At 44.5% G+C, this 144,179-nt stretch overlaps 3 protein-coding genes across 5 annotated transcripts in view; 1 reads left to right on the top strand and 2 right to left on the bottom strand.

Moving 5' to 3' along the window:
• RNF17 (ring finger protein 17) overlaps positions 1 to 11,405 on the top strand; it is a 362,040-nt gene extending 350,635 nt beyond the window's left edge. For both annotated transcript variants that reach the window (XM_077298329.1, XM_077298328.1), the window contains 3 exons: positions 3,875 to 4,064; positions 5,387 to 5,497; positions 9,617 to 11,405. In XM_077298329.1, the coding sequence (XP_077154444.1) occupies positions 3,875 to 4,064; positions 5,387 to 5,485 (289 nt within the window). In that variant the 3' untranslated portion in view covers positions 5,486 to 5,497; positions 9,617 to 11,405. The remainder of the gene's footprint in view (positions 1 to 3,874; positions 4,065 to 5,386; positions 5,498 to 9,616) is intronic.
• A 23,549-nt stretch (positions 11,406 to 34,954) lies between these two features.
• On the bottom strand, positions 34,955 to 111,875 carry CPAP (centrosome assembly and centriole elongation protein). 2 transcript variants are annotated; one of them, XR_013224079.1, is made up of 18 exons: positions 111,564 to 111,865; positions 109,450 to 109,919; positions 104,676 to 104,799; positions 95,628 to 95,873; positions 92,506 to 92,596; positions 88,992 to 89,097; positions 60,954 to 62,466; positions 55,878 to 56,010; positions 54,942 to 55,107; positions 48,165 to 48,410; positions 47,778 to 47,868; positions 47,515 to 47,618; positions 44,172 to 44,270; positions 42,850 to 42,990; positions 42,675 to 42,759; positions 39,895 to 40,015; positions 39,175 to 39,308; positions 34,976 to 35,330 (listed from the first exon to the last, which is right to left on the bottom strand). XR_013224079.1 is itself a non-coding variant. In XM_077298327.1 (17 exons), the coding sequence occupies exons 2-17, from the start codon at positions 109,852 to 109,854 to the stop codon at positions 35,138 to 35,140; spliced, it is 3,864 nt and encodes a 1,287-aa protein (XP_077154442.1). In that variant the 5' UTR covers positions 109,855 to 109,919; positions 111,564 to 111,875; the 3' UTR covers positions 34,955 to 35,137. The 2 variants fall into 2 exon arrangements, 1 of the variants encoding a protein (XP_077154442.1); XM_077298327.1 differs by lacking the exon at positions 39,175 to 39,308 and having other exon boundaries at positions 34,955 to 35,330; positions 111,564 to 111,875.
• A 24,313-nt stretch (positions 111,876 to 136,188) lies between these two features.
• On the bottom strand, positions 136,189 to 141,372 carry LOC143818557 (complement C1q and tumor necrosis factor-related protein 9A-like). Its single transcript, XM_077299828.1, has 3 exons — positions 141,133 to 141,372; positions 138,013 to 138,202; positions 136,189 to 137,905 (listed from the first exon to the last, which is right to left on the bottom strand). The coding sequence occupies exons 2-3, from the start codon at positions 138,200 to 138,202 to the stop codon at positions 137,415 to 137,417; spliced, it is 681 nt and encodes a 226-aa protein (XP_077155943.1). The 5' UTR covers positions 141,133 to 141,372; the 3' UTR covers positions 136,189 to 137,414.
• Positions 141,373 to 144,179: the final 2,807 nt, after the last annotated feature.

Raw genomic sequence — 144,179 nt, 5'->3', positions numbered from 1 at the left:
CCCTAACCATAACCCTAACCACAAGCCTATTCTTAATCCTATTTCCAACCCTAGCCCTAATTCCAACCCTAACTCTAATTCCAACCCTAACCCTAAGGCTATGTGCCCACGTTGCGGATTCGTGTGAGATTTTTCCGCACCATTTTTGAAAAATCCGCAGGTAAAAGGCACTGCGTTTTACCTGCGGATTTACCGCGGATTTCCAGTGTTTTTTATGCGGATTTCACCTGCGGATTCCTATTGAGGAACAGGTGTAAAACGCTGCGAAATCCGCACAAAGAATTGACATGCTGCGGAAAATACAGCGCAGCATTTCCGCGCGGTATTTTCCGCACCATGGGCACAGCGGATTTGGTTTTCCATAGGTTTACATGGTACTGTAAACCTGATGGAACACTGCTATGAATCCGCAGCGGCCAATCCGCTGCGGATTCGCAGCCAAATCCGCACCGTGTGCACATAGCCTAATTCTAACGCTAACCCTAGTTCTAACCCTAACCCTAACCCTAGTTCTAACCCTAACCCTAGTTCTAACCCTAGTGGAAAAAAAAAATATTTTCTTTATATTATTATTGTCCCTACCTATGGGGGTGATAAAGGAGGGGGGTCCATTTACTATTTTTTTTATTTTGATCACTGTGATAAGTTTACCACAGTGATCAAAATGTACATGGATCGCATCTGCCGGCCGGCAGATTCGGCGGGCGCAATGCGCATGCGCCCACCATTTTGGAAGATGGCGGCGCCCAGGGAGAAGACGTACCGACTTCGGGAGGCTCGGTAAGTATAAGTGGGTGGGGTGGATCGGAGCACGGGGGGGGGGGGGGGGAGCGGACAGGAGCACGGGGGAGCGGACAGTGGGACGGAGGGGAGTACCGGACAGAACGGAGGACTGGGGAAGAGATCGGGGGCGTGGGGGGGGGGGAGAACATGATTTCCAGCCATGGCAGATGCTATTGCAGCATCGGCCATGGCTGGATTGCAATATTTCACCATTTTCATAGGTGAAATATTGCAAATTGCTCTGATTGGCTGTTGCACTTTCAACAGCCAATCAGAGCGATCGTAGCCACGTGGGGGCAAAGCCACCCCCCCTGGGCTGAAGTACAACTTCCCCTCTCCCTGCAGATCGGGTGAAATAGGAGTTAACCCTTTCACCCGATCTGCAGGGACGCGATCATTCCATGACGCCACATAGGCGTCATGGGTCGGATTGGCACCGACTTTCATGACGCCTACGTGGCGTCAAAGGTCGGGAAGGGGTTAATAAATATATATATATATATATATATATATATATATATATATATATATATATATATATATATATATATATATATATATATATATATAATGTACTAGATGGTAGCCCGATTCTAACGCATTGGGTATTCTAGAATATGGATGTAGTTTATTCATGAAGATTTTAGAATAATACATTGAATACACAGGGTTCGGCCAACCGTGACCAATTAGCGAAGCGTGGTTCAAATCCTGCACCAATTCGCGGCCGGACTGCGCTTGTCGCTGATTGTTCTCGGCCGGCCACGTAGTGTATAGCACAGCCACATAGTATATAACAGCCCACGTAGTAAATAGCACAGCCACATAGTATATTGCACAGGCACGTAGTATATAGCACAGCCCACGGAGTATATAGCACATCCCACGGAGTATATAGCACAGCCACGTACAGTGTGTTCCAAATTATTATGCACAAAGAGTTTAGGAGTGATAAGGTTAGAATTTTTTTGTTTGTCATTTAAACTCATTGATGGTGATGTGTGTCAGGGCTCTTTATATCACTGAAAGCAATTGCAGATACCTGTGCAAATTAGTTTGGCAGGTGTGTCCAAATAAAGGCAAGACTACTTAAGAAGGCTGTTCCACATTACTAAGCAGCCTACATTTTTTGCCAAAATGGGAAAGAAAAAGGATGTGTCGGCTGCTGAGAAGCAACAAATTGTGGAGCATTTAGGTCAAGGCATGACTACAATCAACATTGCCAAGACACTTCATCGTGATCATCGCACAATCAAGAAGTATGTAGCTGATTCCCAGCACACACGTGTGCGTGCTGATAAGGAAAAATTGAGGACTCTTTCCAACAGGCAATTGCGTAAGGTTAAAAGAGCAGCTGCAAAAATGCCTGGTCATAGCAGCAGACAAGTTTTTGAAGCTGCTGGTGCCTCCAACGTCCCCAGAACAAGAAGATGCAGGGTCCTTCAGAGGTTTGCAGCTGTGCGTAAGCCATCCTGTCGACCACCTCTATCCACTGCACACAAGCAGAAACGGCTCCAGTGGGCCAAACGATACATGAAGACTGACTTCCAAACTGTTTTGTTCACCGATGAGTGCCGTGCAACGCTCGATGGTCCAGATGGATGGAGTGGAGGATGGCTGGTTGATGGACACCCCATGAAAACACGGCTAAGGTGCCAACAAGGAGGAGGTGGAGTAATATTTTGGGCTGGAATCATGGGGAGAGAGATTGTCGGCCCCTTTATGATCCCTGAAGGGGTAAAGATGAACTCCATAATCTATGTGGAGTTTCTAAAACAACACTTCCTGCCATGGTTAAAGAGGAGGAACCGTGCTTTCCGCAGCAAGATCATTTTCATGCATAATAATGCACCATCTCATGCTGCAAAAAACACATCTGCATCTCTGGCTGCTATGGGCATAAAAGAGGACAAACTTATGGTGTGGCCACCATCTTCCCCTGACCTCAACCCCATTGAGAACCTCTGGAGCATCATCAAAAGGAGTGACTATGATGGCGGGAGGCAGTTCACATCTAAGCAACAGCTCTGTCCACATGCATAACAATTGAAGCAGAAACCATCCAAAAACTGACAAATTCAATGGACGAGAGAGTTCAGAAGCTTCTTTCGAACAAGGGGTCCTATGTGCAAATGTAACATCACCCAGAATAAAGTTTTCTCTTGAAAACTGTTTGATTTCATTTTGTAATAAGCTGATAATGCTTATAACTTCACAATTGACCATTTTTGGTTAAAAATAAAAAAAAAGGTTGAAAACTCTGCTGTGCATAATAATTTGGAACATGCATTTTGAGTGTTTATTTTTTTAAAAAGATACTGTTTTCATAGGCAGTTTGTTCCAAAACATTTCAATTATACTAGAATAGTAGATGACTGGAAAATACCAATGACTGCAATTCAGATAGGTAATTTAGAGAAAATATGAGGAAATATTATTTGCCTAATAATTTGGAACACAGTGTAGTATATAACACAGACCACGGAGTATATAGCACAGCCCATGGAGTGTAGAACAGCCCACATAGCATATAACACAGCCACGTACTTTATAACAGCCCACGTAGTATATAACAGCCCATGTAGTGTGTAACACAGCCACATAGTATATTGCACAGCCCACTTTGTATATTGCACAGCGCACGTAGTATATTGCACAGCGCACGTAGTATATTGCACAGCGCACGTAGTATATTGCACAGCCCACGTAGTATATTGCAATGTGGGCATCATATCCCTGTTAAAAAAAAAAGAATTTAAATAAAAAATAGTTATATACTCACCTTCTTTCGGCCCCTCGGATCCAGGCGAAGCGTTTACCGATGCTCCTCGTGCACTCCGGTCCCAGGAGTGCATTGCGGTCTCACAAGATGATGACGTAGCGGTCTCGCGAGTTAATGCTGCCATGAACCCTGTGTGAGCGCTGACTGGAGGGGATTATAGAGCGGGCACTGACTGCGGGGAGGAAGGAGCGGCCATTTTTCCGCTGGACTGTGCCCGTCGCTGATTGGTCGTGGCGGTAAAACACATAGAAATAATGTTTATGTAGTCTTGCCTGCTTGTGGCGATAACCTTTTTATTTTTCTTTCTAGTCTATTTCAGCTTCCCCCTTCACTTATTCAGTATCCAGCAAAAGCCGTCAAAGTGAAACTGGCCGGATTTAGGCCTCCTACAGAAGATTTGGAGAGCTGTAGACTTCCATACTGCCCAGATTGGAGCCTGAAAGCATTGTACCAGATGATGGACTTGGTGCAGGGAAAGACACTTTTTGCCACATGCATTGTAAGAGTATTTTGAATTTTAGTGTTTTCTCTTCCATTTTCATTCTATGATGAATTTCTGCTTATGTTGTAATGTGATTTTGGTATAAATATCTAAAATCACTTTTTTTTTTTAATTTTTAGGTTAATCCCAACAGCTAATTACTCCACACCCCACCCCCTCTTTCCAGCCTCCGAAACTGTTCATTCACTATAAATTCAGTAATAAAATCCATCAGCTTCACTGAGGAATCAGGTTACATGCTCACCATAGCATCTATGCGGGGAGGATTAGTTGCTGTGATTCTTCCTTTTCAAGGCATCCTGCTTTCTTTTCACGGACATTATACAGCAGTATTTAGCAGTAAATTCAGTACTGCATTGGATAAAACGGTTACCAGAAGCAGCAGCATGGTCTCTCCGTGTCTCTCCCTGCTGCAGCTGCTTCCTCACTTTACTTAATGAGTCTATAGGCAGCATGCAACCTGATCCCTCACTTAGGCTGAAGCACAATATAAAGACCTAGATGAGGCTGGAGGACTTACTCTGTAAATCCATGTCAGAATGGCTGTATAATCCTTATATTATCATGAGCATCTTATGAGTCCAGCTATAGAGTGAAATATCTTATGAGTGCAAATGTATTCAGTGACTGACAGCTTCAGCTGGTACTAAGCATTGTGAGATCTCATCAGCAGGAAGGAGGTACACTGAGGAGCTGTCAATCAGATTAGGTAGGCAGGATGGCTATAAACATTCATAAATAAGTGTACATTTAATTTGATATTGATTATCAATCACGGTAAGTATATGTAAGACATCTATGTAATGTTTTATACTTTTTTTATTGTTAAATTTTATGAAAGATTTGTTTTAATATGTTCACAGCTGGTAGCACTTGTTTTCTGTTGTGGAGACTTAAAAGGGGATGTTCTAGGGACCTCCCATAGAGACAGATTACAGCGTTCGGTTGTACTATGCAGGATTGCAGGAAGCCAGTACTTATTAATTTAGCTTTTTGTATGTAGGGGCTTTGGAGTTGTGGCCCACCAAGAAAGTGTATATAGAAATTAACCAGCACAGCGGTTCAGGCATATATGGACAAACTATAAACTAAGTGGTGTTTTAAAAGCACCGCTTCACCCACGGCTGTCAGAGGCACACAATGAATGATTAAGTCAGACTTTCTGTGCGGGAAAAGATATGGGTTCGGTGTGTCACCCTGCATCAAAAGCAGGGAAACGGCATATGGTGTAAGTTTACATTGTATGCTGTGAAGGGGTTAAGGGAAATGTCCAGCCAAAACAGAACTGACGTGATCAACCTTGTCTTTCCTTTTCTTAGGCTGGATCAGAAAATACTGTGTTCTTGTATGATGACAATCAGCAACTGGTGCACAAGCCACTGATTGGCATGAAACTGGCCGACATAGAGGAGATGTGAATATTTGTGAAGGTATTGTTGAATGCTGTACATTGTTATAGGATTACATGATTTCTGACCTCTTACAGAAAGTCTCCCCTTTATAAAGCAGTAATGCTAAACTAGAATCCTTTCCAGCTGCCGTGTATTTAGCTCTTTCCTATTTCTAATGAAGCTGATTCAAAGGAAAGGGAAGCAATATAATTGTAGAAGTGTATCCAGTACAGAACAAGACTTCAGTCTATCATGGAAAACAGTCATTCTTCATTCATAATATCATTTAAAATTTCCATAAAACATAGAAATTGAAGGTCTAAAACTGCAGAGAGGAGTACTCTCACAAATGGAGAAAGGTGCTTTGTGCAATATAGACCCACCATGTCATGAGTGTATAGTTTACTAAATACAAGGAGATCCCTTAAAGGGATTTTTACAAGATATTTGACCTCATCTTTTTGATCAAGTGACAGGACCTATTTAAAGTGTAACTGTCCTTTCTTAGAGCACCACTTCAGCGTTTGTTCTTTAATTTTACCGTTGGAGTGGTGATCTGAATCTAAGGTCTTTGCGCTTAGTCTCATACTCACCTGCCGCCATCTTCCCCTCTATCGCTGCCACTTCCATCGGTCTCAAGCAGTTTACCTGCCAGCTGCTTCAGCCTTTCATGGAGGAAGGCGGAGGTCAATAATCAATGTAAGTCTATGAGAGCCTTGTTCTGGCCTCTTTCTGCCTCTCATAGACTTTCATTGAGAGCTTGTGACGCATCTTCTGACTTCGGACCAGTCAGAAGTTGCAGTCACAAGATGGTGCCGAAAAAGTTGAAGATGCCGGAGGGCGAGTATACGACAGAGGCTGGGACCTTTGTTTAGTAGCACCACTCCAGCACTGGAAAAAAACCCGTTGGAGTGGTGCTTTAAGGCTATGTTCTCACTATGAGCTGTTGGTGAGTTTTTGATGATGCAGGTTTTTTGTACCATTTCTACAACTATTACGTAAATTAGGCTACTTTTTTTTCATTGCTTTCTTAGGGTAAGTTCACACAGGACTTTTTTGCTGCGTATTTTTGCTGCGTTTTTTTATGCTAATTTAGGTGCGGTTTTTTTGGTGCATATTTGGTGCGTTTTTTGGGTAAGTTCACACAGGACTTTTTTGCTGCGTATTTTTGCTGCGTTTTTTATGCCAATTTTCAGCTGCTTATAATAGATGCGTTTTTTGTGCGGTTTTGGTGTGTTTTTTTGTCTATTTGTGCATGATAATAAAGTTGAGTGACCCCAGTGGAGCTTAGCATCGCCTTCATCCCAGCGGGGGAACAATTTACGGCAAATTACATGCCATGCATCGGCCTTTTTTTGACGATCACTGTAGTTTGGGCAAGCTACATCCCAAATTACAGGCATTGCTTCGACCTTGGAAAAATAAATGAAAAAGTAATTACCAAATGCAAGATGAAATGAAGCCAACATTCATGACAAGGAAGATACAAACATACACATGTACATAACAGCACATGAGCATCGCAAAGTGTACCATTGCAAACAATCGGATAGATAGATATATCACAAATTAAAAAAAATATTACCTCCATGATTAGTTGGGAAACATTAATGCTCATCCTCCTATACCAAGACATGGCTAACACCTCACTACCAGAAACTCCCTCACAATAGATCACAATCAGGATTTTATGCTGAGTGGAAACCAAAGCACAGTGGGCATGAGATTTCTATAAATCCCATCCAGTTTCCGCCAGAAACGCTGCAGATCCGCACTGTGATTTACAGTACAATGTAAATCAATGTGAAAAAAAAAAAAAAAAGCTGCAGATGGTGCGGAAAAATCCGCGCGGAAACGCTGCGGATTTAAAAGAAGTGCATGTCACTTTTGTGCGGATCTGCAGCATTTCTGCACCCCTCCATCATAGAAATCCGCAGTGGTAAAAACCGCAGAAAATCCCCATCAATTCCGCATAAAAACCGCGGCAAATCTGCACCTGCGGATTCTGCCAGGAGATGCGGATTTTGTGCAGAAAATTCTGCACCCCATTCTGCAATGTGTGCACATAGCTTTACACACTGCGTTTCTGACACTACAAAAATATGCAGCATGAAAAACTCACCATGAGAACACTGCCCAAAAGTTTTATATATTACACTGCACTGCACAGTGTTTGATCAGTGGGGTCCGCGTCCTGACACCACAACTGATAGCTCAAAACAGCTCTGAAGTCTGTAGCTCCTGTATGATCAGGACACACAACAGTATGGATCTGTACACAGCGCTGAGAGTGTGAATGTACGGACCCATAGATTTGCTTATGGACTGGGGCACCGCTTGGTGTGCACGGCTCCTGTTTGAGATGCAGACTTCGGAGCAGTGTTTTGAGTGAGTGGTGAGATCTCGGGATGCGGACCCCTACCGATCAGCTACACTACTCAGCCCCTGAATTTCTGAATTACACATTTAAAAATAAAAGTTAGTCATCTTTATATATTGTACAGGTTCACATTACCAGTCAGCCATGCCCGTCCTACCTACACTGTGCTGCTCTCAGCCATTTGCCCGTGACTCAATGCTATACCAGTTCATCCAAGACTTTGGACCCCCCTTAATCCTAAAGTTTTGGCATAAGCATGAAATATGTGATACCTATTCACCCTTTAAAGTGTAACCGTCTTTTTAATTTTAATTTTTATATTTTGTGAAATATCTTATTAGTGAAATCTGCTCCTTTCTCCTCCTGGACTGATCATTCATTATCACAATTCTCCATTCACAGGTAAAATGTGTCTCTTGTGATTAAAGACTTTCCCATCACTGAGATAGGAGATGACCGTTGGTGCTCATACAGTTCTATGGAGAACTAGAAGTTTCGTTTCAGAACTTGCAGCAGAATTTCGGTGTCCGTCTCTAGCTCCTCCAAAGAATATTAAAAGCACTAGCTGCCATCTACTATCTCAGTAATGTTAATATCTGTCTTCATTCAATAAAGATTTTTATTTTTTTTTCACATGAATTAAGAGTGAAAGATCAGTCCAGGAGGAGAAAGAAAGTGGAATTCTAGGAACAGATATATTACGAAGTTCCTTATTTTCATGTGTGCTGTTTATGAAATAAATAGATTTATACACTCAGGCCATGTGCACACCTTCAGTATTTTTCGCGTTTTTTTCGCTATAAAAACGCGGAAAAAACGCTAACATGTGCCTCCTATTATTTACAGTGTATTCCGCATTTTTTGTGCAAATGTTGCGATTTTTTTCAGTGAAAAAATCGCATCGCGGAAAAAAAAGCAACATGTTCATTAAAAATGCGGAATTGCGGGGATTCCGCACACCTAGGAGTCCATTGATCTGCTTACATCCCGCACGGGGCTGTGCACACCATGCGGGAAGTAAGCAGATTATGTACGGTTGGTACCCAGGGTGGAGGAGAGGAGACTCTCCTCCACGGACTGGGCACCATATAATTGGTAAAAAATAAAAGAATTAAAATAAAAAATAGTGATATACTCACCTTCGATGTCTTCCTGCCTCTCCGCTGCACGCTGCCGCTTCGGTTCCTATAGCTGGTGTGCGGTGAAGGACCTGTGATGACGTCACTGTCTTGTGATTGGTCGTGAGCGGTCATGTGACCGCTCACGTGACCGCGACGTCATGGAAGGTCCTGCGCGCACACACCAGCTATAGGAAGACGAACGGACGCCGCTGAGGAGATGTCTGGGTGAGTATAACCATTTTTTTTATTATTTTAAAACATTCTATCTTTTACTATAGATGCGGCATAGGCAGCATCTATAGTAAAAAGTTGGTCACACTTGTCAAACGCTATGTTTGACAAGTGTGACCAACCTGTTAAATCAGTCAGTTTTCCAAGCGATGCTACAGATCGCTTGGAAAACTTTAGCATTCTGCAAGCTAATTACGCTTGCAGAATGCTAAAAAAAAACGCAAAAAAAAAAAGGATTTCTTGCAGAAAATTTCCGGTTTTCTTAAGGAAATTTCTGCAAGAAATCCGGACGTGTGCACATACCCTCAATCCGAGGTTCCTCTTCAAATATATATAAGCCCTTCTGTGGGGTTACCTCTAGCTGAATGTTTGGGGGTTTTCTATGCTTTCATGAAGGTTTAATCTGTTTCTTTGTCTTTCCTGCAGATAACAAGTTGTCGTCTCCGATGACAAGAAGGTTCTTGCTTATTGCCAGATGTCGTTATTCATAGCTAGAGATTTTGCTTTCCGCTACCTGCCCAAGTGAAGGTGGTGGTTGTGTTTTTTCTTTTAGTCACATCATTTATATTAGGAAGTGTGTATCTGAAAAGCGCTGTGGAAATAATGGCGCTGTGTAGTTCCACGAGTAAAAGCAAAACCTTATACTCTTCCTCCTCATTGGTGCCTGGTGCCATTTCGGCGATATCAAGCACCAGGTATCTCGGCCACTAATGGACTGCAGTGTTCACACTTTTCTCGGACATCTGAAGCACATATAAGCGCTGCAGCCCATTAGCGACTGGTGATGGTCTGCAGCGCTCATGTGACAGTCATCCAAGCATCAAGAGGTTGGCTGTAGACATCGCTGAAAGGGGGAGTATTAATTAGTTTTGTTTTTTTTATTCAAGAGAGACTACAGCATTTAACAAGGGGGTGTCCAAGTAGCAGACAAACCCTTTAAAGGGAATCTGTCAGTAGGATCTACCCTCCTTTATGGGCATGCAGGGCATAGGAAGATGAAGCTGCTATCCAATGTCTTATTCCAGAGACCATCACATTTTCTTAATATGTAAATGAGCTGTTAAGATCTATAGGGCGGACACTGTTCTTCCTGACAATCTGCCTCCAGAGACTATTTTAAGTGAAATGGGGCATTAACAGTGTGCTACATGTAATGGCCGATTTCACTGTAAAACTATGGGTGATATTGACTGACACAGAAAACCATTAAACACATCTGCAGATGCCTTCTCATTGCTTCAGCTTCCATCGCGCAGGCAGCCAGTGCTGCAATACAGCAGAGCTGTGAGAGCTGCAGCTTATAATGTGTTTATGAGCTAAAATTCAGTTCTACTGTTCTGTTACTTTAATGTCTCACACTGGTAACTCGAACTTTTATTAAAAATAAGCTCTGGAGGCAGATTCTCATGCAGATCAGTTGCCGACCTATGGTCCTGAAAATCTCATTTACATTTCTCTGGAATATGACACCAGATCACAGATATCGAGAGATCATTTTATTAAGCTTCCTATGACCTACATGCCCATATAGACGGCTTAGGAGAGTTTATCCTACTGACAGATTCCCTTTAATGAAGGTTGTTTGTGTTTTTGTTCTTTTTTTCACATCATTAATACATCAGTAAGTATGTTAATGACCATTAAAGTGGGTTTTCCCATGAACAAAGTGTATTTTGATCAATAGATCTTGAAATAAAAATAAGCTCCACAAATAGATGTGTTAATGAAATAGGTTCCTGTGCTGAGATAATCTTATAAATGTTCCCCTGCTGTGTACTGTGTAATGGCCGTGTCTGACTGTACAGGAACATGGTCTGATCATACCACAACTACTGGGCAGGAGATGAAGGAAAAGCAGAGCATCAGATAGCAGCTGACTCGCAAAAATAATCCGTGATCCCCTGCTGTAATGTCTGTATACGCTCTTTTTCTTCTTCCTCTGCCCAGGAGCTGTGGTATGATCAGACCATGTTCCTGTACGGTCAGACACGGCCATTACACAGTACACAGCAGGGACACATTTATAAGATTATCTCAGCACAGGAACATTGTATTTAAACACATCCAATTGTGGAAATTATTATTATTCCAAGATCTATTGATTAAAATGTACTTTATTCGTGAGACAATCCCTTTAATGAAGACGGTTGTTTGTGTTTTTGCCATGTTGTTAATATTAGTAAGTGTGCTAATGACCATTAAAGAAAAATGTTCTGCATAACATTGGGTCTGAGTCTCAGATTAATCACATTCTTATACTTAATAACACTCTTTGTATTTAAAGGATTTGTCCAGAGCGTGACAAATTAGTTTGCTTTGTTTATGTGAATCGGGCCACTCTGGCTCATGGGTTGTGACTTTATTCACAGCTTATTCACATACATGTAGGGAGCTGTATTTTCACATATGGCCCATATACTGTATGTATTTTTGGAGTGTCCTATTGAGATTGAGTGTTACGGCCTAGTTTTTCTTTTTTGGCTGTTACTGTATTCGTTCAGGTGACATTGATTCCACATACAGCCCATAGACTTGCGCTGTTTGTGCAAGACGACTTTATTTCTTAAATAATTCTGGACCAACCTCCTATTTTTAATTCTGTTTGTACTTATTTCTCTTACTACCAAGCAATTAAGAGTACATCTGACCACTAAAAGTTATTTATATCTTCCTCATTCATTAGGCAACTTTGCCCACACCACACAGTGAAAGATAGTGCTATGTTGCTGCTACATAGAAATATAATGTTAGGAAATGCAAGCTGTCGATAACTGCAAGCTGCAAAAAAAGAGGATTTTTGTGTGTATGTATATATATATATGTGTGTGTATATATATATATATATATATATATATATATATATATATATATATATATATATATATATATACACACATACACACACACACATATATATATATATATACAGTGGGGCAAAAAAGTATTTAGTCAGTCAGCAATAGTGCAAGTTCCACCACTTAAAAAGATGAGAGACGTCTGTAATTTACATCATAGGTAGACCTCAACTATGGGAGACAAACTGAGACAAAAAAATCCAGAAAATAACATTGTCTGTTTTTTTATCATTTTATTTGCATATTATGGTGGAAAATAAGTATTTGGTCAGAAACAAACAATCAAGATTTCTGGCTCTCACAGACCTGTAACTTCTTCTTTAAGAGTCTCCTCTTTCCTCCACTCATTACCTGTAGTAATGGCACCTGTTTAAACTTGTTATCAGTATAAAAAGACACCTGTGCACACCCTCAAACAGTCTGACTCTAAACTCCACTATGGTGAAGACCAAAGAGCTGTCAAAGGACACCAGAAACAAAATTGTAGCCCTGCACCAGGCTGGGAAGACTGAATCTGCAATAGCCAACCAGCTTGGAGTGAAGAAATCAACAGTGGGAGCAATAATTAGAAAATGGAAGACATTCAAGACCACTGATAATCTCCCTCGATCTGGGGCTCCACGCAAAATCCCACCCCGTGGGGTCAGAATGATCACAAGAACGGTGAGCAAAAATCCCAGAACCACGCGGGGGGACCTAGTGAATGAACTGCAGAGAGCTGGGACCAATGTAACAAGGCCTACCATAAGTAACACACTACGCCACCATGGACTCAGATCCTGCAGTGCCAGACGTGTCCCACTGCTTAAGCCAGTACATGTCCGGGCCCGTCTGAAGTTTGCTAGAGAGCATTTGGATGATCCAGAGAAGTTTTGGGAGAATGTCCTATGGTCTGATGAAACCAAACTGGAACTGTTTGGTAGAAACACAACTTGTCGTGTTTGGAGGAAAAAGAATACTGAGTTGCATCCATCAAACACCATACCTACTGTAAAGCATGGTGGTGGAAACATCATGCTTTGGGGCTGTTTCTCTGCAAAGGGGCCAGGACGACTGATCCGGGTACATGAAAGAATGAATGGGGCCATGTATCGTGAGATTTTGAGTGCAAACCTCCTTCCATCAGCAAGGGCATTGAAGATGAAACGTGGCTGGGTCTTTCAACATGACAATGATCCAAAGCACACTGCCAGGGCAACGAAGGAGTGGCTTCGTAAGAAGCATTTCAAGGTCCTGGAGTGGCCTAGCCAGTCTCCAGATCTCAACCCTATAGAAAACCTTTGGAGGGAGTTGAAAGTCCGTGTTGCCAAGCGAAAAGCCAAAAACATCACTGCTCTAGAGGAGATCTGCATGGAGGAATGGGCCAACATACCAACAACAGTGTGTGGCAACCTTGTGAAGACTTACAGAAAACGTTTGACCTCTGTCATTGCCAACAAAGGATATATTACAAAGTATTGAGATGAAATTTTGTTTCTGACCAAATACTTATTTTCCACCATAATATGCAAATAAAATGATAAAAAAACAGACAATGTTATTTTCTGGATTTTTTTGTCTCAGTTTGTCTCCCATAGTTGAGGTCTACCTATGATGTAAATTACAGACGCCTCTCATCTTTTTAAATGGTGGAACTTGCACTATTGCTGACTGACTAAATACTTTTTTGCCCCACTGTATATATATATATAGTACAGACCAAAAGTTTGGACACACCTTCTCATTCATTTAAAGATTTTTCTGTATTTTCATGACTATGAAAATTGTACATTCACACTGAAAGCATCAAAACTATGAATTAACACATGTGGAGTTATATACTTAACAATAAAGTGTGAAACAACTGAAATCATGTCTTATATTTTAGGTTCTTCAAAGTAGCCACCTTTTGCTTTGATGACTGCTTTGCACACTCTTGACATTCTCTTGATGAGTTTCAAGAGGTAGTCACCGTAAATGGTTTTCACTTCACAGGTGTGCCCTGTCAGGTGGGATTTCTTGCCTTATAAATGGGGATGGAACCATCAGTTTTGTTGAGCAGAAGTCTGGTGGATACACAGCTGATAGTCCTACTGAATAGACTGTTAGAATTTGTATTATGGCAAGAAAAAAGCAGCTAAGTAAAGAAAAAGAGTGGCCATCATTACTTTAAGAAATTAAGGTCAGTCAGTCTGAAAAATTAGGAAAACTTTGAGTGTCCCCAAGTGCAGTTGCAAAAACCATCCAGCGCTACAAAGAAACTGGCTCACATGAGGACCGCACCAGGAAAGGAAGACCAAGAGTCACCTCTGCTTCTGAGGATAAGTTTATCCGAGTCACCAACCTCAGAAATCACAAGTTAACAGCAGCTCAGATTAGAGACCAGGTCAATGCCACACAGAGTTCTAGCAGCAGACACATCTCTACAACAACTGTTAAGAGGAGACTTTGTGCAGCAGGCCTTCATGGTAAAATAGCTGCTAGGAAACCACTGCTAAGGTCAGGCAACAAGCAGAAGAGACTTGTTTGGGCTAAAGAACACAAGGAATGGACATTAGACCAGTGGAACTCTGTGCTTTGGTCTGATGAGTCCAAATTTGAGATCTTTGGTTCCAACCACCGTGTCTTTGTGTGACGCAGAAAAGGTGAACGGATGGACTCTACATGCCTGGTTCCCACCGTGAAGCATGGAGGAAGGAGGAGGTGTCACCAGACCTGAACCCAATCGAGATGGTTTGGGGTGAGCTGGACCGCAGAGTGAAGGCAAAAGGGCCAACAAGTGCTAAGCATCTCTGGGAACTCCTTCAAGATTGTTGGAAGACCATTCCCGGTGACTACCTCTTGAAGCTCATCAAGAGAATGCCAAGAGTGTGAAAAGCAGTCATCAAAGCAAAAGGTGGCTACTTTGAAGAACCTAGAATATAAGACATATTTTCAGTTGATTCACACTTTTTTGTTAAGTATATAATTCCACATGTGTTGTTTCATAGTTTTGATGCCTGCAGTGTGAATTTACAGTTTTCATAATCATGAAAATACAGAAAAACCTTTAGATGAGGTGTGTCCAAACTTTTGGTCTGTACTGTGTGTGTGTATATATATATATATATATATATATATATATATATATATATATATATATATATATATATATACACACACACGTTACAGACCAAAAGTTTCACACTGAAGGCATCAAAACTATGAATTAACACATGTGAAATTATATACTTAAAGGGAACCTGTCACCCCGTTTTTTCGGTATGAGATAAAAATACCGTTAAATAGGGCCTGAGCTGTGCATTACATAGTGTATTTTGTGGACCCCGATTCCCCACCTATGCTGCCGAAATACGTTACCGAAGTAGCCGTTTTCGCCTGTCAATCAGGCTGGTCTGGTCAGATGGGCGTGGTGTCCTCCCCCAGATCTTGCGTAGTTTTCCGTTGGTGGCGTAGTGGTGTGCGCATGTCCAACGTCCCGAATCCTCTGCCAGGGGTGTAAAAACAACAGCGATGTCCGTTATTCCATTGGTGGTCGGTGGGCGCGGCCATCTTGCTTTGGCCGCAGAAGCGGCGCTCTGCTGGCCGCGGCTTCAGGAAAATGGCCGCGGGCATCCGCGCGTGCGCAGATGGCTATCGCGGCGGCCATTTTCGTGAAGCCGAGATGCGAATTCTGCTTCACGAAAATGGCCGCCGCGATAGCCATCTGCGCACGCGCGGATGCCCGCGGCCATTTTCCTGAAGCCGCGGCCAGCAGATCGCCGCTTCTGCGGCCAAAGCAAGATGGCCGCGCCCACTGACCACCAATGGAATAACGGACATCGCTGTTGTTTTTACACCCCTGGCAGAGGATTCGGGACGTTGGACATGCGCACACCACTACGCCACCAACGGAAAACTACGCAAGATCTGGGGGAGGACACCACACCCATCTGACCAGACCAGCCTGATTGACAGGCGAAAACGGCTACTTCGGTAACGTATTTCGGCAGCATAGGTGGGGAATCGGGGTCCACAAAATACACTATGTAATGCACAGCTCAGGCCCTATTTAACAGTATTTTTATCTCATACCGAAAAAACGGGGTGACAGGTTCCCTTTAATTTCAGTTGTTTCACACTTTTTTGTTATGTCTTATATTCTAGGTTCTTCAAAGTAGCCACCTTTTGCTTTGATGACTGCTTTATATAATTTTTTTTTTCTCTTCCTATTTGGCCAAATACTATGCAAAATGAAGAAAAACGTGAAGCCAATAAGAAAAATATCCCTAATAAGATAAAAAATAAAGATGATTATTGAATAATAGATACAAAATGTTTGATACGTATAATTACATGTAAATTCCTACATACGTACTTATATTAACACACTACATGCATGCAAATGCTCTTACATATACCTACATACTGTGACAGTCACTGTGAAGGGAGATACGTGTCACTGCGCCTACTGCGGTCAGTGTTTTTGTCTCCATCACTCTTAAGTGCTGAGAGGGTGAATAGGTACCTATGTTATGGGCTGGTTTTAGTGGACCTTCATAGAGCATGTGGGAGGAGGTCCACCGTCTCTCCACCTGCAAAGTACTGACAGGACCTGAGTGAGGTCAAGGTCATGTGACCATCACATGGGATATTAAATACCTGGACATGAGTCAGGCGAGGTTGTCGTTTGGGTGAGCAGGAACTCCCACATAGCTCCAGGAGGAGCTAAGGACTGTACGGGTTAACTGCAGGTGAACCCTGCAGGGAATGGACTGTGTTTTGTGTTTTACCGTTATGTCAGCAAGGCTGTTAATTTTGCTGAACCCTGCCAAGGTTTATGCTATCCACAATAAACCAGCAGGTGAGCTTCTACCAGAACGGTTCCCAGGGGCGGGGGTGGCAGGAATGCATATGCCCCCCGGGCCATTGCCTAAGCAGCTGCACAGGGGTGCTGGAGGACCGGCAGTGATTTTAATATATAGCGCACCTGTAGTGCGTGGTCACGTCATCCCGGCAGGCTGCAGCAGTATGTGATGAGCGGCGGGGGGAACCACAGCCTGCACCTGTGGCTGGAGCCATGGCCGGCTTCAGTAATGTACATTCAGTGGTGAGAGGGGGCAGCTCCTGGAACACAACTAAGAGGAGGATGAGGGTGCGTTACTTACATATTGATCGCACGCAGCATCCTCCTCTACTATGTGCAGATCGGTCTCCGATGTCCGATCAGCCAGGACCTGGAGGGGGAGGAGCGACAGCGTGCAGAGCAGCAGCACAGGACGGCATGACAAGATGAGAGGGAGCTGCCCTGTGTGCACACTACCCAGCACACTCCAGGTAATCTCTCCAGCTGCCCATCTCAACTTTTGCTGTGCTAAGTAGCAGGGGGGAGGGGGGCATTTGACAAATTAAACATGGCAGGTTAGAGTGTTTTTTTTCTGGGTATGTGCGTTTTCCGATGTGGGTTTGTGGGTTTCCCTTTGTGTTTTCCTGTGTGTGTGTGTGTGTGTGTGTGTGTGTGTGTGTGTATATACAGTTATATGAAAAAGTTTGGGCACCCTATTAATCTTAAGCTTAATGTTTTATAAAAATTGTTTTTTTTTGCAACAGCTATTTCAGTTTCATATATCTAATAACTGTTGGACACAGTAATGTTTCTGCCTTGAAATGAGGTTTATTGTACTAACAGAAAATGTGCAATCTGCATTCAAACAAAATTTGACAGGTGCATAAGTATGGGCACCCTTATTATTTTCTTGTTTTAACCCCTTCATGACCCAGCCTATTTTGGCCTTAATGACCTTGCCGTTTTTTGCAATTCTGACCAGTGTCCCTTTATGAGGTAATAACTCAGGAACGCTTCAACAGATCCTAGCGATTCTGAGATTGTTTTTTTCGTGACATATTGGGCTTCATGTTAGTGGTATATTTAGGTCGATAATTTCTGAGTTTATTTGTGAAAAACGGAAATTTGGCGAAAATTTTGAAAATTTCGCAATTTTCACATTTTTAATTTTTATTCTGTTAAACCAGAGAGTTATGTGACACAAAATAGTTAATAAATAACATTTCCCACATGTCTACTTTACATCCGCACAATTTTGGAAACAAATTTTTTTTTTTTTTGCTAGGAAGTTATAAGGGTTAAAATTTGACCAGTGATTTCTCATTTTTACAACAAAATTTACAAAACCATTTTTTTTAGGGACCACCTCACATTTGAAGTCAGTTTGAGGGTTCTATATGGCTGAAAATACCCAAAAGTGACACCATTCTAAAAACTGCACCCCTCAAGGTGCTCAAAACCACATTCAAGAAGTTTATTAACCCTTCAGGTGTTTCACAGCAGCAGAAGCAACATGGAAGTAAAAAATGAACATTTAACCTTTTAGTCACAAAAATGATCTTTTAGCAACAATTTTTTTATTTTCCCAAGGGTAAAAGGAGAAACTGGACCACGAACGTTGGTGTCCAATTTGTCCTGAGTACGCTGATACCTCATATGTGGGGGTAAACCACTGTTTGGGCGCCCGGCAGGGCTCGGAAGGCAAGGAGCGCCATTTGACTTTTTGAATGAAAAATTGGCTCCAATCTTTAGCGGACACCATGTCGCGTTTGGAGAGCACCCGTGTGTCTAAACATTGGAGCTCCCCCACAAGTGACCCCATTTTGGAAACAAGACCCCCCAAGGAACTTATCTAGAAGCATAGTGAGCACTTTAAACCCCCAGGTGCTTCACAAATTGATCCGTAAAAATGAAAAAGTACTTTTTTTTCACACAAAAATTATTTTAGCCTCAATTTTTTCATTTTCACATGGGCAACAGGATAAAATGGATCCTAAAATTTGTTGGGCAATTTCTCCTGAGTACGCCGATACCTCATATGTGGGGGTAAACCACTGGGTGCACGGCAAGGCTCGGAAGGGGAGGCGTGCCATTTGACTTCTTGAATGGAAAATTAGCTCCAATCGTTAGCGGACACCATGTCGCGTTTGGAGAGCCCCTGTGTGCCTAAACATTGGAGCTCCCCTACAAGTGACCCCATTTTGGAAACTAGACCCCCCAAGGAACTTATCTAGATGCATAGTGAGCACTTATAACCCCCAGGTGCTTCACAGAAGTTTATAACGCAGAGCCGTGAAAATAAAAAATAATTTTTCTTTCCTCAAAAATGATTTTTAGCCCAGAATTTTTTATTTTCCCAAGGGTAATAGGAGAAATTGGACCCCAAATGTTGTTGTCCAATTTGTCCTGAGTACGATGATACCCCATATGTGGGGGTAAACCACTGTTTGGGCGCACGGCAGGGCCCGGAAGGGAAGGCATGCCATTTGGCTTTTTGAATGGAAAATTAGCTCCAATCATTAGCGGACACCATGTCGCGTTTGAAGAGCCCCTGTGTGCCTAAACATTGGAGCTCCCGCACAAGTGACCCCATTTTGGAAACTAGACCTCCCAAGGAACTAATCTAGATGTGTGGTGAGCACTTTGAACCCCCAAGTGCTTCACAGAAGTTTATAACGCAGAGCCGTGAAAATAATAAATGTGTTTCCTTTCCTCAAAAATATTTTTTTAGCCCAGAATTTTTTATTTTTGCAAGGGTAACAGGAGAAATTTGACCCCAAAAGTTGTTGTCCAGTTTCTCCTGAGTACGCTGATACCCCATATGTGGGGGTAAACCACTGTTTGGGCACATGCCGGGGCTCGGAAGGGAAGTAGTGACGTTTTGGAATGCAGACTTTGATGGAATGGTCTGCGGGCATCATGTTACGTTTGCAGAGCCCCTGATGTGCCTAAACAGTAGAAACCCCCCACAAGTGACCTCATTTTGGAAACTAGACCCCCCAAGGAACTTTTCTAGATGTGTGGTGAGCACGTACAACCCCCAAGTGCTTCACAGAAGTTTACAACGCAGAGCCGTGAAAATAAAAAATCATTTTTCTTTCCTCAAAAAAGATGTTTTAGCAAGCAATTTTTTATTTTCACAAGGGTAACAGGAGAAATTGGGCCCCAATATTTGTTGCCCAGTTTGTTGTGAGTATGCTGGTACCCCATATGTGGGGGTAAACCACTGTTTGGGCACACGTCAGGGCTCGGAAGGGAAGTAGTGACATTTGAAATGCAGACTTTGATGGAATGGTCTGCGGGCGTCACGTTGCATTTGCAGAGCCCCTGATGTGCCTAAACAGTAGAAACACACCACAAGTGACCCCATTTTGGAAACTAGATCTCCCAAGGAACTTATCTAGATGTGTGGTGAGCACTTTCAACCCCCAAGTGCTTCACAGAAGTTTATAACGCAGAGCCGTGAAAATAAAAAATAATTGTTCTTTCCTCAAATTATGTTTTAGCAAGTAATTTTTTATTTTTGCAAGGGTAACAGGAGAAATTGGACCCCAACAGTTGTTGCCCAGTTTGTCCTGAGTACGCTGGTACCCCATATGTGGGGGTAAACCACTGTTTGGGCGCACGTCGGGGCTTGGAAGGGAGGGAGCACCATTTGACTTTTTGAACGCAAGATTGGCTGGAATCAATGGTGGCGCCATGTTGCGTTTGGAGACCCCTGATGTGCCTAAACAGTGGAAACCCCTCAATTCTAACTTCAACACTAACCCCAACACACCCCTAATCCCAACTGTAGCCATAACCCTAATCACAACCCTAACCCCAACACACCCCTAACCAAAACCCTAACCCCAACACATCCGTAACCCTAATTCCAACCCTAATCCTAACCCTAATCCCAACCGTAACCACAACTGTAACCCCAACACACCCCTAACCCTATCCGTAACCCTAACCACAAGCCTAGTCTTAACCCTATTTCCAACCCTAGCCCTAATTCCAACCCTAAGGCTATGTGCCCACGTTGCGGATTCGTGAGATTTTTCCACACGATTTTTGAAAAATCTGCAGGTAAAAGGCACTGCGTTTTACCTGCGGATTTACAGCGGATTTACAGTGTTTTTTGTGCGGATTTCACCTGCGGATTCCTATTCCTAAAACGCTGCGGAATCCGCACAAAGAATTGACATGCTGCGGAAAATACAACGCAGCGTTTCTGCACGGAATTTTCCGCACCATGGGCACAGCGGATTTGGTTTTCCATAGGTGTACATGGTACTGTAAACCTGATGGAAAACTGCTACGAATTCGCAGCGGCCAATCTGCTGCGGATCCGCAGCCAAATCCGCACTGTGTGCACATGCCATAGCCCTAACCCTACCCCTAGTTCTAACCCTAGTGGAAAAAGAAAAAAAAAATATTTTCTTTATTTTATTATTGTCCCTACCTATGGGGGTGATAAAGGGGGGGTTATTTATTATTTTTTTTATTTCGATCGCTGTGATAGGTTCTATCACAGCGATCAAAATGTACTTGCAACAAATCTGCCGGCCGGCAGATTCGGCGGGCGCACTGCGCATGCGCCCCCAATTTTGGAAGATGGCGGCGCCCATGGAGAAGATGGATGCACACCGGGAGCCTCGGTAAGTATAAGGGGGGGAGATCGGGGCACGGGGGGGCGTCGGAGCATGGGGGGGTGGCATAGGTGCACGGGGGGAGCGGACAGGAGGACGTGGGAGCGGAGCACAAGACGGAGGGGAGCGGAGCACAGATCGGTGGCTTGGGGAGGCGGCCGGTGGGGTGATCACATAAGTGTTTCCAGCCATGGCCGATGATATTGCAGCATCGGCCATGGCTGGATTGTAATATTTCACCAGTTTTTTAGGTGAAATATTACAAATCGCTCTGATTGGCTGTTTCACTTTCAACAGCCAATCAGAGCGATCGTAGCCACGGGGGGGTGAAGCCACCCCCCCCCCTGGGCTGAAGTACCACTCCCCCTGTCCCTGCAGATCGGGTGAAATTGGAGTTAACCCTTTCACCCGCTCTGCAGGGACGCGATCATTCCATGACGCCACATAGGCGTCATGGGTCGGATTGGCACCGACTTTCATGACGCCTACGTGGCGTCAAAGGTCGGGAAGGGGTTAAATACTCCTACTTACTTTTTACTGGCTTACTAAAGCACTTTTTTTTGTTTTGTAACCTCATTGAGCTTTGAGCTTCATAGCCAGGTGTATGCAATCATGAGAAAAGCTACTTAAAGTGGCCACTTACAAGTTGTTGTTCTGTTTGAATCTCCTCTGAAGAGTGGCATCATGGGCTCCTCAAAACAACTGTCAAATGATCTGAAAACAAAGATTATTGAACATAGTTGTTCAGGGGAAGGATACAAAAAGCTGTCTCAGACATTTAACCTGTCAATTTCCACTGTGAAAAACATAGTAAGGAGATGGAAGAACACAGGTACAGTTCTTGTTAAGGCCAGAAGTGGCAGGCCAAGAAAAACATCAGAAAGGCAGAGAAGAAGAATGGTGAGATCAGTCAAGGACAATCCTCAGACCTCCTCCAGAGAGCTGCAGCATCAACTTGCTGCAGATGGTATCACTGTGCATCGGTCAACTATACAACGCACTTTGCACAAGGAGAAGCTGTATGGGAGAGTGATGCGAAAGAAGCCGTTTCTGCAAGCACGCCACAAACCGAGTAGGCTGAGGTATGCAAAAGCACATTTGGAGAAGCCAATTTCTTTTTGGAAGAAGGTCCTGTGGACTGATGAAACCAAGATTGAGTTGTTTGGTCATACAAAAAGGCGTTATGCATGGCGGCAAAAAAACACAGCATTCCAAGAAAAACACTTGCTACGCACAGTAAAATTTGGTGGAGGTTCCATCATGCTTTGGGGCTGTGTAGCCAATGCCGGCACCGGGAATCTTGTTAAAGTTGAGGGACGCATGGATTCCTCTCAGTATCAGCAGATTCTTGACAATAATTTTCATGAATCAGTGACAAAGTTGAAGTTACGCAGGGGATGGATCTTTCAGCAAGACAATGATCCAAACCACCGCTCCAAATCTACTCAGGCATTCATGCAGAGGAACAATTACACTGTTCTGGAATGGCCATCCCAGTCCCCAGACCTGAATATCATTGAACATCTGTGGGATCATTTGAAGAGGGCTGTCCATGCTCGGCGACCATCAAACTTAACTGAACTGGAATTGTTATGTAAAGAGGAATGGTCAAAAATACCTTCATCCAGGAACTCATTAAAAGCTACAGGAAGCGACTAGAGGCTGTTATTTTTGCAAAAGGAGGATCTACTAAATATTAATGTCACTTTTCTGGTGAGGTGCCCATACTTATGCACCTGTCAAATTTTGTTTGAATGCAGATTTCACATTTTCTGTTAGTACAATAAACCTCATTTCAAGGCAGAAACATTACTGTCCAACAGTTATTAGATATATGAAACTGAAATAGCTGTTGCAAAAAAAATAATTTTTATAAAACATTAAGATTAATAGGGGTGCCCAAACTTTTTCATATAACTATGTATGTATATATATATATATATGTGTGTTTTCCTATGTATGTTTTTTTCTGTGTGTGTGTGTGTGTGTGTGTGTGTGTGTTTTCGTGTGTGTGTGTATTTGTGTTTTCCTGGGTGTGTATGTGTGTCATTATACAGTGGGGCTGTGCTTGTGTATGTGTGTCATTATACAGTGGGGCTGTGCATGTGTGTGTCATTGGTGCATTCACTCTGTCATTCTATGTAACTGCAGACTTGTGAATCCTCACATTGCTCGCAGTGCTGTGGTTATTCGACGGGTGTGTGACTGCAAGTTTGTGATTTGCATACATGCGGTCACATGTCGACTAGACTTGCATGGCCTAATGCAACTGTATTGAACAAGGCCAGAAACAGTCTAGTCGGAATGTGGCTGGGGATATATATATATCGCATGCTTGCAGTCACAAGACCACCTGTTCTCGGCGCCGGCACTAGAGAATCTTCACAGCGCACAGTGCGCACAATATGAGGATTCACACAGTGACTGTAGACATGAGGCTTAAGATCCGACAACCCCTTTAAGGATGGGCCGCTACTCATGGGCCACTGCTGTGTGCTTGCCCCCAGGCTAAAATTTGCCTGCCCCTGATGGTTCCTGTGTCTACCTGGGAAAGCAGCTGAGTGTCAACCCCTCACAACACATACGTACACACGTGCACAGAAAAAATTAATTATTCCGAACCCACTATTTCGGTGAACTCTGATAAAAATTATAAAATGACAGTGATGAAAAATGTATGTGAAGAGAAAAAGGAAAATGTGCAGAAAGAACCCAGTAAAAATAGGAGGGGAAGAAAAGTGACAAGAGGTGAACAACCGCACGATGTGAGAAAGAAAAGAGCGTGAAACATATGAATGGGTAAATTGACAAAAAATGTTGCCAACAAAAAAGTTAAACAAATTTATTTTAGAAATATATATAGTAAAATATGAGGTGTGAATCAACCCAACAGAGAATTATTGATCGACCCGGTGGTGTGACCCTATCCATATGCACCTTTGGGAGAAAGTAGAAGCAAGGAACTCACGGGTGTTCAACATGAAGAAACTATTTGTTCTTTAGTAATGATGTTAGTCATCAGGGCCTCATCAAACATATTCTGTAGAGAAATAAAGAAATGTGGTATAAGGTTGTACGTTAATCCCGTATAGCAATCCATATTTCTCAGCTGCCAAAACGCCTCCCTTTCATAAAGATTGTGGCCAAATATTCCCTCCTTTGTCTGCTAATCTCTGTTCATTGAGGGTCGTCTCAATAGCCTGAAGTTCTTCATTCATCCATATCTCATCCTGTGCATCGGGTTCATGAAAAAAAAAAAATTTCAGTGTCCACTTTCTACCAAAAGGTTGAGAACCTTTACCGCTGTGATTACATCAAAAATTGAGGAAGGGGAAGAAGGTAAGCCCAGACTGAAAAACCTCCAACTTCAGACATCAAAGTAATGTTAAAGAGGTTTATTACCTGTAGTCTGTTACTCATTTGGTCAAACTTTTTCTTTGTATCACCAAGGTGTCCATTCTGATATCCTCCCTTACATTCTCTGCCGCCTAGAACATGCATGTCGTGCATCTGTAGTTTCAGTATTGCTGAAACTGGAGGTGATGGAGGACACTGAAGAACTTCTGGATAAATCAGATTCCTATTCTGTTGCCATTTATATACACTATGTGCTTGATAATCGGAGAGCTCTCATTGAATGTCTTTAGTCTATAATTCCTGTACCTTTATCCCATGTCAAAATCTGAGAGTTAAGTTCTATTTTCAGGCTCTGAGCTTGTGGGGTAAGTGATTCATTAATGGTATAGCGCTATACACAGCTGACCAGCAACGCGGACTCAGTTGATTGGCTGCACTGGCACATAAGTAATTCCTGACTTCTACTCGGCGTATACCCTTTTTGAAGAAGCAATTTAGTGAAAAGCGCATCGGGGTTCTTTAGGAATTATGAAGTGCACACTTTCCACCTGAAATGTGATTTTTTTTATTTTTTCTGTCCTTTCTCCCACTGGATTGCATTCTTGCATGTGTGCTACTCCATTGGTGTCACAATATTATCATGAAGCTCTAGCACTTATTTATTGATTCATTTGACCTCTGTTTGGGGCGGATGCAAATCACGAGGTTGTCGGTTCTAATTTACCTGCATTGTCTTGCTTTATATACTTTTTTTGCATCTAGTCAGTTTGCATTTGATCAGCTGATCTGCTGTGCAACATCTCTTCATATTTCCATTTGGAATAATTTACTTTCGTACCACTAGGGGGAGAGAGTATACATTTTATATTCTCTACAACAAAATAACCATTACAATAATATTGGAAAAAGGCCAAAACTCAATAATATAGTACACAAAAAGGAGCAAGAAAAACACTTTATTTTAAACAAGTAATAAAAGTAGTTATGTGATATAACATATAACAAGGTGGCTGCTAGCTTAAAAAAAAATACTTTTCCCTCTTTCTAGTAGTTCAGGCACTGATATATTAAAGAGTGGCACTTGCATAACTGATCTCCTGTAAGTATGAAGTTGCTGCCGCCACCAAAGCGTGTGATTCACTTCTATATCAGGACAACCAATCAAAAAATGCAACCGCCGCTCAAATGATGGAATCATAAGTACAGTTGGATCACCTCCTTTTCTGAATAAAAATGTCATCCTGTCCCCCAAAATACAAGCCACCATACAGCTCAGTCAGCGGTGAAATAAAAAAAAACCTATAGCTCTCAGAATATAGCAATGTAAAAACAATTCAACACCATTAAAGGGAAACTGTCACCAGGAACATGTTATGATGCTGCCTGAAGCCTGCGTGTAACTGAAAGCAGCGGGGAGAAAATTACCTTTATCCTCTCCAGTATTCAGTGATAGTGGCGGGGGCGGTACCGTTCGGTCACCGGTCTGAGTATACAGAGCGTCCGCTGTAACCGCGCTTCCAGCCCTGACTGACATTGGCTCTACACTGCGGCATCCTGTCAGGGCTGGGTTTTCCTTGGTGACAGATTCCCTTTAAGCAAGAGACACCACTAACCAAACACCATGAAGACCAAGATCTCCAAACAAGTCTGGACAAAGTTGTTGAGAACTACAAGACAGGGTTGGGTTATAAAACTTCTCCAGAGATAGATAGATAGATATATATATATATATATATATATATATCTCTATCAGTACAGAGCAAAAGTTTGGACACACCTCATTTAAAGATTTTTCTGTATTTTCATGACTGAAAATTGTACATTCACACTGAAGGCATCAAAAACTATGAATTAACACATGTGGAATTATATACTTAACAAAAAAAGTGTGAAACAACTGAAAATATGTCTTATATTCTACGTTCTTCAAAGTAGCCACCCTTTGCTTTGATGACTGCTTTGCACACTCTTGGCATTCTCTAGAAAATACAGAAAAATCTTTAAATGAGAAAGTGTCCAACCCTATGCTCTGTACTGTGTGTGGACCATATGACCACAATAAGCCACTCCATAGAGGTGACCTTTGTGGAAGAGTTGGCAGAAAAAAGCCTTTACTTACTCTCAAATTGTAAGGCTCATTTTGACTTTGCCAAAACGTGTGGGAGACTCAACTGTATAGAGGAAGGTGATGTGGTCAGATGAGCACAAAAGTTAGCATTTACTTCGGTGGCCAAAAAGTTATGTCCGGCACCAAACAAACAACACCCCAAGAACACCATCCCCAAAGTGAAACCTGGTGGTGGTAGCATCATGCTGTGGGGATGTTTTTCAGAAGCAGGGACAGAGAAAAAGGCTTTGAGGGGAAGGTGGATGGTGTAAACCATAGGAATATTAAGCAGAATCTGTTTCCGTCTGCCAGTAATTTGAGACTGGGATGGATGTTCACCTTCCAACAAGACAATGACCCAAAGGCCTGTGCGGGACGGCGGCCATTTTCTGTATTTATCTCATAATAGCTCTGCTGTAGCTGGAAGAGGAGTTTTTATAAATATAAGCTCAGTCACTCTGCTACACCACATTGTTGTTAATGATGAATCGCTCAAAAGTATCGGGAGCGGCCGACAAATTAAAAGAGTTTGCAAGAATTGATCCATCTGACAATGCACGGTCTCAGGAATAATTCCTCACAGGCTAAAACTGCGGAACAGCGTAAAAAACATGCTTCTGAGGAGGGGAGTGAACAGGACTAATTGACCCTTAGATAGGCATCTGCACAGTTAATGCAGGCCATATCTTTCACCAGAATATCCCTGACTGGGAAAATAAAAGATGTGCACTCTGAGGTGGGGCATCTCCGGCAGGATATGCAGGCCATGGGGGGGGCATTACAGAAGTTGAAACGAGTGTCCCATATAGGAGACACTATTACACCTATGGAGGCTAAGCTGACAAAAGTGGCTGGATCTATAAACGCCTGGAGACCAAAAGCAGACTATCTGAAAATAGACTACGCCGGAACAGTATCCGAATCATTGGTCTGCAGGAGCGCTCAGAGAGTCAGCAACCCGAACAATTTTTAGAAGGCTGGCTAAAAGCTTCTCTGGAGCTGAATTCTCCACGTTCTCTCTCATCCCTATTAGTGATGAGTGAGTATACTCGTTGCTGGGGTTTTCCCGAGCACGCTCGGGTGATCTCCGAGTATTTGTGACTGTTCGGAGATTTAGTTTTTGTTGAGGCAGCTGCATGATTTACGGCTTCTAGCCAGCCTGAGTACATGTGGGGTTGCTAGGGAATCCCCACATGTATTCAAGCTGTCTAGAAGCCATAAATCATGCAGCCGAGTCAACAAAAACAATCTCCAAATTCTAACAAATACTCGGAGACCATCCGAGCTTGCTTGGGAAAACCCGAGCAACGAGTATACTCGCTGATCACTAGTCCCTACAAAACCTCTTCCTCCGGGTGCTCCACCCAGACCTTTCCTGGCACTCATCCTTAACTGCAAAGACAGAGACGCTATTTTACATCTGGCAAGACAAAAAAGCCAGATTAAGTTTAATAATGCTACTGTTTCGATTTTTCTGGATTTCCCTTTGGAACTCCAGAAGCAGCTGGCACAGTTCATGGAGAGTAAAAAACAACTTAGGGAAAAGAATGTTATATATTCTATGATCTATCCAGCTCGACTCCGGATTGTCCATGTGGGTTCTACCATATTTTTTACAGATCCAGCGGAGCTGGCCGAGTTACTACTGTTCCGTGGGGGGTCTTGTGCAAAGAAATCCTAATATGCTTGCAGCCGAGACTAACTCTTTTTGATAATTGTATGTATGGCGCTCTTTCCACTGGTGTCCAGTCCAACAACAATACCGGACACTGTAATCGGTGAGGGTATCCCTTTGTTTAACCAATGATAGGAGAGCAGGACTTTGCTCCTTTGTATTTTTCGGAAATTTTTTTATGTTCTCTCTTCTACATAAGCTTTGTTTGTTATTGTTTTTGTAGAAGCCGCCGTCAAAAATGTGTATGTGATGTCTCTAAATTTTGCTTGAGCAATAATGTATGCTATATACAGATGAGGAGTTATGGGTTCTAAAATTATATGTATGACTTGGAACGTGAGAAGCCTCAAATCTCCCTGTAAAAAAATTAAGGTATTCTCCCAGATTAGGCGGTATCACCCTCACATTGTGGCTTTGGTGGAAACGCACCTGACTAGAGATACAGCTAGGTGTGTGCAGAAGCCATGGGTACAATGGTTCATTCACGTGTTCCACTCTAGCTATTCAAGGGGGGTTTCATAATTGATACATTAGGTGGGCGGTCAGAGAAGCTCAGAGGGATCCTGAAGGCCGCTTTGTTTTCGTATATGCATTAATAGACTCAAGAAAATATGTCATACTGTGTATATATAACCCGCCCCCAGCTAATATGTCAGTCCTTCAAATGGCGATGAGTTTCGCTTTAAATTACCCGGATGCGCATGTTATATGTATGGGGGACTTCAACTTAGTCATGAATAACTCTTTGTCATGAATCCCTACTCCGTGGTGTCACTTATTCGTCACGTGCCCACTCTAACACGTGACTTGGGGTTGTGCCTGTAAGGGTTAATCTATCTCCCCACTCAGTCCAGCATTCAACCTCTGTCCTATGCTGTAAAGGGAGCATAAATCACACACCGACCCAGGCCACACACCCGCTCATACACGCTGCCATCACTCATCGAATACACGGGCGATGAGTCCCAGAAATAATATTAATAATAAAAATGTCTATCACTCATAAGGCTATGGATTCTTTTAGAACATTCAAGGTTCAACTTGTTAAAGTTTTATACTTTAATAACAAAAGGTTCAATGCTTACAATAAGAAAAAGGTATAAAAATATGATAATAAGACATACAACTTATGCAAAACAGTATCAAAATAAAGAGGAGAAACTTACAGAAGTTATCTAACTGGTAGTTGCTTTCTGCTCCCTGGGGTAGGACGAATGTAGATTGGATCACACCAGCTGCTCAGGCTGCCCTCACATGTGAACACAATTCTGGCTGCAGCCTAAATTTATAACTTTGGTCTAGAGGTCAGGTTTCTAGACCGGCCCCTCAGGTCAATATAACGGCTGCGCTACTAATGAATATATTATTTTCTCTTGAGATACGTGTGAAAAGGTTCTCAGGAATAGATCCCCTCAAGCCACAATTAGCATCTCCCCTCTAAGTCCTAGAAGGTGCCAAAGGTTCCCTTTCTTCTCGGCCCTAGCTAGACCTCCTGGTGAGATAGGGAGACACAATGTCTACTAATCCCAAGGAAGCACCTGTTAACACCTAGGTACGACTTGCCTTCAGGACAGATGTTACATTATCACTAGGCACACATATAACCCTAGACATATGCCACTACACACACATAGATATATATACACATATTTCACCACACTCTTGATAGGTTTAGATTGGGTGGTTAGATATCCAGGGAGCCCCCTCTCCATCTCAACTGGCATTGTTTATTGGGGGCAGTGGATGGCTAGATTTATGGAGGGTGCACTACCCTGAGGTGAAAGAATATACTTGCCATTCATCTACCAGGTGTACTTTGTCACGCATAGACTATATATTTGGATTTGGCAGTGTGGGTGGATAGTGTTGAGCATGGCAATAAAGGGGTCTCGGATCATAGCCCGGTTATACTTAGACTTAAATTTGGGCACCCGAATAATAATATAGTATGGAAGTTAAACCCATTCAGGCTGAAACTAATAGGAACTAATGATAGAACTATAGATCAACTAAATCGTTTCATCTCGTCCCACCCGGAACCCCAGGATGTTAATTTATTTTGGGATACCCTTAAGGCGTACTTGAGGATTTAATTTCTACAATTTCTTATATCAAAAGGGTAACTTCAAGGAAGGATGAGATGGAACAACGACTAAAAGACTCACAAGCTGCATATATATCTATTCAGACCAATGAGAATAGAATGTAGTGGCTGACCTCCCAGAGAATATATACCCAATACATGGACACTAAGTCGAAACATAAATTATTTTTTACCCGTCAATCCTACTTTGAATTGGGAACCAGGCAAGTAGATTCTTGGCTTTCCTGGTGCTCCAACATAATACGTTTACTGCTATACTCCTAATTCAGAAAGCGGATAATTCTATAGTGACCTCAACTCAAGATATACTCCATTGTTTTTGCGATTATTATAGAGCGTTATGTAATTTTGGCATCTCTGAATGCTTGGATTATTTGTCAGACATAACATTCCCTACATTGAGTCCTATCCAGCGGGCCTTTATGGACGTAAGTTTACTATAGAAGAGATAGAGGGTGCCAAGGCAGATCTGGCTTCTGGGAAGGCACCTGGACTGGATGGATTCCCCATTGAACTATATAGGAAATATCGAGATATATTGGTACTGCTTCTTTTGAGGGTATTTCAGAGGGAGGATCTTTACCGGAATCCTTTGATGAAGCAAATATTGTTGTACTTAAAAAAGAAGGGAAAGAGCCCATGGATTGTGGTTCTTATCGCCCCATATCGTTGCTAAACGTAGACTATAAAATTTTTACTAAGGTCCTGGCCACTAGCCTGAACTCGATTTATATTGGACATTATTAGTGATGAGCGAATATACTCGTTACTCGAGATTTCCCGAGCACGCTTGGGTGTCCTCTGAGTATTTTTTAGTTTTCATCGCCTCAGCTGAATGATTTACAGCTATTAGCCAGGCTAAGTACATGTGGAGGTAGCCTGGTTGCTAGGGAATCCCCACATGTAATCAAGCAGGCTAATAGCTGTAAATCATCCAGCTGCGGCGATGAAAACTAAATCTCTAAGCACTAAAAAATACTCGGAGGTCACCCGAGCGTGCTCGGGAAATCTCCAGTAACGAGTATATTCGCTCATCACTAGACCTTATAAATCCGGGCCAGACTGGCTTCATGCCTGGTAAGAGCACATCTATTAACATTAGGCAGGTTCAGTCTGTAGTCCAATATAGTTCTTTAGCACCGGATAATAACTGGGCTTTGGCATCGTTGGATGCGGCTAAGGCCTTCGATTCTCTCGAATGGCCTTTCCTGTCTGCAAAGATATGGCTTTGGAGTCAAGTTAAAAAAAAAAAAAATCGATTAGTGTACTATATATGAAGCCCAAAGCTCGTATAAATAGCTCTATATCAGTCATTTTCTCTGTCTAGAGGGACGCGTGATGGGTGCCCTCTTTCCCGGCCCTTTTTGCTCTTGCAATTGAGGCGTTGGCAATACGTATACGGTCCTCTCCAAATATTAGGGGAATAAGTATATCAGATCATCTGGATACCATTGGTTTATATACCGATGACGTGATATTTATGGATGGGGCAGAAGAGACGCTGATACAGGTGATTGCTACTATAGATAACTTTAGTAAATATTTGGGCCTATACATAAACTGGGACAAATCCGCCTTACTGCCCCTTTCCCATAGTCCGATGCCTTTGACAAGCCTGAGGACCTAGCCACAAGTCTTACAGAATATGCAGATGTATCTGCTAAAAACGCTATGACTCCTTGTAATAATGGCAGGTTAGCCAGAATCTTATCCCTTGGGGTTTTAGCTTTCAGCTGCTTCTCCAGTCAAATCATTCGGGAATGGGCGGTAGTTTCCAGTTTAAACCACCTTGCCGTGGCATCGCATGTGTCTCTCACCCATCTGCTTTTTTATCCAGGGGGTTTCTTGGCACACCAGATTCCTTAAAGAGTAGATCTGCCCTTTTTGAGGACTTTGATACTGCCCCACCAATCCTAGGGACCTTGTCCCATACCTCTGAATCTTTCTCCTCAAAAGGATGTGTCCTTTCAGAAGATGAGGGCAAGGCACCGTTTTTTTTTCCATTCCTTGTCAATAAGTGCCCTGGATTCTGCTATTAACCAGAAAGGTATGTTTCTTCCTCTAACCCGAGCATCACATTATCTAGGGTTTTAGCAATTTTCTCTTTTAAGCCCATAGTTGTTCTAACCTCTTTGACCTAATCATCTGTATCTTCCAATGGAAAACATGGATGAGAGATAAGACTCAATGATATTCCCCTTCTGATAACAGGGAAATTTCATATTCAGAAGAGACTTCCTTAGATTTCCTTTTCCCTTTTTTCAATAGGGATTTCTGGGAGCATTCGAACTCTGCTCTGATGACAGACCTAAGGTTTGAGACCAACTCAGACGTCTCCTCACTAATTGTCTTCTGAATACAGGCCGAACAGAGACTTTTCTGCCAATTGCCTTTTAGTGGGATTTTACATAGCACACATTCCCTGTTCCTTTTGGTGCTAGATTTTTTTTATGCCTTGCCTAGTGATAAAACAAACAAAGGGGGCCGATGATGACTTTCACGTAGATCACTTGCCACCCGCTGTCACTTTAAGGGTACCAGATTCGGAAGGCAGTTCTGGGATACACAAAATATCCGCTTTAGACATCGAGATGTCACCACACACTGTTCCAACTGGAGTGGCTGCCCCCTTTGCTATGTTCACGATGCTGACGAGTCAGCAGCTGTTCCTGCTAATCTTCTATGATGCCTCAGGAAGGAGAAGCATGAGCACTCTGTCTGTGGTCTTCTCGCTTTTTATGAGGGACCCACAGTTTCATTCCTGATCTGCCTCCTCCGGTTTCCTTTCTGGGTTGCCCCCCTATGAGAGCATATCAGAATGTCCCGCCTCCCAGCGTGCCCTGGTCAGCGATGCCAGCGTAGGTCACCGCTATTTTCCCTGCTCACCCCTTTTGATGCCACTCTCCAATACCAGCGTGACTTGTGTCATCAGCGGAAGGTACTGTCACTTACTGCGTGCCCGCTTCCAGCATGCTTCCCACAGACCAGGAACGCGCGGCAACTGTAGACACGTGAAGAATCTGAGCCCACTTTGGACCAGCACATGACTCATCCAGGGCCCTGTATGCCGGCGGTACAGGCATGCAACCTGCTCTTTCTAAGGACAGGCCTGGGAAAGAGCTCTTCCCGACCTGCTTGTGCAGTAGGTTCCCATCGAGTACAGGAAACCAACTGATGCGAGGGTGAGATGTACGCCCTTTTTTTTTTTCTTCAGTAGGTTTCCTGGTGGGCGGATCCCTCTCAGCTGTGCTGTCACAGGTGAAGGGAAAAGAGCTATTTCTTTTTATTTTTCCATTGACTGTGCCAAGTGGGGGCTTGAATTTTGTCAGACAAGATGAAGTTTTCCGGGATACCATTCCTATTTACATGACTTTTTGATTGCGTTTTATTCCTCTTTCTGTTCGGTGGTATGATGCAAAAAGTGTTTGCCACTTTATTTTTTACAGTGTTCACTGTAGGGGTTAGTGTGACTCTTTTATGGCACAGGTTGTTTCGAATATGCCAATACCAAATATGGATAATTATGTAAAAAATAAACCTATGTATTGGTATAACAAAAAAATAAAATTATTTGTAAAAAATTTCTTTGTTACACCAATATGTTTATTTTTTACATACCGTATTTTTCGGATTATAAGACACACCCTAAATTTTGAGGAGAAAAATGAGAAAACAATTTTTTAATAAAATGGTGGTGCTTCTCATAATCCATGCGTCTTATTGCTTACTGGGGGTGGTGGGTGCAGTGAAGCGGGGTCCCAGGGTCGCTGCTGGAGGAGGCAGGAGTGGGGTGATTCTGCAGGCCACAAGCTAGGATGAGGGGGGCTCCGATGTGTGGCACGCTGGTGCAGGGGTCTTGTGCATGTCCGATGCTGGTGCATGTCCAGCGCTGAGCTCTCATCTTTCGAGATCTGGGTCCCGAGATCACCATCTGCGCATCCACCGCCCCCAGCGGCAGCCATGTTCCCGGAGTCCACCGCACACACAGGGAACCGTGGAATTACCGGGGCTCTGGCCTGTCGCAAAATGTCGGCAGCGCCAGACACCCACGAAGCACCACTGGGCACCGGAGACAGCCGCCAGGCACCCGGATATCCCCTCATCCCAGCCTGCGGCCTACACCCACGGTATCGGTAAAGCATGTCCGCTTTGTAAGACGCAACCCTTATTTTCCCCACAACTTTGGGGGAAAAACCTTCCCCATCCCTACACCTATGTGTAATTAAGTCACACTTCATATTTTTTTATTATATTAGAGAAACGTATTTTACATACATGTTTATTAAAAAATAAAAAGGCTTATATAGAGCTCATATATACAATAAGTACAGCATGTGATTGTTGCTCTTACAAAACATATATACATAGATAGCGCAAACATAAATAGTGACATAAATTACTTAAAAATTCTTCACATCTTCGTGTCCACGATCACGTTGCCATCTTTGTCTTTAACCCTGACTCTTCCTGAAGCATATTTGGTTTCCTGTTGGCCATTAGTGTACACTGTTTTCACTGTACCATCCGGATATTCCCGCCTTTTAAACTGAGTCGTGTGGAATTCTCGCTGTCCGTTGTCAAATTCTATTACTTTGGACCCATCTCTAGAGGCAGAAAAGATAACAGAAAAGAAAAATAAAAAATACATATATATATATATACACAGACACACACAGACACACACAGGATACAGATAATGTACTACAATAGTGTGTAACATGTACTTGTATTTTCCGGCGTATAAGACTACTTTTTAACCCGTAAAAATTGTCCCAAAAGTCGGGGGTGGTCTTATACGCCGGGTACGGCGTGTGCAGGGAGCGATCCTGGATGTTCCCAGGGTCTGAAGGAGAGCAAACTCTCCTTCAGGCCCTGGGATCCATATTCATGTAAAGAATAAAAATAAAAAATATGGATTATACTCACCCCTCCGAGAAGCCTGGCTGTCACCGCTGCAAGCGTCTGCCTCCGTTCCTAAGAATTGCAGAGCGTGAAAGACCTTCGATGACGTCACGGTCAGGTGACCGGTCACATGAGCGATCACGGACCAATCACAAGACCGCGACGTCATCGCAGGTCCTTCACGCTCTGCAATTCTTAGGAACGGAGGCAGACGCTTGCAGCGGTGACAGCCAGGCTTCTCGGAGGGGTGAGTATATCCATATTTTTATTCTTTATTTTTTACATGAATATGGATCCCAGGGCCTGAAGGAGAGTCTCCTCTCCTTCAGACCCTGGGAACCACACGCCGTATAAGATGACTGGGCGTATAAGATGACCCCCGTCTTATACAGCAGGCATATCCCAAATTCCATATTTTATATGGAAAAGTTGGGGGTCGTCTTATACGCCCAGTCGTCTTATACACCAGAAAATACGGTAATTGAAAGTGTGATTTATCTACACTAAAGTTTCTTATGCCAGTCTTGAACCGACACCGCACTGAAGATACACCACCTTATTATGAGGAACATGTCTCTTAAAAGATTTGGCTCATCTTCGGGCTGGCTGTCCAACAAAAAAAAAAAATGTACACCAACCATGATTTTAGCTAAAAATTATGGCAGTTTCTAACTTGCATTGCATTAAATTTACCACTCCACAGTTGACCATGTTCCCTTTGCTACATCCCAGGAACTTCTTTGGAAAATTTAGGGGGATGATGCAAATAAACAGTAACTTTGACACCAGACAACTGGCATACAGGGGATTGATACACCCTCCCCACCACTTGCCTAGAGTGAATACAAGTAAATCTACTTCTCAGCTGAGAGTAAGATCAAATCCATATGGGTCTGGTTGAAGGAACAGCATTAACCAATTGTAACCAATTAGGTTGTTGCAATTTATTTTTAGAGCACCATTGATTATATGGTGCTGTACATGAGAAGGGGTTACATGTAAAATGTAAATTATGATGAACAATCTAACAAGGACAGACTGACAGAGAAAGGAGAGGGCCAACACTCTACATGCAGTGTTCCCCAACTCCAGTCCTCAAGAGTCACCAACAGGTCATGTTTTTAGGATTTCCTTAGTATAATCCAGGTGATGCAATTATCACCTCTTCAATACTAAGGAAAACCTGAAAACATGACCTGTTGGTGGCTCTTGAGGACTGGAGTTGGGGGAACACTGCTCTACAGGATAATGGGACAGGAGACTGTTGGGGGGTTGCGGCAGCTCCAGCGGTGGTGGGGTCATTCCAGGCTGTAAGCTTTCGTGAAGAGATGGTTTTTAAGTTCCATCTGAAAGTTCAGAGTGTGATGGATAATCAGATGTATTGCGGTACAGAATTCCACAGGATGGGGGATACTCTGGAAACGTCTTGGAGGCGATTGGGGAAGGCACATATGAGTGTGGAGTGGAGAAGCAGGACTTAGGAGAACTATAGGGTGTGTTTTGGAAGATATCAGAAGATTAGTTCTAAGATATACAGAGGAGACAGATTATGGACAGCTTTGTAGGTCAGTGTTAGCAGCTTGAATTTGATACGTTGAGGAATTGGGAGTCAATCAAGGGAGAAGCAGAGAAGTAGTGTGGGGAGAGGTGGATTAGTCGGGTAGCAAAGTAAAGGACGGACTGGATAGGTGCGGGAATGTTAGGCTATGTGCACATGATGCGGATTCTTCTGCGGGTCCGCAGCAGTTTCCCATGAGGTTACAGTACAATGTAAACCTATGGGAAACCGAAAACGCTGTGCCCATGCACATTTTTTGTGCGGAATCCGCAGCGGTTTTACACCTGCTCCATAATAGAAACCGCAGTGGAATCCACACAAAAAACGCGGTAAATCCGCTATAAATCCGCAGGAAAAATGCAGTGTTTTTGCCCTGCGGATTTATCAAAATCCGCAAAGGACCATTCTACGTGTGCACATACCCTTAGAGAGGCCACAGAGGAGGACGTTGTAGTAGTTGAGTCAGGAGATGATGAGGGCCATGCACTAACATTGTAGTGGATTCAGGGGTAAGGAAAGGACTGATTCTGGAAATATTTTTAGTTAGAGGTGGCAAGAACTTGTGCAGTTTGAAAGACTGGGCAGAGTCGACTGTTAATCCGAGGCAGTGGACTTCCAGTACTGTGGAGAGCGAAGTGTCATTAATCCTGATAGAGTAGGGAGATTAGGTGAGATGGAGGAAAGACAATGAGTTCAGTTTTGTCCACATTGGGTTTTAGGAAGCAAGAGGAGAAGGAGGAGGACATGGCTGATGGACACTCTGGGATTCTGGACAGCAGAGAGGTAGATCTGGGTATCATCAGTGTATAGGTGGTACTTGAACCCATGGGACTTTGAGCGGTCCTAGGTCAAAGGTATAGATTTGGATGAGTAAGGGTCCCAGAACAGAGCATTGAGGGACACAAACATAGAGTGGGATGAGGAGGTAGTGTGGGAGATGCTAAATGTGCATTTAAAAAGGTATGAGGAGATCCAGGACGTCTCTGACGCAAAGGGAAGGGATTTGTAGTTGGTGGGAGTTGTCAAGTGTGTCGAAGGTAGAGGACAACTCTAGAAGGAGGAGTACAGAGAATTGTCTGTTAGCTTTGCCAGTAAATATATCGTTAGTAATTTTGGTTAGGGCAGTTTCGGTGGTGTATACGGAAACCAGATTGTAGGTTGTCAAAGCACAAGTTAGATGAGAGGTGGGAGGAAAGATTATTACAGTTAGGAGGTTATTGCATTAAGTAAAAGGTAGGATCAATTTGGCTGGTTTGGTCAACAACTCCATATTTGCTGTGAACTGTATTCTCCAACTGTATGAGAGAGTTACAGGAATGGATCATTATACAGTAAATAAACTTGATTTGAACAAAACTGGAAAACCTACGTCTGTCACTGAATCTATCAAAAAAATGGAAGCAACACACTATATTGATCAAAACAGGTGCATTTCATTGCCATCTGGTGACGTTTCGGTCCAGGAGTGTGAACCTTTCTCAAGCGCTGTATCTAGTGACAGCTGAACCTACAGTGACAGCCAGGGGTAGAAGTGCTGTAGGCTGGCTGACATATTATATACGGAGATAATTAATAATAATTTCTAATTTTATATGAGAGGAAGGGCAGCTTCATACCAAGAAAAGTACTCTCCATCATCCCTCAAAAGAGCACCAATCTAAAGAAAAGTGACGTACAAATAGAGGCTCACTCGAATACTTCTTGTACCCCGATTTCTTTTCTTTGTACATGTATTTCCTTTTCTAGTTAATGCCACACAGAAAAGCCTGGAGAGCTGTAGCTTTTTATTTTTTTTTTTTTTTGACCAAGTGATGTTCAGAAAGTATTTTGGTAAATAACTGGAAAATATAGAAAGTTAAAGGAGCGTTCCGGTGAAGTAAACATTTACTTAAATCCACCTTCTGTGGATTTACTGTTAGATTCCACTTCATGTGATATTATAACTACTCACAATGACCTCGCAACATGGATGCTGCTCGAGTGCTTACCCTTCTCTTCTGGGACAAGGTGCTGTCATGGCGCCTTCTTTGGTCTCTCCCCATTTCTTTACACGTTTTATATGACAACTCATGGCTTCCTCCCTGCTTACCCCGAGCACACTCCTTGACATGTCACATACAATCTGCGAAAGAGCGCATAAGGTGAGAAGGAGGCATGAGGTGTCACATAAAAGCTGTAAAAAAAAAAAAAACACAGGAAGAGAGTGTGAAATGGGCCATGACAATACACATACTAGTTCTGCGTTCCTTCACAGTATTTGTGACATACAGCACACAGGCTTGGTCAGGGAGAACAAGAAGCAAGCCACAGCACTATAATCCGTGAATCCCAGAAAGGAGGGTTAGCAACTAGGAGAAGCATCGGTGCTCTTGTAAATCACATCAGGAGGTGTATTAAGCCTTTATAGGTTTTTGACAGAAAGTGGATTTAAACATTTTTGTCGACCCAGGGTAACCCTTTAGCTACTAGATGTAGACACTACCATACAGAAACTTCAGCATCATTATCTGAACCGTACATACGCTGGATTGTCGCGGAGCCACAATACATGATTGGGCTCAGCAGCTGCCCTATGTGAAGGTGCTGATTGAAATAGATAGGACTCATGGGAGTAAGTGAAAGGGGATCCTGTTAACTTTTTAATAACCAATTGTAATACAGCATGAGCAGTGGACGCAGACAAGAAAAAAAAAAAAAAAACAACTTACGGGTGAGTGGTTATTATTGTTCCATCAGGGAAGATGCTTTCTTCTCTTCCATCTTGATAAAGATTTTTTATCGTTTGATCAGGAAATGTTATCTCTTTCTTTCCATCAGGGAAATGTTTTTCTATATTAATAAAAAATGAATATGATGTACAAAATGAATCAATGACTTGATAGCATTTTGACTATACAGATCATTTCAACATTCAGAATACAAACTGAGAAATTGCGTTCTGGTGGGGGGGTTTTGGTTGTTTTTTTTCCAACATAAACAGCCCCTACCTTGTCCATAAGCCGCGCCTGGTATTGCAACTCTTTATTTAATGAAACATGTGCAATACCAAACATGACCTATAAAAACAAAACTTATGACATATGTGCGGGAAGCAGATCCCTTGCAGAACACTTCTCTAGGGTCGTGGTTACTGGAGAAGGCAGGGGGAATCTATAGCGTTAGCTGCTGGTATCCTGGACACAGTGAAAGGCACAACATTACATTATACTAAAAAATGAGAACACTAAGGGGAAATTTATCAAAACCCTTTTTCATATGCTTGTTTTGATCAAAAGCATGTGCCAGTAAGGTGTGCCAAAATTAGGAAGAGGGGCGCGTGCAGGCGCCAGGAAGATGTGCCAAAATTAGGAGGGGCTTGTGCAGGCTCCAGTAAGGTGTACCACAATTAGTAGGAGGGGAGCGTGCAGGCACCAAAAAGGTGTGCCAAAATTAGTAGGAGGGGAGCGTGCAGGCACCAAAAAGGTGTGCCAAAATTAGTGGGAGGGGCCAGTAAGGTAGATTTACTTTTTAATTTAATACTATTTTTACAAGGTTAAATAGGTTGGAAAAAAAATAGTTGCCTCAAATTCAACCTTTTTTCAATTACATATACATTATCAATCGTTTGTTTTAAGAAACATCTAGCCTTTTTTAAATGCTGATCTAGTATCTGCCATTACCACCTTTTGTGGTCGGACATTGCAGTCTGACTGCTCTAAATGTAAAAACACCCTTTCCTATTTAGATTACAGAATAACCTTTCCTCCACATGTTTGTTTTGTAAGTGCTTTGGAAGGAATTAATCGCTCCAATCCTTTATACTGAAGTGTGTGCTCACTATATATTTATATTACATATAAATAGATGCAAGTGAGATGACCTTTTGAGGTTTCTTTTTCTATGCTGAACAAGCACAACTTTCAGTATAGGGCTATGTGCAAATAGTCTTTATTATTAGGCAGTTTCAGCCAGAAACCCACCTGAAAAAGTACTGAAACATTAAAAATAATGACTAATATGCACTACAATGTCAAATGGACTCGTACTCGTCCATATTTTCAGTGTTTGTTTTTTAAAAAAAAACAGATTAGAAAACTGACACTATCCTAGATTATATATATATATATATATATATATATATATATATATATATATATATATATATATATTTTTTTTTTTTTTTTTTAAGGTAATGGCAAAGTTGCCACAACAAAGGAAGATGCTTCAGGAATAAGATTACTGGTCTTTTCCTGAAGTGTATTCTACTTCAAAAACTATGCGTGAATGCCACATCTAAAAGAGTGTGGACATTCCCCAACAGAGGTTGTCCATCCAGTTGCCACCTTTGAACTAGCTAGCTTTTTAGAATATGCAGCCCAGTTTTGGATCCCACATTCAAAACGTTGCCTGAGTATTTAAAGAGAACCTGTCACCAGGTTTGTCGGATACGCGTTACGGCCACCGCCCTTCAGGGCTGATTCGATAATGTTGTAGATAAGCCCCCAATCCGATCTGCAAGAGAAGAAAAATAAGTTTTATTGTACTCACCTTCAGGGCGGTCCAGTCCGAGGGGTGTCGCAGGTCGGGGTCCAGCGCTTCCTATCTTCTTGCGATGCCGCCCTCCTGCTTTATCGCTCCCCGGCATCGTGCTTCTACGCAGGCGTACTTATCTGCCCTATTAAGGGCAGAGCAAATTCATGCAGTGCGCATGCGCTCGGCCTCTCTGACCTTTCCTGGGGCCTGCGCACTGCAGTACTTTGCTCTGACCTCAACAGGGCAGAGAAGTACGCCTGCGCCGGACCGCGATGCTGGGACGCGTCATCCACATGAAGCAAGCAGTAGGGGGGCATTGCAAGAAGACGGGAGGCGCCAGACCAAGAAGAGCGACACCCCTCTGACCGGACCGCCCCGCAGGTGAGTACAATAAAACTTATTTTTCTTCTCTTGCAGGTCGGGTCAGGGGCAGATATACAGCATTATATAGAATGCTGTAGATAAGCCCTGAAAGGCAGTAGCCGTAACTCATATCAGCCAAACCTTGTGACAGGTTCCCTTTAAAGAGGGGTAATATTACACTGAGATCACAGGTTTTTAATCTCTCTTAATACACCCTAAAGTCATATTAGCTTTTGCAGCTGCTGTTTGACATTCAGCAGTGCTAATGGGGGTGAAATGATAGCAAAAGAAATAAAGGATTCCGACCTTGTTTTTTCACAGGAATCACTGTGTAGTAAAAATGATCTAACAATAAGATTCTCCAGATAAGTTTGGTATCACTGTAACAGAACTTACGAATATTTTTATTTACTTTAGTGGTTAAAAAAAAAAAAAAAATCTGAACTTTGTAAAAAAAATAAATAAAATTACAATTTGTCTTCATTTTGCGATGCATATAACTTTTAGATTTTTTTTATTAATATAGTTTGATAATTTTTTGTTGCATCGTGCAACGTGCAACTCAAAACACATTAAATGGCACAGGCATTGCCCCACAAGGCTGACCACCAACCTGTTTGTCCATTGGAAAACTGGAGTATTTCAAGCCCATCAGGGTAGGTTGTGTGTGTAGTTTGGGCATCAGAGTAATAATAAATCTAAAATAAGAATGAAAGACCTTTTTCAAGTGATCGCAAAAGATATGAAAAACATGAAGATTTTACATTTTCATGCAATCAGATACCTACCACTCTCTGATCGGCCATCACTTGTTTAACATCCCCATTGAAGAAGGTCACAGTAGTAGACTTTCCATCTGGGCTTACTTCCTTACGTGTCCCGTTCGGAAATAAAATGACATGACAGCCGTTTCTTAAAATCCGCTCCACCTACAGAGAGAGAAAACAAACTGATGTCAAATTTAAAAGAACCAGAAACAAAAACTATACTTACAGGTAAGTTTTTTGAAGAAGCTGTCCTGTGTGTACATGACAAATAACACTATCGTTGACTATTAAATGACTTCCAGAGACCCAAACTTGTGAAAATGCAGGATACATTTCTTAATTTGTAGTCGACGGAGCTGGTGGGAGCAGACTAGCTGCTGTGTCATCTCTCATGCACTGCACAACACAGAGGGATTACTGCTCCCTATACCCTAGTTAAAGGGAACTGGTCACCTCAGAAAACACTACCTGCAGATATTGGGTTAATCTACACGTAAATAGCATTACAATGCTGCCCGATAAACGTACTGAAAGTGCGGCTATTGGGAGAAAGTGAACTTATTTCCTCCCAGGAGCCGCCGGCTTTCAGTCATGGGACGGCTATAGTCACTACGCACAGCACATGAGCTGCTGCTGTAAGCACAACCCGCAATTTGATTGACCAATGCCCTGCAGAGGTGTCTATCAAAGTGCTGGGACATAAATAAAGTCACTGCCCAGAGAATAGTGAGCGGTGACTGCAGTTACTCCCGGGAGGAAAGAAGTTAATTTTCTCCTGATAGCTGCACTTTCTGTAAAGTAGCTAGGCAGCATTGTTACACTATATCTGCAGGTAAATAGCTTTTCCAAGGTGACAGATCCCCTTTAACAAGCAGACAAAAGCAGCATGGAGTACATTGTACAGCAGTACTGAGCAGTGTAGATGTAACTCCAGCTCTGGTCTAAAATAAAGACTTGTTAGAAAGCTCAGCACATTCTTTCTGTTTCTCCCTCTGCTTGTTTTCTCACGGCTCCTTCCCTCTCAATATACTATAAAAGAATTGTAACCCGACACCACAGAGTTGGAAGTCAGCCTTGCAAGATGGAGTTTAGCAGTTTTCTCCGAGTTGATAGTGACGGCAATATATCTTGTTAGAGAAATTTGCTATGTTTCTTATATGTGCCTTTCCTATTGATTTAGGAAAGGTTGTTTGGAGTTCAGTTCCCAAAAGATTTATGTTGTAAACTATAAACTCTTGAAAATAAGCTATTTTAATTTTAAAAAGGTTAAAGTTTGCAATACTGCAATTATCATAGAACCCTGTATAAATAATACACCAGTAATATAATAATCGTCATCTCACCTTTCCATCTGGATATGTAATTTCTCCCTGCACGTCATCATTGTCTTTCACTGGGGAGTTGTCATTTTTCGGTTCTGTAGGTAGCACCTTGTCGGGGACCTACAGATGAATATAATGATAAGGATGTGCAACAATGTCTATCATGAAATAGGTTTATAAAAATGGCCTAGGGGCGAAGAGGAGATAACTGGAACGTAATGAGAATAATGAAAGAAAATCAAACTAATCACTTAGTTGCTAGATTCATGTTTAAAGGTGTCAAAGTAAGATTTACACTACGCTCCTTCAAGGTAAAAGTGGATATGTTTAGTCGCTTCACACTGCAGCCAATATTGCGTTTTCTGTTTAGGATTTTATCCTCCTTTTTACAAGACTTAGAACCTTTTCCATTGGCATAGCCATATGACTGCTTGTCTTTTGTGGGACTAATTGAAGTTTTAAATATTCATTTATCATTGAATATACTGGAAAACCCGGAAAAGAATCCAAGTCCACTGAAATAGTGAAAAAAAAACTGTATGGTTTTTATGGTATTCATTGTGCAGTAAAAATGAAAAGTCAGTACAATTATGACAATACCAAACTTCATAGTTTGTTTTTTGTTTTTTTTGTTAAAGGGCATCTGTCAGCAGAGTCTTGCTATATAATCTGAAGGCAGAATGGGGTAGGGGCTAAGACACTGATTTCAGTGATGTTTCACTTATTAGGCTGTGTGCTGTAGTTTTAATACAATGAGTGTTTCATCAGTAAGAAATTATCACTGCCAAACTAGCAGGCCTCGTGCCTCCTGGTCCAAACACGTCCCCAGAACTAATTAGCAGCTCACTGTCAATATACAATGCACATAGAAAGCTGCTAATCAGTGGTGTAGGCGGGTTTATATATGGCTCAGCATTCCGAGTTCTGCTACATCTACAGCAGAGAAAACGGATTGTTATCAAAACTGCTGCACCCCAGTTACTGTGATTGAAAAACAACAATTCTGGTGTGTTGGTATTTTTTTCTTCTTTAAGACGTTTACCATACAGATCAATTCATTTTATATTTTGATAGACTGGATTTTTACAGATGCAGCGATAACAAACATGCTTTTTTATTTCCTTATTTATACAATGAGAAGAGAGGGCAATTTAAAGTTTTTAGAATTAAAAACTTTTCCTTGATTTATTTTTTAGTTCACTTAGGGAATATAAAACTGCAATAGTTTGTTCTATATAATACTATATTATTACAATATATAGAGAAAATGACATTCTTCTACAAAGCCCTTAGGCTGAGCTCCATAAGCGGACCATGACAGTGTTATGGGGGTTTTGAACATGCTCCCCATTGTCATAACTCATCGGTACCCCATGATCGCTACAGGGGTTAGGAGGAAGGGGGTTGGGTGAGGGCCAATGGCAACCCAGCTAATTGAATGCTACCATCAGTGCTTCACAGCAGAATAACGACTGGAGAGAGCTCTACTCACTGCTGTTACAGGCAGATGTTGGCTGTGTATCATCACAGCTGGAGTCTGCTGCATATACAAGTGCTTCTCACTAAATTAGAATATAATCAAAACGTTAATTTATTTCAGTTCTTCAATACAAAAAGTGATACTCATATAGTCATTACAGAGTGATTGAACCGCCGAGATCCGTCTTCCACGTCTTCTGGCTGTAACTGTTCAGGTCAGAGGGCACGATTACTTAGTGTACGCCGCCCTCAGCCTGAACAGTCAGAGCCTGAAGACGGAGCAGTGCACGGCGGTGGAATGGGGATAGGTGAATATCGCAAGTGTCGGGGGCCTGAGAGGCGAGTGTCGTTTTTTGTTTTTTTTTTTCATCACAACAGCATATGGGGCATGATATGCTATGGAGCCATCAACCTTTGTGCATGATTGTATGGGGCATAATCTCTGGAGCATCTTATGGGGCCATCAACCTTTGTGCATCATTATATGGGGCATAACCTATGGAGCATCTTATGCAGCCATCAACCTTTGTGCAGGATTGTATGGGGCATAATCTATGGAGTATCTTATGGGGCCATCAACCTTTGAGCAGCAGCATATGGGGCATAATCTATGGAGCATCTTATGGGGCCATCAACCTTTGTGCAGCATTATATGGGGCATATTTTAATATGGAGCATCTTATGGGGCGTATTTTGTATGGAGCATCTTATGGGGGGCCCATCATGAACTGTATGGCGCATTATATGGGGCTCCTGATTCAATATGGATATTCAAAAACACTTAACCTACTGATGTCTCAATCAATTTTACTTTTATTGGTATCTATTTTTATTTTTGAAATTTACCAGGTAGCTACTGCATTTCCCACCCTAGGCTTATACTCGAGTCAATAAGTTTTCCCAGTTTTTTTGTGGCAAAATTAGGAGTCTCGGCTTCTACTCGGGTAGGCTTATACTCGAGTATATACGGTACTTTATAACACCAGCTTAAAAAATTGTTTTAAAAGCTGAAATGTTGGCCTACTGAAATGTATCAAATAAGGCTGCACAGAACTCCACTGAAAAGGGTGCACGAATAGGATACCACTCCAAATAGTCCAAAAATTAAATTCGGCACTCAAGTTAAATGCAGAAAACTTAGATAGTGATTTATTAAAATAGGTACAACCATTGCGTGTAAACGTTGACGTTTAGGCCAGCACTAGGCCTTCATCAGAATTAATCTTCAGTTCTTGGAGATGACACAAACAGATCAGGTGTAACCGTGAAGTGGAGTCTTTGAATAATGTAATAAGGCGCTGGGGGTTCATGCACTAAAGTACTGGGGATGAAGCGCTTTCCATTAATATGCTTGGATACAGCACTCTGTGAACAGCCAGCTTCTTCAGCAATGACCTTTTGTGGCTTACCCTCCTTGTGGGAGTGTGTCAATGACTGTCTCCTGGACATCTGTCAAGTCAGCAGTCTTCCCCATGATTGTGGAGCCGACTGAAACACACTAAGGGACCTTTTTAAACACTTATGAAGCCTTTGCAGGCGGTTTCTGTTAATTATTCTAACTTACTGAGATAATGACTTTGATTTTCATTGGCTGTAAGCCATAATCAACAACATTAGCAGAAATTAGCAGAAATAAACACTTGAAATAGATCACTCAGTTTGTAATGACTCTATATACGAGTTTCACTTTTTGCATTGAAGAACTGAAATAAATACAATTTTTCATGATATTCTAATCTAGTGAGAAGCACCTGTATTATGGGCTCAGCACCTGAACCCACGCCATACATGGGGTCCCGATGTGAAATTCAATATTGCACTCTACATCAGGAGGAACTTAAAAAGTTGCCAGTTTCCAGATGGGGTCTGTGATAAATTCCCCTACCTGTGGAGTAGTGCTGGTTGCAGGTTCTGCTGCTTTCACTTTCGATGCTTCAGAATTACTGGAGTCGCTTAGAGACATTTGTCGGAAACTTTTAGAAGATAATCCTAAAAAACAGGACATGATATAATGACACAATGACCCTTGAGGTCCCTTTCAACTCTAACATTCTATGATAATAAAAAAAAGTTTGTTTTATTCCGTAAAACTATATATAGAATATATTAAACACAGTGTAGAATGCACTAATCTTTACTTCATCAGACCTTTAATGGGCGAATGGCTTCGGAGAATCTTTGTGTTCTTTTCCGGTTCAGGGACCGATGTTCGTCTCTGTTTTAACATGTGTGAGGGACTCTGAAAAGTTTGAGAAAAGGTCTTAAGATTACCGAAGGAACCATACTGGTAGCTATGGAGTTGCCACTGTATGCTACATCACCATATTACAGAAATAAGAGAAATGTATCATGATGGTCATTATTTAAGTCAGTTCAAAGTGTGGTTGCATTGCTGATATTGTGCCAGATTTATCAATGTATCGCAAAATGTTTGATATATTTAAAGATGCCTCAGATTTATCAATCGGGTCTAGAGAGGTTTCTTCTCCATCCCACCACCGGACTGAACGTTCGGCTTTTTAAAGAATTACTTACTACAGATTCTGATCTCTTCACTTGAGTTGTTGGAGCTTCACTTATCTTCCTTCTACTTTCCGCTGCCTCCGCTTTCTTCCAAGTCTCTACCCGAACTTTTTCCATGAACTTTATTTCTTCCCGCAGTTCTCCGTTTTCTTTTAATATGGATTCTATCTGGTTTCTGAGACGCACCTGGGTAGTTAACCATTTTGTCTCCTTTTTCTTCAACTCCTCTTGTAAGTCTTTGATCTGTTGCTTTAAAGTCTTGAAAAATATACAAAAAATACACATTACATACATATGAAAGTAGCACAGGGAGATTATGGTAGAAAACTAACCAGCTAAAACAGGGATTTTTGTGTACTCACCGTAAAATCCTTTTCTCCTAGCAACTCATTGGGGGGACACAGGGCCGTGGGTGTATGCTGCTGCCACTAGGAGGCTGACACTAAGTGAATATAAAAAAGGGTTAGCTCCTCTGCAGTATACACCACCCTCTCGCACCGGATCAAACCAGTTCAGTGAGCAAGCAGTAGGAGATTAACAAAAAAATAACAGTAGATACAACATGTCAAACTGTAAAACCATAATAGGCAACATGCCAAAAAGGGTGGGTGCTGTGTCCCCCAATGAGTGGCTCGGAGAAAAGGATTTTACGCTGAGTACACAAATTCCTGTTTCTCCTTTGCCACATTGGGGGACACAGGAAGCAGTCCCTGGGTGGGAAATAACATCATAACAGGGTAAACTCCCAGCGCGTGCTGTCTAAAGGTGCGCTACCGCTGCCTGCAAAATTCGTCTGCCCAAGCTTGCATCTGCAGATGCCTGAGTATTGACATTATAATGCTTTGAGAAAGTGTGCAGGCTAGATGAGGTCGCCGCTTTGCAAACCTGCTCCGTAGATGCTTGATGCCGAATGGCCCACGAAGCACCCACCGACCGAGTGGAGTGTGCCTTTATCCCCCACTGGAATAGGCTTGCCTCTGACGCGGTAAGCTTCTTGAATAGCCGACCAAATCCATCTGGCTATTGTTGACTTAGAGGCTACCAATCCTTTCCGGTGTCTATCGGGAGCACAAACACCGCATTCGTCTGGCATAAGGATGCCGTCCTAAACACGTACTTTCTGAGAGCCCTCACAAGATCCAAGGAGTGAAGAGCCTTCTCCACATGGTGCGTTGGGGCAGGACAAAACGAGGGAAGCACAATATCCTCGTTAAGATGGAAAGACACCACCTTTGGAAGGAAGGGCAGGGACAGCCTGAGGACCACTTTGTCTCGATGAAATGTCAGAAAAAGAGCTCGACAGGAAAGAGCAGCCAACCCCGAGAGACTCTTCTGATCAAAGTAATCGCAACAAGGAAGGCCACCTTCCATGAGAGGAGAGATGTCCTGCAACGGCTCAAAGGGAGATCCGGCCGATCTGGCAGTCGCCAAGGAATGTATGCGATCAGCTGGACGAGCTTCCCGTACCACGCTCGGCGTGGCCAATCCAGAGCAATGAGAATCACCGGCACTCTCTCCGCCTTGCTGTTCCTGATGAACTTCGGAAGGAAGGGAGGAAACAAGTAAGGAAGACGGAAGTGACTCCAGGGAAGGACCAGCGCGTCCACCCCGATTGCTCTTGGGTTCCGGGACCGGGCCACAAAGTCGTGTACCTTGGCATTGAACCAGGAAGCCAATCATGTCTACGTCCGGAGTACCACAACAAAGGCAGATCTGCTGGAAAATGTCCAGATGGAAAGACCACTCTCCCGAGACAAGGCCTTGACGGCTTAGGAAATCCGCAGCCCAGTTTTCCACCCCTGGAATGTGAACGGCCGATATGACCAAGTGGTTCTTTTCGGACCAGAGAAGAAGGTGTTCCACCTTGCGCATTTCAGCTTTGCTGAGAGTGCCCCACTGATGATTGATATAAGCCACAGCCGTGGTATTGTCCAACTGGATACGAATGGGGCTCCGGTGGCAACCCCTGGCGGTCCGCAGAATGGGTAAGATTTAGGGAAGGAGATGTGGCACTAATTGCACTTTACCGGATGTGATCTGATTTTTGGGACGTATTATACGTAGTCTAACATTGACATATCCCTTGTAAAATATCCCTTATCTGCTCAGTGACACGCACTATTGACATTGTACTAGAGACGCGGACATTTTTAGGGGTGGCCCTCGGTTTTTTCAGTGTTGTTCCTCAGTTTCCCTCACTGTTACAATGTGTTATTTATCTTGTTATGCAATGTTTATATATGATGATGATTATGGTGTAATAAAATTTTTATTGACATTTTTTTACAAAAATCTTGGACGTGTACTTTTATTTTTTTCTTTTTGGTATCTATCTATGGATACGAATGGAGCGGCCTGCTAGAAGATGATGGAACCGCCGCAGGGACAGCCGAATCGCACAAATCTCCAGGACATTGGTGGGAAGACGAGACTCCTGCGGAGACCACCTCCCCTTGGCAGTGTGATAACGAAAAACAGCTCCCCAGCCAAGGAGGCTGGCATAGGTAGTGACCACCAGCCAATGGAGCGGGAGAAAGGACTTCCCTTGGAGGAGGGAGGACATAAGCGTCCACCACTGGAGTGCTTGTTTGACCCGAGGGGTTAGTCGACACGGTTGATCGCGGGAAAAGGGACTCTTGTCCCATGCGTCCAAAAGTATGAGTTGTAGGGGACGAAGATGTAGTTGAGCAAACAGAATTGCTTCCATTGCGGCTACCATCTTCCAGAGAATCCTCATGCCAAAACGGATGGAACAAGGAGACTGTTGACAGAGCGTCCGGAGCCCCTGTTGAAGGGCTAGGACCTTGTCCCGAGGGAGAATCACCAACCCTCGGGAAGTGTCCAGAACCATGCCAGGAAGGAGATCTGCTGAGCTGGAACGGGAAAAGACTTGTTGCTCAGGTTCATTAACCAGCCGAGAAAGAGTATCCAAAGAAATGCGGACGCACTCCTCGCAGGCTTGGAAAGATCGCCCTTTGATCAGTAGGTGGTAGACTAGACAGGGGAAGACTACTAGGCCCCGTGAGTGTAGGATGGCCATAACAGCCGCCATGACCTTTGTGAAGACTCTGGGGGCGGTGGCAAGGCCATGAACTGAAAATGTTCTCCACGAACAGCGAATCGAAGAAACGTTTGGTGAGGAGGGAAGATTGAAATGTGAAGATATGCATCCCGAATGTCGACGGAGGCTAGGAACTCGCCTTGTTCCATTGAGGCGATGACGGAACAAAGGGACTCCATCCTGAAATGCTGAACTCTGACAAATCTGTTTACAAGTTTTAGATCCAGGATGGTCCGACTGTCCTATCCTTCTTTGGGACTGTGAACAGATTTGAATAAAATCCTTGGAACCTTTCGTTCTCTGGAACCGGGGTAATCACCCCGTCTTGGCGGAGTGACTAAATGGCCTGGTAAAAGGCCCGAGCCCGCGTTTCAGCTTTGGGAGGACGGGAAACAAAAAAATGGGGTTGGGGAGGGGATTGGAGAAAATTCAATTTTGTATCCGGAGGACACCAGATCCCTGACCCACTCGTCGAGAACGACTGCGAGCCAGACATGGCGAAACAGGAGTAGGCGGCCGACTACTCTGCTGGTGTCGTCCGGAGAGTGTTGCGAGTCATTTAGTCGAGGATCTTTGGGGTCTGGATCCCCTAGATCTGGACTGCTTGGGGCAGCCCTTCCACGAGCGGTTGGGTTTGTACGAGGTCTGTGGACTCTTGTCCCTATCAGTGGGGCGCCCCAAATCGGGGGAACTGGCTGTAGAGGACTACCCGTAATTGCTGCGAAAGGACCGGAAACGAGTCTGCAGCTCTCAGCGGATCGGTCGCCTAATTCTCTGCTGGGGAAGGGATTTACTCTTCCTGCCTGTAGCATCTGAAATCAGTTGGTCCAACTTTTCTCCGAATAAGCGACCGCTGAGATAGGTAAGGGACGTTAAGGACTATTTAGATGCAGAGTCCGCTCAACAGTTACTCAGGCATAACACCCTTCTAATCGCTACTGCGTTTGAAGCTGTAAGTGCAGAGCAATTAGCTGCATCCAGGGAAGCATTTACTAAAGTCACCGGCCAAAGAAATTTGATTGGCCAACTCCGCTATCTCAGATGGGAGATCACTCTTCTGTATGGCCTTATGCAGGGAATCTGCCCAGTAAGCAACGGCTTTGGCTACCCAGGTAGCTGCAAAGGAGGGAAAAAGTGCCGATCCTGATGCCTCGAAAAGCGAACAGGCAAGGCTGTCAATCAGGCGATCTGTGGGATCTTTAATGGAGGATCCGTCTGGCAGGGACAGAAGAGTCTTGGAGGATAAACGGGATACGGGATGATCCACTGGAGGGAATTCTGTCCATTGTTTGCGGAGGTCATGAGAGAAGGGATATCTGGACTCCAGAGATCTGACCTACAAAGCGTTTGTCCGGACGCTCTCTATGTCACCGAACTATGTCCGGGAACTCAGGATGATTGGCAAACAACCTATGAGAACGTTTGGTCCTTTTAAAGACACTGAGTTATCCGTATGGGAGCTAGTGGGCTCCTCGTCGACCTGCAGTGACTGGTTGACGGCCTCAATAAGACTATCCACTGTAGCCTGATAACCTAGCGACTCTAGGTCAAGGGGCTCATCAGACTCAGATTCAGAGTCATGTTCGCTATATGCCCCTGGAGAGGGAGAGCGAGAAACAGAGCTAAGAAATGTCGAGGCACCAGAGGGCCTTCGGGACGAGCTATGTACTCGTTTCCTAGATGCTTATTTGTGTCTTAAACGAGAACTGCAGGCCGATGGTTCCCCTGATGTAGGGGAATTCTTTGAGACACACTGATTAGTGGTCCTACTCCTAGAGGGATCCTGAAGGGATTAGTTAAAGAAGCCATAGATTGTGATAGAGACAAAGATCACTCAGGAGGACTTGTCACCATGGGTTTTGGTCATGGTGGGGGACTCTTGAGCGCATTTAGGGTCGCAAGCATGACAGAGTGGAGTAGTATGTCCCTTTGGTAACGCAGTCTGACAGGAGGTACAATAAGTGACAAACACTGTTTTAGAGGGCTTTTTTGAGGTTTTAGGGTTAGACATGCTGTATCCCTGTTAACCCCCAAAATACTGCAGGGAAGGCTAATTTGTGCAGCTGAAGGTCAGCAGAGCACTTTGAGTGAGAGGAGGAAAAGGCAGATGAAGAGGGAGCCTGAGGGCAGTGTGGCAGAGCACTTACCCAGGTCCTGTGTCCCAGAGAAGCCTGGTCCTCCAAGCGGTGCAGCGCCGATCTTAAAAAGGCAGAGCCGTCTTGGGAGCCCGTTCCATATGGTAGGGTGGCAAAATATGGCCGCCGAGATTAAGAAGGCGCCAGGAAGGTGGGCGGTACCGCCGGAATGATGTTTGGTTGTGGGACGGATTACCGGCTTGCGGCCCAGCAAGGCCCGAAGCCGGGGACTAAATTAGCGATTCCCGGCCTGAAAAGGTGACAGGGCCTGTGACGCTATCAGGAGCCAAGTCCCCCCCCTCCCGACCGAAAACTCACCGCTGGATGCCTGGAGGAGATGAAGAGCAGAGCTGCCACTCTGCATGCAAGTCAGGGCTGTGACAGGGACAATGCAGGAACCCTCAATCCACCGTCCCCTTTTAAGGGGGAGGTGTAGAGGGACAGTCCAGCTCCCTGCAGCAATGCTGTTTCATCAGTGGTGTTGCAGTGGCAGCAGGACGGATGCCATGGGGGCCTCTGTGTATCCTAAGGGTTCGCTCCCCTAGGATTTCACAGGGCTGTGTCGGGCTATAACATGGCTCAGAAAGGGGTACATTGAGGCACTCCATGTTCCCGTTTGTTCCTGGTGTGGGGAGAACGGCGCCCTGAAGGAAACAGTCACCCCCTGAATAGCTCAGGCATGGCATCCCACTTTGCAGGAGAGGATACGGGGAGGCGACACTCACCGTGCTCGCCTGTTGTTGGTTGGGGGAAATCGGCCCCTTGAAAGGGTCAGTCATCCCAGTCTTCCTCGTGGAAAAAGGTTTAAAAAATAAAAACTTGAAAAATAAAATATAAAACGTATGGTCTGAATAGCAGACCCCAGTATGCCTCCTACGGACACTAAGCATGAACTGGTTCGATCAGGAGCCAGTGGGCGGTATATACTGCAGAGGAGGAGCTAACCCTTTTTTATATTCACTTAGTGTCAGCCTCCTAGTGGCACCAGATCCTAGTGACAGCAGAATACACCCACGGTGCCGTGTCCCCCAACGTGGTGAAGGAGAAATATGTATTATGTGTTTGCCTCAATATTTCAAAGAGCACCAAGCAGCGTAAATAAGACGGTAATGACAGCTAATGGGCAGGCAATAGCGATTTTAGGCTGTCCAATTTTTTGAGGCAGTCAAAAACAACAAGTTTTTCAAGTGAAAACAGTTTCAGGAAGCTCTCCTTTTTCTGGAGTTTTTTTTTTTTTTTTTTTTTAAGAGGTTTAAGGGTTTTTTTTTCTTGGAGCTTTTATTTTCTTTGTAGGCTTTTGATTGGACTATGCCAATTTTTTAAACTGTGTTTTTCAGGTAACAAATAAATAAATAAATGAATGAATGAATGAATGAATGAAAAGAACTTTTTCAAGGAAAAGGATAGTGAATCTCCCATACAAATGAGTAAGATGAGTTTTCAAAGCGTTTGAGGAGACTTTTAAAGCGCCAAAATACAATGTGAACATAGCCTTATTTCGCTTTTGTTCATCTCTCATATGTATTAATGATGAATTGTAAAATGGACCTAAGAAGTCATATGGATAAAAGGCAAACTGTTTTTTCACCTCACCTGGATTTCCTCCCGTTCTTTCTTGTCCGGTATTGCTCGTGCAGCACTTGCGTACTTCTCGAACACTTTGCGCTCTTTTTGGAGTTTTTTAATTTCCTCTTTTTTGTACTCCTCGATCCTGGACAGTTCTTTTGCCTTCTGCTGTTCAAAATCTGCAACTTCTTTCCTGTTAAAATAAAATCACAAATATTGATACAAATGAAAAAAAAAAAAATCTATCTAAATATTTAATGGGAATCTGCAGGTATTTGCTATACAATCTGAGAGCATCATGATATAGTTGTTGAAACCCTGGTTTTAGAAATGTGTCACTTATTGGGCTGTGTCTTACCGTTTCAATATAATCAGTGTTTTATCATTAGATTATCACAACAGGACAAGCTGTCACTTGCTTCATAGTCCAACCACGCCCCAGCACTGATTAGCAGCTTTTTTTCACTATACCGTACATTGTATGCAGAAAGCAGCCAATCAGAGGTGAGGGCAGGGTTATACAGGGCTCAGCATTTGAGCTCTGCTAGAACGTCAGCAGAGAAAATTGTGATTCTATCACAACTGCTGCACCCAGTAAACTACGGTAAGTGACACTTCGTTGGACTCAGAATCTATGTCCCTCCATCATGCTACTGTCACAATACATTGCAAAAACCCACTGACTTATACCTTCTAATTAGTATAAAGTGACTCAAGATTTCACACTGCCCGGGACTCCCCTCAATTAGTTAGATTTTTGCTTGCAGGACTCAGCACTTTTCTGCATTACCCAGACAGCAAATTAATTTCAATCATTACTTTAGGGATAGAGGGCTCATCTACATCAATAACGCATTGGCATGGGGACTTTCAGATGTAAAAATGAAGTCAGAAGTAGACAGTCCCTGTAACTAAAATTTGTTTGGACAGTGAGATGAATTATGATCTAGTAAGATATCAAACCTTAGAGCCTCAAGAGTTTTTTCTTTGTCCTCGCGAAGTCTTGCCAGGGAGGCATTTTCCATCTTGAACCTTTCAATTTCCGTTTCTAATTGAACAAGCTTTTCCTTCAAAAGTTGAGACCGAACTGCGTCTCCTGGAAAATAATAAGTATATTATAAGCTATAAAGACATACCAGAATTTAATTAATTATAAGGAATGAAAATTAAGTTTACTCAATACCATGTGGGAGATTCACAGTGGGAAAAAAAAAAGGAAGTATTTCCCATAACAACCAATCTATGCGTCTCTGATATGTTAAATAATGAAAGCAAACATTATAGGGAAAACTAGTTAAGAAAATACTCTGAAATGTTAAAACTTTACTTGGCTTCCTTTGTACTGATATACAATTACCGTATTTTGTGCCACTTTCCTTGTCCCAATAATGCACTGCTCTCTAAAAACAGCTTTGGATATCCATAGCTCGGGACTAGGGCAACAGTTTTGATAAACTTATTTTTTCTTATAAAGATGGTCGAGGACTCTCGTATATACTGACAAATGATCTAAAGGCTAGGTCATCAATATTAGGCTGGTGGGGGTCTGACACCAGCACCCCCACAATCAGCTGTTATCTGCTCCAGAAGCAGCAAACTGGGTCATTGTGGAGTTATACATTTTTTTACATCCATTTACTGCAGATTTGTGGGGGTGCCATGTGTCAGATCCTCAGCAATTGGATAGTGATAGTGTGGACAAATCTGAACTCATCATCTTTCCTCCATCTCATAGATCTTCCTTACCTGACCTATCTATCGCAATTAACGACATCATGCTTTCCCCCGTACCGGAAGTCCGCTGCCTCAGAGTAACCCTTGACTCTGCCCTGTCCTTCAAACCCCACATCCAAGCTCTTTCCACCTCCTGTCGCCTCCAGCTCAAAAATATCTCCAGAATCCGTCCTTTCCTCAACCGTCAATCTACTAAAATGCTTGTGCATGCCCTCATCTCCCGCCTCGACTACTGCAACATCCTTTTCTGTGGCGTCCCTGCTAACACCCTTGCACCGCTCCAGTCCATCCTAAGGATACTTTCACACATCAGGTTTTCGCAGTCAGGCTCTATCCGACTAATTTTTTTTAAAAACGGATCCGGCAAAAGATGCAGCCGGATCAGTTTTTTTTCACAGACTTGTATTAGCGCCGGCGCTTCCGTCTTTTTGCTAGAATAGAAGCCTATGGCACCGAATCCGTCAATTGACGGATTCCGTTTTTTTTTAACTGAGCATGCGCCAATTTTTTTGGATCCAATTAGCTGGATCAGCTAGTCGGATCCGTCGAAAAAACAGATCCGTCGCATCAGTTTTTCTCTCTCCTCGCTACTCGTCCGCTTCCCTCTTCTGCAAATCTCTTCACTGGCTCCCATTCCCTCAGTGTATCCAGTTCAAATTACTAATACTAACGTACAAGCAATCCATAACCTGTCTCCCACATATACAGTACAGACCAAAAGTTTGGACACACCTTCTCATTTAAATATTTTTCTGTATATTCATGACTATGAAAATTGTACATTCACATTGAAGGCATCCAAACTATGAATTAACACATGTGGAATTATATGCTTAATAAAAAAGTGTGAAACCTGAAATTATGTCTTATATTCTAGGTTCTTCAAAGTACCCACCTTTTGCTTTGATGACTGCTTTGCACACTCTTGGCATTCTCTTGATGAGCTTCAAGAGGTAGTCACCGGGAATGTTTTTTTCTCTTCACAGGTGTGCCCTGTCAGGTTTAATAAGTGGGATTTCTTGCCTTATAAATGGGGTTGGAACCTTCAGTTTTGTTGAGCAGAAGTCTGGTGGATACACAGCTGATAGTCCTACTGAATAGACTGTTAGAATTTGTATTATGGCAAGAAAAAAGCAGCTAAGTAAAGAAAAACGAGTGGCCATCATTACTTTAAGAAATGAAGGTCAGTCAGTCCGAAAAATTGGGAAAACTTTGAAAGTGTCCCCAAGTGCAGTGGCAAAAACCATGAAGTGCTACAAAGAAACTGGCTCACACGAGGACCGCCCCAGGAAAGGAAGACCAAGAGTCACCCCTGCTTCTGAGGATAAGTTTATCCAAGTCACCAGCCTCAAAAATTGCAGGTAACAAGCAGAAGAGACTTGTTTGGGCTAAAGAACACAAGGAATGGACATTAGACCAGTGGAAATCTGTGCTTTGGTCTGGTGAGTCCAAATTTGAGATCTTTGGTTCCAACCACCGTGTCTTTGTGCGACGCAGAAAAGGTGAACGGATGGACGCTACATGCCTGGTTCCCACCGTGAAGCATGGAGGAGATGGTGTGGGGGTGCTTTGCTGGTGACACTGTTGGGGATTTATTCAAAATTGAAGGCATACTGAACCAGCATGGCTACCACAGCATCTTGCAGCGGCACGCTATTCCATCCGGTTAGCGTTTAGTTGGACCATTATTTATTTTTCAACAGGACAATGACCCCAAACACATCTCCAGGCTGTGTAAGTGCTATTTGACCAAGAAGGAGAGTGATGGGGTGCTACGCAAGATGACCTGGCCTCCACAGTCACCAGGCCTGAACCCAATCGAGATGGTTTGGGGTGAACTGGACCGCACAGTGAAGGCAAAAGGGCCAACAAGTGCTAAGCATCTCTGGGAACTCCTTCAAGATTGTTGGAAGACCATTCCCGGTGACTACCTCTTGAAGCTCATCAAGAGAATGCCAAGAGTGTGAAAAGCAGTCATCAAAGCAAAAGGTGGCTACTTTGAAGAACCTAGAATATAAGACATAATTTCAGTTGTTTCAAACTTTTTTGTTAAGTATATAATTCCACATGTGTTAATTCATAGTTTTGATGCCTTCAGTGTGAATGAACAATTTTCATAGTCCTGAAAATACAGAAAAAACTTTAAATGAGAAGGTGTGTCCAAACTTTTGGTCTGTACTGTATCTGTGACCTAATCTCCCAATATCTTCCCTCACGTAATCTCCAGTCCTCCCAAGACCTCCTTCTCCACTCCACACTTATTTGCTCCTCACCCAACCGCCTCCAAGACTTCTCCCAAATATCACATCAGACTATCGACCACATTTGGATCCTTCAGACGGAACCTGAAAAGCCACCTCTTCAGGAGAGCCTACAGCCTGCACTGACCCCTCCTCACCACTACCGGAGCTACTGCAACCCTCAACCTACTCTCTCCTTCCCCACCACCCTGTAGAATGTAAGCCCACAAGGGCAGGGTCCTCGCCCCTCTGTGTCAATCTGTAATTGTTAGTTTGCTTACTTTAAGTGATATCTGTAATTTGTATGTAACCCCTTCTCATGTACAGCACCATGGAATCAATGGTGCTATATATATAAATAAATAATAATAATAATAATTATAATAGAGAGGACTAGAGTTGAGCGAATTTTTGAAAATTTGGTTCGGATTACTATCGGCGGCAAAAATTGAATTTGCAATGTTCGCCGAACATCACTCGAGTCAATAGGAGTTGAAATGACCAAATATGTTCGGAACTGATCTTAACCCCTTCATGACCTTGGGATTTTCTGTTTTTCCGTGTTCGTTTTTTCGCTCCCTTCCTTCCCAGAGCCATAACTTTTTTAATTCTCCGTCCATATGGCCATGTGAGGGCTTATTTTTTGCGGGACAAGTTGTACTTTTGGACGACATCATTGGTTCTACCATGTTGTGTACTTGAAAACGGGAAAAAAATTCCAAGTGCGGTGAAATTGCAAAAAAAGTGCAATCCCACACTTGTTTTTTGTTTGGCTTTTTGCTAGGTTTACTAAATGCTAAAACTGACCTGCCAGTATGATTCTCCAGGTCATTACGAGTTCATAGACACCTAACATGACTAGGTTCTATTTTATCTAAGTGGTGAAAAAAAATTCCAAACTTTGCTATAAAAAAAAAAACAAAATTGCGCCATTTTCCGATACTCGTAGCGTTTCCATTTTTCATGATCTGGGGTCGGTTGAGGGCTTAGTTTTTGCGTGCCGAGCTGGCGTTTTTAATGATACCATTTCGGTGCAGATACGTTCTTTTGATCGCCCGTTATTGCATTTTAATGCAATGTCGCGGCGACCAAAAAAAAACAATTCTGGCGTTTCAATTTTTTTTCTCGCTACGATGTTTAGCGATCAGGTTAATGCTTTTTTTTATTGATAGATCGGGCGATTCTGAACGCAGCGATACCAAATATGTGTAGATTTGATTTTTTTTTTATTGATTTAGTTTGAATGTGGTGAAAGGGGGGCGATTTAAACTTTTATATATTTTTTTCACATTTTTTTTTACTTTTTTTTTTTTTTTAAAACGTTTGCCATGCTTCAATAGCCTCCATATGAGGCTAGAAGCTGGCACAACTTGATCGCCTCTGCTACATAGCAGCGATCTTATGTTCGCTGCTATGTAGCAGAAAATCAGGTGTGCTGTGAGCGCCGACCACAGGGTGGCGCTCACAGCTACCGTGATTCAGTAACCATAGAGGTCTCAAGGACCTCTATGGTTACAATGGAGAAGCATCGCCGACCTCCGATCATGTGACGGGGGTCGGCGATGCGCATCAAAGCGGGGCTCCTGACCTCGGACGGGATAGTACATCCGAGGTCAGAAAGGGGTTAAAACATAAATTCAGCACAAATAGGAAACCAATACGGCACAAATTTGGCAAATTCAGATTCTGAGATCATTTCCGAACAAATTCGCTCATCTCTAGTGATGACCTATCCTCATTATAGGTCAAAATTAGTGATGAGCGAGTATGCTCGCTACTCGAGTTTCTCCAAGCATGCTCGGGTTGTCTAACAAACAGGCAATCCCCACATGTATTCAAGCTGTCTAGCAGCCGCAAATCATGCAGCTGCGTGGACAAACTAAATCTCCAAGCACGCCAAAATACTCTGAGACAACCAGAGCATGCTCGGAGAAACTCGAGTAACGAACACAATCGCTCATCACTAGTTATAATATGTTCATCCTGGATACCCCCTTTTAAGCTTAACTTTAAAAGAAACCAGTCACCTTCTATATAGTACTAAAATTAGTTCCGATATTCTTACCTGGACCTTCTTGACTTGACGTAGGTTTGGTTACACTCGATCCGTCAGGTTTTCCTTTGGGCTTTAGAGCTGGAAACAACTTCATCATGAGTTCCGAAGCTGGCGGAGTATCTGGTGTACTAATAGTTGCAGCTTTAAGTTGGTCCCCATTTTTTGATGCCACTTTCCTTGTGATGGCTTTGTCCAGGGCATCTGTAGTACTGTTACTGGTGTACTCGGATGGGATAAACTGCTTAGTAGCAAAATTACTTTCATAAACACCTTGCAAACTTTGCACATTTCCAAGGTCATCCCACGTCCGTTCATCATCAAACACTATTTGACTCGAGTCAGAGGATGAAGAATCATCATCACCTTTACTGTCTTCTGCCAGTAGTGTTTTCTCCTTACTGTCATTACCTTCTCCATCTGACAAGTCTAGATCAAAATCCCGGCCATTACCGTCTCTGTTAAGCCTTTTAGAAAGACCCTCAAGATGGTCAGTGATAGGGCCCTCATCCTTCACGCTGCCATCACTGTCTAAATCTTCATTATCACTGGAAACAGAGTTACTATGTTCATCCCCTGAAGATGCATAGTCCCCTTCACTTGAAACCGGGTCAGAAGTGTGAGATTTTTTCGCTTCCTTACTAGTCCTCTGTAACGCGGATGAGTTTTTTCCACTTTGATCAGGAAGTACAATGTTACGAGTAATTTTTGACAGTGACCCTTGCACCTCCATTTTTTTGAATAACTTTCCCCCGCTCGTAGTCCTTTCAGAATTACCCGCTTTTTCTAGATGCTTTTCTGCAGATTTAACTGGTGTAGATGATAACCTGCGGCTGTCAGTCTGAAAATTCTGATCAAGAAGTTTTTGGACAAAGGAAGAGTTGCTGGAAAAGGAGAGTTCCTCTGCAGCCTGCTCGAGGAGTAAAAACTCATCTAATTCATAGCGTTCCTTCGTCTTCTCCTTCTCCCAATTTACCGCCCGTTTCTGAAAGGAAACTTCGAAGGACATCTCTGCGACGTCGGCTGTTTTTGAGTCCCCATCATGTACCTTATTGCCGGGTTTGTTTGCGGCAGTTGACTTTGTGCCCTCCACATTTTCTTTATCAAGTTCTAGCATACTTTTTCTCTCCACAGTAACAGGACGCACCCCACTTAAAGTGGTTTTCTCCCCTGGCTGTCCGTGTGCAGTGCTTGAGGACACACTATGCTTTAGGTTATGGCTTTTGAGGATGGCTTTTTTCTGCGTTGCCTCATTTTTCTCTCCGGCAGGTAGAACTGTAGTTTTACTTAATCCTGACCCAGTATCGGATGTCTGATCTTTGCTCAATGGTGCCATTTTCCTTTGAACATGAACTTTCTCCACTTTCTGGCTAATGGTGACTTCTGAGACCTTCTGGGGATTTCCTTTGTTTTCTTGATGTTTGATTTGTTTTTTAGGTGCATTTTTAAATCTAGCAATCCCCTCGCCTTTACGAAGGAAGGGTCTTTTAACAGCAGGTTTACTCTTTGATTGTTCTTCGATGGCCTTTAGCATAAAACAAAGCAAAATATTAATATCTGGACATTTTAGGTTCACAGACAAAAGGAAAAAAATAATGAAATGGGCAGTAAACATGTAAAGGACCATTAAATCTGTCACCAGGTTTTTTGAGTGTAGCAGTTGTGAAACAATCAGTTTTTAGATGTAGCAGAGCTCAAAAGCGAACCCCCCCCGATTAGCAGCTTTATGTATACATTGCATATTGACAGCGAATTGCTAATCAGTGCTGGGGGTGGGGTTGGATCAGGATACATGTGGGCACAGAGTCCAACAGTGATAATCTCCTGCTGATAAAACACTCATTGTATTGAAACAGTACACAGCCTAATAAGTGACACATCATTGAAATTTCAGTCTCAGCCCCTACCTCACGTTACTCTCACATGACATAGAAAAAACTGCTGACAGATTCCCTTTAACTACCGTACATGGATTCTCTTTAACCGTTCACTGCCAATGTTGTACCCAATGAATGATGCATGCGATTGGTCAAGCTGCAATAACTGGACACAGAACCCGAATGTACATCCTTTCGTGCTGCTCCCAGTGTATAATAGATTGGGAAGCTGGGAAGCTGCGAATGGCATCGGGAATAAAGATTATGACTCTTTCTGTATGGCCATCAGCAACACCTTGGGATGTTACAGGAACTTTTCTTCATGTTATCACCCCACTTTTCTAGTTAGGAAAGATACGTGCTCTTTTTCTTTCACATCCAGGCTTTGCTCACATCTGTTCAACACATGACAGAAGTCAACTGCGCCTGGTGGACCAAATTAACTACAATGGTGGTCGTCATATTTACTGGACAAAGTAGCACAGCATTCAACAATTTTTTTGTATGCCATTTTTGTAGATTCTGTGATAGTAGCTCTGATGCACATGTAAACATAGCTTTAGGGAGCTTTTTCTTTTTTTCTACTGGCACATAATTCATCCTCTGCTCATACCTGGGACAATTGCCTACTGAATGATTGGGTTAACTGGCATTGTGTTTTAAAGGGGTTCTCCGAGCTACACATATGTTTCTACACTACCGCTATCTCACTGCAGATTGCACACGGTCAGGATTCTGCTCTGTTTGCTTGCTCGAGAGAGGTCGTGTGACCGCTCATATGCCAATTACATACTGGTGTGCAAGACTAGAAACTTTTCATCCTTCTTACAATGAATTATCTATGGAAAGAAGCAGATCAGAGTTTAGTGGGTATAAGACCACAGCACATGAGCGATAATTGCTCAAGCCAACAAATAGAGTGGAATCCTGATATTGTGTTAATTACACACTGTCAATATTCCTCACTGCAGATTGCCGAATAAGTGATGTGGAACTTTAGGCTTCTTCAGTACTGGAGAATATTTGAAGATTAGTTCATAGAGACACAGGGCAAATATAAACTGCTCCTTTATAATTGTATTTCTAGGAGGTGTTCTGAAAATAATATTTTTTTTATTTACAAACTATTATGGTGTTGCATGTTATATCTTAGCACTGCACACACCAGTCTAAAAAAGTGAGGAAAATAAGTATTTAATATACTGTCGTTTGGAGAGGTCTGTAATTCTTATCGTGCGTAAACTTCAAATGTGAGACAGAAACTAAAAATAAAAAGCAGAAAATCACATTGTATGAAATATTCAAATTTCCTCTTCAGAGAAAAAGAGGACTTGAACTCTATAGCGCCACCTGTTGGAAGTAGCGATCCTACAAGTCACAATCAACCCTTTAACGAGTCGTGCAATATAACTTAGGATTAAAGCCAAATCAGTATCTCAATTCGCAGACACGGTGTTTCGGGCTGTTGGCCCTCGTCAGTGCGAAGCATGAGAACTAATTAGGCTAGGTGAGAGGCTCTGGACTGGGGTCTAAGGGGTAACGTTTCTCCTTGTGGAGAGTGACATACCAGCTCTGGCTTGTCAAGATAAGGAGGCTTATTCGCCGTGCAATGCTCCTCTGGGAAATTTAATATGCAAATTGCCTCTTCAGAGAAAAAGCCATAAACACCGTGTCTGCGAATTGAGATATTGATTTGGCTTTTATCCTGAGGCTGTCATCACACTAGCAGTATTTGGTCAGTATTTTACATCAGTATTTGTATGGCTGGTTTCACACTTGCGTTTTTTGCCGCTGCGTTTTAGCGCTAAAAAACGCATGCGTTTTTTTTCTATACTTAACATTAAAAACGCATGCGTTTTTTGCATGCGTTTTGACGCGTTTTTGGCAACGCCTGCTTTTTTTATACTTGTGTTTTGTTGCAGAAATGCAACCTGTAGTAATTTCTAGCGGCGTTTTTTTGCCGCAAAAAAATGTATTGCTGTCTATGTAAACGCATGCGTTTTTAAGCACATGCGTTTGCATGCGTTTTTAAACGCATGCGTTTCTATAGAAAAACACAAGAAAACCCTAACCCTAAGGTTACTAGGGATCCTAACCCTGACCCTAACCCTAAGGTTAGGATCCCTAGTAACCCTAGGGATCCGGATCCTAACCCTAACCCTTAGTGTTAGGGTTAGGATCCTAACCCTTAGGGTTAGGGTTAGGATCCCTAGGGTTACGGTTAGGGTTAGGATCCCTAGGGTTACTAGGGATCCTAACCCTAACCCTAGGGATCCTAACCCTAACCCTTAGTGTTAGGGTTAGGATCCTAACCCTTAGTGTTAGGGTTAGGATCCTAACCCTTAGGGTTAGGGTTAGGATCCCTAGGGTTAGGGTTAGGATCCCTAGGGTTACTAGAGATCCTAACCCTAACCCTAGCTATTTCTGTTTATAGTGGGTTTTCTAGTTGATTTTGATGATTGGCAGCTGTCACACACTTCTCATCATGCGTTTCAAAAACGCAAACGCAGGAAAAAACGCTTGTAAACGCGTCAAAACGCCGCGTTTTTTTACCACATGCAAAAACGCAGCGTTTAAACGCGTTTACATGCGTTTTTGCACCAAATGCGTTTGTGTTAAAAACGCTGCATTTTTAAACGCAAATGTGAAACCAGCCTAAGCCAAAACCAGGAGTGGATGATAATTACAGAAGTGGAATACAAAATAGATCAATGGCCGCACTCATCTGTGCTAAAAATAAGGAAATGTGAAATATATGGAATGTGAATAGCATAATGGCTTATGAACTTTAGGAAAAAACACATGAGATTTTTAGCACAAGATTTGCAAACGTTGTGAGCCCATTCACCAAAACGTCAAGGTAATCTCAGATCGAAGTCAGAAAATAGTATATAGTAAAAATAGTTACCCATTCGATCTGAGATTACCTTGACGTTTTGGTGAATGGGCTCACAACGTTTGCAAATCTTGTGCTAAAAATCTCATGTGTTTTTTCCTAAAGTTCATAAGCCATTATGCTATTCACATTCCATATATTTCACATTTCCTTATTTTTAGCACAGATGAGTGCGGCCATTGATCTATTTTGTATTTGACTTTTTTTGGCTATGCAGTAGTATAAATTATATATACACTTATAATTACAGAAGTGGTACATATGTTTCTGTTATACTTTTCCTCTGGTTGTTCCACTCCTGGTTTTGGCTTATATATACTGAGGTAAAATACTGACCAAATACTGCTAGTGTGACGGCAGCCTAAGTCATATTGCACGACTCATTAAAGGGTTGATTGTGACTTGCAGGATCGCTACTTCCAACAGGTGGCACTATAGAGTTTAAGTCCTCTTTTTCTCTGAAGAGGCAATTTGCATATTAAATTTCCCAGAGGAGCATTGCACGACGAATAAGCCCTCCTCACCTTGACAAGCCAGAGCCAGTATGTCACTCTCCACAAGGAGAAACCTTACCTCTTACACCTCTTGTATGAAATAAGCATTTGATCTCCTACCAACCAGCAAGAACTCTGGCTTTCACATAGCTGTTAGTTTTTCTGTAAGAAGCCTCCTACTCTGCACTCATTACTTGTATTAACTGCACCTGTTTGAACTCGTTACCTGCATAAAAGACACCTGTCCACACACTCAATCACACTCCAACCTCTTCACCATGGTCAAGATCAAAGAGCTGTCTAAGGACACCAGGGACAAAATTATAGACCTGCACAAGGCTGGGATGGCCTAGAGGACAATAGACAAGCAGCTTGGTGAGAAGGTAACAACTGTTGGAACAATTATTAGAAAATGGAAGAAAAACAATTTGGCTGTCAATCTTCCTCAGTCTGGGGCTCCATGAAAGATCTCGCCTTGTGGGGTAAAGTTGATTCTGAAAAAAGGTCAGGTATCCGCTCAGAACTACATGGGAGGACCTAGTCAATGACCTGAAGAGAGTTGGGAAAACAGTTGCAAATATTATTGTATCACACTACACCATCATGGATTAAAATCCTGCAGGGCACACAAGGTCCCCCTGCTCACACCAGCACAGGCCCATGTGAAGTCCGCCAATGACCATCTGGAAGATCCAGAGGAGGCATGGGAGAAGGTCATGTGGTCAAACGAGACCAAAATAGAACTTTTTTTGGTTAACAACTCCACTCGCCGTGTTTGGAGGAAGAAGAAGCAGGGCTGTGGATTTGGAGTCAGTGTCCATTTTGGAGAAGTTGGCATAAAATGGACAGACTCCTAAAATATATATACCGGTAAGAAATTGGTATCGTAGTTCAATGCAGTATATGCTGTAAATCTTTTCATAAGAATTTGGGAAAGTTATGAAATGTCTTATACAGTTAGGTCCATATATATTTGGACAGAGACAACATTTTTCTAATTTTGGTTATAGACATTACCACAATGAATTTTAACCCCTTCATGACCCAGCCTATTTTGACCTTAATGACCTGGCCATTTTTTGCAATTCTGACCAGTGTCCCTTTATGAGGTAATAACTCTGGAACGCTTCAATGGATCCTAGCGATTCTGAGACTGTTTTTTCGCGACATATTAGGCTTCATGTTAGTAGTAAATTTAGGTAAAAAATGTTTGCGTTTATTTGTGAAAAAAAATCGGAAATTTGGCGAAAATGTTTAAAATTTCACAATTTTCTAATTTAGAATTTTTATTTTGTTAAACAGAGTTACGTGACACAAAATAGTTAATAAACAACATTACCCACATTTACCAACCAACTCGTCACAGAATATATATACTTAATGGCACTTCAAATGACTATCTCAACAGAACGCGGATTTAGATTAAATAACCGCAAGAAGAGAACCATAATATAAAAACAAGATATCTTTATTAATTAAATTAACAAAACAACAACTTCATAATCAAAATAAGACTTGATATAGTAAAAGATCACCACATTAGTTTGTTTAGTGACGCCCCCGGAAGAAGCTCTGGGCGAAACGCGCGTCGGGGCGCACGAGGAGGAAGGGACCTGCGTTACCTATATGCCAACTAGGTCTGTACATAATATAAGCTATACCTTAATATGCCTAAACAAACTAATGTGGTGCTAGGGCATTTGCTCATAATATGATGGATGTGGTTGGGGGGGAATGACCTAAATTGTTAGGATAACTACTTTTTCCCATATCTCCACGGCATTTATATCAGTATACATTATAGCAACCCTTGTAGCGCTTTTGTTTGGCACATCAGATTGTTATATTAACATTAGCAGTTATATTTTGGTAATAGTGTGCAGGTCTTTTTATGCCTCAGGACACTCTTTTACTATATCAAGTCTTATTTTGATTATGAAGTTGTTGTTTTGTTAATTTAATTAATAAAGATATCTTGTTTTTATATTATGGTTCTCTTCTTGCGGTTATTTAATCTAAATCCGCGTTCTGTTAACATTACCCACATGTCTACTTTACATCAGCACAATTTTGGAATTTAAAAAGTTATAAGGGTTAACCCCTTAATGGCAGCCAATACGTCTTTTAACTGACCTGAGATATGAAAGAATAGCCTCCCCATACAGGTGACAATCCAGCAGCTGTCGGCTCTACACTATAGCTGACAAGTTGCTGCATCAGCCACGATCAGTGTTTGCACCGTCCAAATCTGTTTAACCCCTTAGATGCTGCTGTCAATAGTGACTACATCATTATAAATGGTTAACAGAATGTGGGGGCTTCCTCCTAATCCCAATTGGTGCCCTCAGATCATGATTGTATGGTCCTGATGTTTGCAATTGGCAATTCATGAACAAATTCTGGCCTAAGAGTCTGATGGCTGTTGTAACCTGTTCAGAAGTTAGAGGCATTTAGGTGGTAAAAATGCACATTGTCATTTCGGTCATGTCACTTTGCATTAATTCCTGAAAAGCAACTGAAGGGTTAATAAACTACCTGACAGCAGTTTTCAATATGTCACGGGGTGCTGTTTTTTAAAATGGTATCACTTTTGGGGGTTTCCAAATATATGGGACCCCTAAAGTCACTTCAAACATGGCTAAGTCCCTAAAAAAATAAATTTTGTAAATTTCCTTGAAAAAATGAAAAACTACTGCTACATTTTTAAACCTCCTAAAATGCTAACAAAATAAAAGAACATTTTACAAATGGTGCTGATGTAAAGCAGGTATGAGGGAAATGTTATTATAGTGCTTTGGAACAAAGCACTATCTGTAGTTCCTTCAGGAAATACCCATCTAGTTATAGTGCTTTGGAACAAAGCACTATACTGTTATTCCACCGTGGTAAACTTCTTCTTATTCTTATTATTCAGTCCGCACGTAATGCGGCCCGAACCGCTAAACTCACAGACTCCAGTGAGGTGTCATTTCGAAGCCAGCGTTCCTGAGAGGTGTGCTAAGTATTTTTCGTGCCGATCGGATTTGTAGTTTTTGCGCAATTTGTGTTTGAAAAAAGTCTTTCAATGCGTTTCAATAGGGAAATTGTCCCATACGTTTATAATGGGCTGGTTTCTGAGGCAATTTCTAAAAATAATTGCCACCTGGCTGATTAGCTCATTGATATGCGCAGTCAGACACAGTTACTATGCCAACGCCTATGAAGTCTACATCAGCTCACCAGGTCACAAGTTTTGTCAGATAATATCAGCTCTTAAAGTGACAGTACAGCACAATTCCAAACCACTATCTGTAGTCTTATGATTATTAGACTGTGGCCCGATTCTAACTCATCGGGTATTCTAGAATATGCATGTCCACGAAGTATATTGCACAGCCACGCAGTATACAGTGCAGAGCCGCGCAGTACACAGCGCAGAGCCGCGCAGTACACAGCGCAGAGCCGCGCAGTACACAGCGCAGAGCCGCGCAGTACACAGCGCAGAGCCGCGCAGTACACAGCGCAGAGCCGCGCAGTACAAAGCGCAGAGCCGCGCAGTACACAGCGCAGAGCCGCGCAGTACACAGCGCAGAGCCGCGCAGTACAAAGCGCAGAGTCGCGCAGTATAAAGCGCAGAGCCACGCAGTACACAGAGCAGAGCCGCGCAGTATACAGCGCAGAGCCGCGCAGTACACAGCGCAGAGCCGCGCAGTACACAGCGCAGAGCCGCGCAGTACACAGCGCAGAGCCGCGCAGTACACAGCGCAGAGCCGCGCAGTACACAGCGCAGAGCCGCGCAGTACACAGCGCAGAGCCGCGCAGTACACAGCGCAGAGCCGCGCAGTACACAGCGCAGAGCCGCGCAGTACAAAGCGCAGAGTCGCGCAGTATAAAGCGCAGAGCCGCGCAGTACACAGCGCAGAGCCGCGCAGTACACAGCGCAGAGCCGCGCAGTACACAGCGCAGAGCCGCGCAGTACACAGCGCAGAGCCGCGCAGTACAAAGCGCAGAGTCGCGCAGTATAAAGCGCAGAGCCGCGCAGTACACAGCGCAGAGCCGCGCAATACACAGCGCAGAGCCGCGCAGTACACAGCGCAGAGCCGCGCAGTGTAAAGCGCAGAGCCGCGCAGTACACAGCGCAGAGCCGCGCAGTACACAGCGCAGAGCCGCGCAGTACACAGCGCAGAGCCGCGCAGTACACAGCGCAGAGCCGCGCAGTACACAGCGCAGAGCCGCGCAGTACACAGCGCAGAGCCGCGCAGTATACAGCGCAGAGCCGCGCAGTACACAGCGCAGGGCCGCCCAGTATACAGCGCAGAGCCGCGCAGTATACAGCGCAGAGCCGCGCAGTACACAGCGTAGAGCCACGCAGTATACAGCGCAGAGCCGCGCAGTATACAGCGCAGAGCCGCGTAGTATACAGCGCAGAGCCCCGCAGTATACAGTGCAGAGCCCCGCAGTATACAGCGCAGAGCCGTGCAGTACACAGCGCAGAGCCGCGCAGTATACAGCGCAGAGCCGCGCAGTATACAGCGCAGACACACGCAGTACACAGCACGGACACGCGCAGTACACAGCGCAGAGCCGCGCAGTACACAGCGCAGAGCCGCGTAGTATACAGCGAAGAGCCACGCAGTATATAGCGCAGAGCCGCGCAGTACAAAGCGCAGAGCCGCGCAGTATACAGCGCAGAGCCGCGTAGTATACAGCGCAGAGCCGCGTAGTATACAGCGCAGAGCCACGCAGTATACAGCGCAGAGCCACGCAGTATACAGCGCAGAGCCACGTAGTTATACTGCCCAGTCACGTAGTATATTGTCCAGTCACATAGTATACTGCATATCCCTGTAAAAAAAAAAAAAAAGAATTAAAATAAAAAAGTTACATACTCACCTCCTGGAGTGGCCGGTATCTGATGGTTGTTGCACCTCCTAGAGCGGCCGGTACACGATGCTTGTTGCACCTGGAGTGGCCGGTACCCGATGCTTGTTGCGCGCTCCGGTCCCAAGAGTGCATTGCGGTCTCATGAGATGATGACGTAGCGGTGTTGTGAGACAGAAAGACGGAAGTGCCCTTAGACAATTATATAGTAGATTACCCCGCTCACCAAATCGGACCCCGAGGGGCCCGGCTCACCAAATCGGACCCAGAGTGACCCCGCCCACCAAATCGGACCCAGAGTGACCCCGCCCACCAAATCGGACCCAGAGTGGCTCCGCCCACCAAATCGAACCCAGAGTGACCCCTTCCACCAAATCAGACCCAGAGTGACCCCTTCCACCAAATCGGACCCAGAGTGACCCCACCCACCAAATCGGACCCTGAGGTGCCCAGCCCACCAAATGAGACCCTGAGGTGCCCAGCCCACCAAATCGGACCGAGTGACCCCACCCACCAAATTGGTCCCTAAGGTGCCCCGCCCACCAAATCGGACCCAGAGTGGCTCCGCCCACCGAATCGGACCCAGAGTGGCCGCGCCCACAGAATCGGACCAAAAGTGACCCCGCCCACCGAATCGGACCTAGATTTACCCCGCCCACAAAATCAGACCCAGATTGACCCAACCCACCAAATCGGACCGCCTGAGGGGCACCCAAGTGTGAAAGTCTTGCAGGGGCAGCCCGGGCACCATTCCAAAGCACTATCTGTAGTTCCTTCAGGAAATACCCATCTAGTTATAGTGCTTTGGAACAAAGCACTATACTGTTATTCCACCGTGGTAAACTTCTTCTTATTCTTATTATTCAGTCCGCACGTAATGCGGCCCGAACCGCTAAACTCACAGACTCCAGTGAGGTGTCATTTCGAAGCCAGCGTTCCTGAGAGGTGTGCTAAGTATTTTTCGTGCCGATCGGATTTGTAGTTTTTGCGCAATTTGTGTTTGAAAAAAGTCTTTCAATGCGTTTCAATAGGGAAATTGTCCCATACGTTTATAATGGGCTGGTTTCTGAGGCAATTTCTAAAAATAACTGCCACCTGGCTGATTAGCTCATTGATATGCGCAGTCAGACACAGTTACTATGCCAACGCCTATGAAGTCTACATCAGCTCACCAGGTCACAAGTTTTGTCAGATAATATCAGCTCTTAAAGTGACAGTACAGCACAATTCCAAACCACTATCTGTAGTCTTATGATTATTAGACTGTGGCCCGATTCTAACTCATCGGGTATTCTAGAATATTTATGTCCACGAAGTATATTGCACAGCCACGCAGTATACAGTGCAGAGCCGCGCAGTACACAGCGCAGAGCCGCGCAGTACACAGCGCAGAGCCGCGCAGTACACAGCGCAGAGCCGCGCAGTACACAGCGCAGAGCCGCGCAGTACACAGCGCAGAGCCGCGCAGTACACAGCGCAGAGCCGCGCAGTACACAGCGCAGAGCCGCGCAGTACACAGCGCAGAGCCGCGCAGTACACAGCGCAGAGCCGCGCAGTACACAGCGCAGAGCCGCGCAGTACAAAGCGCAGAGCCGCGCAGTATAAAGCGCAGAGCCGCGCAGTACACAGCGCAGAGCCGCGCAGTATAAAGCGGAGAGCCGCGCAGTACACAGCGCAGAGCCGCGCAGTACACAGCGCAGAGCCGCGCAGTACACAGCGCAGAGCCGCGCAGTACAAAGCGCAGAGTCGCGCAGTATAAAGCGCAGAGCCACGCAGTACACAGCGCAGAGCCGCGCAGTACACAGCGCAGAGCCGCGCAGTACACAGCGCAGAGCCGCGCAGTACAAAGCGCAGAGTCGCGCAGTACAAAGCGCAGAGCCGCGCAGTACACAGCGCAGAGCCGCGCAGTACACAGCGCAGAGCCACGCAGTATACAGCGCAGAGCCGCGCAGTACACAGCGCAGAGCCGCGCAGTACACAGCGCAGAGCCGCGCAGTATACAGCGCAGAGCCGCGCAGTACACAGCGCAGAGCCGCGCAGTACACAGCGCAGAGCCGCGCAGTACACAGCGCAGAGCCGCGCAGTACACAGCGCAGAGCCGCGCAGTACAAAGCGCAGAGTCGCGCAGTATAAAGCGCAGAGCCGCGCAGTACACAGCGCAGAGCCGCGCAGTACACAGCGCAGAGCCGCGCAGTACACAGCGCAGAGCCGCGCAGTAAACAGCGCAGAGCCGCGCAGTACACAGCGCAGAGCCGCGCAGTACACAGCGCAGAGCCACGCAGTACACAGCGCAGAGCCGCGCAGTACACAGCGCAGAGCCGCGCAGTACAAAGCGCAGAGTCGCGCAGTATAAAGCGCAGAGCCGCGCAGTACACAGCGCAGAGCCGCGCAGTACACAGCGCAGAGCCACGCAGTATACAGCGCAGAGCCGCGCAGTACACAGCGCAGAGCCGCGCAGTACACAGCGCAGAGCCGCGCAGTATACAGCGCAGAGCCGCGCAGTACACAGCGCAGAGCCGCGCAGTACACAGCGCAGAGCCGCGCAGTACACAGCGCAGAGCCGCGCAGTACACAGCGCAGAGCCGCGCAGTACAAAGCGCAGAGTCGCGCAGTATAAAGCGCAGAGCCGCGCAGTACACAGCGCAGAGCTGCGCAGTACACAGCGCAGAGCCGCGCAGTACACAGCGCAGAGCCGCGCAGTAAACAGCGCAGAGCCGCGCAGTACACAGCGCAGAGCCGCGCAGTACACAGCGCAGAGCCGCGCAGTACACAGCGCAGAGCCGCGCAGTACACAGCGCAGAGCCGCGCAGTACACAGCGCAGAGCCGCGCAGTACAAAGCGCAGAGCCGCGCAGTATAAAGCGCAGAGCCGCGCAGTACACAGCGCAGAGCCGCGCAGTATAAAGCGGAGAGCCGCGCAGTACACAGCGCAGAGCCGCGCAGTACACAGCGCAGAGCCGTGCAGTACACAGCGCAGAGCCGCGCAGTACACAGCGCAGAGCCGCGCAGTACACAGCGCAGAGCCGCGCAGTACACAGCGCAGAGCCGCGCAGTACACAGCGCAGAGCCGCGCAGTATACAGCGCAGAGCCGCGCAGTATACAGCGCAGAGCCGCGCAGTACACAGCGCAGAGCCGCGCAGTATACAGCGCAGAGCCGCGCAGTATACAGCGCAGAGCCGCGCAGTACACAGCGTAGAGCCACGCAGTATACAGCGCAGAGCCGCGCAGTATACAGCGCAGAGCCGCGTAGTATACAGCGCAGAGCCCCGCAGTATACAGTGCAGAGCCCCGCAGTATACAGCGCAGAGCCGTGCAGTACACAGTGCAGAGCCGCGCAGTACACAGCGCAGAGCCGCGCAGTATACAGCACGGACACGCGCAGTACACAGCGCAGAGCCGCGCAGTACACAGCGCAGAGCCGCGTAGTATACAGCGAAGAGCCACGCAGTATATAGCGCAGAGCCGCGCAGTACAAAGCGCAGAGCCGCGCAGTATACAGCGCAGAGCCGCGTAGTATACAGCGCAGAGCCGCGTAGTATACAGCGCAGAGCCACGCAGTATACAGCGCAGAGCCACGCAGTATACAGCGCAGAGCCACGTAGTTATACTGCCCAGTCACGTAGTATATTGTCCAGTCACATAGTATACTGCATATCCCTGTAAAAAAAAAAAAAAAGAATTAAAATAAAAAAGTTACATACTCACCTCCTGGAGCGGCCGGTATCTGATGGTTGTTGCACCTCCTAGAGCGGCCGGTACACGATGCTTGTTGCACCTGGAGTGGCCGGTACCCGATGCTTGTTGCGCGCTCCGGTCCCAAGAGTGCATTGCGGTCTCATGAGATGATGACGTAGCGGTGTTGTGAGACAGAAAGACGGAAGTGCCCTTAGACAATTATATAGTAGATTACCCCGCTCACCAAATCGGACCCCGAGGGGCCCGGCTCACCAAATCGGACCCAGAGTGACCCCGCCCACCAAATCGGACCCAGAGTGACCCCGCCCACCAAATCGGACCCAGAGTGGCTCCGCCCACCAAATCGAACCCAGAGTGACCCCTTCCACCAAATCAGACCCAGAGTGACCCCTTCCACCAAATCGGACCCAGAGTGACCCCACCCACCAAATCGGACCCTGAGGTGCCCAGCCCACCAAATGAGACCCTGAGGTGCCCAGCCCACCAAATCGGACCGAGTGACCCCACCCACCAAATTGGTCCCTAAGGTGCCCCGCCCACCAAATCGGACCCAGAGTGGCTCCGCCCACCGAATCGGACCCAGAGTGGCCGCGCCCACAGAATCGGACCAAAAGTGACCCCGCCCACCGAATCGGACCTAGATTTACCCCGCCCACAAAATCAGACCCAGATTGACCCAACCCACCAAATCGGACCGCCTGAGGGGCACCCAAGTGTGAAAGTCTTGCAGGGGCAGCCCGGGCACCATTCCAAAGCACTATCTGTAGTTCCTTCAGGAAATACCCATCTAGTTATTATTATTATTCAGTCCGCAGTTAATGCGGCCCGAACCGCAGCACTCACAGACTCCAGTGAGGTGTCATTTCGAAGCCAGCGTCCCCAAGAGGTGTGCTAAGTATTTTTCGTGTCGATCGGATTTGTAGTTTTGGCGCAACTTGCGTTTGAAAAAAGTGTCTCAATGCGTTTCAATAGGGAAATTTCCCCATACGTTTATAATGGGCTGATTTCTGAGGCAATTTCTAAAAATAACTGCCAACTGCCACCTGGCTGATTAGCTCATTGATATGCGCAGTCTGACACAGTTACTATGCCAACGCCTATGAACTCTACATCAGCCCACCAGGTCACAAGTTTTGTCAGATAATATCAGCTCTTAAAGTGACAGCACAGCACAATTCCAAAGCACTATCTGTAGTCTTATTATTATTATTACTAGATGGTGGCCCGATTCTAACGCATCGGGTATTCTAGAATATGTATGTCCACGTAGTATATTGCAGAGCCGCGCAGTATAGAGCGCAGAGCCGCGCAGTATAGAGCGCAGAGCCGCGCAGTATACAGCGCAGAGCCGCGCAGTATACAGCGCAGAGCCGCACAGTATACAGCGCAGAGCGGCTCCGCCCACCAAATCGGTCCTGAGGGGCATGCAAGTGTAAAACTCTTGCAGGGGCAGCATTCCAAAGCACTATCTGTAGTTTCTTCAGGAAATACCCATCTAGTTTATTAATGTTTTGCTGTGGCATGACTATCTGGATTAGGGCTCTTTTCCATTTGCGAGAAACACGTCCGTGTCTCGCACGTGAAAACCAAGCTCTGGCGCCGGCACTTTGGAGCGGAGCGTGCAGCTCCATGTGTTGCTATGTGGCCGCATGCTACGCTCTGGAGTGCTGGCGCCAGAGCTTGGTTTTCACATGCGAGACACGGACGTGTTTCTCGCAAATGGAAAAGAGCCCTTAAAGGGATAATCAATCATTCAAAGTATGAAAATTGCTAATTTTTTTACATTTTTCTCAAATTTCTGATATTTTTTATAAATAAACACAAAACATATTGACCTAAATTTACCATTATCATAAAGTATAATGTGTCACAAAAAACAATCTCAAAATCACTGGAATTTGTTGAAGCGTTCCAGATTTATTACCACAAAGTGACACTGGTCAGATTTTAAAAATATGGCTCCGTCACTAAGGGGTTAAAATTTGACCAGCGATTTCTCATTTTTAAAACAAAATTTACAAAACCTTTTTTTTAAGGGACCACCTCACATTTGAAGTCAGTTTGAGGGGTCTATATGGCTGAAAATACCCAAGTGACACCACTCTAAAAACTGCACCCCTCAAGGTGCACAAAACCACATTCAAAAAGGTTTATTAACCCTTCAGGTGCTTCACAGCAGCAGAAGCAACATAGAAGGAAAAAATTAACATTTAACTTTTTAGTCACAAAAATGATCTTTTAGCAACAATTTTTTTCCCAAGGGTAAAAGGAGAAAATGGACCCCAAAAGTTATTGTACAATTTGGCCTGAGTACGCTGATACCTCATATGTGGGGGAGAACCACTGTTTGGGTGCACGACAGGGCTCGGAAGGAAAGGAGCGCCATTTGACTTTTTGAATGAAAAATTAGCTCCAATCGTTAGCGGACACCATGTCGCGTTTGGAGATCCCCTGTGTGCCTAAACATTGGAGCTCCCCCACAAGTGACCCCATTTTGGAAACTAGACCCCCCAAAGAACTTATCTAGATGTATAGTGAGCACTTTAAACCCCCAGGTGCTTCACAAATTGATCCGTAAAAATTAAAAAGTACTATTTTTTTTTTTTTATCAAAAAAATTCTTTTAGCCTCAATTTTTTTCATTTTTGCATGGGCAACAGGATAAAATGGATCCTAAAATGTGTTGGGCAATTTCTCCTGAGTACACCGATACCTCATATGCGGTCAGAAACCACTGTTTGGGTGCACAGCAAGGCTCGGAAGGAAAGGAGTGCCATTTGACTTTTTGAATTAAAAATTACGGTAGCTCCAATCGTTAGTGGACACCATGTCGTGTTTGGAGAGCCCCTGTGTGCCTAAATATTGGAGCGCCCCCACTAGTGACCCCATTTTGGAAACTAGACCTCCCAAGGAACTAATCTGGATGTGCGATGAGCACTTTGAACCCCCAAGTGCTTCACAGAAGTTTATAACGTAGAGCCGTGAATATAAAAAAATCACTTTTCTTTCCTCAAAAATAATTTTTTAGCCCGCAATTTTTTATTTTTCACAAGGGTAACAGGAGAAATTAGACCCCAAAAGTTGTTGTCCAGTTTGTCCGGAGTACGCGGATACCCCATATGTGGGGGTAAACCACTGTTTGGGCACACATCAGGGCTCGTCAGGGAAGTAGTGACGTTTTGGAATGCAGACTTTGATGGAATGATCTATGGGCGTCATGTTACGTTTGCAGAGCCCCTGAAGTGCCTCAAAAGTAGAAACCCCCCACAAGTGACCCCATTTTGGAAACTAGACCCCCCAAGGAACTAATCTGGATGTGCGAGGAGCATTTTGAACCCCCAAGTGCTTCACAGAAGTTTATAACGCAGCCGTGAAAATAAAAATTTATTTTTCTTTCCTCAAAAATTATTTTTTAGCAAGCAATTCTTTATTTTCACAAGGGTAACAGGAGAAATTGGACCCCAAAAGTTGCTGTCCAGTTTGTCCTAAGTACGCTGATACCCCATATGTGGGGGGGAACCACTGTTTGTGCACACATCAGGGCTCGGAAGGGAAGTAGAAACCCCCCACAAGTGACCCCATTTTGGAACCTAGAGCCCCCCAAGGAACTTATCTAGATGTGTGGTGAGCACTTTGAACCCCCAAGTGCTTCACAGAAATTTATAACGCAGAGCCGTGAAAATAAAATAAGTTTTTAGCCCCCATTTTTTTATTTTCCTAAGGGTAACAGGAGAAATTAGACCCCCAAAGTTGTTGTGCAATTTTTCCTGAGTACACTGATAACCCATATGTTTGGGTAAACCACTGTTTGGGCGCACTTTGGGGCTCGGAAGGGAGGGAGCGCCATTTGACTTTTTAAACGCAAGATTGGCAGAAATCAATGGTGGCGCCATGTCGCGTTTGGAGACCCCTGATGTGCCTAAACAGTGGAAACCCCTCAATTCTAACTCCAACCCTAACCCCAACACACCCCTAACCCCAACACACCCCTAACCCTAATCCCAACCCTAACCATAACCCTAACCACAAGCCTAACCCTAACCCCAACACACCCCTAACCCTAATCTTAACCCTAATTCCAACCCTAACTCTAAGTCTATGTGCCCACGTTGTGGATTAGTGTGAGGATTTTTCCGCACAGTTTTTGAAAAATCCGCAGGTAAAAGGCACTGCGTTTTACCTGCGGATTTACCACGTATTTCCAGTGTTTTTTGTGCGGATTTCAACTGCGGATTCCTATTGAGGAACAGGGGTAAAACGCTGCAGAATCCGCACAAAGAATTGAGATGTTGCGGAAAATACAACGCAGCATTTCCGCGCGGTATTTTCGCACCATGGGCACAGCGGATTTGGTTTTCCATAGGTTTACATGGTACTGTAAACGTGATGGAAAACTGCTACAAATCCGCAGCGGCCAATCCGATGCGGATCCGCAGACAAATCCGCACCGTGTGCACATAGCCCAATTCTAACCCTAATTGCAACCCGAACGCTAATTCTAACCCTAATTGCAACCCCAACCCTAATTGCAACTCTAACCCTAATTGCAACCCTAATTCCAACCCTAACCCTAGTTCTAACCCTAACCCTAGTGGAAAAATAAAAGTAAATATTTTTTCTTTATTTTATTAATGTCCCTACCTATGGGGGAGATAAAGGGGGGGTTTAGTTGTTATTTTTCAGAATGTACCTGGAACGAATCGGCCGGACGATTCGGCAGGCGCACTGCGCATGTGCCCGCCATTTTGGATGATGGCGGCGCCCATGGAGAAGACGGACGGACACTGGGAGGGACACCAGGAGTTCGGTAAGTATGCGGGGGTGGGGAAATCGGACTGCGGGGGGAGCGGACAGGAGGACGGAGGGGAGCGGAGGACAGCAGACAACATGACTGAGGGGGGAGGAGATCGGTGGTGGTGGCAGATCGGAGTCTCCAGCCCTGGTTGATGCTATTGCAGCACCGGCCATGGCTGGATTGTAATATTTCACCAATTTTCATTTCATTGTGAAATATTACTATCGCTCTGATTGAAAGTGAAACGTCACTTTCAACAGCCAATCAGAGCGATCGCAGCCACAGGGGGGGGCGAAGCCACAAAACCACACCCCCCCCCCCCCCGGCTCAAGTACCACTTCCCCTGTCCCTGCAGGTCGGGTGAAATTACAGTTAACCCTTTCACCCGATCTGCAGGGGCGAGGTCCGACCATGACGCATATGCTGCGTCACAGGTTGGATTGGCACAGGTTTTCATGACGCATACGCTGCGTCAAAGGTCAGGAAGGGGTTAAACAAAACAAATCAGATGCAGTGGAAGTTCAGACTTTCAGCTTTCATTTGAGGGTATCCACATTAAAATTGGATGAAGGGTTTAGGAGTTTCAGCTCCTTAACATTTGCCACCCTGTTTTTAAAGGGACCAAAAGTAATTGGACAATTGACTCCAAGGCTATTTCATGGACAGGTGTGGGCAATCCCTTCGTTATGTCATTCTAAATTAAGCAGATAAAAGGCCTGGAGTTGATTTGAGGTGTGGTGTTTGCATTTGGAAGGTTTTGCTGTGAAGTAAACATACGGTCAAAGGAGCTCTCCATGCAGGTGAAACAAGCCATCCTTAGGCTGCAAAAACAGGAAAAAACCCATCCGAGAAATTGCTACAATATTAGGAGTGGCAAAATCTACAGTTTGGTACATCCTGAGAAAGAAAGAAAGCACTGGTGAACTCATCAATGGCCAAAGACCTGGGCGCCCACGGAAGACAACAGTGGTGGATGATCGCAGAATAATCTCCATGGTGAAGAGAAACCCCTTCACAACAGCCAACCAAGTGACCAACACTCTCCAGGAGGTCGGCGTATCAATATCCAAATCTACCATAAAGAGAAGACTGCATGAAAGTAAATACAGAGGGTTCACTGCACGGTGCAAGCCACTCATAAGCATCAAGAATAAAAAGGCTAGACTGGACTATGCTAAAAAACATCTAAAAAAGCCAGCACAGTTCAGGAAGAACATTCTTTGGACAGATGAAACCAAGATCAACCTCTACCAGAATGATGGAAAGAGAAAAGTATGGCGAAGGCGTGGTACAGCTCATGATCCAAAGCATACCACATCATCTGTAAACCACGGCGGAGGCAGTGTGATGGCTTGGGCATGCATGGCTGCCAGTGGCACTGGGTCACTAGTGTTTATTGATGATGTGACACAGGACAGAAGCAGCCGAATTAATTCTGAGGTATTCAGAGCCGCCATACTGTGTGCTCAGATCCAGCCAAATGCAGCCAAACTGATTGGTCGTCGTTTCATACTACAGATGGACAATGACCCAAAACATAAAGCCAAAGCAACCCAGGAGTCTATTAAAGCAAAGAAGTGGAATATTCCTGAATGGCCAAGTCGGTCACCTGATCTCAACCCAATTGAGCATGCATTTCACTTGCTAAAGACTAAACTTCAGACAGAAAGGCCCACAAACAAACAGCAACTGAAAACCACCGCAGTGAAGGCCTGGCCGAGCATCTCTCCGTGTTTGCGTGGGTTTCCTCCAGGTACTCCAGTTTCCTCCCACATTCCAAAGACATACTGATAGGGAATTTAGATTGTGAGCCCCAAAGGGGACAGCGATGATAATGTGTGCAAACTGTAAAGCGCTGCGGAATATGTTAGCGCTATATAAAAATAAAGATTATTATTATTATTATGTCCATGAGTTCAAGACTTCAGGCAGTCATTCCCAACAAAGCGTTTTCTAGAAATTACTAGAAATGAACATTTTATTTAAAATTATTTAACCCCTTTATCCCATATGACGTACTATCCCGTCAAGGTGACCTAGGACTTAATTCCCAGTGACGGGATAGTACGTCATATGTGATCGGCCGCGCTCACGGGGGGAGCGCGGCCGAGTGTCAGCTGACTATCGCAGCTGACATCCGGCACTATGTGCCAGGAGTGGTCACGGACCGCTCCCGGCACATTAACCCCCGGCACACTGCGATCAAACATGATCGCAGTGTTCCTGCGTGCTTCCCTGAGACCATCGGAGCAACGCGATGTGATCACGTTGCTCCGAGCGTCTCTTACCTCCTCTCCCTGCAGGTGCCCGGATCCAAGATGGCCGTGGGGCTGCATCCGGGTCCTGCAGGGAGGTGGCTTACCAAACGCCTGCTCAGAGCAAGCGCTGGTAAGCCTGCAGTGCTGTGAGGCAGATCGCTGATCTGACAGAGTGCTGTGCAAACTGTCAGATCAGCGATCTGTGATGTCCCCCCTGGGACAAAGTAAAAAAAAAAGTTTAAAAAAAATTTCCACATGTGTAAAAAAAAAAAAAAAAAACAAATTCCTAAATAAAGAAAAAAAAAAAAAAAATTATTACTCCCATAAATACATTTCTTTTATCTAAATAAAAAAAAAAAATAAAAGTACACATATTTAGCATCGCCGCGTCCGTAATGACCCAACCTATAAAACTTTCCCACTAGTTAACCCCTTCAGTGAACAACGTAAAAAAAAAAAAAAAAAAAGAGGCAAAAAAACAACGCTTTATTATCATACTGCCGAACAAAAAGTGGAATAACACGCGATCAAAAAGACGGATATAAATAACCATGGTACCGCTGAAAACGTCATCTTGTCCCGCAAAAAACGAGCCGCCATACAGCATTATCAGCGAAAAAATAAAAAAGTTATTGTCCTCAGAAATGAGCTATGCCAAAATAATTATTTTTTCTATAAAAGCGCCAAAACATAAAAAAATGATATAAATGAGGTATCGCTGTAATCGTACTGACCCAAAGAATACAACTGCTTTATCAATTTTACCAAACGTGGAACGGTAAAAACGCCCCCCCAAAAGAAATTCATGAATAGCTGGCTTTTGGTCATTCTGCCTCACAAAAATCGGAATAAAAAGCGATCAAAAAATGTCACGTGCCCAAAAATGTTACCAATAAAAACGTCAACTTGTCCCGCAAAAAACAAGCCCTCGCGAGGGAGGATGAGGAGATAGAGCAAAGATTAAAAGACTCAGAGGCCACTTATATAGCTAATCAGTTTAGCAGTAATAGAATTGAATGGCTTACTTCCCAGAGACTATATACTCAACACGCAGATGTTAAGTCAAAACGCAAATTATTTTTTACTCGTCAATCCTATTTTGAGCTGGGGAATCAGGCTAGTACACTCCTGGCCTTCTTGGTACGCCAACACAATACCTCCAATACAATATTGCAGATCCGGGTGTCTGATGGTTCTTTAGTATCCTCTACTGATGAAATACTTCAGGGTTTTTATGATTATTATACCTCGTTATATAAATCTAGCAGTGGTTTTGATATTGATGAATGCTTGGATTATATTTATCAGATATAACATTCCCCTCGCTAAGCCCATCCCAACAAGCCCTTATGGAGGCTGAATTTACCCTGGAAGAGGTAGAACACGCTATAACAGATATGGCAACTGGGAAGGCCCCGGGGCCTGATGGGTTTCCCATTGAATTCTATAGGAAATATCGTGACAAAATGGCACCTATACTGCTGAAGGTACTCAAGGGAATATGGGAGGGGGAATCTGTACCAGAAACGTTTTATGATGCTAATATTGTCGTGCTCAGGAAGGAGGGGAAGGATCCTCTGGATTGTGGATCATATAGACCAATCTCTTTGGTGAATGTAGACTATAAAATTTTCACTAAAATCCTAGCCACTAGATTGAATAAGATCATATTAGATCTCATACACCCGGATCAAACCGGTTTCATGCCTGGGAAAAATACTTCTATCAACATTAGACGGGTACAGTCGGTCATACAATATAGTTCTCTGGAACCAGACAACAGATGGGCATTGGCTTCGCTGGACGCAGCCAAGGCTTTTGACTCCCTCGAATGGCCCTTTTTAATTGCATGTTTACGGAAATATGGGTTTGGGAATAAATTTCTGAGAGGGATAGTTACATTATATGCGAAACCTAGGGCACGGATGGTGGTGAATGGCTCTATGTCTGCACCGTTTTCTTTACACAGAGGAACTCGACAAGGATGCCCTCTCTCCCCAGCTCTATTTGCCTTGGCGATAGAGGCCTTGGCAATACGAATGAGGTCCTCTGTAGATATTAAAGGGATACACATTGCAGATCAAGTAGACGTCATCGGTCTCTACGCTGATGATATGGTGGTGTTTATGGATCAAACGGAAGATACATTACCAAAAGTAATAACGATGATTGATAGATTTAGTAAATTTTCTGGCCTTTATATAAATTGGGAAAAATCTGCTCTGATGCCTCTCTCCCATACCCCAATGTCCTGCCTTGAAACCCTCTCACTGCTACCCATTGTCTCCAAGTTTAAATATCTAGGAATACATATGTCCCAGAGTAGTCACCTAGACTTGCATCTTAATATATTTCCACTACTGGATGTGGTTAAATTCAAATTTGCTACCTGGGACAAACTCCCACTATCTGTGGCTGGACGTATTAATCTCATAAAGATGATATTACTCCCAAAACTGAGCTACTGTTCAACACAGTGCGGTTATAATACCTAAATCTTTTTTTGCAACCCTAAATTCCCTCACTACATCCTTCATATGGGGAAAGGCTAGGCCTAAACTTAAGTTATCCACCCTACAAAGACCCAAACAAGGGGGTGGGGCGGCCCTGCCAGACTTCTATCTATATTACCTTGCTGGTCAGGCTAAAATGTTGAATATGTGGATGCCCAGGAAATCCCTTCCTAATTCTGATAATCATATTCTGTACTCCGCTAAGATTGATTGCCCGCTGGGATTTTTGGAGATGGAGAGAATTGCTGTCTCTCGTTTACTACCTTTGCTTCGGTTGGCACGATCAATATGGAGGCAAATAAAAAAGGTAACAGGATTTGCTGATATAGCAGCTGAAATGCCATTGTGGAATAATAGTTATTTTCCGGTATTACTGGGTCATCCGTCCACTGAATTCTGGATATCATATGGTGTCCTTACAGTGAGTAATCTACATAATCAGGGGATTTTTGTTTCCTTCGAACAGTTACAAAATACCTATAACATACCAAAATCTCAACTTTTCCTTTATTTACAATTAAGGTCAGCCTTCCAATCACATATACGGAATGTGGGTACAGGTCGAGCTATTTCAGCTTTACCGTTAATAGGTATCCTTAATTCGCAGGGTCCCCAGGGACTTATTTCCTCTTTATATACCTATCTGTTATCCATAGGTGAGGGATCTACCGTGGATTCCATTAAGGGGAAATGGGGACAGCTTCTTCCAGACACATTGGGAGAGGAATGGGATGAAATTTTGGAATCCCCAAATAAAGTCTCCCCATCAGTTAATAATAGGATGACCCAACTGTACATCATATATCAATCCTATCTGACCCCGATTCGTCTTTTTAAAATGGGTCGTCTACACTCATCAGACTGCTTGAGATGTCATTCTAGTGATGCAGATTTTATCCATATGATATGGAAGTGTCCTATTGTCCTTCAATACTGGAGTGAGGTAACGATATTATTGACATCATTGGTATCGATCCCTGTCCCACTTGAACCCCTGGTGTGCTTGTTTGGAGTGTGGGAGGCAGAGACTTGGGATCGTCATACGGGAATTTTTCTGAGGGAGACGCTGTTTCTGGCACGAAAGGTGTTGGCTTTGCGATGGATGGGTGGTTCTTGTCCAACTCTTAGAGCATGGGTTGACTTGGTGAACTCAATTATTCCGTATGAGCGGACACTGTATCAGAATAGAGGTAATCCGGCCAAATTCGAGAAGATATGGGGAAGATGGAACTCCTCCTGCCATACTGTTTAGATTAAAATAACTCGGCATCTACATAAGAAAAGGATGTAAGATTATGCGGACATTATTTACTTACAGGGCAGAATATACCTAGAACTCTCCTTCAAGCGGCAGTATGTTAGTTTTAGAGGTTTTATTAGAAGTTAACGTAGTTAAGGTTTAAATAGGATATGAACAAATGATTGACATGCATTGCTTATCACCTTTGCAATATTCCAGACATGGTTATATGTGGTAATTCTATGTACCTAATGGATAATAATGATTATAAGCAAATGTATGTATGATTTATACTGTAATCAATAAACGAATTTAAAAAAAAAAAAAAAAAAGCCCTCACATGACTGTGGACCAAAATATGGAAAAATTATAGGTCTCAAAATGTGGAGACGCAAAAACTTCTTTGCTATAAAAAGCGTCTTAGTGTGTGACAGCTGCTAATCAAAAATCCGTTATAAAAACGCTATAAAAGTAAATCAAACCCCCCTTCATCACCCCCTTAGTTAGGGAAAAATAATAAAATTAAAATTTTTTATTTATTTCCATTTTCCCGTTAGGGTTAGGGCTAGGGCTAGGGTTGGGGCTAAAGTTAGGGTTAGGGTTGGAGCTAAAGATAGGGTTAGGGTTTGGATTACATTTACGGTTGGGATTAGGGTTGGGATTAGAGTTAGGGGTGTGTCAGGGTTAGGGGTGTGGTTAGGGTTACCGTTGGGATTAGGGTTAGGGGCGTGTTTGGATTAGGGTTTCAGTTAGAATTGGGGAGTTTCCACTGTTTAGGCACATCAGGGGTTTACCCCAACATATGGGGTATCAGCGTACTCGGGACAAATTGGAAAACAACTTTTGGGGTCCAAGTTCTCTTGTTCCCCTTGGGAAAATAAAAATTTGGGGGGGCTAAAAATAATTTTTGTTAGAAAAAAAAAAGATTTTTTATTTTCACGGCTCTGCGTTATAAACTGTAGTGAAACACTTGGGGGTTCAAAGTTCTCACAACACATCTAGATAAGTTCCTTGTGGGGTCTAGTTTCCAATATGGGGTCACTTGTGGGGGGATTCTACTGTTTGGGTACATCAGGGGCTCTGCAAATGCAACGTGACGCCTTCAGACCAATCCATCTACATTCCAAATGGCGCTCCTTCCCTTCCGAGCTCTGCCATGTGCCCAAACGGTGGTTCCCCCCCCATCATATGGGGTATCAGGGTACTCAAGACAAATTGGACAACTTTTGGGGTCCAATTTATCCTGTTACCCTTGTGAAAACACAAAACTGGGGGCTAAAAAATCATTTTTATGAAAAAAAAAAATCATTTTTATTTTCACGGCACTGCGTTATAAACTGTAGTGAAACACTTGGGGGTTCAAAGCTCTCAAAACACATCTAGATAAGTTCCTTAGGGGGTCTACTTTCCAAAATGGTGTCACTTGTGGGGGTTTTAATGTTTAGGCACATCAGGGGCTCTCCAAACGCGACATGGCGTCCCATCTCAATTCCAGTCAATTTTGCATTGAAAAGTCAAACGGCGCTCCTTCCCTTCCGAGCTCTGCCATGCACCCAAACAGTCATTCACCCCCACATATCGGGTATCAGCGTACTCAGGACAAATTGCACAACAACTTTTGGGGTCCAACTTCTGGTCTTCCCCTTGGTAAAATAAAAAATTGGGGGCGAAAAGATCATTTTTGTGAAAAAATATGATTTTTTATTTTTACGGCTCTGCATTATAAACGTATGTGAAGCACTTGGTGGGTCAAAGTGCTCACCACACATCTAGATAAGTTCCTTAGGGGGTCTACTTTCCAAAATGGTGTCACTTGTGGGGGGTTTCAATGTTTAGGCATATCAGGGGCTCTCCAAACGCAACATGGCGTCCCATCTCAATTCCAGTCAATTTTGCATTGAAAAGTCAAATGGCGCTCCTTCCCTTCCGAGCTCTGCCATGCGCCCAAACAGTGGTTTACCCCCACATATGGGGTATCAGCGTACTCAGGAGAAAATTGACCCCAAAAGTTGTTGTACAATTTCTCCTGTTACCCTTGGTAAAATAAAACAAATTGGAGCTGAAATAAATTTTGTGTGATAAAAAGTTAAATGTTCATTTTTATTTAAACATTCCAAAAATTCCTGTGAAACACCTGAAGGGTTAATAAACTTCTTGAATGTGGTTTTGAGCACCTTGAGGGGTGCAGTTTTTAGAATGGTGTCACACTTGGGTATTTTCTATCATATAGACCCCTCAAAATGACTAAATGACTTCAAATGAGATGTGGTCCCTAAAAAAAAAATGGTGTTATAGAAATGAGAAATTGCTGGTCAACTTTTAACCCTTATAACTCCCTAACAAAAAAAAATTTTGGTTCCAAAATTGTGCTGATGTAAAGCAGACATGTGGGAAATGTTACTTATTAAGTATTTTGTGTGACATATCTCTGTGATTTAAGGGCACAAAAATTCAAAGTTGGAAAATTGTGAAATGTTCGCCAATTTTCCGCTTTTTTCACAAATAAACGCCGGGCCTCTCAGACCTTTCCCGGCGCCTGCGCACTGCAGTTCTTTGCTCTGTCCTCAACAGGGCAGACAAAGTACGCCTGCGCCGGAGCCACAGCGTGAAGACCAGAAAAGGACGTCATCTGATGAAGATGGGAGGCGCCGGACCTGTAGCAGCAGCGGGACCGCCCCTGGGTGAGTATAATCTAACGTCTTTTTCTCATCTTTTAGGATACATCGGCGGCTTATCTACAGCATTATAGAATGCGGTAGATAAGCCCCTGATGGCGGTGGGCTTAGCTCTTAGTTCTAAAACAAGAAACAAAAATTCAAAATGGTCCCAGCAGCTAAAGTCAATGGTCAACCATTCCCTTAGGACATTTATGAATGTCTCTGGTTTTCGTCTACTGCAAGACAAAGCGTCCATCCACAAATCAATAATTCATTTAGGTATCTAGGCAAAAAAAAACAAAACTGAGCCTCGTGTGTAACCCATCATTGACTGGGAATGGTCTCAATACATAGATCTACATATTTGGAGCACATACACATTCAGAAATTGTTGGTTGACAACTATTCTTCCCATCTCTGTCTTGGAAAATTGTCCAAGGACCTTCATATGGAAGTCAGGAATGATCTGTGGACAAATGCCTTTAAGGCCACGTTCAGTATTCGGTGAGTATTTTACATCAGTAGTTGAAAGCCAAGATCAGGAGTGGAACAATCAGAGGAAAAGTATGATAGAAACTCATCACTACTTCTGTATTTATCACACAATTCTGGTTTTGGCTTACAAATACTGATGTAAAATACTGAACGTGTGAATGTGGCCTAAGAGAAGCTTATCTCCAGTAAGAACAATAGATCCACCATGTCAAAACTCAACAAGACAAAGTGGAAATTAGTTTGGTATGAAACGGGCCCTATGAAAGTCACCTGCTGCAGGTTAGTTTGTTTCAGTCTTTGTTCTTCAATCGTCATCTGCTCCTCCAAGAACTGTTCAAATGATTTATTTCTTTCCTTGATGCTGGACTCTATGGGCCTACAGAAAACATATGTTGTTGAATCCTTACAATGGAACATTGAATAGATTTTTGGTTTTACACGTCTGATGTTGATGATCTATCTAAAGGTCATCAATTTGAAAAATCAGTTTGAGTCGGAACCTCTGAACCTGCCAAATCAACTGTGTGAAGGGTCTTGTGCCATTGCTGTAGCTTCAACTGACAGTCATACATTTAATGCTGACTAAGTCTGGTATTATAACACTATGGTTTGACATCTTCGATATCAATGGGCAATCCATCAAATATGTGATATTGTCAGCACAAAATGACTGCTTAAACCAATAAAAGGCGCTCAGTGATTCATGGCGGGGCCAATCATTTACATACACCTTCCCACAGGCTTGGATTCCATCTATCTCCACCCTTCTCTTTCTCTGTAAAGCCAGAGCTATCAAAGAAGAAGTGGGGGGGGGGGGGTTAGAGGGGGAGATTGAGAAAAAAAACAAGTTGGTGGGAAGGTGTATATAATCGATTGGCCCCGCTGTGAGGCACAGAGTGGCCAGACTTAGTTTGAACAAGCATTGTGCTGACAGGGTTCCTTTAAGGTAAATTTACATAGAACGAGATCTTGGTGCCGAGATCTCCATCTGCACATGTGCTGTCCCCCGGCAGCCATTTTCAGGGAGTCCACCGCACAGGAAACCATGTAACTGCGGTGGCTTTGGCCTTTCACAAAATGTCGGCAGAGCCTCTGCAGCACCCGAGACACCCGCAGCACGCCGCACATTGGAACACCCCCTCATCCCAGCCTGTGGCCCGCAGCATCACCCCACTCCTGCCTTCTCCAGCAGTGACCCTGGGACCCTACTTCACCGCAGCCACCACCCCGGTAAGCAATAAGACAATAAGACGCATGGATTATAAGAAGCACCACCATTTTATTAAAAAGAAAAAAAATCCTATTTTTCTCCTCAAAATTTGGGGTGCGTCTTATAATCCGGAGCGTCTTCTAATCCAAAAAATACGGTACTTCATTTTTCTTTTATCCATTCTTTATTTTTCAAACTTATTAGGTTTCTGACAACAGGAAAATCCTCTAAAAAACCAATACGATATCTAAGCTTATACCATGTCTGAAGGCCTCCAAACAGATTGGTCAGGTTCAGCCTCCTTTCATACAGACAATATCTGATATGTACAGTTAAGTCCATATATATTTGGACAGAGACAACCTTTTTCTAATTTTGGTTATAGACATTACCACAATGAATTTTAAACAAAACAATTCAGATGCAGTTGTAGTGCAGACTTTCAGCTTTCATTTGAGGGTGTCCACATTAAAATTGGATGAAGGATTTAGGAGTTTCAGCTCCTTAACATGTGCCACCCTGTTTTTAAAGGGACCAAAAGTAATTGGACAATTGACTCCAAGGCTATTTCATGGACAGGTGTGGGCAATCCCTTCGTTATGTCATTCTCAATTAAGCAGATAAAAGGCCTGGAGTTGATTTGAGGTGTGGTGCTTGCATTTGGAAGGTTTTGCTGTGAAGTAAACATGCGGTCAAAGGAGCTCTCCGTGCAGGTGAAACAAGCCATCCTTAAGCTGCAAAAACAGAAAAAAAACATCCGAGAAATTGCTACAATATTAGGAGTGGCAAAATCTACAGTGTGGTACATCCTGAGAAAGAAAGAAAGCACTGGTGAACTCAACAATGTAAAAAGACCTGGGCGCAAATGGAAGACAACAGTGGTGGATGATCGCAGAATAATCTCCATGGTGAAGAGAAATCCATTCACAACAGCCAACCAAGTGACCAACACTCTCCAGGAGGTCGGCGTATCAATATCCAAATCTACCATAAAGAGAAGACTGCATGGAAGTAACTACAGAGGGTTCACTGCACGGTGCAAGCCACTCATAAGTGTCAAGAATAAAAAGGCTAGACTGGACTTTGCTAAAAAACATCTAAAAAAGCCAGCACAGTTCTGGAAGAACATTCTTTGGACAGATGAAACCAAGATAAACTTGTACCAGAATGATGGAAAGAGAAAAGTATGGCGAAGGCGTGGTACAGCTCATGATCCAAAGCATACCACATCATCTGTAAAACACGGCGGAGGCAGTGTGATGGCTTGGGCATGCATGGCTGCCAGTGGCACTGGGTCACTAGTGTTTATTGATGATGTGACACAGGACAGAAGCAGCCGAATGAATTCTGAGGTATTCAGAGCCGCCATACTGTGTGCTCAGATCCAGCCAAATGCAGCCAAACTGGTCGTCGTTTCATACTACAGATGGACAATGACCCAAAACATGAAGCCAAAGCAACCCAGGAGTCTATTAAATCAAAGAAGTGGAATATTCCTGAATGGCCAAGTCAGTCACCTGATCTCAACCCAATTGAGCATGCATTTCACTTGTTAAAGACTAAACTTCAGACAGAAAGGCCCACAAACAAACAGCAACTGAAAACCACAGCAGTGAAGGCCTGGCAGAGCATCAAAAAGGAGGAAACACAGCGTCTGGTGATGTCCATGAGTTCTAGACTTCAGGCAGTCATTGCCAACAAAGGGTTTTCAACCAAGTACTAGAAATGAACATTTTATTTAAAATTATTTAACCTGTCCAATTACTTTTGGTCCATTTAAAAACAGGGTGGCACATGTTAAAGAGCTGAAACTCCTAAACCCTTCATCCAATTTTAATGTGGATACCCTCAAATGAAAGCTGAAAGTCTGAACTTCAACTGCATCTGAATTGTTTTGTTTAAAATTCATTGTGGTAATGTCTATAACCAAAATTAGAAAAATGTTGTCTCTGTCCAAATATATATGGACGTAACTGTATGGCGCCTCCAGACTCTCGTCTGACAGATGAAGGGTAGAGCAGGATTGAGCAGGTGGAATCGCAACGCCCGATCCTTGTTTTTAGGGAGACAATCAGCTGACAAACAAACAATGTACGCTCCCGGTAAGCTCGGGGGTGATGATAAATTAATACAGAAAGATATTGGACATAGTGGATAACTGTGTGATTTTTTAAAAAATAATTATTATTTTCTAAAACCCAGAATAGAAAATAGTCTGGTTTCCTCCTTAATCCACAAAAATAAACGCTGTAAACAAGGGATCCAGCTCCGTGAAATGATAACTAATTATATTAATGCTCAAACTCAAAAGATGACAAGTTCATATGTATGGAAGTCTCAGGTTACAGGTGTCTTTTATATACCATCATATTAAATCATAGCTACAGTCCTCACGAGGAAAAGTTTGTACAGAAATGTGTTATGATTGAGCTTTGACCCTCACCTGGTTCCCCACAACCATCCGTGCTGACAGCATTACAGGTGGGTCCCTAACCAGCATAAACAGTAAGAAGAATGACAGCTACACCGCTAATTAGCTCAGCTTTCCCCCTCCCTGGGGGGTAAATCACTCACCTGTCCTCTGAATTGTTCTTATTGTGCAGTTCTCGCAGTACCCTGGAGGAATCTTCTCCCTGTGAAGAATCTTCAGATTCTAATTCATCACCTATAATAATATTATGTCATTAACGGGATTATTGCCATTGGTTTTTTTTGTTTGTTTGTTTGTTTTTTTTTTTACTTAAAACGTATGTACCTAGTGCAAAAATCATTTTTACAATTTGGGTTTCATTAAAAATGTTTCACCATTTGGGGTTTACAGGCTCTCCGATTCCTTGCACAGTCTACTTTGATGTGGTCATAAATCAGCTGAGAGGAGCTCAGTAAAAGTCATAAAAGAAAACATACCGTATATACTCGCATATACTCATTTTTTGTGCTGAAAATGCCCCCTCGGCTTATACACGAGTCACGGTACAGAAAGCTGGTGGGGGAGGGGGCGCGGCGGAGCAGCAGGTGCCAGGATTCGGCGCACACATCATACTCATCTACCTGCGCGCCCTCGGTGCTGGCACTGCATCTCGTTCCGGCCGCCGGCGCCTGCGTGCAGCTCTTCCTGTGCTCAGTGGTCACTGGTACCGCTCATTAAGGTGATGAATATGGACGCGTCTCCACTCCCATAGGAATGGAGCTATATTCATCACCTTAATGAGCGGTACCAGTGACCGCTGAGCACAGGAAGAGATGCAGGCAGGCACTGGCGGCTGGAACGAGATGCAGTGCCAGAACCGAGGGCGTGCAGGTAGGTGAGTATGATGTTTTGTTTGCTTTTTTCAATAGGAAACATGCACACAGCGATAAGGGATAAGGAGGCACGCATACAGGGACGGAATGAGGGAGACATTCATACCAGGACAGCGGAGGGGGAGCCAGGAATACAGGGAAGGAACGGGGGAGGCAATCATACCAGGACAGGGGAGGGGGAGCCAGGCATACAGGGAAGAAACGGGGGAGGCATTCATACCAGGACAGGGGAGGGCGAGCCACGCATAGCAGGACAGAGATGGGGAACAATACATACCCGGCTTATACTCGAGTCAATAAGCTTACCCAGTTTTCCGTGGCAAAAGTAGGTGCCTAGGCTTATACTCAGGTCAGCTTATACTCAAGTATATACGATACTCCTTTAGAATTGCAAAGTGGGCTTACAGCAAGTCTGGAATACACAAAAAAAAAAAAAGAGCGAAGAGAATGGGACAGGGCTGTATGAAGAAACACCATTGTGATTGTTAGAAAAGAAATAAGTGGAAGCAATGTATAAAATAAGTGTGTATCCAGAGAGGAGGATGGAAGGAGAAAAAGGGAAAATTAAAATGAAATTGAAAACAGCGGAGACTAAAAAAATAAAAAAATAAAAAATAAAAAATAAATATGGATTTCATGGGGATCAAACTGAGTTAAAGGCCAAAACTAGATAACGAATGAGTGTTGATCGCACTGACAGGTGGAGCCTGTCGACTTTGGCTCCCTCTAGGATGGGTAGTTTTAAATGACGGGCCTCTGCTGTAAAGCCAAAACATGGGGCACAAACATTCTGTTACACCCATACTGGGGAAATATTCCCAATATTCCCGCTACATGATCTGTCTCACACAGTGATCCTTTAATTTACAATATATTGGCAGAACCACTCAGGCCTTCCATAAGAGTCTGAATTCCCTTTGTGGCAACATTTTTATTTATTGTTCATTTATTATTCATTCTTTTATCCGTAATTTCAATGTCTTGCCTTTTATATTTATATAGTTATATCATCTATTCGGACCACAATAGAACGGTCGAATACTTTGGTATTCTTTGTTTGCTCATTTGTGTCTTGCTGTTTTTTCTCTGTGGTTCATTTTCTTCTGTGGCCAGGAGAAAATGGTCCATAGAATTTGTTGTGGAATTTCTCCTGAGTACGCCAATACCCCGTATGGGGGGGAAAGCCACTGTTAGGGCGCATGGCATGGCTCAGGAGGGAACACAGTTTGACTTTTTGAGTGCAAAATTGGCTGGAATCAATGGTGGCGAAATGTCGTGTTTGGAGACCCCCTAAACAGTGGAACCCCCCAATTCTAACCAACCACAACCCCAACACACCCCTAATCCTATTCCCAACCCTAACCACGACCCTTACCACAACACACCCCTAACCACAAACCTAACCCTAACACACCCCTAATCCCAACCTTAACCGTAATCACAACCCTAACCACAACCGTAACCATACCCCTAACCCCAACCATAACCCTAACCACAAACCTAACTCTAATCCCAACCCTAACCACAAACCTAACCCTAACACACCCCTAACCCTAACACACCCCTAACCCTAACACACCCCTAACCCTAACACACCCCTAACCCTAACACACCCCTAACCCTAACACACCCCTAACCCTAACACACCCCTAACCCTAACACACCCCTAACCCTAACACACCCCTAACCCTAACACACCCCTAACCCTAACACACCCCTAACCCTAACACACAACTAACCCTTATCCCAACCCTAGCCCCAACCCTAATGGAAATAAATACTTTTTTTTATTTCATTAGTTTTACCTAACTAAGGGGGTGATAAAGAGGGGTTTGATTTAATATTTTTTTTATTTTGATCACTGTGATAGACCCTATCACAATGATCAAAATGAACCAATAGGAGGACCGGGGGACCCCATTTTTCTCTCCACTGATATGCGATCACATCAAAGGAGAGAAATTAAATGGGAAATCTGACTTTTTTTTGGCGGTCGCCGTTATTCCATTAATAACGGCGATCGCAACACTGGGGTCGGTAAAAACCAACCCGAATCATGTTCTCTGGGGTCTCAGCTACCCCAGGTAGCCAAGACCCCCGAGAAATTCCGAGTCTGGGGGGCACTATACACTTAAACCTCAGCGCCATTAAAAAGCAGCGCCGAGGCATAAGTTCCCTTAACTTCTGCCGTTAAAAGGCATATCGGCGGTCATTAAGGGGTTAATGAAACCCAATTACAAAAATAATTCTTACACCAAAAGACACAGATTTAAGTAAAAACATTGCCCCAAAAGGTGAGCAACACGTAACTATGCATGGTCTCTTCTAGACACATATACCATCCACAAATATTTATTGAGTCCCAAGACAAAACAAGGCTGAATTTTACTTACCGGAGTAATCTTCAGCGTCCTCCTCATTTAACAACTCCTCTAGCGTTTTGGACTTTTCAGGACTAAGTTCTCGAACAGAAAGAGAAGGCGGCCGAGATGGACTTCTGTCTTTGGCGAGCAGTTCCTGCCTCATGTATGCAGAATCTCTGGGGATGTTTCCACTGACTGGGGACATGAGGCGCGAAGGATGTTTTGGGGAGATTGAGCTGCCAACTTGTCCCGATATGAGGCCCTGCTGCTCGTGCTCTGTAACAGAGAAAATTGGAGGCAATTTGAGATATTTTACACTGAGCAGTAGTCAGCAAACAGTGTTCTGGTAGTAACAGTGTTTAGAATGTTTAAAAAGAAATTGCCCCATTTTTCTCTTGTCGCCCTGTATTACATCCATATGACCTATCAGGACATTTGGGCAACAACTGACTTTGGAAACAACTTTTATTTATACATTTTTTAAACCATTTCATTCCTATCAAAAACATGTAAATTGTCTCTTCAGAGAGGAAGAGGGCTTGAACTCTAGTGCCACCTATAAGAAGCAGTGAATCCTACAAGTCAATATCGACCCTTTTACGAGACTTTCAATGACTTAAGGTACCTTCACACGAAACGACATTATAACGATATCGCTAGCAATCCGTGACGTTGCAGCGTCCTAGCTAGCGATATCGTTTCGTTTGACACGCAGCAGCGATCAGGATCCTGCTGTGATGTCGCTGGTCGCTGAATAAAGTCCAGAACTTTATTTGGTCGTCCGATCGCTGTGTATCGTTGTGTTTGAAAGCAAAAGCAACGATACCAGCGATATTTTACACTGGTAACCAGGGTAAACATCGGGTTACTAAGCGCAGGGCCGCGCTTAGTTACCCGATGTTTACCCTGGTTACTAGCGTAAAATGTAAAAAAAACAAACAGCACATACTCACATTGCGTCCCCTGCAGTCTGCTTCCTCCTCTGACTCAGCGCCGCAAAGTGAAAGTGAAAGCAGCACAGCGGTGACGTCACCGCTCTGCTCTCACTGTACGGCGCTCAGTCAGTCAGGAAGTGGACGCAGGGGGACGTGAATGTAAGTATGTGCTGTTTGTTTTTTTTTAGATTTTACGCTGGTAACCAGGGTAAACATCGGGTTACTAAGCGCGGCCCTGCGCTTAGTTACCCGATGTTTATCCTGGTTACCAGGGGACCTCGGCATAGTTGATCGCTGGAGAGCGGTCTGTGTGACAGCTCTCCAGCGACCAAACAGCGACGCTGCAGCGATCGACATCGTTGTCGCTATCGCTGCAGCGTCGCTTCGTGTGAAGGTACCTTTAGGATAAAAGCCAAATCAGAATCTCAATTTGCAGACACGGTGTTTCGGGGTGCTGCCCTCATCAGTGCAAAGTATGAGACATGATTTGGCTAGGTGAGAGGCTGAGACTGGGATCTGAGGGGTAAGGCTTCTTGTGCAGAATGACATTTCCTAATCCAACAAAGAATAAAAATGAAGCAACATTGCCATTAGATGTAAAAACCATCTACACCAGACCTGGGCAAAGTGCAGCCGTTTCGGTGTTAGGCCATGTTCACACTTTGCGGCGTCCCTCTGCGGGTTCTCCCGCAGCGGATTTGATAAATCTGCAGGGCAAAACCGCTGTGGTTATCCCTGCAGATTTATCGCGGTTTGTTCCGCGGTTTCCGCTGCGGGTTTCCGCCTGTACTATTGATGCTGCATATGCAGCAGTATGCAGCATCAATAGTAATGTTAAAATTAAAAAAAAAGTTTATATACTCACCCTGACGTCCCGATATCCTCGGCGCTGCAACCGGTGGTCCGGTTCCAAAGATGACGTGCGAGAAGGACCCTTTGTGACGTCACGGTCATGTGACCGCGACGTCACCGCAGGTCCTGTTCGCACAGCAACTCTGACCGGACAGCCGCGTGCAGCGCTGAGGTGTGAGTATAACATGATTTTTTATTTTAACTCTTTTTTTTTTTTTTTTTTTTTACACACAAATATGGTTCCCAGGGCCTGGAGGAGAGTCTCCTCTCCTTCACCCCGGGTACCACCCGCACATTATCCGCTTACTTCCCGCAACGTGGGCACAGCCCCATGCGGGAAGTAAGCGGTTCAATGCATTTCTATGGGTGCAGAATCGCAGCGATTCTGCACCAAGTAGTGACATGCTGCGGGTTGTAAACCGCTGCGTTTCTGCGCGGTTTTTCCCACAGCATGTGCACAGCGGTTTACGGTTTCCATAGGGTTTACATGTAAATGTAAACACAATGGAAACTGCTGCGGACCCGCAGCATCAAAATCGCGGCGGTTCCGAAAAAAAAAACCGCAAAGTGTGAACATAGCCTTACAGTGCAGCCTGTGGATTGGGACAGCCAAAGGACTGAATTCAGTCCCACACCACGTGGCTGCCTCCTTTGCAGCATCTACAATTAATTTTTTTCTAATTCACAGTACATTGTGGGATATTGAAGGGGCATCATGCTCTGCCATAAGGGACATCGTAGTGTGTAGGTTTTTGGGGGGTACATAGTGTGTAGGGCAGGGGTGGGGAACCTCCGGCCCGCGGGAAGGTCCCTGGAGTCCGCAATGTCCGGGCGGCAGCCGCATCCTGCCAGCCCTTTAACTCCAAGTGCACGGCACGCAGCGTTCATCACTGAACGCTGCCTGCCCTGCACATGAATGGTGTCATTGGGGCAGGTGGGGTTAGCGTTGGGGTGGGCAGGGCCAGCGCCAGATGCTCTCCCGTCATACTGTTCCGGAAGAGGAGCTGCTGCAGCCAGAGAGTCCAGAGCGATCTCTGTGCTAGCAGCTCTGCAGGTGATCTGTGTCCCTCAGCTAATCTGTGTGCCCACTGTGATCTCTGTGCCCCAATATGATCTCTTTGCTCCCCCAACTGTAAGCCCCCTGCGATCTCTGTGCCTTCCAGCTTATGTGCCCCATGTCATCTCCGTGCCCCCCCCCACTGTGCCCGAATATGATCTCTTTGCTCCCCCAACTATAGGCCCTCTGTGATCTCTGTGCCTCCCAGGTATGTGCCCTCATGTCATCTCTCATCTATGTGCCCCCTGTGATCTGTGCCCCCCCGCTATGTGCCCCAATATGATCTCCTTGCTCCCCCAACTGTAAGCCCTCTGTGATCTCTGTGCCTCCCAGCTCTGTGCTCCCATGTCATCTCTGTGCACCCCGCTATGTGCCCCAATATGATCTCTTTGCTCCCCCAACTATAAGCCCCCTGTGATTTCTGTGTCTCCCAGCTATGTGCCCCCATGTCATCTGTGCCCCTCCTGTGATTAGTCACCCCAGCTATGTGCACCCTCTGAATTGTGCCCCTCAGTGATCTGTTCCCCCGTGACCTCTCTGCCCCCGTGATATTTGTGCTCTCCAGCTATATGCCCCTGTGATCTGTGCCCCCTTGTGACCTCTCTGCCCCCCGCAGCTATATGCCCCCGTGATATTTGTGCCCTCCAGCTATATGCCCCCTGTGATCTGTGCCCGCAGCTAAGTACCCACCTGTGATCTGTTTCCCCTGTGATTTCTGTGCCCTCTAGCTATATGCCCCATGTGATCTCTCTGCCCCCAGCTATGTGCCCCCCTGTGATCTGTGCCCCCCAGCTATGTACTCCCCTGTGATTTCTGTGCCCTCCAGCTATATGCCCGTCATCTGTGCCCCAGCTATGTACCCCCGTGAGTTCTGTCCCCTCCAGCTATATGTCCCCCTGTAGCCCTGTGCTCCTCAGCTATGTGCCCCAATATGATCTCTTTGCTCTCCCAACTATAAGCCCCCTGTAATCTCTGTGCCTCCCAGCTATGTGCCCCCGTGTCATCTGTGCCCCTCCTGTGATCCCTGTGCCCCCTATGATTTGTGCCCCCAGCGATCTGTTCCCCATGATCTCTCTGCCCCCACAGCTATATGCCCCCTGTGATTTCTGTGACTCCCAGATATGTGCCCCCTGTGATCTGTTCCCCCTGTGATCTCTCTGCCCCTCCAGCTATATGCCCCCTGTGATCTGTGCCCCCCAGCTATGTACCCCCCTGTGATCTGTGCCCTCCAGCTATATGCCCCCCTGTGATCTGTGCCCCCCCAGCTATGTGCAGCCCTGGGATCTCCGTGGCTCCCAGCTTTGTGCCCCCCTGCTATGTACCCCTGCAATATTTGTGCTCCCATGTGATCTGTCCCCTCCAACTATGAACCCCCCAGCTATGTGCTCCTCTGCGATCTCTGTTCCCCCCAGCTACGTGCCCACTGCCCTCCCTTGATCTTTGTGCCCCCCCCATTTATTTTTGTGCTCTCCAGCTATATGCCCCCCTTGTGATCTCTGTGCCCGCCAGCTATGTGCATCCCTGTTATCTCTGTGGCTCCCTGCTTTGTGCCCCCCCTGTGATCCCTGTGCCCCCCTGCAATATTCGTGCTCCAATGTGATCTGTGTCCCCTGTGATCTGTCCCCTCCAGCTATGTGCCCCTCCGTGATCTGTGCCCCCCAGCTATGTGCCCTCCTTTGATCTTTGTGCCCCTCCGTGATCTCTGTGCCCTCCAGCTATGTGCCCTCCTTTGATATTTGTGCCCCCCCACCCCCTTTGATTTTTGTGCCCCCCTGTGATCTTCGTGCCACCCCTGGAAAAGCAACTGTGAGAAGGAACATGATCAGCATCACCTAAAATCACAGCTGCACCAAAGAGAAGCAGCTCCAGCCGTCACATTTGAGAGTTACCATAATTAATTGTTTGACTAAATATACCAGGGTAATTTTCAAGGTGATCATTTTTATGTGGCCGCCAGATGATCGTAGAAATTTCCAAATGTCCCCGGCCGGAAAAAGGTTCCCCACCCCTGGTGTAGGGGATCTGTGTGGGGATATATTGTGTGAGGTTATAATACTGTGTGGGGACATCATACAGTTTGGTGGGCTTCGTGGGAACATCATACTGTGTGAGGTTGTCATTCAGTGTGAGGGTATGTTATACCGCTTAAGAGGATTTGTGGGCAGGGCTGAGGAGATGGTGTCCATTTTGGTGGAATCACAGTCAGTATAAAATGGACCGACTCCTAAAATATATAATACATTGGGTACAGTAGTTCAGTGGAGTATGTGCTGTAAATGTTTTCATAATAATTTGGGAAAGTTCTGAAATGTCCTATAAATGTCTGTTCTGTTCCTGATCTAAGGATCGGCTTTAAGTTGACATGAAAAGGTGCTGCACTTCATAGAAATGCTCAGTAGTGACCATGGCTGTGGTGTCAGAGTCAAGGAAACTGAGGAGTCAGAGGTTTGACTTACCGACTCCACAGCCCTGTTTGTGGGGACATTACACTTTTGGGGGGCTGTGTGGGGACATCAAACTTTGTGTGGGGACTGTGGGGAGCAGAATTAAGCTTGGTCGCTTGGAGTGGCCTTCCACAACAGTCACAGTCTGTGATGAGGCCCCTTTGGAAAATGAATTCCCCAACCCTGATCTACCTTTGGTGTATGAAGTGCCTTATGCAGACATCTAATGGAATGGCAAAACACAAACTCTGTAGTGGTGCTACCCTCTTCAGTAAGTAGGGGATCCAGGGATAGGTGATAAGAGTCTGATCAGGTCTCCTCACCCATGAGAACGTGTCCAACATCCCCTATTAGAATGGAGCACTGGACACACAAGCGCACTGTAACAACATATTGGAACATTTCTTAGAGTTTACACTGGCCAACGGAGGCTGGTAAATGACTACCGACAGGAGGATGAAGATACCAGGTGATGGGCGCACCCACGGTAGCAGATGTAATCAAATTATCAAAAAAGTGCAAGAAGAATAAAATATAAATTTAAATACACCACATTTTGGCTGTTTTTAGCATTCTTCAAAAGGCTGGATGTGTTGCGTTTTTAGATAAATTATTTTAACCTTCTGGTAGTTTTTTGGTAACGTGCTAATGTGGGAATGCCCTTCACCTGGTATCTTCACCCTCATTATGTGCTGTCGGAACTCCCTTGGAAGAATTTCCATCAGCACACAAGGCCGGCTGCAACTATTGGATTTATTTCATGCATTTTTAGGATTTGTGCTCAAATATGCACAACTCCATCAGATGAGCAAATTCCTTTTTTATTTTAAACTTTTTTTTTTAACTTACTAGGCTCAGAAAGCGCCATCTTCTCTCCTTTTTCCCTTAAGGGAATTCCACTATTGCTATTCCGATCAGTTACATAGAATCTGAAATGTGGTTGTTAAACAGCCTGTATAGTCCAACTGCGCAGTGTGATCAGTAATGGATTGTCTACGGGCAGAGAACAGTTTTATTCTTAGCAGCACGTGTCCTGTTTATACAAGATGATGTGCTGCCGAGAACGATGGATGTAAGTAAGGAAGAAGGATTTCACCCAACGAACAAGTGTTTTGCGCATTCATCAGGTGATGCACAGCCTGTTTACACTGCCAGATTATCAGGAAAAGAACATTCCTAGGAATATTCATTATTGATAATTGTACAAATCCACCCAAAGGCTTCAGTGATGATTTATAAACTCCAAGAGGCGCTGTAGTTATAGTAATGACTACATTAGAAACATTATTAAATTATTTTTCGAGGTATTACCAATGAATCAAACTATATACTAAAACGGGGAGCACAAAGTAAATGTATGAATATTGACAATATTACACGTTCCCATTATAACATATCCAGTGACATTTCTGCTTCCTATTACTCGGATGTTTTCGGTTATACGCGCATTGCTATAACAACCCACGTATAGAGTTGTAGTCACTCTGGTCTATCCGGCTTCCAACACACAAGCCGAGCAAGCCACAGGAGCTTGGTCTGTCAATCTCCAGTAAAAACCACCAGCAATTCACTGCAGGCCGTTTGTTAATTGCCGGAGTTCAAGAGCTATGGGTAAGTCACCAGAGTTAGATTATGTTTCCGTTGTATGAACCTTGTCATTTCTAAACCATAAAGAATGCAATTAGCCCCAGCCGGTGATGAGACGCTTGTTGATGAGCCTGCTGACTGTAATAGTCACATGAGTGATCACAAATATGAGACTCGCATACATGTAGTCAAGTGACCGACCACCAGAACAGGGAATAGCGGGCAATCGCTAGTGTGCGTACCACAGGCTTTCAAAATTTGTCAATGTTGCACAGAATGAGTGCAAACTTTCCAAACAACTCCCTATATCAATTTTGTCATATGACGACATGTTCCATGTTTTTATTATCAAAGAACAAGACTGGTCTCTTATAACAGTATGGCAAAATACAGGCAAAAGCAGAAACTAGATGAGCTCACCGTTGTAGGTATCCACCATAGCATAGGTTTCGGAGGTCCAGCAAGCTCCTCAGCCCAGGCAAGAAAATCCAACATAAAGACAAAAGGCCGGCGTCTCAGATAAAATCTTGGCAGCTTTATTACACTTTCATTAAAATCGAGTCACAAACAGGACATTGTTCTGGTGTTGACACGTTTCGATTAAGACTATTCAAGTCGAGACGCGTCAAAACCGAACTCTGTCCTGTTTGTTACCTGATTATAATGAAAATGTAATTAAACTGCCAAGATTTTATCGGTGATAGTAACATAGTAACATAGTTATTAAGGTTGAAGGAAGACTTTAAGTCCATCTAGTTCAACCCATAGCCTAACCTAACATGCCCTAACATGTTGATCCAGAGGAAGGCAAAAAAAAACCCATGTGGCAAAGACATCACCATGTGATGTCGGCCTTTTGTCTTTATATTGGACGGCAGAATATACAGTTGCCTTATTAACTGTCAGTTTTAAAGGTTGTGTAATCTTTGAACAAGCCTGAAGGTTCCCCAGACAATGAGCATCAGCAATAATCTGTAAACAACTGGAGATCCCGTCAATGAGTATTTAATTCCTCTTTAGTGCCATCACAGAAAAGAAAGCATTGCACCCTGTCCATTACAGTCAAATGACGGTCCCCATGATGCAAGATGTGGCGGGTAAACTAAAGGGGTCCTCCAAGAATGTAATAAAATGGCCCATCACATGACTCAAATGGCAGCCTGTCTTAGGCTGTGTTCACATGTCCAGTAATGATCTGTCAGAATGGATCCAGCAGCAATCCGTTGGCAAAAAAAAAAGTTGTGCAGACAACTGTTAAGTCCTTTTTTTTTTTTTTTTTTTTAAATGCTCTCTCCTGGATCAGTTATTTTAACATTGAAGTCTATGGACAACGGATCTGTTAATTAGCCATCCATTGTCCTTCCATTTCTAACGTATCCGGTTTTTACTTGCGCAATCCGTTAGAAATGGAAGACAATGGATGGATGTTTTAACAGACTCGTTTTCCATAAACTTCAATGTTAAAAAAAAAATGTATCAGGCAGAGATCAAGTTATCACTTTTTTAAAAACGGACTAAAAAGTTGTGTCTGCACAACTTTTTTAACCAACGGATTGCTGCTTGATCCATTCTAACGGATTATTACTGGACTTGTGAACATAGCCTTAGGCAGTTGTCAGGACAGACTGCAGCCTGAAGGTAAGAGCTCTCAAGACCTGTGTCTCAACTGACAGAGGAGCTCTATCAAGCTGTGCAAGGGAAGAAATGTCTTCTACTCGCTGACTGAGAAAAATGATTTTTTATCCAGCCTCAGTCCTCATTCACCCAAGGTTTATATCTTCTAGGTCTTGTAGTTCTCCAGCAGCTCTGGTATGTGTGCTTATGATACTAGTCTGTTATTGAGACACAGGTCTTGAGAGCGTTTCTTCAGACTGCAGTTTGTCCCGACACGTGACTAGGATGAGATGCCATTTGAATTATATGACGGGCTATTTTATTTACATTCTTGGAAAGCAACTTTAAGAGCAAGAGAGGCTCCTTGGAGCTGCTCTCTAACTCTCAGGTCTTATGCACCTGGCTATATCACAGTTCACCCTTTATAGACCACTCGTTAAGGTGCATGCCTTCTTGTGTTTTCAGGACTATGGGTTGGTTCAGACGGGCGTATTTTGTTTTTTTACATATCTGCCCAGTTTTTATAACAAGGATCCACATCCACCTGCGATAACTGAATCCATATCACACGGATAAGGGGGGTACATACCAGAGTATGGTGGCTGCCGAGACACTAAATTAAGTAGCATTTTTTGCTCCTCCATGAGCTTATGTAGCTGCTCCATTTGCTGCTGCTTTAACTGCTCCTGTTTCTGCTGTTGTATTTCTTTAAGCTACAAAAGAAACATACAATGTCAGGTTCAATGATGTGTTGTGTAATACAGACTGCTGAAAAGATGGCAGATGCAAACAAATGGCACAATTTACATACAAACACAAAAGGTGTGTTATCTTAAAGGGAACCTTGTCTGCTGATTCATGCTGCTTGAACCAAGAGCAGCCGGAATCAGAGACAGAATCCTGCATTACAAATACTTACCGTATGTTTTAGGGTTCATTCAGACGTTAGTTTTTCACCCATGAAAGTCTATTCTGCTCTTCACATGTTCATGATTTTTTGTGGACAGAGTGGTCCATGCAAAATTGTGGACACAAGACTGATGTTGATCTGAGTGTCGGATCAAACTCAGCAATGAAAGTCTATGGGTCCCTGAGAAAAAAATCCCTTCCCAAGTGCTATTTTTTTTTTTGCTGGACTAACAGAGGGATGAAGATGGGGAAACATTTCTTTTCTCCCATCAGGAAAAAATAAATAAAAAAAATATATATATATTTTATTTTTTTATTTTTTTTTTAAACTCGGACTGGTTTTCCTGTACAAGATTGATAATCAATGACGTGTGCATGAGCCCTTATTCTCACAGGACAGACCTCTTAGTCACGCTGAGCGGATAGTTAAAAGCCGGCAGTCACCCGCCTCTAGGACCAGACGCCTTGTCTCCGACTGCACTTTCAACTAGAATTGTAATGAAGAAATCAGTCTCCGATTCATGCTGCCCATTGTTCAGGCTGAATGAATCAACCAAGGTTCCAGTTATAGGGAATGCACCATTAGAAAGTGACATATTAACAGTCATACCTCCCAACTTTTGAAGAGGGGAAAGAGGGACAAAGGTTGGGCGCACGGCCCGGCAAATTTTAGGCCAAGCCCCTGACCACACCCATTTCACAACTAGTCACACCCATATCCATGCCCCAACCACACCCATTTAGCACTGATGATCACACTGTTTCGTAAACAATTATAAACAGAAAATAAAAATTTATAAGTAATGAATTAAAGTACATGCTACATGCCTGTACACACGCGGTTCTGTTCCGTACACACGCAGCTACGCTCCGTACACACATGGCTCTGCTACTTCCACACTGTGCTGTGCCTGCAAAAGAGAAGACAATTGTGTCTTCTCCTCATAGTCCTGCTCTATTTTGGCTGCCGTCTGAGTCCTCGTGTGTGCCTGCTTATTCACTGCAGTGACTGACCATCACGATATGCAGGCACACTGGGACCCAGAGAGTAGCCACAAGAGAGCACACAGGAACTGCTGCTTCTGGAGGTCACTGTTCTTCTTGCTTTGGCTACAGAAATTACCTCAGTCCAGGAGTAAGTAAGCAGGATGACGAGAAGAGGGGGAAACAGAGAGGGCGGGTACTGATAAAAGAGGGGGCCGTGTCCACTGCTTCTCACTAGTACAGTGTGGGAAAAGAAGATAACGGCCAGGACAGTGGGACAGAGTCTTAAAATCGGGACTGTCCCGCTGGATCCGGGATGGTTGGGAGGTGTGCATAGTTAGCAAGGCCGAAAAAAGACATTGATCCATCCAGTTCAGCCTATATTCCTTCAGATTAAATCCCCAGATCTACGTCCTTTTAAAGAAGCTAATAACTGTAAGATACAATATTGTTCTGCTCCAGGTAGACATCCAGGCTTCTCTTGAACCCTCGACTGAGTTCGCCATCACCACCTCCTCAGGCAAAGAATTCCAGATTCTCACTGCCCTAACAGTAAAGAATCCTCTTCTATGTTGGTGGAAAAACCTTCTCTCCTCCAGACGCAGAGAAAGCCCCCTTGTGACCGTCACCTTCCTTGGTATTAGGCTATGTGCACACGTTGCAGATTTTGCTGCGGATCCGCAGCGGTTTTGACGCTGCGGATTCGCAGCTGTTTTCCAGGAGTTTACAGTACCATGTAAACCTATGGAAAACAAAATCCGCAGTGCACATGCTGCGGAAAAAACTGCACGGAATCGCTGTGTTGTTTATTCCACAGCATGTTCATTCTTTGTGCGGATTCCGCAGCGGTTTACACCTGCTCCATTATAGGAATCCGCATGTGTAAAACCGCAGGTGGAATCCGCACAAAAAAACGCATAAAATCTGCGGTAAATCCGCAGTAAATCTGCAGGTAAAACGCAGTGCTTTTTACCTGCGGATTTCTAAAAACATGTGCGGAAAAATCCGCAGAGGTTCCATCTACGTGTGCACATACCCTAAACAGATCCTCGGAGAGATATTTGTATTGTCCCCTTATATACTTATACATGGGTTATTAGATCTCCCCTCAGTCGTCTTTTTTCTAGACTAAATTATCCTAATTTTGCTAGATTTAAAAAAAAAAAAAAAAAAAAAATTGTCTTGAATTTTCTCCACACCGAATATTAAAAAAAGGAATAAAACAAATTCTGGACTGGTTTGCCAGCATGTATACATGCTGTATTCTAATGTGCTAGTCTCTCATAGGACCCAAACAAATAACAGATTATGTGTTTGTGCTTGGGCGCAAATAAAAAGAATCAAAAACCCCTGCAAAAATTAGGGGGGAAAAAAAGCTGCTAATTCAATAATAAATTGGACCCACAGGCCCGGATTCATCACACTCTGTATGGCGTAAAACACTTTGAAAAGTGGCAAAATTTTTAAATGTTGTATATTTGGGCGTTTTCCTGACAGTTAGCTTATAGGCGAATTTTGGGGTGACAGATTCCCTTTAATGTAAGCACTGCCGCCGATCACGGATCTCAAAGATTTCAAACCATACATGCATGTATCCCCACCAGTAATTGGCTGTATAGGTCATGTGAATCCTGCTGAACCAACAGAGACTACATAAACTAAACAGAGGACTACACAAATTAAAAAAAAGCACGCCCACTTACCGTATATACTCGAGTTTAAGCCGAGGCACCTACTTTTGCCACGGAAAATTGGGTAAGCTTATTAACTCGAGTATAAGCCGGGTATGCATTGTCCCCCTCATCCCTGTCCTGCTATGCATGGCTCCCCTGTCCTGCTATGTGTGGCCTCCCCTGTCCTGGTATGTGGCTCCCCCTGTCCTGTTATGTGGCTCCCCTTGTCCTGTCATGTGTGGCTCCCCCTGTTGTATGCATGGCTCCCTCGGTCTTGCATTGCTCAGCTTCCCCGGTCCCGCATTGCTAGGCTCCCCCATGCCATGGTTGTATGCATGGCTTACATTGCCTGCCCCCCCCCCCCCCTTCCTCCCCATCATACTCACCCTACTTGCATCTACATCTCCGTTGTCCCGGCAGCTCTCCTCTCCTGTGCTGAGCGGTCACGTGGCACCGCTCATTAAGGTAATGAATATGCACTCCACGCCTATGTGAGTGGAGACCTGTCCATATTCATTACCTTAAAGAGCGGTACCATGTGATCGCTCAGCACAGGAAGAGCTGCCAGTGCAGGGACAGAGATACAGAGATGCAGCGATGGAGGGCAAGTATGATCTCTTCTGTTAGCCGCCGGCTGCTGTCACCTGCTGCTCCGCCGGCTTTTTGGACCATGACTCGTGTATAAGCCGAGAGGGGCTTTTTCATCACACAAAAATTGTACTGAAAATCTGCATATAACTTAGAAGGATTCAGCTTGTCAGTTTTTAATCACGTGAGGTCACAGATCTAATGGAAAAGAAGAATTATCTGGGTAGAAAAACAAAGTGAGCAATTGTAAGTACACAGTGCTATATAATACGGTGATCATCTCTTCACTGGTACTAATGCTTAGAGACACTTTTTTGCACTTTACTTGGTCTTAGGACCTCCTATGATATGTGTATATATTTATTCGTCTCATTGGGGTTTACTTTCCAGTATGGTTGATCTGTACCCTATTTGATGTATTCTGTAAAGTGATATGCACTGTGGATTATCATTGTTAGTTTCTCCATTTTAAAAATTTTTTGTAATATATTTAAATAAACTATTTACTAGTGGTTTTGGATATTGTGGAAGTTTGTCCTTTTTTTGAGGTTATAATATAGTGACTGCAATATACTAAGGAGGATAAAAACTTTGATGGGAGGAGGAGGAGGATGAGGAGGGCTTCTTTAATGTATTTAACATATTTCCTGCTTTCAGTCTTTTTTAAACCTTTTCAGATCCGTGAATATGAGCTTTTTTACTACGATTTGAAGTATTAGTGTTCCTCAGTAAAACAAAAGACTATCACCCGGGGCAGATGTTGCATCAGCATAATAGTACGTTTAGCTAAGGAACACTTCTCAAGGTACAACTAACACCTCATTATACACTTGCCAGAAGACTACAACACTCAATATGATGCAATGGGTCAATAAGTGCTGCCATGCTTGAGCTCTTGAACATGCCACCTTCTAATTACCACGATCACACAATCAGCAGTTAGGACTTGCAAAATAAAGGTGTTGTCTAAAATAAAAAGAGGGTCAACTTCAACCACCTCCCCCGGATACTTGTTTGTGGTCAGTGTATGGTGCTGTGGCTTAACCATATTTACCTGCAGCAACATGTACAGCCCATGAACAAGTGTGGCACTCTTTTGGGAAGAAAAGACCTTTTGTGTTGTAATCCTAGACAATCCCATCAAAATAATAATAACAAGTAAAAATTATAGGAATCACCGGTCCTATGATAAATTGATATCCGCTTTACCTGTTCAAGTTTTTTTAATAGTGGATCATTCAGCTCTTCTCGTAAAACGTCCTCCTCTCTGAACATCGCTCTGCTGAGTGGTCGACTTCTGCTACCTTCCCAATCAGGGTCTCTATGTAGTGAAATGTGTCCCGCATGGTCCAGCTTCTGGGGTGGTGGTTTATGGAAAGGATGTTGGTGTTCAAAAGAGTCTTCACTCAATAGGCTACTGCTGCCGGAGAACGGCGTGGGAACCCGAGCTCCTGAAAGGGCACTAGGAGGCCTCAGGGTCTGGACATCTTCACCGGGGTCCAGGTTGGGAAAAGCAGAGTTCACTATGACTCCAGCCCTCGCCATGTTGGACATGTACTGTGCCATAAAATTAGGTTCACTGCTGAAATCTGGAGAGGAAATCATTTCTGGCATATTCCTCTAGTTTTCGCAGCTCTACAGGAACTGCGGGGTTAATTCCATACCAATATGGTGGATCACTAGAATAAAAATGAGAGCAAGTTATATTTGGAGAAGAGCTGTGGAGCATAACACATCAACAAACCAAATAATAGGGAGAGTTATAAATTATAGAAAAAAACAACACATTAAATAAGGGAAAAAAAAGGAATATGTAATTTTAATATTTAATTCAATATGTTGGTTTAAAAAAAAAATTGTTTATCTGCAATGCCCCATTGAATGATTTCAGTCCAAGTGCAATCCATTTTTTTCATGGACAGTAATCAGACCTAAGGGCATGTTCAGTTTATGTTTTTATTGAAGGATTTGGTAGGGAGGTACATCAAAAACCATTTCAAATAGGCTTTAAATACTCATTCATTTCAATGGAAACTCCACTCCGCTATGGATGCAGTGAGACTTTTTTCTTGCGAGGTTTTGAAAACTGAGCCATGGAAAGAAAAACATATATTTTACCTATTTGAGATGGATTTACAAGGGGAAAAAAAACAATGATTCTCCAAATTTGATTCCTCTCATCAGATCTTTTTGCCTCTGTGAAAATTATAGGGTAGCTTCGAACTTTGGCTGACATAACCAAAAACTGCAGCGGTGATTTTTCAAATAATGTTGTATATAAAACCACCCTGAATGACATGGCATCACTGACATGTGAATGAGCCTTCAAGACCATTTAAAAAGTTGGAAATAAGATACCAATGGCTTTGTTACAGCAGCTAGGGGTCTGCCATGTGTGTATACCCATGGAGCTCACAGGCCGGTGGACTATTGCTGCGTAGAACAAGGGCACCATAGGGAAAACACCGCCGGCATCTTCCTGAAACGACTTTTGCTTCAAATACTCAGCAGGTCGGTCGTGTGCCCCCGAGATGACATCAGTGGGGGCTAGAACTCATCCTAAGCAAATACTTATGCACACGGGTACGGGTCAGAACCAATTCATTTCCTATCATAGAGAAATAAAAACTTACAAATACTAACACAAGTTTAAAATAAGATTTATTAGTTTTATAAATAATGTAAAAAAAAAATTCTGATGTAAATGGCGCTGTTCTCTTGAATCTAGAGCTGTTTTTTGTAGATTCTGCACCTCTCTGATGCCAATATATGGCCATCTCTTCTTTATATTTAAAATTAGTCTTATTAGTCAAGTGGGCGTAAGCTCAACTCTTTTCTATGGTTGTCTTCATGAAGACCACGCCCAGTTGTCACATAAGACTAGATTTATAAACAGGGAAGAGGCGGCCATATCTTCGGATCGGAAAGGCGCAGGATTGAAAGAAGAACGGCGCCAGATTCAGGAAAACGGCAGCATTTACACCAGGAAAATGAGATATTTATGACAGGTTGTCATTACAGGGATGGTAGACAGAGAGGAGCTCATACAGAGAGGGAAACATAACCCCTCAGCTGTCCTCCCCCAGTGCTGCATATATGGGGGTCCTCACAGACACATCCATGCTAAGTCTCACTGCTGACACAGATCCTCCAACTATACCCACAGCCATGACAGCAGGGCTCCCACAGTGATAGTAGGACAGAGCTCAGTGCAGCGTCCTACAAGACAACTGTGCAGCAAAGCAAAAAGTGGAAACTTTAGGAACAAAGCTAAAGCCAGCCATTGGGAGGCAGAGAAGTCGCAGTTTCCCCTGCGCCATTACCTGCACATCCAGCGCTGCAGTCACCCAGGAGCCAAACGACTCAAACAAATATTAAATCCCCGGCTGCGCTGTGCTCCTGCCAAACCCTCTGCAAACAAAGCTAACCCGGCCACCAGAGCGCACAGGACGACGGGAAACGTAGTGCTGTCTCCTGGTCTGTTCGTGAGGCTGCAGCGCTGACACAGAAGGGGGAGACTACATCTCCCATCAGCCCTTTCGGACAGTACGTTGACTGCCACAAAGGCTTTCGGGTGCAGATAGCGGCGGGAGCAGGGGAAGCTGTGGCGCACAGGGCTGTGTCTAGAATAGAGTGGCTCCTGTCAGGAGATGATGTCACCCTAGGGGGCGGGGCCTCCCCATTCCACTACAGACCCAGTACCAGGAAAGTGGAAACAATGTGAAGTGCTGAGAGACTGCTGGAGAGGAGAGAACTGAGGGTCTGCACCGCGGAGCTGTGTGAGGAGAGGACCGAGGGGGCTGCACCGCGGAGCTGTGTGAGGAGAGGACCGAGGGGGCGGCACCGCGGAGCTGTGTGAGGAGAAGACCGAGGGGCGGAGCCGCGTGAGGAGAGGAATGGGGGGCTGCACCGCTGAGCTGTGTGAGGAGAAGACCGAGGGGGTGGCACCGCGGAGCTGTGTGAGGAGAAGACCGAGGGGGCTGCACTACGGAGCTGTGTGAGGAGAGGACCGAGGGGGCTGCACTGCGGAGCTGTGTGAGGAGAGGACCGAGGGGGCTGCACTGCGGAGCCGTGTGAGGAGAGGGCTGAGGGGGCTGCACTGCGGAGCTGTGTGAGGAGAGGACCGAGGGGGCTGCACTGCGGAGCTGTGTGAGGAGAGGACCGAGGGGGCTGCACTGCGGAGCTGTGTGAGGAGAGGACCGAGGGGGCTGCACTGCGGAGCCGTGTGAGGAGAGGGCTGAGGGGGCTGCACTGCGGAGCTGTGTGAGGAGAGGGCTGAGGGGGCGGCACCGCGGAGCTGTGTGAGGAGAGGACCGAGGGGGCTGCACACGGAGCTGTGTGAGGAGAGGACCGAGGGGGCTGCACTGCGGAGCTGTGTGAGGAGAGGGCTAAGGGGGCGGCACCGCGGAGCTGTGTGAGGAGAGGACCGAGGGGGCTGCACACGGAGCTGTGTGAGGAGAGGACCGAGGGGGCTGCACTGCGGAGCTGTGTGAGGAGGGGGCTGCACTGCGGAGCTGTGTGAGGAGAGGGCTGAGGGGGTGGCACCGCGGAGCTGTGTGAGGAGAGGACCGAGGGGGCTGCACACGGAGCTGTGTGAGGAGAGGACCGAGGGGGCTGCACTGCGGAGCTGTGTGAGGAGAGGACCGAGGGGGCTGCACACGGAGCTGTGTGAGGAGAGGACCGAGGGGGCTGCACTGCGAAGCTGTGTGAGGAGAGGACCGAGGGGGCTGCACACGGAGCTGTGTGAGGAGAGGACCGAGGGGGCTGCACTGCGGAGCTGTGTGAGGAGAGGGCTGAGGGGGCGGCACCGCGGAGCTGTGTGAGGAGAGGACCGAGGGGGCTGCACTGCGGAGCTGTGTGAGGAGAGGGCTGAGGGGGCGGCACCGCGGAGCTGTGTGAGGAGAGGACCGAGGGGGCTGCACACGGAGCTGTGTGAGGAGAGGACCGAGGGGGCTGCACTGCGGAGCTGTGTGAGGAGAAGACCGAGGGGGCTGCACACGGAGCTGTGTGAGGAGAGGACCGAGGGGGCTGCACTGCGGAGCTGTGTGAGGAGAAGACCGAGGGGGCTGCACTACGGAGCTGTGTGAGGAGAGGACCGAGGGGGCTGCACTGCGGAGCTGTGTGAGGAGAAGACCGAGGGGGCGGCACCGCGGAGCTGTGTGAGGAGAAGACCGAGGGGCGGAGCCGCGTGAGGAGAGGAATGGGGGGCTGCACCGCTGAGCTGTGTGAGGAGAAGACCGAGGGGGTGGCACCGCGGAGCTGTGTGAGGAGAAGACCGAGGGGGCTGCACTACGGAGCTGTGTGAGGAGAGGACCGAGGGGGCTGCACTGCGGAGCTGTGTGAGGAGAGGACCGAGGGGGCTGCACTGCGGAGCCGTGTGAGGAGAGGGCTGAGGGGGCTGCACTGCGGAGCTGTGTGAGGAGAGGGCTGAGGGGGCGGCACCGCGGAGCTGTGTGAGGAGAGGACCGAGGGGGCTGCACACGGAGCTGTGTGAGGAGAGGACCGAGGGGGCTGCACTGCGGAGCTGTGTGAGGAGAGGGCTAAGGGGGCGGCACCGCGGAGCTGTGTGAGGAGAGGACCGAGGGGGCTGCACACGGAGCTGTGTGAGGAGAGGACCGAGGGGGCTGCACTGCGGAGCTGTGTGAGGAGGGGGCTGCACTGCGGAGCTGTGTGAGGAGAGGGCTGAGGGGGTGGCACCGCGGAGCTGTGTGAGGAGAGGACCGAGGGGGCTGCACACGGAGCTGTGTGAGGAGAGGACCGAGGGGGCTGCACTGCGGAGCTGTGTGAGGAGAGGACCGAGGGGGCTGCACACGGAGCTGTGTGAGGAGAGGACCGAGGGGGCTGCACTGCGAAGCTGTGTGAGGAGAGGACCGAGGGGGCTGCACACGGAGCTGTGTGAGGAGAGGACCGAGGGGGCTGCACTGCGGAGCTGTGTGAGGAGAGGGCTGAGGGGGCGGCACCGCGGAGCTGTGTGAGGAGAGGACCGAGGGGGCTGCACTGCGGAGCTGTGTGAGGAGAGGGCTGAGGGGGCGGCACCGCGGAGCTGTGTGAGGAGAGGACCGAGGGGGCTGCACACGGAGCTGTGTGAGGAGAGGACCGAGGGGGCTGCACTGCGGAGCTGTGTGAGGAGAGGACTGAGGGGGCTGCACACGGAGCTGTGTGAGGAGAGGACCCAGGGGGCTGCACTGCGGAGCTGTGTGAGGAGAGGACCGAGGGGGCTGCACTGCGGAGCTGTGTGAGGAGAGGGCCGAGGGGGCGGCACTGCGGAGCTGTGTGAGGAGAGGACCGAGGGGGCTGCACACGGAGCTGTGTGAGGAGAGGACCGAGGGGGCTGCACTGCGGAGCTGTGTGAGGAGAGGACCGAGGGGGCTGCACTGCGGAGCTGTGTGAGGAGAGGGCCGAGGGGGCAGCACTGCGGAGCTGTGTGAGGACAGGACCGAGGGGGCTGCACACGGAGCTGTGTGAGGAGAGGACCGAGGGGGCTGCACTGCGGAGCTGTGTGAGGAGAGGACCGAGGGGGCTGCACTGCGGAGCTGTGTGAGGAGAGGACCGAGGGGGCTGCACCGCGGAGCTGTGTGAGGAGAGGGCCGAGGGGGCGGCACTGCGGAGCTGTGTGAGGAGAGGACCGAGGGGGCTGCACACGGAGTTGTGTGAGGAGAGGACCGAGGGGGCTGCACTGCGGAGCTGTGTGAGGAGAGGACCGAGGGGGCTGCACTGCGGAGCTGTGTGAGGAGAGGACCGAGGGGGCTGCACTGCGGAGCTGTGTGAGGAGAGGACCGAGGGGGCTGCACTGCGGAGCTGTGTGAGGAGAGGGCCGAGGGGGCTGCACTGCGGAGCTGTGTGAGGAGGGGGCGGCACCGCGGAGCTGTGTGAGGAGAGGACCGAGGGGGCTGCACCGCGGAGCTGTGAGGAGAGGACCGAGGGGGCTGCACCGCGGAGCTGTGAGGAGAAGACCGAGGGGGCTACACTACGGAGCTGTGAGGAGAAGACCGAGTGGCGGAGCCGCCTAATGGGGGGCTGCACTGCGGAGCTGCGTCAGGAGAGGACCGAGGGGGCTGCACAGCAGAGCGGCATGAGGGGCGGAGCTGAGGGGCTGCACCGCGTGAAGAGAGAACCTGGGGGGCTGAACCGCAGAGCTGTGTGAGAAGACCGAGTGGCAGAGCCGCGTGAGGAGAGGAATGGGGTGCTGCACTGCGGAGCTGCCTGAGGAGAGGACCGAGGGGGCTGCACAGCAGAGGGGCAGAGCTGAGGGGCTGCACCGCGTGAAGAGAGGACCTGGGGGGCTGCACCGCGGAGCCGCATGAGGAGAGAAATGAGGGACTGTGCCGCGTGAGGAGAGGACAGTGGGGCTGCACCGCGGAGTCGAGGACAGAGGGGCTGCACCATGAAGTCCTGTGAAATTGGAAATGAGTACATGGGACTTGGTGTTAGTGGTCTGAGAATGTGTTTTGGGGGCAAATAAACATGGATGATATCATATGGATCTGCATGTCGGAGGGCTTTCACGGTAAAGAGGTTGCCCACTACTAGCACAACCCCTTCTTGAGCAAAATGTTTGGCCCCCATAAAATGATAAAGCCTATATTCCCCTGGCGTGCCTGCGCCGTTACGATGGTGTAGGCACTCACTCTCTCTGGGCTCCATGCAGTTGTTGTCACGTGATGCCGATCAATGCTGGCGTCGCTGTCCCCACCTTCCAAGAAATTGAACATGAAGAGAAGTCCGGGCTGCAGCTGCTCTGTCACTTTCTCTTCATGCTGAATTCGACAGGAGGCGGGGACGTCACGTGTCATAACATCTGCAAAGGAGCAAGTACCGACACCACAGGAACTGGGCCATTATAGGAGGCGAGTATAAGCTTAATTTTTTTATGGTGGCCAAGCAAGGGCTATTGCAAGAAGTTGTCCAAGTAGTGGACAACTTCTTTAAAGGAAACCTGTCACCAGTTTTGTGACGTAGCACCTAAAAATATCACCTTATTCAGATTCTGCACTGCATTCCCTAAAACCTTATAGAACCCCGTGACTCCCCTTGTATAAACCCGAAAACCTTTTTTAACCCCTTTTTGCCATCAGACGGAATAGTACGTCCGATGCAGAACCCCCACTCTGATATCGGCATTTAACAAGCGCATCCGGCCGGAAATGCCTGCATCGGTGACCCCCATCACATGATTGGAAGTCATCATTGCGTCGGCATGACAACCAGAGGTCTCCTGCAAACTTCTATGGTTGTTGATGCCGGATTGCTATGAGCGCCAGTCTGTAGTCGGCGTTATAGCTATGCTGCAATTCTACTACATAGGGGCGATATGAGCATCGCATCTGTAGCTGAAGCGATCGAGTTGTGGCAGCTTCTAGCCTCCCATGGAGGCTATTGAAGCATGCCAAAAGTAAAAAAAAAAAATGTTTTTAACCACTTAAGCCCCGAGGGTGGTTTGCACGTTAATGACCGGGCCAATTTTTACAATTCTGACCACTGTCCCTTTATGAGGTTATAACTCTGGAACGCTTCAACGGATCTTGGCGATTCTGACTTTGTTTTCTCGTCAGATATTGTACTTCATGTTAGTGGTAAAATTTATTTGATATAACTTGTATTTATTTGTGAAAAAAACGGAAATTTGGCAAAAATTTTGAAAATTTCACAATTTTCCAACTTTGAATTTTTATGCCCTTAAATCACAGAGATACGTCATGCAAAATACTTAATAAGTAACATTTCCCACATGTCTACTTTACATCAGCACAATTTTGGAACCAAAATTTTTTTTGTTAGGGAGTTATAAGGGTTAAAAGTTGACCAGCAATTTCTCATTTTTACAACACCATTTTTTTTTAGGGACCACATCTCATTTGAAGTCATTTTGAGGAGTCTATATGATAGAAAATACCCAAGTGTGACACCATTCTAAAAACTGCACCCCTCAAGGTGCTCAAAACCACATTCAAGAAGTTTATTAACCCTTCAGGTGTTTCACAGGAATTTTTGGAATGTTTAAATAAAAATGAACATTTAACTTTTTTTCAAACAAAATTTACTTCAGCTCCAATTTGTTTTATTTTACCAAGGGTAACAGGAGAAAATGGACCCCAAAACTTATTGTACAATTTGTCCTGAGTACGCCGATACCCCATATGTGGGGGTAAACCACTGTTTGGGCACATGACAGAGCTCGGAAGCGAAGGAGCGCCATTTGACTTTTCAATGCAAAATTGACTGGAATTGAGATGGGACGCCATGTTGCGTTTGGAGAGCCCCTGATGTGCCTAAACATTGAAACCCCCCACAAGTGACACCATTTTGGAAAGTAGACCCCTTAAGGAACTTATCTAGATGTGTGTTGAGCACTTTGACCCAACAAGTGCTTCACAGAAGTTTATAATGCAGAGCCGTAAAAATACAAAATCATATTTTTTCACAAAAATGATCTTTTCGCCTCCAATTTTTTATTTTCCCAAGGGTAAGAGAAGAAATTAGACCACAAAAGTTGTGCAATTTGTCCTGAGTACAACGATACCCCATATGTGGGGGTAAACCACTGTTTGGGCGCATAGCAGAGCTCGGAAGGGAAGGAGCGCCATTTGACTTTTCAATGCAAAATTGACTGGAATTGAGATGGGACGCCATGTCGCATTTGGAGAGCCCCTGATGTGCCTAAACATTGAAACCCCCCACAAGTGACACCATTTTGGAAAGTAGACCCCTTAAGGAACTTATCTAGATGTGTGGTGAGCACTTTGACCCAACAAGTGCTTCACAGAAGTTTATAATGCAGAGCCGTAAAAATACAAAATCATATTTTTTCACAAAAATAATTTTTCGTCTCCAATTTTTTATTTTCCCAAGGGTAAGAGAAGAAATTAGACCACAAAAGTTGTTGTGCAATTTGTCCTGAGTACAACGATACCCCATATGTGGGGGTAAACCACTGTTTGGGCGCATAGCAGAGCTCGGAAGGGAAGGAGCGCCATTTGACTTTTCAATGCAAAATTGACTGGAATTGAGATGGGACACCATGTCGCGTTTGGAGTACCCCTGATGTGCCTAAACATTAAAACCCCCCACACGTGACACCATTTTGGAAAGTAGACCCCCTAAGGAACTTGTCGATGTGTTTTGACAGCTTTGAACCCCCAAGTGTTCCACTACAGTTTATAACGCAGAGCCGTGAAAATAAAAATTCTTTTTTTTTTTCAGAAAAATGATTTTTTAGCCCCCAGTTTTGTATTTTCACAAGGGTAACAGGATAAATTGGACTCCAAAAGTTGTTGTCCAATTTGTCCTGAGTACGCTGATACCTTATATGTGGGGGGAAACCACTGTTTGGGCGCATGGCAGAGCTCGGAAGGGAAGGAGCGCCATTTGGAATGCAGACTTAGATGGATTGGTCTGCAGGCGTCACGTTGCATTTGCAGAGCCCCTGATATACCCAAACAGTACAACCCCCCCACAAGTGACCCCATATTCGAAACTAGACCTCCCAAGGAACTTATCTAGATGTGTTTTGAGAGCTTTGAACCCCCAAGTGTTTCACTACAGTTTATAACGCAGAGCAGAGAAAATAAAAAATCTTTTTTTTTTTCAGAAAAATGATTTTTTAGCCCCAGTTTTGTATTTTTTCAAGGGTAACAGGATAAATTGGACCCCAAAAGTTGATGTCCAATTTGTCCTGAGTATGCTGATACCCCATATGTGGGGGGAACCACTGTTTGGGTGCATGGCAGAGCTCGGAAGGGAAGGAGCGCCATTTTGAATGCAGACTTAGATGGATTGGTCTGCAGGCGTCACATTGCATTTGCAGAGCTCCTGATGTACCCAAACAGTAGAAACCCCCACAAGTGACACCATATTGGAAACTAGACCTCCCAAGGAACTTATCTAGATGTGTTTTGAGAACTTTGAACTCCCAAGTGTTTCACTACAGTTTACAACGCAGAGCCGTGAAAATAAAAAAATCTTATTTTTCCCTCAAAAATGATTTTTAGCCCACCAAATTTTTATTTTCCCAAGGATAAAAAGAGAACTTGGACCCCAAAAGTTGTTGTCCAATTTGTCCCGAGTACGCTGATACCCCATATGTTGGGGTAAACCCCTGTTTGGGCGCACGGGAGAGCTCGGAAGGGAAGGAGCAGTGTTTTACTTTTTCAACGCAGAATTGGCTGGAATTGAGATCGTACACCATGTCGCGTTTGGAGAGCCCCTGATGTGCCTAAACAGTGGAAACTCCCCAATTCTACCTGAAACCCTAATCCAAACACACCCCTAACCCTAATCCGAACTGTAACCCTAACCACACCCCTAACCCTGACACACCCCTAACTCTAATCCCAACCCTAATCCCAACCGTAAATGTAATCCTAACCCTAACTTTAGCCCCAACCCTAACTTTAGCCCCAACCCTAACTTTAGGCCCAACCCTAACTTTAGCCCCAACCCTAGCCCTAACTTTAGCCCCAACCCTAACCCTAACTTTATCTCCAACCCTAGCCCCAACCCTAACCCTAGCCCTAATGGGAAAATGGAAATAAATAGATTTTTTTAATTGTATTATTTTTCTCTAACTAAGGGGGTGATGAAGGGGGGTTTGATTTACTTTTATAGCGTTTTTTATATCGGATTTTTATGATTGGCAGCTGTCACACACTAAAAGACGCTTTTTATAGCAAAAAAGTTTTTGTGTCTCCACATTTTGAGACCTATAATTTTTCCATATTTTGGTCCACAGAGTCATGTGAGGTCTTGTTTTTTGCGGGACGAGTTGACGCTTTTATTGGTAACATTTTCGGACACGTGACAGTTTTTGATCACTTTTTATTCCGATTTTTGTGAGGCAGAATGACCAAAAACCAGCTATTCATGAATTTCTTTTGGGGGAGGCGTTTATACCGTTCCGCGTTTGGTAAAATTGATAAAGCAGTTTTATTCGTCGGGTCAGTACGATTACAGCGATATCTCATTTATATCATTTTTTTATGTTTTGACACTTTTATACGATAAAAGCTATTTTATAGAAAAAATAATTATTTTGGCATCGCATTATTCTGAGGACTATAACTTTATTTTTTTTGCTTATGATGCTTTGTGGCGGCTCGTTTTTTGCGGGACAAGATTACGTTTTCAGCGGTACCATGTTTATTTATATCCGTCTTTTTGATCGCGTGTTATTCCACTTTTTGTTTGGCGGTATGATAATAAAGCGTTTTTTGGCTCGTTTTTTTTTTTTTTCTTACGGTGTTCACTGAAGGGGTTAACTAGTGGGACAGTTTTATAGGTTGGGTCGTTACGGACGCGGCGATACTAAATATGTGTACTTTTATTGTTTTTGTTTGTTTTTTTTAGATAAAGAAATGTATTTATGGGAATATTTTTTTTTTCCTTTATTTAGGAATTTTTTTTATTTTATTTTTTTTTTTACACATGGGGAAATTTTTTTTTTTACTTTGTCCCAGGGGGGGACATCACAGATCGCCGATCTGATAGTGTGCATAGCACTCTATCAGATCGGCGCTCTCACTGACATCGCTGCAGGCTGCAGCTTTCATCTGCAGCCTGCTCCGGACCCGGAAGTACTCCCTGCAGGACCCGGATGCAGCCCCGCGGCCATTTTGGATCCGGGCCCTGCAGGGAGAAGACGCTCGGTACAAGGTGAGTACATCACCTTGTACCGATCGTCGCAGGGAGCCCCCTCCCTGCGCGATGCTTCCCTGTACCTCCGGTACACCGCGATCATGTTTGATCGCGGTGTGCCGGGGGTTAATGTGCCGGGGGCGGTCCGTGACCGCTCCTGGCACATAGTGCCGGATGTCAGCTGACACCCGGCCGCGCTCCCCCCCGTGAGCGCGGCCGATCACTATGACGTACTATCCCGTCGGTGGGAATTAAGGCCCACCCCACCTCGATGGGATAGTACGTCATATGGGATTAAGGGGTTAAATATAAAAGTTTAAATCACCCCCCTTTCGCCTCATTCAAAATTTAAAAAAAAATCAAACCTACACATATTTGGTATCGCCATGTTCAGAATCGCCCGGTCTATCAATAAAAAAAGGATTAACCTGACCGCTAAACGGCGCAGCGAGAAAAAAAGTCAAAACACCAGAATTAAGTTTTTTTGGTTGCCGCGACATTGCATTAAAATGCAATAATGGGCGATCAAAACAACGTATCTGCACCAAAATGGTATAATTAAAAATGACAGTTCAGCACGCAAAAAATAACCCAAGGTCCAGAAAAATGGAGACACTACGGGTATCGGAAAATTACGCAATTTAAAAAAAATTTTTTTAGCAAAGTTTGGATTTTTTTTTCACCACTTACATAAAAAAGAACCTAGACATGTTTGGTGTCTATGAACTCGTAATGACCTGGAGAATCATAATGGCAGGTCAGTTTAAGCATTTAATGAACCTAGTAAAAATCAAACAAATAACAAGTGTGGGATTGCATTTTTTTGCAATTTCACTGCACTTGCAATTTTTTTCCCGTTTTATAGTACATGACATCATAAAACCAATGGTGTCATTCAAACGTACAACTCGTCACGCAAAAAAAAAGCCTCCATATGGCCATATTGACGGAAAAATATAAAAGTTATGGCTCTGGGAAGGAGAGCAGAAAAAGCTCCGGTCATTTAGGGGGTTAATTTTTCCCACGCTGTATGGTAATCTCAGTCCACTCCGATGGGCGTGGTTTCGGGCCTCTGCATCCCTCCCGACTTCTGCTCGCCGTCCTCCTGACATGGATAACGATCCACATCACCATGCTACATCTCGCACCTGCTCAAAAATATTGCGTTTCACACCTGCAAAGTATGCTTTGCCCAACCGTCGGCAAAGCTGAAAAACAGAAGTGCACATGCGCTGACAAACGTTGTTCCGGTACATGAGCTTGTTTTTTGACATTGCCCGCAGTTAGGCAAAGCATACTGCGCAGGTGTGAAACGCAATATTTCTGAGCAGGCGCGAGATGTCGCACGGCTATGTGGATGACACAAGAAGTGTCATCCACGAAGTAGGATGGCGAGCAACAGCCAATAGGAGGGATTAAGAGGCCCAAAACCACACCCATCGGACTGGACTGAGAAGATTACCCTACAGCGTGGGAGAAATGTAAAAAGGTTTTTCGGGATTATACAAGGGGAGCCAGGGGGTTGTACAAGGTTTTAGGGCATGTAGCGCAGATGCTGAATAAGGTGATATTTTTAGCTGCTATGTCACAAAACTGGTGACAGGTTCCCTTTAATGTAACTTGAGTGGGGCTGCATGGGGAAGGTGATGATAAAGGGCTGTGTGAAGAAGGGATGATGTAGTGAAGGGGGTCAGAAGGAGGTGCAGTACAAGGAAGGTGGTGATTATGCTTCATGTTGAAGGCATAGCCCCCTGAGGAAGCCAACAAGAAACGCATGTTGGGGCTGTGCGGCAAGTGACCACACCTTACTATGGGTAAGAAATTGTAGGCTATGGGGTGGCTTTATTTGTTCAGGGAACTTTTCCTCTAGATACTATTACTATGTTCACGACCCTATTATCTTATTCTTCTCCATATTGTAGGATTGCACTAAGCACTTTATTATGTAATAACATGATATAACTGGGTTACACACCCCGCTATCTACCTGATCTCTTTTCTAATATGTCTCTTGTACTGTTCCTACTTTTATGTTATATGTATTAATATGATTTTCATTATGATGTTTTTTGTATTATTAGTGATGAGCGAGTATACTCATTGCTCGGGTGAACTCCGAGTATTTGGATGTGCTCAGAGATTTAGTTTTCATCGCCTCAGCTGCATGATTTATGGCTGTTAGACAGGCTGAATACATGTGAGGAATGCCTGTTTGTTAGGGAATTACCACATGTATTCATCCTGTCCAGCAGCCATAAATCAGGCAGCTGAGGCAACGAAAAACTAAATCTCCGAACACTAACAAATACTCGGAGATCACCTGAGCATGCTCGAGGAGACCCTAGCAAGAATGCTATTTGCTCATCACTATATATTATCCTTTGGACGTTTGCTCCACATTTTCTTTTTTTTAATCATGTTGGGGGAAGGAGAATAATTCATGCTGGGTGGCTGCAAAGGAAAGTGGGTAACCTAATTCAATTGGGCCTGTGGCGAGAAGTAGGTAATGTCACTCTTGTGAGGTTGCGGGGGCCTGTGCTGTGAAGAGTGATGCAGCTCATGGGGCAGCATAGTGAAGGGGGTAGTGTCCCTCGCTTAGGACTGAGTTCATGTGTGGAGAAGGTTATATTACTCACGTGGGGATGCATGCTGGGGGGCTGTGCAGTGAAGGGATGCAGTTATTTGTGTGAGGCTTGGGGCTGTGTAGTGATGTCACTCGTGGGGATATGTGCAGCGATGGTGGTGATGTTACTTGCATGGTGCTGTATGCTGGGGAACTGATGCATGATGATCCTGGGTAGAGTAGCATGCTGGGAGGTGGGAAAGGGATGAAGTCAAACACACGGGGCTGTATGCTGGGGGGGTCTGTGGGGGTAATGTCATTCCTGTGGGGCTGTATGTCAGGCCATGGCTCAGGGTATTGGGTGGGTGTTGCTTGTGTTGGGGTGGGCTGTGCAGGGAAGGGATTGAATTCTCATACATGGGGCAGGGGAGGGGTGTTGTCACTCGTGCTTTTGGCTTTCATCGTCACTTAACTCCATTCTGGCTTAATTCTATGTATTGATTTGTAAAGTTCATTTTTATAGACTTGTATGTATAATGTAAATTTGTCTTTCTCTTTTTTTTTGTTAGACTTATGTGACTGTGTTTTAGCTACCGTAAACTGTTTTAGAACTGTGAGTTGAGCTTTCATTTCTATATTTGTAAAGCTTGGAGTATGTTCATTCATTGTTTCCCCAACAAATCGCAATCTGCAGCAAAGTCCTCACCAGTACCTGCACTAATTTGTTCAGATCTCTGACAATTTCTTCCCTGCCCTGAGCTGTTTGTAAATAATAACATGATAATGGCTTATGCAAGAATATATTCGGTGCCAGCAGTGTCTCGGTGTATCCCGGCTTTTTGTGACCACTTACCATTCTCTTTCTGAGCGTCTGTACTACATTATTTAAATGTGTCCACCATCATCTAACTCTCCCTGTATACCACCAAAAATACCATTCTAATTTCCACCACGCTCTATGTAAATGCTTTTGGCCCGCTCCGGCGGGCGTCGTTTCCTCGTTATCTGTGCTGTCTCTTTGACCCCAAAAGCATCCACATTTAGCACTGTTCCCTTGTGCGGGCAAAACCTAACTGCTCCCAGGAAACTTCATTCCCGCTCCTTTCTTACCCGAACCAAGTTGCGGAATGACGTTTCCCGGGATCATGTGCTCTGCCCACATTAGGGCAGATCTCTTTTGGTTATGTGGGTGATGATGCATGCAACATCAAAGTCCTTGGACAGCTTTTGGGGCAAAGAGGTGGCGCAGGTGCTGAGGAGATGACGCCCATCGGACCGGACCAAAAGTATTTACATACAGGTGTTTCTCACAAAATTAGAATATCATCAAAAAGTTAATTTATTTCTGATCTTCAATACAAAAAGTGAAGCTCGTATATTATATAGAGTCATTACAAACAGAGTGATCTATTTCAAGTGTTTATTTCTTTTAATGTTGATGATTATGGCTTACAGCCAGCGGAAACCCAAAAATAATTATCTCAGTAAATTAGAATACTTTATAACACCAGCTTGAAAAATTATTTTAAAATCCGAAATGTTGTCCTACAGAAGTGTGTCTTCAGTAAATGCACTCAATACTTGGTCGGGGCTCATTTTGCATCAATTACTGCATCAATGCGGCGTTGCATGGAGGCGACCAATCTGTGTCACTGCTGAGGTGTTATGGAAGCCTAGGTTGCTTTGATAGCAGCCTTCAGCTCGTCTGCACTGTTGGGTCTGGTGTCTCTCATCTTCCTCTTGACCATACCCCATAGATTCTCTATGGGGTTAAGGTCAGGCGAGTTTGCTGGCCAATCAAGCACAGTGATACTGTTGTTTTTAAACCAGGTATTGGTACTTATTACAGTCTGGACAGGTGCCAAGTCCTGCCAGAGAAAGAAATTTCCATCTCCAAAAAGCTGTTTGACAGAGGGAAACATGAAGTGCTCTAAAATTTCCTGGTAGATGGCTGCCCTGACTTTGGTCGTGATAAAACACAGTGAACCTACACCAGGGGAGGATATGCCTCCCCAAACTATCACTGATTGTGGAAACTTCACATTAGACCTCAAGTCAGCAGTCTTCCCCATGATTGTAGCGCCTACTAAAACAGACTAAGGCTAGTTTCACATTTGCGGTAGAATCCGCAGCGTTTATGCCGCAACCTGAAATGCACGATAAACCGCGTGCAAACACAGCTTTTTTTTTAAGCATTAGCTAACGCATGCAGTCAAAGAAAGGCAACGTTTACATGCTTTTTAATGCGTTTTGCTTGCGCTTTCTGTGCGCATGGTGTAAAATTTTACAGGAGAAAAATCTAGATAAACAGACACCGCCAATGGGACGACAGTGGGCATGTGTTATGAGATATCTTTATATAGACCCTTGGTCAGCTGAAATCTTCACAGTTTGCTACTGTATCCTGTGTCATGATGGATCTTCGCATGGAGAGCTTTTATTTCAACCTGGATTATAAAGCTGTTTCTTGCCTATGCTTTTGCTTGGGAGCAACAAAGAAATCGAGAAAGACAGCGAAGAACACGGCGTCGGCATTATTGGAGACGCCCCATTATTGAACTCCGGGAGAGCCGTGGAGCCTACCACACTCTATATGGCGAGCTTAATGCCAACCCGGACAAATTCCCGGAATATACCAGGATGTCTCGAGAGTTTTCAGGATTTGCTTGGTTGTGTCCAAGGAGCCATCCAGAGACAGGACACCCAGCTCCGTAGAGCTATTCCTGCAGAGGAACATCTCCTGGTCACAATAAAGTACGTAATAATTCTAAACAAATGGCAGTCATAATTATTATTGTTCTGCCATGTATTATTTGTATTTTCCTTTACTTGTTTAGCAAAACCCAACCATAAATAGAATTGTTTGGAATTTTTTTTTTCTTTCAGATTCCTAGCTACCGGAGAGACCGTATCATCGCTCCACTTTCAGTACCGGCTTGGAATTTCCACCTTGTCTGGAATAGTTGCGGACACCTGCCGTGCTTTGTGGAATGTACTCTGGGACGAAATTATCCCCCTACCCACCGTGGACATGTGGATGGAAATTGCCGACAAATTCTGGAGTGTGTAACTTCCCCAACTGTTTGGGAGCAGTGGATGGAAAGCACATACGGATTACCAAACCCGCCAGATCTGGATCGGAGAACTTTAACTACAAGAAATATTTTTATTTAGTGCTGATGAAAATAGCAGATGCGGACTGACGCTTTATCGCTGTGGACATTGGAGCTTTTGGCCCTGGCAAGGACTACCAGACTTTCAAGAATTCTGATATGGTCCGACGTTTGTATGGCTTTTAATTTTCACCAACCACAACCTCTCCCCAACACTAAAGGCCCACCGATTCCAGTTGTTATGGTTGGGGATGAGGCCTTTCAGATGTGAGAAAACCTACTAAAGTCATATTCCAGTCGGGACTTGAACCACAGTACAAGGATTTATAACTACAGACTGACCAGGGCCCGAAGAACAGTTGAGTGTACCTTTGGAATTCTTGTCTCCAAATGGCGCATTCTTGGGACAGCCATTAATCTAAAAATGGAGACAGTCAATGAGGTTGTCAAAGCCTGTGTGGTTCTCCACAATTACATAATGGCTAAGGAGCGACCCAACATTGAACTGGATGAGCCAGTTGCAAACCCATTGCCAGATTACCAGAATAACCCTCTGCGGTCAACTGTTGAAGTTGCACACATGCTGGACCAATTTGCTGCCTATTTTGTTTCTGACATCGGACGTGTGGCATGGCAAGATAATATTGTGTAAAATGTGCTGTTGGGTTTGGGTCTGTACCAGTTATGTTTAAAATGTTACTAATATGTGTTGTTAATAAACAACGTGTTTTAATACCTATAAAAGTATATGTACCAAAAGCGCTACCACACCTTTGAAACCTGCAGCTGATAGTTCTACAGTACCACCGGTCTGTAGTGATATAAATAATTTAATTGAAAGAAAACTTAAACTATCTGCGCTGGAGTCAAAAAATAAGGGAACCATATATGGAGCAAGTATTAAATACAGTTAGATTGCTGCAAACAAATATAAAAAAAAAAGGAATATATAAGAACCTGATGATGAAGGCAGGAGCCTGGAGCTAGGACCGTTAGTATGGTTGTCTTTCTCCGCTGTGTCTCTCTGTCTGTTAGTCCATTCACATGGTCCGGAAAAAGGTAATCCGATAAGGGCTTAGTTAAATCTTCAGGGGTATGAGCTGCAGGTACTGTCCCGGCCGGTGACAGAAACTCCTGCGCTCTATACCTCCGTACAGTGTCTGCACGCTGCTCGGCTTTGGTAGGTGCTCTGCTTACCGCAGGACCTTCCGTGACGTCACGTACACGTGATTCCTCACGTGACAGCCTATGGATAGTGAGAAGGACCAATTCCTATGCGTTTCGGAGCCAGACGTGCTCCTTCCTCAGGGATGGTCCTCATTCAACGATACTTTCATTTTATAGCATGCAGCGGTCATATGACTATACTATGTATTGAATGCGAATAGTTCTATTTCGCTATTCAAACCCTTTGGGACTAAAGTGTCAAATCTAAAAATCATTTTAGTTTCCTCCCTCGACATTTGTCGAATGAAATCACCCCCTCTCCAACATTCCTGTACTTTTTTAAGACCTGTGATGGTGGTGCCATATACTGATCCATTATGGTGGGTCAGAAAATGTTTTGAAAGCGGGTGACCTTCAAATTTTTTGTCAATATTTCTAATATGTTCATTAATCCTAGTTTGGAGGGCCCGCTTTGTTCTCCCAATGTATATTTTATCACAGGGGCACCTGATGGAATAAATCACCCCTTTGGTGTTGCAGGATATAAAGTCCTCGATTTTCCACTCGACCGTTTCTTTAGCCAAGAGAAATTGTTTTTTCGTTTTCAATAGCTTGCATGATTTGCATTTTGAACAGGGGAAGAAACCTTGATGTTGGCGTGAAAAGGAATATTTTAATACAGAAGATGAGCGTGGTACCGTAGGAGCTATTTTGTTCCCAAAATTTTGGGCTCTTTTATAGACAAAAAGCGGATGTTCCGGGAGTTTTTCTCCAATTATTTTGTCTTCCTTAAGAATATTCCAATGTCTATTGACTATTTTCTGAAAAAGGTGCGTATTGGCACTGTATCTAGTAATAATGGGAACAATTTCCCATGGTGGTTGTTTTTTATTTCTTTCTTTATTCTGAAGAAGACGTGATCTGGGTAATTTTTCAACTTGATTTTTTGCCAGGGATAGGGAACTAGCTGAATAGCCTTTATTGATGAATTTCTTCGTGAGAGTTTCTGCTTCTCGGTCAAAATGTTTTAATACGGACTTCCGGGAGGCGGAGCTATTGAATGGCCGCTTCTTAGCAGAGCTCCTGGACAAAGAGCATAAACTATTCTTAAAGCGCTGATTTCTAACACAGAATCCAGGATAAGGACCGGACAAGGGATACCGGCGGTAATCCCAGCTCTCCGGTTCTCCCCGGGAGTCAAGAAGCGCAAGCAGCGCCAAGCACTTTGCAGCACCCTGCGCTGATCACAGCCTGCAGGGTCGGAGGCAGTGAAAGGACCGGCGGAAAGGAGTGCGCGGCTCGCAGAGGCACCGAGCTAGGTCGGTGAAGAGGGCAGGAGCTGCCGAGGAGATCTTGAGGCACACAGGGGCAGTGAATAGCTCCGGAGAGGAGCTGAGAATCGGCGCGGGAAGAAGAAGGTGAGCCGGCGCCATTTTGTTGGACAGCGCGCCAGTCCTCGGGGATTGTTGATTGCCGCCAGAAAGGGAAGGTGAGCCGAACCGCACCTATTGCAGCCGTTGCCAGGACAGAGTGAGCGGCGCAGGTGTTGTGCATGTTGCCCTGGCACAGGGGGAGTCGGTGAAGGTCACAGGACCTGGAATATAATAGAGGAAGGCACGCAGGACTACCCTCCCCCACTTTGTGGATGCTGTCCTGTGGAAACTCACAGCAGATAGCAGTGCTGGTATAGGAGAGTGTACACAGCACCCTTGGTCTGAGTCGGTCAAAGGGAGAGAGTCTTGTTTATAGGATTACAGGAGGCACAACTGGTGCAGGGCGATTTGCACAGCTTGCATAACAGGAGCACAGAACTGGTTTCTATTATAACTTCATAGTAACCACAGTGTTTTTTTTTTTTTTTTTTTTTACAACATAATTGGAAGGCACAGAGCTTTTCAGCGAAAGTCTCACCTGATGTGTTAACATAAAGGACACTTAGATTTATCTTTAAATGTAGTTACCAAGCACAAAGATATCACTAATAACTTAACAAATATCTCAGGTTTCCATCTCAACATGGACAAATTTATGGGTAAAGGTGCCAAGGCAGGCAGAAGCTCTACTCGCAGCCAAGCAGGCACATCTCCGGTGTCACAAAGCGCTGACACTAATACAGACAACCCACAGTCTATTGCAACCGCTATCATAGAACGGCTGATGCCTGAGATAGACAACCGTTTAGCAGCTTTCCAAACTTCATTGGACACAATAGTCTCACAAGTTAATACCCAGGGCGCACGCATAACAGATGCGGAACAAAGAATATCAGACCTGGAGGACTCTACCATAACTCTCACAGACAAACTAGATGATAAAGAAAAGATTATTTCAGATTTAATAGACAAAGTAGATGACCTTGAAAACAGGTCCCGTCGTAACAATTTGAGACTTATAGGCCTCCCAGAGTCAATCCTTCCCTCGGAGCTGATAAAAATCACATCTGAATGGCTGCCTAAAGCTCTTGGGGTGCTGCCAACATCAGGAGTTGTGGCCATTGAAAGAGCTCATAGACTAGGACCCCCAAGAGGAGGAGAAGGAGACAGGCCGCGTCCGGTCATTTTCAAAATCTTGGATTTTCAGGATAAGATTCGTATCTTGGCTGCATTCAGAAAACAACGTACTCTTATGTATGAAAACCACAAATTATTATTGTTCCAGGACTACTCAGCAGCCATGGCAGCTAAACGCAAAGCCTTCAATCCTGCTTGTAAAATACTGGTGGACAAAAATATTCGCTTTAATCTGCAATATCCTTCAATTCTGCGTTTTGTTATGGAGGGGAAAAATTGGTCCTTCAGTGATCCAGGAAAGGCTCTGGAATACCTTCGGGAAACACCCCGGGCTCACTCTAATTCTGTTAAATCCTGAATAAGAAAGCTAGTTTAATATGCCATTATTAAGTGATATCATGCTTGTGCTAACATTCTCATGCCTTTAAGCGGCATGGTCACTTTCTATGTTATGTTCACTTTAAAGTTGAGTACACTTGTTATTGTTATAGAGTTAAATTGGGGAGGGATTTTGGGAAGGGGGGAAGGGCTCTGCTTATGTACGCTTAAATCTTGGTTCCAGGGAGATCCTGCTCTCACTCGCTGGGATGGGTGGGGATCTCACTTACAACTTTTACAGGTGGGTCTGGTGGTCGCCCAAAAAGGGATAGGTTAATGACTGATCACGCAGGCACTAAAGACACCACTATCCACTCCTTACATTGGTGCTCATGGAATGTCAATGGACTTAACTCCCCGGTTAAGAGGAAGAAGGTTATACACTTCCTACAAAAACAGAATTTCCACATTATTTTTCTTCAGGAGACACACTGGGTTAAGGGTAGACACCCTTCTTTGTTTAGTAGGAAATATACACTTTGTGCGGAGGCCTCATACACAAAAAAACAACGAGGAGTAGCCATACTGATATATAATGGCCTTAATTATGAGATACTAGACACTCTAGAAGATCCTCAGGGAAGATTTCTGCTGGTCAAAATTATGATTGAGGGAATGTGTTTTAATCTAGTTAACATTTATGCTCCTAATGCGCCTGAGGCTCAGTTTCAAGTCAAATTAAGAGAGAGACTGGCGGGATGGGATACGTCACGGGTGGTCATGGGAGGTGACTTTAATGAGGTGGCAGACATATCCATGGATAGATCTAGCTCTAAAGAAACTCACCGTTCAACGCAGGATAATGGCATTCAATCACTAATAGATCAATTTGATCTGATTGACATATGGAGACTACAACACCCTTTGGAGAGAGACTATTCTCATTACTCCCATGTACATGACTCAAATGCCAGGATTGATTGCTGGTTGTTACATGAATCTTTGTTACCCTTAGTAACGCAATCAAATATACAAAACATTCATATTTCGGATCACGCCCCAGTGACGTTTCAGTCCAAATTAGTGTCCCCAATCCAACAGGAACGGAGGTGGCGCTTTCCCTCATACCTTTACCAATCAGACGATTTTAAAAAATACTTTCAAATGTCATGGGGAATATATAAAAATGATAATCAGGTCCACTGTGATAACACACAATTGTTCTGGATGGCATCCAAGGCCGTATTGAGGGGACAAATTATTTCCTATGTCAGTCATAAAAAAAAAGACATTATGAATAGAGTTAGAGACACACAAAACTCAGTAACTCAAGCCTATAAAAACTACAAACTAAACAACACTCCACTGACAAGGGAAAAATTTTTGAGGGCTAAGGAAGAGGCAGACACTTTAGCCCACGAATTGGCTCTATTCAACTTAGATTACCAAAAACAAAAATATTTTAAATGGGGTAACAAGCCAGGGAAGGTGCTGGCATCTCTCACAAAACCATATAGGAAACCGACAAGAATACACAAAATACAACAACGAAATGGTCATACCCTAATAAAAAATGAAGAGATAGTGGATGAGTTCCGTTCTTTTTTCAGCGAGTTGTATAGGTCAGAGACTGGGGGAGGAAGCGGGGAATTTCTCAAAGACAACCTTGCCCCGACGCTCACAGAGGAAGAGAGGGTGGTCATTAATTCCCCAATAACACCATCAGAAGTTATTAAATAGATGTGGACATGAAAATGTACACATCGGTACTTGCGCTGGTATAGCTGCCTATCGGTACTACTTCCCCACAGAATGTAAAACAAAGGAAAAAGGGAATGATATAAGCCCAAGGCTGAATTAATAAACTTAAAATCAGTGAACCAGCATGCACGCCTGGTTAAAAAGAATGATCGATTCTTACCCTTAATGTGAAGCCATAAGGGAAGTAAAAGTCATCCTGAATGAAAGTCTGCTGTTGAGGAAAGTTCTCCAGATTCCGCTTGATTGCTCGGGCCGGTAACAATTCGTGCAACCCCCGTATGCAGCACAGCAATCTCGTGGAGACAACTCGAATCCCCCTCCGGTGCGAGCCGTGTAAACGGCGCCTGCGCAGGACCTGTGAGCCGTGGTGACGTGACCGCGCACGTAACGAGGGGTGCCTGGGGAAGTAGTACCGATAGGCAGCTATACCAGCGCAAGTACCGATGTGTACATTTTCATGTCCACATCTATTTAATAGCATTTGTATTATTTACAATCCTCTGTGGTGATTGTTGTACTCGCTGCAGGCAAACCGCCTTGTGACTCATAGCGCCACTCATAACCTTCTTTTTGAGTGTCTTTTAATTTACCATCAGAAGTTATACAGACTATAACTAAACTTAAAGTATCCAAAGCACCTGGTCCTGACGGGTTCAGCAATGAACACTATAAGATTCTAGGTTCATGTATAGCTCCTTATTTGAGTGAGTTATTCAATAAGATAGTTGGACTTGGTCATATGCCAGACCGATTTAACGAGGCGGTAGTTATTGTTCTCCCAAAACCAGGTAAAGATCATACTCAGGTTGAGGGATATAGACCTATTTCGTTATTAAATTCGGATTTTAAAATTTTCACAAAAATTCTGGCAGACAGATTACAGAAGATAATGCCAAATTTGATATCGCCACAACAAACTGGATTTATCCACGGTAAATCCATTACATACAACATTAGGACAGCGGTGAGTGCCATATCTTATAGTAGAGCAAATAAACATATGAAAACCATAGTAGTAAGTCTAGACGCGGATAAGGCGTTTGATAGAGTAGCATGGAACTATCTATATGATCTGCTATCATTCCGAGAGTTTGGCCCGTGGTTTAGTGAAGCGGTCAAAGCAATTTACAGAAAGCCACTATCCAGGATGTCCGTGAACAATGTTCTTTCCAAACCTTTTGAGATTCAGAGGGGGACCCGACAGGGATGCCCTCTGTCTCCACTATTATTCAACATAACATTAGACCCATTCCTGAGAAGATTACAGAACGAGGTGGCCTTTGAGGGGGTGAGGGTGGGATCAACATCGGTAAAAATCTCAGCCTTTGCTGATGATATTCTTTTATTTATTGCTAACCCAGTTGGGGCAATCCCGGCCATTATGCGTATCCTGGAGAGTTTTGGTAAATGTTCTGGATTCAAGGTTAATTATGGTAAATCTGAGGCCTTGGCAGTCTTTAGATCGGGGAGGTTGAGTGACACCACATTCCCATTCCACTGGTGCCGAGACTCCATTAAATACCTGGGGATACGGTTACCAGCAGACCCATCTATCTTATATAGAGCTAACTACAAACCACTAGTCTCCTCCATAATTAATCTTCTCCACTCCTGGAAACACTTCACACTGTCGTTCTCTGGTAGATGCTATTTAATTAAAATGATAGTTTTTCCCAAGCTGCTATACGCCTTTCAGACTTTGCCCCTTCTCCTGACTCAGTCAGATCAGAATTTGTTGAACTTAAACTTTAGAAGATTTATTTGGGGGGTTGGGGGTAGACCACGTATAAGTCTTGCAAAACTACAAGCGACTAAATTGGAGGGTGGTATTAATTTTCCAGATCTGAGAAGATATAACTTAGCGGCTAATCGCAGATATGCAATTGACTGGATCAGGGGTCTCTCCCACTTTGCAAATGTTGAAATAGAGCAGCAATTTTACCCACATATTTCGCTATCAGCTTTATTACATCTGGGTGGGGAGGAACTCCCAGTGGGAATACATGATCACCCCTCTTTATGGCAAACGCTGCAAACCTGGCGACAATGTAGGAAGATTTGTAGTTTAAGATATAATCTATCCCCGTTCCAGACCTTTTTGGGAAACCCAAGGTTCACAGAGGGCTCTGTATCGTCTTTTTATAAGATTTTGGCGTCTCAAGGATGCAGGCAGGTGATAGACCTCTTGGATCTTAATTTTTCAATAATATCTTTTGAAACGGCATCACAACATTACCCATTATTTAACAATAAACCGTTTTTATTTCTCCAAGCGCGTAGCCTGGTACAGAAATGTCAGACACCGAAAGAGACGGCAGAGGGGAGGGTTAACTTAGATGGGTTTATCCGAAATGCTAAGTCTAACCCGGCTTCTATAAGTAACATTTATTCAATCTTGCGTGGGAAATGGGTGGGGGAAGGGAAAACCACGGGAGTGGCGAGGTGGTTGAAAGATATGCCTGACTTGGAGGTGAGTGACCTTTTTGAGGCTACCATGACACAAAGAAAAATTTTACCATATAGCAGCTATACTGACATGGCACTGCTAATATTACATAGAGCCTACATCACGCCTTGTATGCAATCTAAGATGTCCCCATCCATCGTCTACTCATGTTCCAAATGTAAAGCCCATAATACTGACATTTATCATCACTTATGGAGTTGTTCGCAAATTCAGGGACTCTGGAGAGAGATACATAAAGAATTGCAAAAAATTTGTGGAGCAGATTTTTCACTTACTCCACAATGGGCCATTTTTAATATCCTAGATGAAACATCTCGAAAATTACCCAAACACATCAAAGCAACACTTGTGATATGGGCTTCGGCAACTAGGAAGAGTATTTTACACCAGTGGTTGAGTCCCTTAGTCCCTTCACTCCCTTTCATTCGCACAAAAATACAGTTCATATTTAGGATGGAATGGTTGGAGGCACTGACTAACAAAGAAAAACAAGTAAGCAAATTCTTTTCCACATGGGCTACCTTTATTCCATCGCTTCCTCTGGAATCTAGGGAGAAACTGAGAGCACAGTTTGAAAATACCCAATGGTATCTATTGCAGCGGATAGGGGGTGAATCACCAATTCCATGAAGTACTTTTTCGCTGGGTGCACGCAGAGTCCGGAGGGTCATGTTTGGTTTATGTTGGGGTGTATATTGGGGTGGGAGGGTTCTGGGTTGTAATGTTAAAGGTATTGTCACATTACTGTATTATTGACATTAGAACTGAATGGTGTGTATTATATTAAAATCTAATAAACAGATTTTCAAAAAAAAAAAAAAATGTTTTAATACCTGTACCGAGTCTCCTATGTCTTTCCTCTAAAAACCACTTAAGATGTTAGTGGTATGGTAGTTGACGTCATTACATCCTGAATCTCTTCTGCATTTTATCTATTGAATGCAGGAGAAGATGGAGGTATAATACAAAGCAGATCTATACTCACCAGGTCATGTGTCAGAAATAATGAATTCATGATGCACAAAACCCAGCCTCATGAATTCACTATTTCTTACACCTGTCCAGGTGAGTATAGATATGCCTTGTATGACCTCCATTGTCTCCTCAGTTTGTGTTAAATAGATTACGTAGACTGAAGAGAAAATGGAGGTTATACAAGGTTATACAAGGCCATTGTCTCTTCAGTTTGTGTCACATACATTAAGCATACTGAAGAGATTGTGGATAAAATACAAGTAATATTAGTTTTTGACAACTCATAGCTCCATACCAAACACAAGAAGCAAAGCTGCAGTGTTTGACTTGTCTAACTCCTGGAGCTATGAGGTGGCAAAAACACAAAGTGTACGGCACAGTGTGTTTATTCGGTGCACGGTGTGTGTTGCCGGCGTCGAAATACACAAATAACCAAACAGTATTGGGGGCAAAAAGCATTGAAATTTATTAAAAAAATAATAATTTAACTGCGCCGGCTGTGACGGAACTGGGGGGTATGTAACTGTGAGGCTTGGCTGGCTGAAGATGAAGCAAGGGTTGCAGGAGAAGGAGCAATTAAACAAGTGGGGTCAGGGAGTTCAGGGATGGTATTAGACGCATGGGATGGCAGAGACACACTGGAAGGGTGAGACAAACCTGACATCACAGACACACTGGGGGGGGTGAGGGTTGGCGATAGTCCGCTGTTTTTTCTTTTTCCCTTTTTGGGATCGGCGCTGCGGTCTGGGGAGCCTCAGTGTGCTCATTTCTTGCTGCCCGGTGATGGTGGCCGACCTGTCATGGTCCGTGTGCTGCTGCATGGTGGTGAAGGACATTACAGGGTCCTGCTGCTGCATGGTGGTGGTGGTGAAGGCCATGCCAGGGTCCTGGTGCTGCTGCTACATTGTGGTGGTGGTGAAAGCCATGGCAGGGTGCTGCTGCATCCTGGTGGTGGTGGTGAAAGCCATGCCAGAGTCCGGGTGCTGCTGCATGCTGGTGGCAGTGGAGGATGTCCAAGCAGGAGCAGCAGTTGGCATGGTGGTGGTGGGCTGTCCAACAGCACTCGGCATGGTGGTGGAGCTGTAGTGTTGTCCGCAGTGCTTGGAATGGTGGTGGCTGTGCAGTGGTCTGCAGTAGAGCTCGGCCTTGAGGTTAAGAGTGACAGTGTTGGCACAGGTGGAAATGCCACCACTGGCTGCTGAAAATACAGAGTCTGCTGCATAGCCTGCATGTAAGCAGCATTGCAGGCCTGCATGACACTGAGTTGGAGATCAGGAGTAAGGTGTTCCGACATGCCCTTTTCGAAGATATCGGGAGATTAGTTCAGAGATATATGGAGGAGACAGGCTATGGATGGCTTTATAGGTTAGTATTAGTAATTTGAACTGGAAATGCTGAGGGAATGGGAGCCAGTGAAGAGATTTGCTGAGGGGGGAAACGGAGGAGTAGCGAGGAGAGAAATGAATTAGGTAGCAGAGTTAAGGATGGACTGGAGAGGTGTACTGGTGTTACCGGGGAGGCCACAGAAGAGGATGTTGCAGTAGTCAAGGCGGAAGATGAGGGCATGAACAAGCATTTTATCATCTGCAATGCAAAAACTATTTCATACTTTTGATTTTGATTTTACATTACATTAATATATTGGTGTAAAAACTTTATGGCTTCCAGATTCATGATATCAGAAAGCCTGAGAATGTAGAGTCGTCATCACTATCAGCATAAAGACCGTTGTAGGTTCCTACAACCTGAAGCCAAACCTCATCCTTTTCTTTCAAAGCTAGAATTGAAGCCCCAGAGGCTTGGTTAGTATTAGAAGAATATACGTGATACATGTACTGCACAATGTTACCATTATGTCTTAGGGTAATATGTACATTTTTATTATAGACTGTAATTTGATATGTGAAGAAGTAAAGACCATCTACAGGAGATATGAACTTTCCACTTCCTGTGTTGTAAATGCTTTGCTCGTTGTAAAAAACTTTTGGAAATATAATCGGGCCATCGCTTGATGGACTGGAAGATTTCAGCCCAACATGAAATGCAAATATTTGCCTTGTTCCTGGTGGTCCTGGTAAGCCTGGTTTACCTGTAAGGCCAGGAGAACCTGCAGGACCTGTTTTACCAGGGTGACCTTGTGGTCCCTTTTCTCCAGGTGTTCCTAGAAAAAAAAAGAATATCAATATGCCTTACACTGGAATTGTAAGAAATCTTTTAAATAATATCTTTTTCTGTTTAAATCAACTTTGCCCTCTTGGAGAAACGCACCTTGGACACCTTTTGGTCCGTGTTCCCCATCTTTTCCATCTCTTCCTGGAGGTCCATGCTGACCATTCAGTCCTGGTGATCCTGGGATACCTGGGACTCCTGTACAACATTCATATTTGGTTACTTCACATTTCCCTAAAAGACAGTGTATGATCACAAGGATCGCAATTGGGAATGGCACCCGTCTCATCTAAGAAGAGAGAATGATGAAATTGTTAGCAATAAGCAGAACATAGATGAACACTTTGTTAATTTGTCTACAGAAAAAGTATAATATAGTACCTCATAACATTCACACATGCTACTCTGTTGACTCCGGTGAGATGAAGTGGTTTAGTGGGATGATGTGTGACCACCAGTAGCACCTTGGGGAGTTGGGGACACCAATATATTAAAGGGTTCCAACAAATTACATTTATGGCATATCTTTAGGATATGCAACAAGTGTTGATAAATGGGGTCCAACTTCATAAATCCCCGACCAATTACAATGAGTCCTTTATCTTTAGCTTGTTTCATCTAAGATTTTGCAGCCATAAGAAAGAGAAGAAGCAGTAACTTATTGATGTGCAGCCATCATTGCCTTTAGCCTTCTCACTCTTGCATTTGGATGAACCATCATCAATATTAAATTGAGAGGGTCTGACAGCAGGTACCTCCACCAACCAGCCGTCTGCATCTCCAAAAACGATGTTCACAGTGTAAAGAGTCTTTGTACACTGTGTAGTGTCCATTTTCAGATACAGGTCAGCTCTCATTCACCCGTACCCTAAAATTGCTACTAAACAATGAACAGATCTGTGCTGTATCGGCTCCTGTTAATTGATGTATCCTTAGATTACATGTGTGGAAAAACAACAGTGCAGCCCACTTCACTTCACCAAATGCATTCATTTTTTAGCTGAAGAGCCCGGCGTTGCCCAGGCATAGTAACAAATTGTGGTTAGTTATAACAAATTATAATGATTATATTGCACATAAAAACATTTCACATCATATATTCAACACTACAGATTTGCAACACAAATTAACTAAATGATTACCCAAATATTGATAGTATTTTTATTTTCATCTCATTCAAGAGCCTTTTGGTAAACAACAGTTTTGGTTTTTCCTTCTGGTGCAAAGATGAACAGATTTCCCACATCATCTCGTCATCGAGAGTCACCGGACTACTACCCCTAATATCCCACATCAACCCATCAGAGCCACCAGACTGCTACCCCTAATATCCCACATCATACCGTCAAAGGGAAAATAAACTCCAAGCAAATGTGGCGCTAAGCACCTACGGATTTTTTGAATGCATCCACTTCCAGTTGAAAAATGTTAATAAAAATTCATTTATTTTCTCAAAAAAGTCATTTATAGTGCTTATTGTATGTCTGTTCTTTTTGTTTTTTTTGCTACCTGATGAAGGCTGCACTGTTAAATAGCAGCCGAAACGCGTTGTACTGTATTTTAAAAATATTTTACAAATATATTTTATCTTTTTTTTTATTTTGAGAAAATAAATGAATTTTTATTAACATTTTTCAAGTGGAAGTGGATGCATTCAAAAAATCCGTAGGTGCTTAGCGCCACATTTGCTTGGAGTTTATTTTCTCTTTGAATTCGCCACCTATGTGGATCCGAAGGAGGATCAACACATAGTTCTCCAAAGTGAGCTGCACACCTTATTGGATTATACAACATACGGAGAAGAGTTGCCTAAAGAATTGATTCCTTGAGAATCTCAACGTGCATTTCTTACCGATAGAAGGTGAGCATAACCACAACTAAAAGAATTTTTTAACTGTTGGTAAAATCATATTACGCTCAGAGGAAGCGCCGCGCTTGTCTCTTTTTTTTTCCCTCTTTCCCTAAACCAGGGTATTTCCAAAGACATCATCCCATCAGCCAGAGCCACTGGACTACTACCCCTAATATTCCAATCAGCCAGAGCCACCAGACTACTACCCCTAATATCCCACATCACCCCGTCAGAGCCACCGGATTACTACCCCTAATATCACACATCAGCCAGAACCACTGGACTACTACCCTTAATATTCCAATCATCCAGAGCCACCGGACTACTACCCCTAATATCCCACATCATCTCTCGTTAGCCAGAGCCACCAGACTACTACCCCTAATATTCCACATCATCCCGTCAGAGCCACCGGATTACTACCCCTAATATCTCACATCATCCCGTCAGCCAGAGCCACCGAACAACTACCTAATATCCCAATCATTCCATCAGCCAGAGCCACCGAACAACTACCTAATATCCCAATCATTCCATCAGCCAGAGCCACTGGACTACTATCCCTAATATCCCACATCATCCCGTCAGCCAGAGCCACCGGACTACTAGCCCTAATATCCCAATCAGCCAGAGCCACCAGACTACTACCCCTAATATCCCACATCATCCCCGTCAGAGCCACCAGATTACTACCCCCAATATCACACATCATCCAGTCAGCCAGAGCCACTGGACTACTACCCCTAATATTCCAATCATCCAGAGCCACCTGACTACTACCCCTAATATCCCACATCATCCCGTCAGCCAGAGCCACCGGACTACTACCCCTAATATCCTAATCATCCCATCAGCCAGAGCCACCGGACTACTACCCCTAATATCACAATCAGCCAGAGGCACCAGACTACTACCCCTAATATCCCACATCCCGTCAGACAGAGCCACCGGAATACTACCCCTAATATCCCACATCATCCTGTCAGAGCCACTGGATTACTACCCCTAATATCCCACATCCCATCAGCCAGAGCCTCCAGACTACTACCCGTAATATCCCACATCATCCCGTCAGAGCCACCGGATTACCCCTAATATCACACATCATCCCATCAGCCAGAGCCACTGACTACTACCCCTGATAGCCCACATCATCCAGAGCCACCGGACTACTACCCCTAATATCCCACATCAGCCAGAGCCACCGACTACTACCCCTAATATCCAACGTCAGCCAAAGCCACTGGACTAATACCCCTAATATCCCAATCTGCCATAGCCACCAGACTACTACCACCAATATCCCATATCATCCTGTCAGAGCCAACATTGTCAGGTTGGCGCTGTTACACCAATTAAAATGATACCTGGGTTGGAGAAATTCGTCTTGTGTTCCTTTTTTTTAAACCGTGTTTTGATTTTTAAGTTAATGAGATGCTTCATGCCAGACAAACAGTAGTTCCTGATTCTGGGTTCCCCTGCAGTCTGTGGCAGAGGGTGGTCTGTGTTGGCACGGTAATAAATTGTGTATTTCCAGCTTTACAGAAGGACGATAACACCATAGAAATGATAAGAATAATAGGCCTCAGTTACCACAACTGTCTACAAGGAAAACTGTTGTTCATAGCAACCAATCACGGCTCAGCTTCTTTTAAACAGCTCTGGTGAAATGAAAGATGCTTAGTGATTGGTTGGGGCTACGTGGAGTTTTCGTGACTGATACACACACACATGCTTTGTGATTGGTTGGGGCTAAGTGGAGTGGGCATGGCTGATGCATTCATTTTTATATATATAGATTTCATTAATTAATACTGATGGTCTAGTGCTAAGATGTTAATGGCCATCAGGAACCCATATTGGTAGCCTGTCTTTAAGGAACTTTTAAGATATTAGACAGTAAAGGTACCTTCACACGAAGCGACGCTGCAGCGATAGCGACAACGATGCCGATCGCTGCAGCGTCGCTGTTTGATCGCTGGAGAGCTGTCACACAGACCGCTCTCCAGCGACCAACGATGCCGAGGTCCCCGGGTAACCAGGGTAAACATCGGGTTGCTAAGCGCAGGGCCGCGCTTAGTAACCCGATGTTTACCCTGGTTACCAGCGTAAAAGTAAAAAAAACAAACAGTACATACTCACCTGCGCGTCCCCCAGCGTCTGCTTCCTGACACTGACTGAGCTCCGGCCCTAACAGCAGAGCGGTGACTTCACCGCTGTGCTTTCACTTTCACTTTAGGGCCGGAGCTCAGTCAGTGTCAGGAAGCAGACGCTGGGGGACGCGCAGGTGAGCATGTACTGTTTGTTTTTTTTACTTTTACGCTGGTAACCAGGGTAAACATCGGGTTACTAAGCGCGGCCCTGCGCTTGGTAACCCGATATTTACCCTGGTTACCAGTGTAAAATATCGCTGGTATCGTTGCTTTTGCTTTCAAACACAACGATACACGGCGATCGGACGACCAAATAAAGTTCTGGACTTTATTCAGCGACATCACAGCAGGATCCTGATCGCTGCTGCCTGTCAAATGAAACGATATCGCTAGCCAGGACGCTGCAACGTCACGGATCGCTAGCGATATCGTTTCGTGTGAAGGTACCTTAACAGTTCAGCTTATATTAGCCTTGTATTTTCTGTAATTTTCCCAACACCTTGACGGCATAGCTCCTTTATCAATGTTTAGTGGGACAGCATATGTTTACAGTGACAAACTTTGTTGCTGCCACATGCAAAAAAAATCCTTTCAGGGACAACTAAAATAGATTCTATTCTCTCACAATACCACTGATACAGTATCTGAAAATAATTTAGGGTTAGCTGGCGGAGTAGGTATTAGCGTATTAGAAACATTTTTGAATGGTTAATTGCATTACATATTTTGTGGCTGCCACGTACAAAAAAAATATCCTTTCAGGGACAATTCAAACATTCTATTTTGTAATAATACCGCTCATATCTGAAAATAATATAGGGTTAGGTGGCGGAGTACGTATTAGCGTATTAGGGCTTGTTTCCATTTGCGAGAAACACGTCCGTATCTCGCATGTGGAAACCAAGCTGTGACGCCGGCACTTTGGAGCGGAGCGTGCAGCTCCATGTGTTCCTATGCGGCCGCACGCTCCGCTCCCAAGTGCCGGCGCCACAGCTTGGTTTCCACATGCGAGATACGGACGTGTTTCTCGCAAATGGAAACAAGCCCTTAGAGACATTTTGGCACGGTTGATTGCGCTACAGATCTTTTGGCTGCTGCGTACAAGAAATAATATTTTCAGGGACACTTCAGATATATTCTATTCTGTAATAATACCACTCATATCTAAAAATAATTTGAGGTTAGCTGCAGAATAGGTATTAGCGTATTAGAGACATTTTTGCACTTTTGATTGCGTTACAGACTTTGTTGCTGTCGCGTACAGTAAAAAATCCTTTCAGGGACATTTCAAATAGATTCTATTCTGTTATAATAACAACACTCACATCTGAAAATAATTTAGGGTTCAGTGGCAGAGTAGGTATTAGCATATCAGAGACATTTTGGCTCATTTGATTGCTTTATAAACTTTGCTGCCACATACAAGAAAAAAATCCTTTCCCGGAAAATTTAAATAGATTCTATTCTCTAATACCAGTCTGAGCTGCATAGATAATTTAAAATGTGCAAGGTGTGCTGTAAGGGAAGTGGACATGTTGCTGATGGTGCGCGCAGAGGCTGTGGCTGGGGTCCAGGTGAAACTGCCTGCTGTGGGAACACAACAAACAAGCTCATCCACGAGACCTAGCTTCTTGTCCCACTTTTCAGGGGGGTGGGGCGTGGGACACCACTGTTGAGGCCAAAACAGTGCGAGCAGGTTTTTGGTTGGATAGCAGTAAAAGAAAATAATGTTTCCCGTCTGTTTCCCAGCACCACCTTGTCTTCCACATGGTCCAGTCTCACTAGCCAAGAGTCTGGACCACATAATCCGCACCCTGATCCTCTTTCCTCCCACCATGGGGAGTCCCAGACAAGTAACTCCAGACTAGGACACTCTGAGGAGCTCTTTCTTTCCATTTATGACTTTTTCTGGCTTGTCACCGTGCAAGTTTCAAGAGTGGCATGAAGAAAGAGAGTGTGTGCAGTGAAGTCAAAATATTTGAGCAGGTACGGTCAGAAGAATCTGATGGTGGTGAACGGCAGTTACTGTCTCAAAAGATGGATGATGATGAAACACTTGCCAGCAAGTCATGTTAAGACAACAAGTTAGGAGGAGGACCAGAGTGAGGAAGTGGAAGACAAGATGATGGATGATGAAGTCACTGACCCAACCTGGCAAGGTGGCATGCAGAGCGAACACAGCAGCGCAGAGGGAAAGGGATTCACAGCAACGGAGAGGAAGAGGAAGTGGGGCTGACAGAGGGAGAAGGCAGTCATCTGTT

Source organism: Ranitomeya variabilis, chromosome 3, assembly GCF_051348905.1.
Source record: "Ranitomeya variabilis isolate aRanVar5 chromosome 3, aRanVar5.hap1, whole genome shotgun sequence".
Classification (NCBI taxonomy): domain Eukaryota; kingdom Metazoa; phylum Chordata; class Amphibia; order Anura; family Dendrobatidae; genus Ranitomeya; species Ranitomeya variabilis.
Note: the sequence above shows the minus strand (reverse complement) of the source record. Positions and strands in the feature narration are given on the sequence as shown.

What these genes read in the sequence shown, in the direction of transcription:
- CPAP (XM_077298327.1), bottom strand. Translation starts at nt 109,854, where the DNA reads ATGCCAGAAATGATTTCCTCTCCAGATTTCAGCAGTGAACCTAATTTT. An exon ending in TATTAAAAAAACTTGAACAG is followed by an intron (nt 104,800 to 109,449) that starts GTAAAGCGGATA and finishes TTTCTTTTGTAG; the next exon opens with CTTAAAGAAATACAACAGCA. An exon ending in GTCAAGTCAAGAAGGTCCAG is followed by an intron (nt 56,011 to 60,953) that starts GTAAGAATATCG and finishes ATTATTTTCCAG; the next exon opens with GAGACGCAGTTCGGTCTCAA.
- LOC143818557 (XM_077299828.1), bottom strand. Translation starts at nt 138,202, where the DNA reads ATGAGACGGGTGCCATTCCCAATTGCGATCCTTGTGATCATACACTGT. An exon ending in CGGACCAAAAGGTGTCCAAG is followed by an intron (nt 137,906 to 138,012) that starts GTGCGTTTCTCC and finishes TTTTTTTTCTAG; the next exon opens with GAACACCTGGAGAAAAGGGA.